Source organism: Cnephaeus nilssonii (genome assembly GCF_951640355.1).
Source record: "Cnephaeus nilssonii genome assembly, chromosome: 2".
NCBI lineage: Eukaryota > Metazoa > Chordata > Mammalia > Chiroptera > Vespertilionidae > Cnephaeus > Cnephaeus nilssonii.
Window position 1 is genome coordinate 114,913,119 of NC_137073.1, and position 141,261 is coordinate 115,054,379.

Consider the following 141,261-nt stretch of genomic DNA (forward strand, 5'->3'; position numbering starts at 1 on the left):
CCACCCACCTTGGCGTCTCTTTCCCTAGCAATGTGCTCTGGCAACAGCACTTTTATTTTTGCGGGAATCAGCCCGGCTCGTCCCTGCGCTCAGGTGTGTCCTCCCAGGAACAGGAGCACCTTGCATGCAACCTGGACTTTGTCCCTTCCCCGCCCTGGCCTGGAACAGCAGTGCGGCCCGTCTGTCACTTGCTTGCAGCACGTTATTTCTTTATTTCACTGTTTAAGAGATACTGTCCTGTGTGTTACTGGCTTTTGAAATTACTGTAATTCCCACCACGAACCTGGGCTGCATACATTGCTGACAAAGGTAGAATCAGTCTCCAAGTGCAACCCGGCTGCCCCCCACCCCCCAACAAAAAACGACCCCCCCCCTAAGGCTCTGAGGCTGTTGGGGGGGGGGGGGCTCATCTGGAGCGTCCGTCTGTAACCCCTGCTCATCCGGTTTTGCTCTGCTGGTCACTGTGGAGCGCGGCTACAGTTTGGACAGTTTCACACCTTGGACTAATGAGAGGGCACCGTCCTCTTGTGGCAAAGCCACGTGCAGGTCCCAGCGTGGAGGGCAAAGCCCTCCCAGCACAATTATAGCCAAAGGCTATCTTGTAAGCTTGACCTTATGGTCCGAACCTGTGGTCCCACGCGGCTGAGTGATACGGGCTGCGGGAGGTGCAGCAAGTGCTGCGAGAACAAAGCGTGATCAGGTGCATGGAACTGAGTAGATTCGAAACCCGCGAGAACATTGTAAACATCTTGACCACGCCCTTGCTCTGCCTCGCGGGATCTGACTATAAAATAAGGACTCGGCTTGCAGGCCATGGCACTGTCTCTCCATCTGAGAGCAGTGTCCCACCTGGCCCCAGCTGTATTCTCCTGTCTGTCTTCTGTAATCCTTCACCGCCCCCCCTCAGGCTCACCCCTGGCCGTGCTGGGCGCGGTTCAGTTACAAACGAGAGAGGAGAGAGAGAGAGAGAGAGAGAGAGAGAGAGAGAGAGAGAGAGAGAGCGCGCTCTGGGGTGGGAACACAGGTCTTAGTTTCGTCTCCCTCTGCAGGCTTCTGTACTTTTAACGTGTCTCAAAGTTAAAGGAGAGAAAATGCGGTACATGTTTATTGTTCCAAATCTGGAACATACAAGAGTAATCTTCCATAATTTTACAACCGAGCGGCAATTCCCTGAAAGTGTCAGCACCCATTTCCCAGTGATGGGGACTGGCCGGTCTTCTCCAGGGTTTATGAAGGTGAAGGACCCGCATCTGAAGCTCAGACAACTATTTCATTTGAAAACAAGCCACATCAGCCTGGCCGGCGAGGCTCAGGGGTTGAGCATCAACCTATGAACCAGGAGGTTAGGGTTCACTTTGTGGTCAGGGCACATGCCCAGGTTGTGGGCTCCATCCCCTGTAGGGGGCGTGCAGGAGGCAGCTGATCTGTGATTCTCATCACTGATGTTTCTATCTCTCCCTTCCTCTCTGAAATAAAATAATAAAAAAATATACTTTAGAAATACAGGATTAATATCGATCTTTCTGATCTCCCCGAAGTATTCTCATACCCTGGCTTGTCATTCTGCTATAAAAGAAGAGAACAGAACAGGAAAGCAAGCGACATCAGGTTCCCAGATCAGTCAGGGACCGCCAAGGACATTGGCCCCGAGGCACAGGGTACGATGTTAGGATAATCAGATCCTTAGAACACAAATGGTGATCACTGATGCAACATGTTTCATTCACGTAACATCTTCCAGAACTTGGCCATTTTAATGAACAGAGCCATTCACTTCAAAAAACTATGCACTCCCATAAAACAATTTTACTTCTCCTTTGGGTCTGTAGGTAGCAGAATGCTTTTGGCAAATTTATTTCTTCGCCCAATTTATGGGCAATAAAGTCTCTACAGAAATTCCTGCCAGTTTCCTCTAACCCAGGTGCACCTCCGGGGTGAGTAACGTTGTACTCCTGGTTCTTACGAGATGGAGGGAGGGCGTGGCTATTCCCCAGGAGGCAGGGGTTTCAGATTCTGGGCTGGCCACGGGGCAGGCAGCAGAGGCACCTGGGAAAGGAGGGGCTCAGGAGTAAATGGAACCTGCGGTCACCTCACGGGGAGAGCTGATCCATAAATTCCTAGCTGGCCAGGCCATGGGGAGGCCACGCCTCGGGCAGTAGTGAGAGGCGACCTTTGCACTGAGCAGCCCCATCCCTTATTCCTGTGCCTGGAGGTTAGCACACCTTTGAGAGGCCTGTTTCTGAGACCCCTCGGGGCATGGCCACCCTCCACAGAGCCATTATCTTGTTCCCCACCCTCCTTGCCTTCTTCCACCTTCATGGAATCTTCTTTCTTCATGTTTTTATTGATCTCAGAGAGGAAGGGAGAGGGAGAGAGAGAAAAACATCCATGATGAGAGAGAATCATGGATCAGCTGCCTCCTGCACGCCCCACACTGGGGATGGAGCCTGCAACCCGGGCCTGTGCCCTGACCGGGAATCGAACCCTGACCTCCTGGTTCATAGGTCGACGCTCAGCCACTGAGCCACGCGGGCCGGGCGGGCTCATGTAACCTTCTAAGGTCACTGTCCGGAGCATTTGCGATCCTGCCTTCCTGCATGGCCTCAGTTTGGCTCAAATACAAACACTCCACAGGCTGGAAAGGCGGCGGAGTGGTGGGTCTCCATGCGGTCTCAGCGGGGCTTCCTCCCTGACGGGCCAGCTGCTGCCGCTCTGGAAAGCTGTTTTGGCAAGTGACCGAGGCCAGAGGATGGAAGGACTGTGTCCGTCAGGGATCTCAGTGAGCTGGGCGCTGGGTGCTGGGCGCTGGGAGCCCCAGTGAGGGGGGTCAGAGGCCTGAAGGGAGGGTGAGGGCTGGGAGTCGGTGCTGAGGGGCCTGGGAGAAGCGGGCCCAGAAGTCAGAGATCCCCGAGTTAGGAGACTTGTCATCTGTGATTGGGCCGTCAGCACGGCTCTGGGCCTTTTACAGGAGAGTCCCCCACGCAGGGAGATGCTCCCCGAAAGCCAGGTCCCCACGAAGGAAAGGCTGAGACCCACGTGACGCGGTGACGGTTAAGGGAGTTTTAGAGCATCCGAGAGTCCATCAGGGTTTGGCCTTCTCCGATAGTCGGATCAGGAGATCTCCTCAATCATTAGCATTTCTGTGAGGAGGGTCCTCTCCTAGCCGGAATTCTCCTTCAGGAGGGAGTGGAGGGCGGGGTGGGCAGGAGCCAGAGCCGGAGGGAGAGGCGGGCGGGGGCGGGAGGTGACCTGACCTTCACAACCTTCCCCAAGGCCAGCCGCTAACTGACTTGCCCTGAGGGCATCTGGGAACTGTGCGGGCGGGCGTTCTGATTGTTACAGAGAGCGCATTCAGTAAACTTACATTCAGCCAACCCACCTTCTTTTAAAAGATAGACACTGAGTATTTCTTGCTTGGCTGTAACGGATGTTGAATTTGCTAGGAAAGCAAGTGCTGGTAAAGCGAAGGAAATCGGTGCTTTCCACCTGGCCCGCAGGGCTCAGTGGCTGAGTGTCGACCTATGAACCAGGAGGTCACAGTCCCATTCCTGGTCAGGGCACAGGCCCGGGTTGTGGGCTCGATGGCGGGCTCGATCCCCGTGTGGGGTGTGCAGGAGGCAGCTGGTCAATGATTCTTAACATTGCTGTTTCTCTCTCTCTCTTTCCTTCTCCCTTCCCCTCTAAAACCAATACAAATATATTTTAAACAAACAAACAAAAAGCCAAGGGTACTTCCCTTTGTGGGAAACTACTAAGAAACATGCAGAACTTTTTAAATTTTTAAATATATTTTTATTGATTTCAGAGAGGAAGGGAGGGAGAGAGAGAAACAACCATAAAGAGAGAGAATCATGGATTGGCTGCCTCCTGCACACCCTACACGGGGTTTCGAGCCAGCAATCCGGACACGTGCCCTGACCAGGAAGCGAACCGTGACCTCCTGGTTCCTAGGTCTACACTCAACCGCTGAGCCACGCCAGCCAGTGGGGAAGCAGGCAGGACTTTAGAAAACCACACGGTGGCAGCTCGCCCAGAGCTGCTCCAATCAGTGTCCACACGTGTTACCGTCCGCCTTTGGAGCTTTAGCAGTCAATGACTCCAAACACTGAGGCACGTTCAAAATGTTAACTTTATCTGAGTGCAAACTGGATTGGAGTCGGCAGCCTCTGATTCCGCCCCGAGAGGCGCTCTGGGGAGCTGTGCGAAGGGGACTGTGGACAGAGCGAGCGGGAGGAGGAGGTGACACAGATGGAAACAGCAGGCTGGTTGGTACAAGTCCCGTCCTCAGGGGACGGCAGGGCTACCCGCCCAGTGACCTCCCTGGTGCGGACCAGGGCAGTGCTGGCCTCTGGCTTCAGAGTCCGTTTCTGAGGAGCCCACACGACCACCAGTCACGCCTTCATTTGGTGGCTCGAGGCTCAGCACCGCGCAGCCCTCCTGGGCCTGTTGTCTTGTTCTGCGACAGGACAGACATATGACCACGCCCTTAGGCGTTCCAGGGGCTGCCAGGCCCACGCTGGGCTGTGTGTTTATGACAAATCCCTTCCAGTTTATTATAGTAAGGGGCACCACAACATGTTATTGTTAAACGTGGGAGGAGGGCGTGGATATGGAGGGCTAGGACCCGCCGGCCACAGGTAAGAGCTTTTCACGCTGTGATCCACGGACCCCTTCAGAACACCACGGAAACCAGGGCAGCTCCCGGCTGCATGTGAGCGCACATATTTGCCGGCGCACCGTGTTTCGTATATGCAAACGGGCTCATGGTCAGGGGATGTTTGGAAGAGGAGGTGGTGGAGGAGGGAGGGTGCATGAGCCGTTACATAAATGCATGAGGCTTGGTAGCGTGCAAACAGAAAACACCCGCTCCCGTCCCAGATCTGTGCGTGGAAACCCTCTCTCTAGAATGGGTCTGTCTCAGGACAGCGTCCTGGGCGTGATCTGTCGCATCTTCAGTCACTTTTAGCTGCGATATCAGCCAGTCTGCCCCTAACCTCTATCCCTGAAGCTTTCTCCTCCCTCACGCTCCATTCCTCCAGGTGTTAAACCTGTGGTGGGAGGAGGGCGAGGTCAGGTTTTTCTCCATTTTGCTCCTCCCCGGGGGTTGTGAGGTTGCATCGCCCCCTGGTGTTGAATTCGGAGGGGGTGGGCGAGGAGGCCTGGCTGTGGGGCGGAGGGGACTTGTGGGGTTGTGACCGATAGGGGGCCCTCTGGAGCAGACGGAGGCCACAGGCGGGCCCTTTTCCAGAGGCTTCATACCCCGCCCCACCCCAAACAGGTCTAACTTTAGAGACCGTATTTGCAGGCTCTTACTGGCTTTTGTCCTGGCCCCATGTGCCCCTCCCTCCACCCCTGGTTTTGACCGAGTCCCCCCCTGACCAGACTCTAGCCAGCCACCTCGGAGCCCTTTCTCGGCCAGGCCTCGACCTTGGCCAATAAAGACGCGAACAACACTGACAGCTGTTCCGACGTTCAAGGCCAGGATGGCCCAGTGCCGGCCTGAGGAAGCTCGGCGTGGCCAGGAGAGCTGGCCGTTCCGGCCGCACCGCCCCCGCTCCGGGAGGTACGAGTCCCACGGCGATAAGGGCAGTTACACACCAGCTGGGACTCCATGCACCAACCCCTCCGGATTCTTGTAATTTCTCATTTCCCGGACTCCCTGAGTCTCCGCTCCCTCCCCAGCCTGCATTCTCCCTTCGAAACGTCCGGTCACCTCGGCATGGTGGGCGTCCAGTTGGGTCACCCAGGACGCTCCCCTGCTGGACAGCACCGCTGACCGCAGTCTGTCCTTCCCACTTCTGTCAGCCTTGTTTGCCTGGGGCAGCGTCCAGGTCCCCACAGACCCCCCTGTGCTGGAGCCACTACACCCCTCCAGGCGTCCTCCCGAGTGAGCCCAGCGGCCTGCAATGAGGACACATCTATTAGGGGTCACTCGGGACCTGACCTTGGGCGGGGCCGTTCCCAACACAGTCCGCTTAGCTACCTGTGGTGCCAGGAAAGGCCCTCGCAGCCTGGAGACTGGGCCTGAGGCAGGTGTCCTGTGCGCACACGTCCCTCTTCATTGTCTCAGCATGGCCTCCGCACCCTCGCTGTGTCTATGTGGTTGTCTGTCCACTGTGTCCTTTGCCCATTGCTGCGGTGATAGTGGATGTTGGACAGCCATTCCTCTTTCCTTCTTACCATCAAATCTTTACTTAAAAAACGTTTTTACTGATTTCAGAGAGAGAAAGGGAGAGAGAGAGATAGAAACATCAGGGATGGGAGAGAACTCAAATGTTATGTTAATCCTTAAAATGGGACAGAAACAAAATAGAGAACAGGTTAAATAGGGGAAATTTTAGAACATATGGAATAAAAAATGGATATCAAGCTGTATATCCACTATGACACAGAAATATGCAAGGACTACGTGAAGGGGCACATTAATACTTAAGGGCCATCGTTTCTGGGTGGTGGATTATAGGGAATTTTCATTTGCTTATGCTTTTCTGCGTCTGTGAAGCTTTCTCTACCAAGCACATACTACTTTTATGCTTAAAAAATTGAAATTAATAACAGATTTATTGATCAAATTTATCATCAGATGTCATCATGATTAAAGACGACACACATCTTCTCAAAGTTAAAATGACACTCTATCACTTCTCGCTTTTTTTAACATAACATGTTTTCATTGAAAAGGAAATATTTTCTATCTTGTAGAGCGGGATTCTCCCTAAAACGTTTCTCTTCAGAATGTTGTTGTTGCCGCCCTCCCGTCCTTTGCCCATCCAGGTGGTGCTTATGGGATACCTGTGTGCCCAGCATGGTCCCAGGCACAGGGGACACAGCGGGGACGAGAGGGCATGGGCTCTGCCCTTGTGAAACCCACTGAGGCGAGGGACCCATTAAAGAGATCAGCACAAAATTGTGAAACTTGCCAGAAAGAAAGAGGAGCATGCACGTATGTTTGATGATAGGAGAAAGGCTGTGTCCGTTTCTGACTTTCTCCTGAAGGATACCAGAGCATCAGCTCGGGCCATCTGTGACCCAGGAGGGCAAAAGCAGGGCCACAGTCCGGGTGGACAGAGAGTAGGCAAGAACCTGTGCACCCGGCAGGCGCCCAGAGGCCACCGGGCTGGGCTGGTGCTTGGGGACCGGGGCCAAGTGAGTTCTGGATGCTTCAGCCGCCCATCCACCCTTTTACAGGCTGAGCTTTGGGTGAGGGGCAGTGTCCCAGGCCAGGATCTCACCATCTAGAAAGGGGAACAGCCCTGGCCGGTGTGGCTCCGTGGATAGAGCATCGGCCTGCAGACCGAAGGGTCCTGGGTTCGATTCCGGTCAGGGCACATGCCCAGGTTGCAGGCTTGATCCCCAGTAGGGGGCGTGAAGGAGGCAGCCGATCAGTGATTCTCTCTCATCATTGATGTTTCTAACTTAAGCTCCCTCTCCCTTCCTCTCTGAAATTAATTAAAAAACACATATATACAGTATATAGAAAGGGAACAGGAGGAACAAATAGTGATAAAAGTGAGTGCAGAGCCTTGTGAGAGTCCAGAGGAGTAAGTTCTGAGTTTTACCGGATGGTTGTTCACATGAGTGTTCTTTGAACAGGGTCTCTAGGGGTAAGAATAAGAATTTTCAAAGTAGAGAGTGGGGAGGGGAAAGGCAATTTATAATGAAAGGGAATAATACTGGTGCAGAATGTTCAACAAGGGAAATTCTGAGAACTACAGGTAGTGAATGACTGAAACAATACTAAAGGTGGGGAAGTCATGTATTTAATAAATACTGGAGAGCCCTGGCCAGTTTGGCTTAGTGGATAGAGCGTTGGTCTGTGGCCTGAAGGTCCCAGGTTCAAGTCCGGTCAAGGGCAAGTACCTCCCTTGCGAGCTCGATAGTAGCCCTGGTCAGGACCCATGGGGGAGGCAACCAATTGATGTGTCTGTCTCACATTGATGTTTCTCTCTCTTTGTCTTTCCTCCTCCCTTCTGCTCTCTCCAAAAAAAAATCAGTGGAAAAATATTCTCCAGTAAGGATTGACAAAATAATAATAATAATAAATAAATACTGGAGAATTTACTCTGCCTAAAAGTGTACTAGTTGCTATGAATAGACATGAAGAAGACCTACTGGCTGTATTCAAAGACCTTTCAGTCCAATGATAGAGACAGATAAGAAAATTGGCAATTTCAATCTAGGGTGGTAAGTGTAGGGACAGTGACAAAGAACATCTTCGCAGGATAAGGGTAGAGGGAAGGCAAAGTGTGTGCTCACAGCCATCAGGAAGCTGGCTTATACAGACACAATCCCCACCCCTGAACCCTGATTGGTCTGGCCTCATGATTGACCCAAAAGGCACTGTCCTGATTGGCCAGAATACAGCCATGTGGTTAGTTGGAGCTTCGAAGTTTCCATTGGTTGGGGGAGGCCTCAGTCCTATTGGGAGAAGTAGAATTCTAGGAACTCCTTTATAAGAACTCTGCAGGCAGGCAGTTTGTCTAGGCAAGTGGTCGGCAAACTCATTAGTCAACAGAGCGGCAAACCGGGCTCACGCGCCGCGGTTTGCCGACCACTGGTCTAGGCTTATCCTCTGCAGTTTGCATGAGCGGCCCCAGAGCAGAAATGGCTGCTAGATTCGGTTGTTTTTTTTTTTTAAAGTTTATATCTATATCTATATCTCTATAGAGTAAGGTGACCAGATTTTAACATTGGTAAAGCGGGACACCATTGACCAGGGAGGGTGGGGGGGGGTGGGGGAGTGTCTTTTTTAAAAAAAAATATTTTAATGATTTTTTTTACAGAGAGGAAGAGAGAGGGATAGAGAGTTAGAAACATCGATGAGAGAGAAACATTGATCAGCTGCCTCTTGCACACCCCCTACTGGGGATGTGCCCGCAACCAAGGTACATGCCCTTGACCAGAATCTAACCTGGGACCCTTAAGTCCGCAGGCCGACGCTCTATCCACTGAGCCAAACCGGTTTCGGCCCTGGGGAGGGGGGGTGTTCTTGATTAAAAATTTGGTCTATATTGTAATTGCTTTTTTTTTTTAATAAAAGGAAATTCACTTCTTAGATCATCATTGAATTTGCATCCTCTTTTCTTACTCATTATGTTAAAAATCTAAAAAAATAATTTAAAATTATATTATAAATTATTATATACATAGTGCTTAAAAACACAGTAAGTAGGTACATAATTACATGAACATATTTTATTGTTAGTTTATAAATTAAATTAATTTGATTGTTATAAAGTAACTATATTTTAAAAATTATTTTAATCCTATATTTCTTCCTAAGTAATAACAATACTAACTTGTATTATTTTTCCTCTGAATTTGCCGTAACGTAAGTCGTAAGTGTCACTTTCAAGGCCGGCGCTAGACTTTTTGCCGCCACTATAAAATATAAATAATACGAGTACTGTCTGCTAAATTCAAGAAAATTTATGTATTTATGAAATAAATAAATTCCTTACCTAAATTATCTGAATAGCTGATTTTTAATGACATCACTTGTTTAACTAGCTTACTAGCACACAGTATGATGTGTATCGTCTGAGAGACAGTTACAAAATGTTTTCGTCGTTGCCAATCCCAAAAAATGCCATTGTTCATTAAGTCCAAACAATGGTGGTCGAATTCTAACAACTGATCAACAATGCGAGCTTTGATAAGCAGTTCTCGATAATCAGTTCTCAACAATTATTTATTATTAAAGTTTAACATTATAAAATAAACAAAAATAATATAAAACTCATATCCTGGCTAAATAGCCACATGGCCGCCGAAAACCGTATATTCCCCTCCCGTTCTCCCGCTGTTCCCTAGCTTGTCGTGCATTCTTTCCAAAAATCGGGACTTTTTTTAAAACGCCGCGGGACGCGGGACAAATTGTTAAAAATCGGGACTGTCCCGCCAAAAGCGGGACGTCCGGTCACCTTACTATAGAGGCCCAGTGCATGAAAATTCGTGCACGTGTGTGTGTGTGTGTGTGTGTGTGTGTGTGTGTGTGTGTCCCTCTCACAGTCCGGGAGCCCTCAGGGGATGTCCTACTGATGGCTTAGGCTGGCTCCCCGTGTGCAGCGGGCCTAAGCCGCAGTCTGGCTTCTGTCTGCAGGAGGCAAGGGTCCTATCAGGGGAGGGCGCTGCCCCCATCACCCCACCGCTGCTGCCTGCCCTGGGCCCCGGCAGCCACCCCGGCTTTGTCCCGAAGGACATCCGGAAGGACGTCGGGCTGTCTGGTCTAATGAGCATATGGCCCTGTTATTATTGTTGATATACACACATATATATTGGTTTTCTGGGCTTTCCCTCCCCCTCGCCCCAGCGGCTCGCCTTCCCCCTGCGAGGCTAACTTCTCAGGTGTCGGAGGGTTTTCCCTTACAACGCGCAGCGACTGCCACGACGTTCATTTAAGGCCGCGTGGGCGGCGCGGGACGGAGGCTGTAGGCTCGGCCCCCACACCCGCGGCAATGCCCGGCCCACTGATCCTGGAGTCCGCGCCCAGCGCCCCGGAGCGTCCTGCGGCGGCAGCACCGGCTCCCCGGCGAAGGGCGTGCGCATCGGCGCCGGGACGCCGGGCCAGCACCGCCCGCGCTTCCCGCGTGGAACCGCGCATCGCGAGTACGTGACCCGCGTCCGCCCGGCCCAGCGCCGGACCCAGCGGGAGGCGCGGCGTTCCCACCCGGTGGGGTAGGCGCTGGGCGGCCCCCGGCGGGGCGAGGGCCCGCGGAGAGGCTCCGGGGGGGCGGGGAATCCCCTTCCGCCGAACCTTCCCGATTGTTCCGGGCGCGCACGTCAGCAGCAGGGGGTAATCCCCGCTCCAGCTGCTGATGACGTCACCGCGCGGAGCCCCGCCCCCCGCGCCAGCCTGGGGGCCTCCTCGCGGCCCCGCCCCCGCGTAGCCCCGCCCCCGGCCGTAGCCGCGCCCCGCCCCTCCCCCGCCGCCGGCGTAGAGGGCGGGGCGTCTCCGGCGGGGCGTGTGCGGCTGCGCGGGCCGGAAGGTTCCGAGGTGGAGGAGCTCCCCGTGCGGCCCCGCCCAGTCGGCTCCTGCGCTCGCGGCGTTGTCTCCACACCCGGCCTCGCTGCTGCTGGTCCGCGCCCCGCCTCCCCTCCCTTCCCCTCGGCCCTCCAGTTCCGTCCCGGCCTCGCCGCCGTCCCTTATCTCGCGAGACTTGTCCCAGAATATTGCGGACCGGGTCGGCGCCATTTTGGGACGGAGACTGGTTGTGGGGGAGGGAAAAGCGGCAAAAGGGGATTATTCAAAGTACCGAGAGCCTCGTCCCGGACCCAGCGCCCGCACCCCAGGCCGGGCACCTGCGGGGGCAGAAGGTAACGGGGGTCGGGGCCCGCGCCGGCGTCGGCGGGTGGCGAGTGGGCGTCGGGCCGGGGTCGGGGCGGCGTTGGCGGCGCGCGGTGCGAGGTGCCCGCGGACGGGGTGCGGGAGCGCGGAGTCGAGGGCGGGCCGGCGCGGGGCCTTGCGCGGCTGCGTGGGTCGGGCGGCGGGACGGCGGGGCCGGGCCGGGCCGGGCGCTCGGGGCGGGCCGGGGCCTCGGCCGCGCTTTCGGCCGCTCCCGCCCGGGTCGGAGCGGCCCTGCGTGGCGGGCGGGCGGGCGCGCCGGAAGGAGCTGTTTCCTGCGTCCCGGGAGCCGGAGCGCGCTCTGCCCCGCGGAGGCCGGCTCGGGCCGGGGTCGCCCCCGGCCCCCTCTCGGCCCTCGGCCCTGCAGCTCCGCGGGGCGGGTTGCCCGAGTGGCAGGGACGGCGGTGGCCCCGCACCTGTCCTCCTCCTCCCGGCGCCTGGGGCGGACCCCGCGGACGGTGCCCTGCGCTGGGCGCTCCTCTCGGCGGTAACGCGCGCCGGGAGGTGTGGGTTCCCTTACATAACCGCGTGACCCCGCGCCCCCCGCCCCCACTGGGGAGCCCTTTCCCCCTCCGGCCCCGGCTCAGCCCCCTCCAGACCCGGGGCTCCCCGCCGAGGTGGCCCCGCTCCTCGGGCCCCGCTCTCCCGGGTGAATTTCCAGCTCCCCTTCAAACCTCGGTGTAATGCAAGTTTGTTGTTTGTTTTTTTTTACTCAACTTTTACAGGTGATCGAAATTACTCAGGTATGAAGATCCTCTTCTAGGGTTTGTGTACAAGGCCCCGGATAGTTCAAGTGGCCATTTTGGGATTACAATGCTTTTGGATGATTTTGCCCCAGAAGTTTACTGAAATTGGCGAGAATCGTCTCTGAAGCGAATTGATAGCCAACAGCCCCGCAAGCTGCTTAAACGGAAACCCCGGCGTTCGTCAGTATTTTGGTTCAAACGGATTATATAACCGGTTAAAGTGTTTCAGCTGCTGCTTTGTTTTTTGTGTGTTTTTGTGTTTTTTGGGGGGGCCTTCCCCACCCCTGTGGTGTTTTCAGCCGAAACTGTAAGATACGCTTGATTTGCGCATTGGGTAGTTTCGGAAGTTTCCAATTACTGTTTAAATATTGCTGAAGCTCCATGGCAGTTTATGTTCACCCTTACTAAAACTTTTAGGAATTTCTGACCTCAGCCCTTTTCATGTCACAATGGGACAGCTTCTCTAAATGAAGACACTGAAAGAGAACAGTTTTTTTCCTTTTATCTTTTATTTACGTGGAAATTTAAGATGTTGCGGTTTCCCAGCAGCGTGGCAGTGTTGAGATAGCTGCGTCTCTGTTAATGCTGCTCAGGAATGCTCTTCAGATGTGAAATTTTCTTTTTGTTTTTGCTTTTTGGGCCATAAATTGGATATTTCATCTCGAGTGGATAAGTACAACACTGACAAGTACATGGAATAATAAAGAAGACTTTATAATCTTAAATCCAAGGAACTTGGCTAATTCTGGAGATAGCCATATGAAAACTTTAAAACTGAAGTATGGGTAGCTGACTTGAAGTAACTCTATGTCAAATAGTCATAGGTTAAGTATCTTCAAAGAACTTGGATTTTATTTCAGAGGATACAAAATAAAAAAACAAACTGGAAAACACAAAGATAACAGAGAAAAACCCAGCACCTTCTTGTGCGGTCCTGTTGGAATTTGTAAGTACTATATGGTGAGCATGTCAAATGGACATTTGTAAAATGTAATAAGGGTCAATTTATCCTTTGTTATTCTTGGAACCTTTCAGTTTCTCCCAATAATACTGCTCTGGACAATCTGAAAACAACTATTAATTTTAAATGCAGAAAGAGTTAAGGTTTAAGACTATTTCAGATCAAACAGTTCAAATTTTAATTTTTTGTGCTCCTAAAGTAAGAAGGTACATATGGTTATTATTCACCTTAGGCTTTATGGATTTCTAGATTGGTAGGAAAAAAACCCAAAAAATTATTCATGTTTAAAACTTTATAGGGCTTGGTTTTTAATATTATATTTCGTGAAGTAGCTTGTTTTAAGGCATAAGTTTTGACATTTAAATCTATCATAGAAATTTAGTTTTTTAAACTTGTGGAAGTCGTTTTATTTCAAATTATTTCTTAAGATCTTAGCTCCGCCCTAGCTGGTTTGGCCCAGTGGACAGAGCAGTCAGCCTGTGGACTGAAGGGTCCAGGGTTCGATTCTGGTCAGGGGCATATGCTCGGGTTGCGGGCTCCATCCCCAGTAGGGGGCCTGCAGGAGGCAGCCGATCAATGATTTTCATCGTTGATATTTCTCTCTCTCCCTCCTTCTCTGAAATCAGTAAAAATATATTTAAAAAAGTGAGTATTAATTGCCATACTAGAATTCTTTTTGTGAATGAATTACCTTTTATTTTTAAAGATTGATTGACTGGCTCTAACCAGTTTGGCTTAGTGGCTAGAGCGTCGGCCTTCGGACTCAAGGGTCCCAGGTTCGATTCTGGTCAAGGGCATGTACCTTGGTTGCGGGCACATCCCCAGGAGGGAGTGTGCAGGAGGCAGCTGATTGATGTTTCTCTCCCATCGATGTTTCTAACTCTCTCTCCCTCTCTCTTCCTCTCTGTAAAAAATCAATAAAATATATTAAAAAATTGATTGATTTTTTAGGGGGAGAGAGACAGATAAACATCGGATTTGTTGTTTTACTTAAAATAATGCATTCATTGCTTGGTTCTTGTATGTGCCCGACCCTGTTAGAACCTGAAACCTTGGTGTATCAGAATGAAGCTCTTTCCAACTGAGCTACCTGGCTAGGGCGTGAAGTATTTTTTAATATTTATCCTACGGGATTGAATGGTGGTTTTTTTGTTTTGTTTTTAATTCAATATATTTTTATTGATTTCAGAGAGGGAGAGGGAGAGAGAAACATCAATGAGAGAGAATCATTGATTAGCTGCCTCCTGCACAGCCCCTTGTGCCCTGACCAGGAATGGAACTGTGACCTCCTGGTTCACAGTTCCATGCTCAGCCGGGCCTTACTTGATTGTTTTGATAAATATTTTCTTGGCATTGAAATATATAGTATTAGTAGTTATTGGAACAGTGACTGGGCTCCTGCTTATCCCTCCCATAAGTACCTCTTTTTCTCCTATCTCGTCTCCCATTTTTTCCTCTTGGGCCTAAACTATAGGTCTAAAAATAACTATCACAATGGCTAACATTTATAGATAGTGATTGTGTCATGTTTTGCATTGTACTTTACATGGTATATCTTTTAAAAAAAATATATTTTATTGATGTTTTTACAGACAGGAAGGGAGAGGGATAGTTAGAAACATCCATCAGCTGCCTCCTGCACACTCCCTACTGGGTATGTGCCCGCAACCAAGGTACATGCCCTTGACCAGAATCGAACTTGGGACCCTTGAGTCCGCAGGCCGATGCTCTAGCCACTGAGCCAAACCGGTTAGGGCTACATGGTATATCTTAATTCTTACCATAATCGTATGAGAAAAGTACTGTTACAGTGGCATAGGTGAGAAAACTAAGATTTAGGGAGACTGAGATGGGGGCAAAGTTAACTTGGTTAGGGCCAAGGATAGATTGGCATCTTGACCAAATCTCCAAGCCCCATGCTTATACTGGTAGTCATTGTACCATACTTAACACTGCTCTGTGAATTTTACTTTATTAGCTCAATTGTATTTGCGCATTGTCCTGATATTTTTGTTTTTTCATATGCTGCTTCTTTGTAGTTCATTTTGATTGCTATTTGGAGACAAGCTAAAAGATAGAAGAGAAACTATTGTTGGTTTTGCTGTTGTTAGTAATAACTTGGGTTAGCAAAGTATTAAAACGTTGTGTCAGGTTATATTAAGATCTCATGCACCCTTGACTCTTTGCCCAGGTATGGAGCTAAATGCATGTTAACTTTGTTTTCCTTTTTCTCTGGTTTTGAATTGAGATTACTGCATGGATTTTTGTGTCTATAGGTGTTGACACTTTAGAATTGAGAAAGGGAGGACTAGTAGGAAAATAAGACTGATGGGAAATAATAAGGAAAGAACAGGAGTGAACAGAAAGAAGAAAATAAAATTTAGAGAGTTACAGGAGAAGGGAATAAAGATGAAAATCTCTAATCTGAAAGTAAAATTAGCAAGTGAGGATAGAACCTAAACCCAGGCCAAATTATCTAATTGTATTAGATGCAACCACCTTTTCTGTTTAATTTTTGATGAAAATGTTTAGGTGACAATTTAGATCCAGGTAAGGGCAGTGATGTAGAAAGTGAGGAATGTCTGGGAGTTAGAAAGGTTTTTGGTTTAGGATTTGTAATATCTAGAAAAGGGCCCATGTGACCTTGTATATTCACGTAACCTCTTTTGGCCTTAGTTCTTAATAAAACTGATTTTGTTAATTATGGATTGTAATATAGATGTAAAGTTTTCTATATTTTAAGATTCTGCTTAATACATTTTACATGTCAAATCAGTATTTATCATAGTCTGAAATTACTTTTTCTCATTTATTTTTAAAAATGTTTTTACTTTGTTGCATTTATTTTTAAACATATTTTTACTGATTTCAGAGAGGAAGGGAGAGGGAGAGAGGTAGAAACATCAATGATGAGAAAGAATCACTGATCAGCTGCCTCTTGCACGCCCCCTACTGGGGATCGAGCCTGCAACCCAGGCATGTGCCCTTGATTGGAATCGAACCCGGGACCTTTCGGTCCGCAGGCTGACGCTCTATCCACTGAGACAAACTGGCTAGGGCTCTTGTTGATTTTAATTGCCTGACCTGCAATACTTATTCGGGCCCTGCCTCCTCATTTCCAGTTTCATTTATTATTCTAGCTTGGTCCTTGTCCAAGGAAATCACCTGTTAACTCACCTTTTTGCCTATAGTTCCATTCTCTTGTCCACATAGTCTCTCCTGTGGTCAGAGAACCTATCTAAAGTATAGCTTTTGGTTTTGTTATTTTAGCAGCCCTTAGGGTTGTGTATTTGGCATGCTTAGGGAGAGTAGGTTGGAAAGAGCTGTATTCCCTGACTCTTCTAACCTCCCAATGTTTTGTGTGTCAGGAATTTCTAACATGAATTCTTTTTGGCTGCGTGGGTGGGTGTGGAAGACAGTATAGTTAGAGAATTCTCTGAAATGGATAGTTTTAGGGGTGCTTATGTATTTTCCTGGGGATCAGGTCCATAATTTTCAATAGAACCCTCACGAGAAACAAAAGTTAGAATTACTGATAAACCTTTAGTGGTTGGATCTCTCTCTCTCTCTTTTTTAAGTTTTATCTGCTTGCTTTTTTCCTTTTTGTCAGTTGTCCCACCTATCAGTTATAAGCTTTTGCTCTGTATCCCTTCAAGTAATTGTTAGTTTCTGCATCTTTTTAGCAAGAACAGAAGTTTTAACCTCCTAGTTAAATAGGTTGTTTCCTTTGAGAGACAGAACTTGTAAATAGATTTTTAAAAATTCTAAAAATGAAAAATCTTCAGGAAGTTACCTTTTACACTTGCATACTAGTTAAATTAGTTTGCTTTTCAGTGGACATAAATATATATCCTTTTAATGAATGAGTTTTTAAGGAATAATATTTTTTCAACATTGTTTCTGTAGGTAAGAAATTTGGGAGTTTAGCTGAGTGGTTCTGGTTCCCTCCAGGTCTTTCATAAAATCTTAAGACATTGACCAGGGCTACAGCCAATGGAAGGCTTGACGGGCTGGAGGATCTCCTTCCAAGTGGTGGTCTCATTGGCTGGCAGGTTGATGCTGGCTGTTGTCGGAAGGACTTAGTTCTTTACCCTTTGTGGATGTCTCCATCCAGCTGCTTGAGTTTATTTCTATAAAAATATTTATTTATTTCAGAGAGTAAGGGAGAGGGAGAGAGAGATAGGAACATCAATGATCAGAGAGAAGCATGGATCGGCTGCCTCCTGCATGCCTCACACTGGGGATTCAGCCCTCAACCCGGGCATGTGCTCTGACCTGGAATCGAACCGTGACCTCCTGGTCATAGGTCGATGCTCAACCACTGAGCCACGCTGGCCTGGCCAGCTGCTTGAGTTTCTCTTTGCAGCATGGCAGCTGTGCCTCCCAGAGCAAGTGACTTGAGAAAAGGGGATAGGTGAGGTGTGGTGCCCTTTATAACCTACCTATTCGTAGAAGTCACATTCTTTTCTTTAGAAGCAGATCATTAAATCTAGGCTGCATCCAGGGGAGTGGAGTTAGACACCGTCTTCTTTCAGAGTTATTTGTGACATATTAAAAATCACAGTAGGAGGTAATCCTTCACACCCCATAATTGTCAATATAACTAGCTAAAGTTTTCACCCCACAAATAGGAAGTTGAACTATTATAAATTTAGAGAAGAAAGTGTGTTCTAAATTTAAATGAATTTAGAAGGTTTAAATCCTTCTACCTTTCTAACCAATGTATGAGATGGAGGGATTTCCCACCCCCTTCACACTAATCTCCCAAACAGTGTATGAGGGGCAATAAACATAAAATTGACCATTTTGTGGTACTTTTGAGCATACAGTTCAGTGGCATCTAGTACATTACAATGTTGTACAGCCATTGCCACCATCCATCTCCAGAACTGCATCTAATTAAGCATTAACTTCCAATTTTTTCTCTCTTCTCAGCCCCTGGCAACTACCATTCTACTTTGTATTTCTATGAATTTGATTACTAGGTACCTCATTGTGCACTATTTGTTCTTTAGTGACTGGCTTATTTCACTCAGCATCATGTCCTCGAGGTTCATGCATGTCGTAGCAGGTGTCAGAATCAGAATTTTCTTTTTAAGACAGGATAATTTAATGTGTGTATATACCACATTTTGTTTATCCTTTTATCTGTTGATGGACACTTGGGTTGCTTACAGTGCTGCTGTGGACATTGATGTTCATATATCTGTTTGAATCCCTGCTTTTAATTCTTTTGGTTATATACCTATAAGTAAATTTGCTGGATCATATGGTAATTCTATGTAATTCTTTCAGGAACTTTGTTTTTCATAGGGGCTGCACCATTTTTTTTACTTCCATCAGCTGTCTACAAGGGTTCCAATTTCTTTACATTCTTTCCAACACTTGCTGTTATTGTGTGTGTGTGTATTTTTAAAATATTTTTTAATTTATTGATTGATTTTTAGAGAGAGAAAGAGGGAAAAGGGGGAGAGAGGGAGAGGGAGAAAGGGAAATACTAATTTGTTGTTCAGTTAATTTTTTTGCATTCATTGGTTGATTCTTGTATGTGTCCTGATCTGGGATCAAACCTTCAACTTTGGCTTATCTGGACCAACTGAGCTACTGAGCCTGGGCTCTGTTTTTTTTTTTTTTTAAATATATTTTATTGATTTTTTACAGAGAGGAAGAGAGAGGGATAGAGAGTTAGAAATATCGATGAGAGAGAATCATCGATCAGCTGCCTCTTGCACACCCCCTACTGGGGATGTGCCCGCAACCAAGGTACATGCCCTTGACCGGAATCGAACCTGGGACCTTTCAGTCCGCAGGCCGACGCTCTATCCACTGAGCCAAACCGGTTTTGGCTGGGCTCTGTTTTTGATAATAGCCATCCGAATGGGTTTGAAGTGGTATCTCGTTTTTTGTTTTTTCATTGTGGTTTTTTAAAAAAATATATTTTTATTGATTTCAGAGAGGGAGGGAGAGATAGAAATATCAATGAGAGAGAATCACTGATCGGTTGCCTCCTACACGCCCCCTACTGGGAATTGAGCTCGGAACCAGGGCACGTGCCCTTGACTGGAATCGAGTTCCGGACCCTTCAGTTCGCAGGCCGACCCTCTATCCATTGAGCCACACCAGCTAGGGCATTGTGGTTTTGATTTGCATTTCCCTAATGATTAGTAATGTCTTTTCATGTGCTTAGGCAATTTGTATACCTTCTTTGGAGAAAAGTTTATTCAAGTCCTTCAGCCATTTTTAAATCAGATTGTTTTTGTTGTTGAGTTGTAGGAGTTTTTTGTGTTCTGGATATCAAGACCTATAATAATGAGCAGATCTCGGTAACTAATATTTATCAATGCTTACCATGTTCCAGGCAGTGTTCTAAGTCTTTTAAGTATATTAACTAATTTAAGCTTCATACACACTGTGTGTGGGAAGGTCCTATTGTCCTCATGTTACAGATGAGAAAATGAAGTCAGGGGATTTTAAGTTACTTCCCATATAGCCAATAAGTGATATTTCTGGATGTATACATTCTGTATCCACAGTCTAGACTCCTAACCATTATGGTTCATAGTTACAGTTTTTAAGGTGGTGATTGGAGGAAAGTACAATACTATTCTGTTTCAGGAACTTAGAAAATATTCTTAGCAACTACATTTTGTTTTCCTTATGATGATAGTTGTAACTTGCTTCAAATACACCCTTTGAATGGGTTTGATCTCAGAAGTATTTTCTTTTTGGCACAACTAATATTTGTATCGTATCTCAGTTTTTCCCAATTACCTTGTGAAATAAATGCTATTTAATGGTTTTAAGAAACTTAGTCTGAGATTAAATAATTTACTCAAGGTCCTCAATAAGTGAGGGAGCCAGAATTTGAATTGTTATCTGTGTTCTGTCAGAGTTAACTTCCTAGTGTTGTAAGTCGAGGAGCAGGGCTGTACAGTACAGCTGTGAGATAATGGACGTGTCTGTCTACACCGTTCCTTGTGGGAACTGGCCAGTAACGAGCGTTTGAAATGTGGCTAGTGCAGATAAGGACCTGAATTTTAAGTTTTATTTAATTTCAGTTAAATTTAAATAGCTGCCATAATGGACAGCACAACTTTCAATCAATGATACAGAATTTAATTTTAATCATTCTAGTGGGTGTACAGTTTGAATTTGCATTGTAGTTTGAATTTGTAGTTCCCTAATGATGATGTTGAGCATCTATCTTTTTACGTGCTTTGATGAGGTGTTTGTTTACATCTTTTGCCCATTCAAAAATTCACTTGTCTGAGTTGGAAGAATTCTTTTTTTTTGAAAGAACTCTTTATATACTACTTGGGTATGTGTATCATACAAATCTTTTGCAAATAATTTCTCCCAGTCTGTGGTTTGTCTTCATTTTCTTAACTGTGTTTAAAAGTAGACATTTTTAATTCTGAGGTAAAATCGGTTAATTTTTGTTTCAAGGTTTGTGCTTTATTTATTTATTTTTTCTTTTTTTATTGAGGTATTATATGTGTACATATCTTACCACTGCCCCCCTCCCCCCAAGGTTTGTGCTTTATTGTGTCCTAGGAAATCTTTGCCTAACCCAAGATCACAGGAGTTTCTCCTGCTTCCTTTTAGAAATTTTATTGTTTAGCTCACATTTATATGTCTGTTGTCTTTTTTGCGTGTGATATGAGGAAAGGGTTGAGAGGTTCTTTTTTTTTTTAATATAGATGTCCAGTCGTCCCAGTTCTGTGTGTTTCCCATTGAATCACTTTGAAATAACCTCTATTGAAAATCAGTTGACCATATGTGTGGACTCTTCATTGGTATATATGTATTAATGTCATTTCTATTGAGTAGCAGTGGATAAATAGAAATTATAACATTTGATTTTTTTCTTCTTTATTTTAAGACATGATTGACATATTTTTGTTTTCTAAAATCTGCTATAGGAAATTTGGATTACTAGTAAAAGGGGAAATTGTTTTTTATGGGCATGTGAAGAAAGACCTGTTGCAAAAGAATGCCATTTTGAATTCATAGAGCAATCTGCTTTCAAGTGGTTTGAAATGTTACTATTACCTAATTTGTACCTGAGCATAATGGGAAACAAGTGACAGTATTTCTGTGTTGGAAATGAGGAAGTAGGGTCCAAAGTATCAACTTATTTACTGTGAAACATGATTCAGCGATGGATGTAGGATTCTTCTCTCTTGAGCTGGTCTGTGTTAGTGATGGTCATTGGCTCAGCAGATGTTTAAGTGCCTGCTGTGCTGTACTTTCATTGGTGTTGGGCTTTTAGTAGCAAACAAGGCAAAACTAAGATTCCTAAATTCATGTAGTTTGTCTGTTCTGAAGTTCTGTGAATATGAAGTAAATAGAGTCCTTGATTCTGAATTGTGGAGCATGTAAGGGCTTATTTACTAAAGCTGAAGGAGACTAAACTTGGGGCAATTACGGTAATATCAGGTGAAGGATGAAATCAGAGTTTCATGGATTACTAGCTCTGTTGAAAACGACTTGAAAAATGCGATTCACCTGATAAGATGGCTTAAGGACTATTGCAATGCAAGCTTAGTTGCCTTAGTTTTTTCCTATAACAACTGTTAGTTTCAGATTTTTCACATGAATTACTCTTTGGTCTCTCCTCCACTAATATGAGTTCCTTTTTTAGGAACTTGGAAACAGAGAAAAGGGAGTGAAAATGTTTTCACCTTATTCCTTTAAATTATCCTTCAAAGGACTGAATTGAATGAGTACAAGAGTCTATTTGGGGACAAAGTTAAGCAAGATTAGTGGAGAGCCAGTTGTGACTGCAGTGGTAGCTCAAACTACTTGTCTTTTACCTGCCTAGGAAGAGATTGAGATTGTACTTTGTGAAGTTTGAGATAGTTGTAATACTAAGTCTTACTCAGAACTTAGGGAAATGCTTCAGTACCTGATATTAAAGCTAGTATTTTTAAGATCAGAAAGGTCTCTACCTTATGTATCCTGGGTTATTTATAGTGTATGTATGTGTGTGTGTATAGTGCTTAAGAATTTCAGCTGCCACTGATGGGTACTGTGACCTTAGGAACTTTAAAATGTGCTATATATATATATATATATATATATATATATATATAATATATGTATTTGTATATATCTATATATCTACATATACTGTATAAACCTGTTTTTCTTGTTTTGAAAAAAAGATAATAACCTCCTGGGATGCAGTGAGGACTGAATGAGGTAAAACTTATAAAGCCCTAAGCAAATTGCCTAGCAAGGTTGTGTGTGTGTGTGTGTGTGTGTGTGTGTGTGTGTGTATGTATGTGTATGTGTGTATGTGATGTGTGATGTGTGATGTGTAATGTGTATGTATGTATTCAGTATGTCTTTTTAGCTATTGCCTTAGCATGTAGTCTATCCTAGAAAATGTTCCATGTTCACTTGAAAAGAATGTATATTCAGCTTCTTTGGGATGAAATGCTCTGAAAATATCAATTAAATCCATCTTCTACAGTGTGCCATTTAAAGACACTCCTTGTTGATTTTCAGTCTGGAAAATCTATCCATTGATGTCAGTGTGGTGTTAAAATCATCTTTTTATGACTATTTCTTATCTCTCCCTTTATGCTCATCAGTATTTGCTTTGTATCCTTATTTGCTCCTTTGTTGGTGGCATAAATGTTTATGAGGTTTATATCCTCTTGTTGGATTGATCCATTTATCATTATGAAGTGTCCTTAGTATAGCCTTTGTTTTAAAGTCCATTTTGTCTGATAAAAGTTTTTTCCTATTGTTGTTTGTGTTTCTGTGTCATGTCTAAAAAATCCACTGCCAAATTCAAGGTCATGAAGCTTTCTTTACCTCTGTTTTTTTCTGATGGTTTTATAGTTTTAGCTTTTCCAGTTGTCTTTGATCCATTATTGCATTTATTTCTGTATATGGTGTCACTTGTAGTCTCAGTACCATTTGTTGAAAAGACTTCTTTCCCCCATTGAATCATCTTAAGTATTTTGAAAACTCATTTGGCCATATGTGTATAAGTTTATTTCTGGACTCTCAGTTCTATTCCATTGGTTTATATATCTGTCCTTATGTCAGTAGTACACTGCTTTGATCATGGTAGCTTTGTAGTAAGTTTTGATATAGGGAACTGTGAGTCCTGCAATTCTACTTTTTTAATATATATTTTTAAAAATATTTGGGGTCCCTTGCAGTTCCAAATGAATTTGAGAATGACGTTTCTGTTTCTGCAGAAAAGGTTGGTGGAATTTTAATAGAGATTATGTTGAATCTGTGTATCACTTTGGATAATACTGATATCTTAACAATATTAAGTTTCCCAATTCTTGAATGTGGGATGTCTTTATATTTATTTGGTCTTTTAAATTTATCTTCAGTAGTTTTTAGTGAACAAGTTTTATACCTTTTTGATTAAATTTATTTCTAGATATTTTATTCTTTTGCATGTTATTTTGAGTAGAATTGAATTGTTTAAATTTTCCTTTTGGATTGTCATTTATACACTTGAGTTTTCTGAGTTATCTGTCATCCTGCAACATGGCTGAATTTATTAGCTCTAGTTTTTTTTCTTTTTTCCCCCACGGATTCTTTATAATTTTCTATCTGTAAGATCATGTCATTCTCCTTAAACTAGTCAGACTGTCTGTCCCAGGCTGGTTTAATATGCTGGGCAGCATTTCCATCAGCTGTTGTGTCTCAGCATGGCAGTAATGGTGAAAGTGCTGGTTGCCAGAGTTGCCTGGACTTTAGGGTTCTTAAAATGGATCACAGTTCCTAGGTCTGTGAATATTATTCACCTGCCCAATACCAGAGATAGTGTTTACCTCTAACGTCTAAGGACAACTGAAGTTTTTCATCACCTGCTGTAGCTGCTCTGTGAGCCACCTTCTTTTTGTGGGTGGTTTCTTTCCTACCAATGTGCACCTGTGTGTGCAGGTGGGCTCATGGCATTTGTCTTGTTGGAGAGGAAAGGGGCCAAGCAGTAAGTGCACACATGGGGGTGCAGGGTGGCATCCAGAGGGGAATCTTTCTGTGTTTATCTTGCTTGCGGTTGGTTAGCTTCTTGGATACATATATTTGTGTGTTTAACTACCTTGAGAAGTGTTTAGCCATCATTTCCTTAGATAACTCTTTCTGCCCTTTTCTCCTCTTTCTCCTTCTGGAACTTCTGTGTGTGTGCTGTCCCACAGATCTTTTCAGCTCTGTTGAGTTTTTTGTTTTCTTCCTGCTCCTTAGACATTATAATTTTAAGCAACCTCTCTTCAAGTTCTCTGATTCTTCTGCCTCACGTCTGCTATTGAAACTGTCCAGTGAAATTTTCATTTCAGTTATTGTTGTCTTTGACTCCAGAATTTTTCTTTGGTTCTTTTCTATAATTCCTGTGTCTTTATTGCTGCTCTATTTATTGAGACATTGTTCTGGTTTTCTTCAGCTCTTTGTATTTCAGACAGTTGAGGGCTGTGTTTCATCAGGGACAGTTTCTGCCAATTCTTTTTGCTTGTGAATTGGCCATGCTTATTTCTTTGCATGATTTTTTTTTTTTTTTGTAGAAAATCGAACATTTTGAATATTGTAATTTGTAGACTCTGGGAATGAAATACTCTCCCTCTACCCCTAATCCTCAGGGTTGCTTGCTGTGGGTTGTAGTTACTTGTTCATTCAGTTACTTTTCTAAATTATTTTTGTAAAGCCTGTATCCTTTCTAAATTTTTTTTTTTTTAATTTTTAGAGAGAGAGAGAGAAAGAGAGAAACATTGATGTGAGAGAGAAACATTGATCAGTTGCCTTTCTTGGGTGCCTTGACTGGGGACAAACCTGCAACCTGGGTATGTGCCCTGACCAGGAATCAAACCTGCCATCTTTTTGTGTGCAGGACAACATTCCAGCAAACCGAGCCAAACTGGCCAGGGCAAAGACTGTATTCTTTGGCTTGGGTAACCTCTGACTCTTAGCTTGTGGTTACCTAGTGGTTTCTTGTTGTTGTTGTTTTTAAAAAATAAATTTCTGTTGATTTTAGAGAGAGAGGAAGGGAGAGGGAGAGAAACAACAATGGGAGAGAGACATGGATCTTTGCCTTCTGCACGTCCCCTACTGGGTATAGAGCACACAACCCTGGCATGTACTCTGCCTGGGAATTGAACTGTTGACCTCTTGGTGCATGGGACAACGCTCAGAGCCACACCAGCCAGGGCTGTTTTGTTTTGTTAACAAGGATATTTTAATGAAAAAACTTAAAGAAATTAATGCAAAAAATAAAAGTTTAAGCACACCAGGATTAGCATATTATCTTGTGTAGTGTGCAAATCCTCACAGCTGAGACAGGTTGCAGCCTTTTTTTTTTTTTTAACCTTTTCATTGAATTTATTGGGGTGACATAGGTTAATATAATTATACTAGAGGCCCAGTGCACAAAATCATGCACAGGTGGGGTCCCTCTGCCTGGCTGGTGATCAGCGTATCAGGCCCATCTTGCCCAGACGCAATCGGGCTGGTGGCTGGGGGACCATGGGAGGGCTCCAGGGCGTGTCTGGCCCCTGTCACCCAGTCCCGATCGGCTGGACCCCAGCAGCAAGCTAACCTACCGTCGGAGCATCTGCCCCTGGGTCAGTGCACGTCATAGCGACCAGTCGACCTCTGGACCTCTGGGTCAGACACTTAGCATATTAGGATTTTGTATACAGATTGTAACTCATAGTGCGGAATGCTCGCCACGCACTTTCCCTCCAGCCTCTGTCTTGGAGACCTCATGTTCACAAGGCTCTGCTCACCCTCTTCAGCTGCCACAGGAAGTAAATTGCATCCTGTGCATGGAAACCCTTTGCAGGCTCCATGGGTGTATCTTTACTTCTCTGCAGTTCTGATTACCCAACATAAGGAGAGACACCCTTATTATCAGGTAACACCATTGTGGTAAGACCCCTGCTCAACCTACTGCAGTGGTTTTAAATAGGCCACGGGTTGCCCTAGATGGTTTGGCTCAGTGGATAGAGCCACGGCCTGCGGACTGAAGGATCCTGGGTTCGATTCAAGGGCACATTCCTGGGTTGTGGGTTCAATCCCCAGTAGGGGGCATGCAGGAGGCAGCCGATCGATTCTCTCTCATCATTGATGTTTCTTTCTCTCCCTCTGCCTTCCTCTCCGAAATTAATAAAAATATATTAACAAAAATAAAAATAAATAGGCCATGAATCAAACGTAGTTGATCTCCATCTATCCAGTCCCCTCACACCCTCTTTTGTCTTTGCATACCCCACACACACACACTCTGCTGGAGTCTGTAAAATGGGGTCATGACGCTCCTGCCCTCCTTTCCCGCCCATCTCTGTCCCCAGTCTGTGGGGTCTCTCCCTCCCTCTCTTCCATCTAACTTGGTGTGCCCTGCTCCGCCCCCTCCTCCTGCAACCTCTTATCTGCAGCCTCCCCCTTTCTTCTCCGGGGGCGGAGATCCCCAGAGGCATTGTGGCCGGGGCTGTGCTGGCTGTGCAGGCCGAGTGGAGCTGTGTAAGGTAGCCCAGGCGGGGCCTCAGAGGAGAGCTGGGGTGACGGGTCACAGGGAGGAGGAGGGAGAGACACGGAGCCTGTCCCATGGGAGAGGCACCGGGCTCCTCGGCTGCCCCCACCCAGCAGCTTTTCTAGGCCCCTGCGCAGCTGTCGCCCTCCGCTCCTTGCTACCTCCCGCTTCCTTTCAAGTTCTGGACTTGGTTTCTCCGACTCAGCCCCGCCCCCCTCTCTGCTGCGTCCCTGGGGAGCCCGAGGCCACCCTCTGGCCTTGGGCAGGCACACCTGGCACGCCCCCCCCCCCCCCCATAATGGTGCTACCCACTCCCCTGGAGTAGTTAGTGAAACCTAAATAAAAAGAAGTAGCTCTGAAGATTATAAATCGCACACTGAGAACGCCACAGGCTGCAGAGGGCTGTGCAGTCCCCTGCTCTCGGATCACGCATAGCAGCCTCCTGAGCCACCCAGTCCCTCCTGGCTTCCGCCCCGGCTACCTCTGCTGGGGCTCTTACCTCACACCTCACTTTCCAGTCCAGCCCATCAGCACCTGCAGCAAGCTAACCTATTGGTTGGAGCGTCTGCTCCCTGGTGGTCAGTGCGTGTCATAGCGACTGGTCGAGCAGTTGAACTCCTAGCGGAAACCTGGTTGAGAGGACAATTTGCATATTAGGCTTTTATTATATAGGATAGCTTTCAGGTGTACAATTCTATAATACTTCATCTGTATATTGTATTTTTTACTCACCACCCCAAGTCAGGTCTCTATCCATTATCATTTATCCCCCTTATACTCTCAGGTTGCAGCCTTCAATAAAACTTTCATAGAGGTTCAGTGGTTTACAGAAAGTAATTCCAATGCTGTACACTAGCATTTTATTTCAGCTGTCCATGGAACGACTACTCTAAAGTTCTTTGAGTAAGAGCCATCTTTACAGTGTTCAGTTTGAGTTCTAGTGCAGATACCTTTTTGGAGCCAAAAAGGAATAAAGTGAAAGAAAAAATAGCTCTCTCAGTCTTTTTGCCTGTTGGGTCTTCGTTGGGGACATTTCTTTAATGTTTAGCCACTTTATAACTCTGTCTTAGCCTTCACTTCCTGTTTTTGCTGAACCTAAAAGATCAGCCGGAGAGGTGAAAACTGGGCGTTTTCAGTTTTTTCCCCTATGCATGTATCTTGTTCTGTGCATTTGTGTGGTTTCCCAAGTTCCCTGGGATAAGGCATTTCTTGGCAATGAAATAATTTCCCAAGAAATCTCTTACCCTTTCCTCCCAGGCTTTGGGTATGCTAATATATATATATACACTAGAGGCCCGGTGCACGAAATTCATGCACGGGTAGGGTCCATAGGCCTGGCTGGCGATCAGGGCCAATTGGGGCCTACTGGCTGGGGCTTGCCTTTGTTCTGCGCCGCCCCCTGGTGGTCAGCGCACATCATAGCGAGCGATTGAACTCCCGGTCGAACTCCCAAGGGGACACTTTGCATAAAAGGCTAATATGCAAAGTGTCTGACCATCAGACCAGTCTCTATGACATGCACTGACCAACAGGGGGCAGACGCTTAATGCAGGAGCTGACAAGCTGCGGTGACTTGGCAACGGCAGTACTCGGGTGACGCACCCCAAAACCAGAGAGGAGGGAGCCAGATTCCTTGTGGGGCTGCGCAATTCTACCTTCGGCATGGGTTATGTGTTGCTGGGGCACTGTCGGTCCTGAATCTGGTTACTGCACACTTGCGTTTGCATTCCACACCCTGTACGACAGCAACTTGGCAGAGTGCTCTCTCGCACTCCGGGACTCCTGGGGGGATGTCGGAGATCCAGTTTTGGCCCAATACCTGCAGGCCAGGCTGAGGGACCCCACCTGCCGGAGAGACCTTGCTCACTCCGCAGATGCTGGGGAGGGACCACGGAAGGTTGGTTCCAGGGCACGTCCCGCCCGTCTTGCCCAGTCCTGCCGCACTAGCCACCTTCTAGTTAATTTCAGTGTGCATGAATCCGGGCACCGGGTCACGAGTTGTTTAATCATTTGTGAACCTCTGTCTCTGGCAGGGGGTTCATGCCTTACAAGGTTTGGGTGGGTGCCCTCTGCACAGGAGCTTTTCCTTCCGTATTAGGCAAAGCAAAGGTAAGTGCCCTGGTCATTTCTCCGGTAGCCTTAGGCAAGTCCACACAGACACACATGATTCTGTGGGAATAGGTTCACTCTGCTTATTGTGGAGCCAGATACCAGGGTCCCACCTGGGTGTTAGACTTCCACTGTGCCAGGGAGAGAGATGTGGGTCAAAGGCAAGGAAAAATGCCACAGAGCTTCTCCACCGTATTAAGGTTTCTCTGCTTGTTGATTGTTATAAACCTTTGATTTTTTCAGAATTCTGACAGTTGATTCTGACAAATTGTGCTTGACATTTTGGCATTTCTGTGGAAGTGGAGGTTTTTGGAATTCCATATTTCACCATTTTTGTTGATGCCCTTGACATGTCTTTCCTCATTTTTAATGTTCAAATTGTCACTGCTCTGGCCAATGGGAATGGGAACCCATTGAAACTGGTTTCTATGTCCTTTAAGAATTTCCCAGTCATTATTTGAACACTTCCTTGCTTTTTGCTACAACAAAATATTCCAGGCTTATTTTGTCATCTTTTCCCAGCCTTGGAATCAGCTATTCTTTAAAAAACCATTTCGTGAAAAATGGTTTTCAGAAGCCAGATGTTAAATATGCTTATTGCTATTACACAGAGCTGGGTGAGGGAAAAATACATATATGTAAACAGAAGTGTTTACCTTTATTTTGTATATGGACATTAGTATCTTACTATCCTCCCCTCCCCTCCCCCCATGTGGACACCTTGATTTCTTGATTCCCTATAGTAGCTGCTGCTTTCTCCCCATATGGATGCCATCCTCATTCTTGTGGGTCCAATGCCTGGTCCCTCGCTGTCCCTCTGCATGGATGTCCTGTCTCACCTGCTGAGATGCTGACACGCTGAGCTGGGCACTCCACGTACTTGTTACCTTCTCCTTCCTACTCTTCACCCCTGGTTTGCATCCCTTGGCTTTTTAAGAAAAATACTTTTATTGATTTCAGAGAGGAAGGGAGAGGGGGAGAGAGAGAGAAACATCAATGATGAGAGGGAATCATTGATTGACTGCTCCCTGCATGCCCCACACTGGGGATCAAGCCACAACCTGGGTAAGTGCCCTTGACCGGAATCGAACCGGGGACCCTTCAGTCCACAGATCGATGCTCTATCCACTGAGCCACACTGGCTAGGACCACCCCTTGATTTTTTTTGCTCTGCCCCATATACTGCTTAGGCCAGAGCCCCACTTTTAAAAAATGAAACCTGTTAATACATTAAACTAAGTTTTTATACTGAACAAGAATTCCACAGGTTTACTATAAAGAGCATTAAGGATTACTTTGAGTAATCATCTTCTGTTGCTTGCCTGATGTTAGCAGTTTGACTAAGTGTTTGAAAAATTTAACCTGATCAAGGATTTGAATGTAGATGGTCTGGTAGTAAAGGGTAGTTGTCTTTTTATAGCTTTAACAGTTTCAGGTTGACCCTTGCAAGGTAAGTAATTGTCATCTCCATTTTAATGAAGAGAAGAAACAGATTATGATGTAAATTTGGTAAGGCCATCCAGCCTAACGATCTGCTGAGGAGAGTAAACATCTGAACTCTGCCTCTATTTAGAATGCCTTAGCTATTGCCTGTTTGTGTACTTTTTATCAAAGTGTACTGTTTTTTAATTTGAAGAACTATAGTTTGGGCTTTTAATTAAACAATGATCTGATTTTTTTTTTTTAAGTCAGGCATGAACATTTAAAACTGCACAAAATTTATATTAGGGCTTTTAAAGAACCAGTTTTCTCTGGGGAATTTTTTATTGTAGATGGTTCAGACTTCAGACATGGATTTTATGAACAAGTTGTAAATTGGGTGAGAGAAATTGGGGTATGATTTCATACTGGCAGCATTTAAAAATCTTAACGTTTTATATCTACATTAGAGGCCCGGTGCACAAAATTCGTGCACTTGGCGGGGGGGGGGGACTCCCTCAGCCTGGCCTATGCCCTCTCGCAGTCCGGGAGCCCTCGGGGGCTGTCCAACTGACGTCTTAGGCAGTGCTAAGCCCACAGTCAGACATCCTTAGCACTGCCGCGGCTGCCAGCCATGAGCCCAGCTTCTGGCTGAACGGCACTCCCCATGTGGGAGCGCACTGACCACCAGGGGGCAGCTCCTGCCTTAAGAATCTGCCCCCTGGTGGTCAGTGTGTGTCATAGCGACCGGTCGTTCCGCCATTCAGTCGATTTGCATATTAGCCTTTTATTATATAGGATGGGGCCTTTAGACCTAGAATCTGGTAGAAGATTCCTAACAAACTTGAATTCCTGGTGTATTAACAGGAGTGACTGCTTATTTGCAACCTTCCTCTTGGTAGTAATCACCAATTGATATACGTGTAAAGGAAATATTAAATGTTTTTATTTTTATTTTATTTATTTTTTTAATATTAAATGTTTTTAGCTAGTGTATTTCTAATATTGCTATTTGCATTAGTTTACAAGGGCTGCTGCAACAAAATATCACACATTTACTTTCTCAGTTCTGGAGGCTAGAAAGATGTTGAACAGAAAGATGCAGGCAGGTTGGTTTCCTCAGACCTCTCTCCTTGGATTACAGATGGCCACCCTCTTGCTGCCTGTTCATATTGTTTTCTGTGCTGTACTGCTCTGGTGTCAGTAAGTCCAAATTTCCTCCTCTTAGAAAGACAGGAGATTGGAATAGGGCCCCACCCCTAACAGTGCCCTTTAAGTTAGTCACCTCTTTAAAGAGCGTATCTCCAAATATGATTGCATTCTGACGAGAACACGAATTTGGAGGGGGTGGGACACAGTTCAACCCATAATATTTATATAGGGAAAGAAAGATGGGATGAAATCAGATGGCACAAAGCATGGTGAAAAGAAAAGGAATAGGGTGGAGCTTTTGAAACTCGCTTTCCCCTTACACATGTAGGGGAGTGGGGTTTCTTTTTCCTTCCACCCTCCTGGGTTCTGTGGCTGGGGACCTGTCTATCGGACTGACAGCAGACAGTGCACAGGAGAAAACAGAAGATTATTATTAGCATGTGCTCACGTTTGGGAGTATTCAAAGATGAGTAAGTCAAGAGATGGTTAGAATTTCTATCTCTATTAATAGGGGAAAGAGAGAAAGGGATAAAGGAACTTAATGAAAAATTAAATGTCCATTTTTGAAAGACAGGTAAATGGGCCCTCAGGAGGATTGATGGGAGAAATGATAGTTTGTGGCAATGTTTGGGTGATTGTGGATTGTTTTTGTCTCCCAGAGAGAAGGTTGGAGTTGCTCCAATGTAGGGGATTGATAAATTGTTTTGGGAAGCTCTGCTTTAGGTAGATAGGGGATTTTGGGAACTCAAATGCCTTCAGCTCAAAACTATTCTTTTGTCAAAGTGGTATATTTTGGGTTGGTACATCCTGATCTCATCAACACTTGTGTAAAATGCCATCATGTGAACTAGTATTTGATCTTTGCTTTTTTCAGAGCACGAAAACACTTCTGCCATTAGCTAGTCATACTTTATTTAAGAACTAGATTTAAATTATAGTTCATTGAAGACATTGCAGAAATGCGTAGGTAATGTTGATGGTTGTCTCTTAGGGATAGTGTTCAGTACACAACTTCTCACTTAACCATCATTTTGGATGAGACCCTGTTTAAAATGATAAGCTTTAAATTATTGGTTAATTTAAGTTCCCTGGAGTTTCGTGTGAATTATCATTTGGTACAAGTTATAAAAGTAAATTTTCATTTCTACTGAGTTATTAGAATTATAATCTTAAGAGTTTCAACAACAAAAAGTTGTTGGGAAAATAACACTCCATCACAAAGCAGCTTAGTATTTAGCTTCATGTCAAAATCCTATATAATAAAAGGCTAATATGCAAATAGACTGAATGGCGGAACAACTGAACAACCGGTCACTATGACGTGTGCTGACCACCAGGGGGCATGTATGGAACATGGTGGGATGGTGGGGCAGGTGAGCGGGGGCGCCAGACCAAGGCAGGGCGCTGGTCGCTGTCATTGGGGCGAGCCTCTGGTGGTTACTGAAAATTCTTTGCTTCCATGTGCTGCAGTCCCGCCCAGTGCTTGCACCTGCTGCTGGTGCCTGCCCTGCTCACACCCACTGCTGGCGCCGAAGCTGCTGCTTGCACCCACTGCCAGTGCCGGCCCTGCTTGCACCCGCTGCTGGTGCTTGGCGCCATCAGCGGGTGCGAGTGGCGGCTGCTGGCCCTGATCACCACTGAGGGTTTCTCCACCTTCCTCTGCTCCTGAGGGGCAATCGGGGCAGCAGCTGCCGCTTGAACCTGCTGATGGTGCTGGTTCTGCTTGCACCCGCTGCTGGCGCCGGCCCCAATCGTTCTGCGCCGTTAGCGGGTGCAAGCTGGGCCAGCGCCGCTGCTGGCAGACAGAATCGGGGGCCGTGGCGGGAGGGGCCAGGCAGGGGCGTGGAGGGTGGACCGAGACCCGCCCCTGTGCCTACTGCAGCCTTGCAGCCCATAGTTCCTTTCAAGGTGCACGAATTCGTGCACTGGGCCCCTAGTAGATAATAAAAATCCTTCACACATTCTAAAACACTTTAGATTTCATTTTTATTTCAGAAGACTTTAAAAAGTAACAAGGTGTAGTAGAATTAGAATGTCTGAATTTTTATGTAGTTCACTAGAGGCCCGGTGCACAAAGTTCTTGCACGGGTAGGGTCCCTAGGCCTGGCTGGCAATCAGGGCCGATTGGGGCCTTCCTGCTGCTAGCCAGAGCCTCCCTTCCCCGGCTGCCTGCTGAGGCCTTCCTTTGTTCCGCGCTGCCCCCTGGTGTTCAGCGCACGTCATAGTGATGATCGAACTCCTGAGGGGTCAGTTTGCATATTAACCCCTTGCACTCACTTGCTTTTTTCTCGATTCCTTTATTCTACTCGGGATTTAATTTTTTAAACACCCCAGATTTTACAAAGTGCGGCAGTAGAATAAAAAACTGGAGTTTCTTTTCATACAAACTTATTTATTTGGATTTTTTATATTTCAAATTATTGATACATTCAAAGAGTATAAAAAGAGCTGCTACCGATGCTAACCGTGTCGAGTCACACTCGACATCCGAGTGCAAAAGGTTAAGGCTTTTCTATATATAGATTTTGACTAGGTATGTTCTTAAAAAAATCTCACATTTGTTTCATAAGTGTTTTCTTGGAATTGTGTCAGGCTTTTCTAATTTTATCAATGTTTTTCTATACGCACTCATGAGTCTTTAGCATTTAGACGTTTTTATTACTATAGGGAGTTAACTAGTTATCTGTTTCTTGTATTTGGCTACTCTTAACCTATCTCTTAATAGACCAGCACAATTTGGGATAGTAGATGTAGAATATTTCTGTAATACTTTGAGAATCTTTTAAGAAGTAGGATAGGGAATTGATATAGCTTTAAAAAATTATGGGCGTAGCACTTATATTTGACAGAAGACTTGTTTTTTCCTATGTTCTTATTGATTTTAGAGAGAGATAGAAACATCAATTAGCTGCATCCTGCACACCCCCTACTGGAGATTAAGCCTGAAACCCGGGCATTTGCCCTGACTGGGAATCGAACCTACGACCTCTTGGGGTTCATGGATCGAGGCTTAACCAATCAGCAACACTGCCCGGGTGACTTGATAAAGAAAGATTAATAGTGGTATCGATCATTTCATTTTAAAAATTTTTCATTGAGATTATTTGTGAATATAAAACATTTGCTATTATTAAATTTCGGCATCTTGATGTTCAGAAAATCTGATTTCTTCATGAAACGAGTCCAGTTGTCTACTTGGCTTCTGCCTTATTTAAAAAAACTGAATTTACTGTATTTAGATTGTACTGGCAAGTTCTTTTCTTTTTTTTTTTTAAATATATTTTATTGATTTTTTACAGAGAGGAAGAGAGAGGGATAGAGAGTTAGAAACATCGATGAGAGAGAAACATGGATCAGCTGCCTCTTGCACACCCCCTACTGGGGATGTGCCCACAACCAAGGTACATGCCCTTGACCGAAATCGAACCTGGGACCCTTGAGTCTGCAAGCTGACGCTCTATCCACTGAGCCAAACCGGTTTCGGCTGTACTGGCAAGTTTTATTGATGCAATTGAGAGAGGCTCCCAAAAACTTTAATTTAGAATGCAGAGAAGAAGTTGCTAAAATATTTAAGACTAGGGGCCTGGTGCATGAAATTTGTGCACGGGGGGTGGTCCCCTCAGCCCGACCTGTACCCTCTCCAATCTGGGAGCCCTCAGAGGATGTCCTACTGACGGCTTAGGCCTGCTCCCCGTGGTTCTCTGCTCTCTGCGGACCTGCCTGCTTGATGCCACCGCAGGCCCTGGTGTCTGCTCTCTGTAGGGGCCTGTTTGCCCTTCGCCGCCGGGGCCAGGGGCAAGCAGGGCTCTGCTGTCTGCGCTCTGGCTCGCCGCCGCAGGGGCAAGCAGGGCCCTGGTGTCTGCTCTCTGTGGGGGCCCTGCGGGGGACTGCTTGCCCCTCGCTGCTACGGCCAGGGGCAAGCAGGGCCCTGCTATCTGCTCGCTCGCTGCAGGAGACTGCTTGCTCGCTGCGGGGAACGTTCCCGCCCTGCCCCAGCCGCTTGTGCATGCGCTGGCTCAGAGCGCCTGAGTCCCAGGGATGTTCCTGCCCCGTCCCCGGCCGCTCAGCGCCTGCGCGCATAGGCCCAGAGTGGTTGGGGGCGTTCTGGGACCCCGGCCGCTCTGGGCCTACGTGCAGGCCTACAGGCTCAGAGCAGTCTGGCTCCCAAGGATGCCTGTCCTGGGACGCAGGCCGCTTGGTGCCGGCGCGTGTGCAAGCAGCCTCCCTGGCCACTCGGCGCCTGTGTATGCAAATTAACCTGCCATCTTTGTTGGGTTAATTTGCATATTCCTAATTGGCTGGTGGGTGTCGTGAAGTGACGGTCAATTTGCATCTTTCATTAGTGTAGATACCTATTGTGATGATTATGATAAAAACTAGAGGCCCAGTGCATGATTGAATCATGCACGTGTAGGGTCCCATACACGCTTTCGCTTTTCGCGGTGGAGCTGGGTGCCTGTCCGCTGGTGCCGGAGCAGACAGGCACCCAGCTCCCCCACTTTTGATGGTCTGCGGCCGCTGAGGGGGGCTACCCTGCTGTTGAGAGGCGCAGGGGGCGCCCCCTGCGCCTCTCAACAGCAGGGTAGCCCCCCTCAGTGGCAGCAGATCCGTGCCTCTCAATGGCCCCAGCCACGCTCCGCCCCCGCCGCGCCGCGCTCCGCCCCCGCCCCGCCGCGCTCCGCCCCAGCCACGCTCCGCCCCCGCCGCGCCGCGCTCCGCCGCGCTCCGCCCCCGCCGGCCCCGCCGCGCTCCGCCCCGCCGCCATTTTTGTTGGGTAATTTGCATACTCACCCTGATTGGCTGGTGGGCGTGGCTTTGGCTGGTGGGCGTGGCTTGGGTGTAGCGAAGGTGCGGTCAATTTGCATATTACTGTTTTATAAGGTAAAATAACCTTTTAATTATGAAAAATTTCAACCATGTAAGTAGAGAGAAGAGGATTTATACCGCTCCTAGTACCAACATTTATAAACATGGACAACCTTATTTCTACTATAAACCTATTCATCATTTCTTGGTTTATTTTAAAGCAATCCCAGTTATATCAATTTTAATTGTAAAAACTTCCGTACATATCTTTATTTATACCATCATTCCACTAACCATTATGACATCTAAAATGATTAATAATTTTTTAAATGTCATTTAATATTCAGTTCATGTTCAAGTGTTTCATTATTTTATAATTTTTATCTTTTAAGGGTTGGTTTGTTGAGTAAGGATCTATATATAAGGTCCACGCATTGTATTTGATTGATCTGCCTATTCAAAACCATTTATTTGTTGAAGATCGTTTGACCTGTAGAATACCCTGTGATCTGGATTTGTTGGGTTGCTTCCTTCAGGTGTCCTTTAACTTGTTTATCTAGGTTGAAGTTTCTGCAGATTGGTAGTTAGATCATATTTCTCATTCCCTACTGGGGTGGGGCAAGAGTACATCATAGATGGTGTTATGTGCGTCCTATTGTGTGATATCTGGAGACACTGAATGTGGAGTCTGTGATAAGGCCATTTTCATTTTAAAAAAATAAGCTTTATTGAGATATACTTTTTACAATAAATTTAGCCAGTTTTAAGTGTACAATTTGAAGAGTTCTGACAAATGTACATTTATGTAACCATCACCACAATCCTAGATAATACCCTATTACCTCAGAAATTCCCTCCTTCCCTGTGCACTCACTCCCCTCCCCAAGGCCCTTCACCCACCCCATTGGTGTAGCTTCTATCACTTGCCTTTTCTAGAATCCCATAATAAGTGGAACCTTGAAGTATAAGATCATTGTAATTTAAAGGAAGACAGAATAAGAAGATCATTTTGGCCAGGAGCTGCAGGTCTAATTCCTTCCATTTTTATGTGACAGGGACTTGCCATGAGGTGTTGAAGCCTTGTTTCATTGAGTCGGAGAGACTGGACCTAAATGGCGCAGCATGACTTTGCTCCAGCCTGGCTTAATTTTCCCACTCCACCATCATCAACAAAGGTACTCTTTCTTGCATCTTTCTCTTTTCTTTTTTTTCTTTCTGTCTGTCTCTTTTGTTCACATTCTACACAAGTGTAGTTAAAACGTGAAGGCTTAATATTTTTTGCGGAGAAATAACTTTTTGTATTAACATTTAAGTTAGTTTTTATTTAATCTATTGGTTTTCATTATTTAAAAAGTCAGTTTTCAGTATACCATCATCATATGAAACCATTTACTTCAAGGTTGTCTTTTGTACTAATCAAAGTTTCATACACTATTTCAAACCAGTTAGTATATTGAATATTACTTTTGCATCCTACCTTTTTCTATATTATTTTTCTGATAAATTGCCTTACTTACTTTGAGATAGATGATGTTTGTTGTTTTCTTTTTAAGTGGAGGTTTTTGAAGTCTTTCCATAAAACTGGAAGACTTATTTTTTATATAATCAGTGAGACTTTGAATGGCACATTACTAAAATTTCAGGAGTGTTGAGGAGTTTGCAATATTGTTACATATCAGGACTCACTAATCTAAGAACTGTTCATTTTACTAAAATACCAAAACAGCATAGTTTGTATGAGGGACTTAGGAATTGTTAGAGGCAATCTAGTTGGCTTAATAGCTGTCTTCCACTTCTTTCCTTAATTTGAAGAAATCAAGAGAGAGTCTTGATCATCTGCTGCCTATTAATAAAGCTCTACCAGGTTTTATGAACAGTATTTAAAACAGCTCTTATGGGAACAATTTTATGAGGACTTGTTAGATTATTGATATGTGGGAAAAGCTGCACTGGGGTGACAGAATTCCTAGGCAAAAGAATTTTAGTGTTTGACACTGGATCTTGGTAATCACAGAAACGGACCCTTTTTATACGGGCTGACCCCCTGGAAGGCTCATTGACTTGCCCGTTGTCATGAGTCAGTGTGAGCCAGGGTGCGTTTCCTGTGCTCTTTCCATAGGACTCATTTTTGGCATTCCGTAAAATGATGGAGCATTCCATTTCATAGACTGTGAAGTGGGATTTGAACTTGTCAGGAATGGAGACTTCTACTGAGGAAGCCACGGATCACCTCTTAGTTACAGACTCTCTGTTTAGTCCTTTCCCTCTGGTGTGTTGGTGTCTGGAATTGCTGTTTAATTTCCCCTCAGCTGCTCTCTCATCTGTCCCGTTAGTGGGCTCATTTCCCCCAGGCTCACTTCAGAGCTTGGATACATACGGACTTTCTGCTTCCCTCTTTTCTCTGTTGTGCATGCTCTCTGAAATAAGCATGTAAGACTTGTTTTTATTTTTAAGCAGATCAGGAAAATTACCAGCACCTGAAAAGTTAGTTGCACAACATGAAAATGTTTGAGAATAATTCTTCATTCAAATGTTAATCTGCGGTTGACAGAGACTGACTTTTATGTCTGGTAAAATCCTGCATTCTAGAACCTGACTCTTGATCTGGATGTAGGCCCTCATAAACAGTGATGATGATTTTGAGAATTGGGATTTCCTATTCTAAAATTTCACTCACTTATTCTAAATTGCCTCCAGGAAATGGTATCAATTAGAACTCTTAACTAGCAGTATTTGAAACTATTTCCTTATACTTTACCCAAAGTAGTTTTGATAAACATAAACACACACCTTCTAGTAATAACTTTTTATATGAATTCTTATTACCTTCTGTCTTATCCTTTCATCTCAGAATCACTATTTATGGCCTCTCATTTATAATTAACCTCTTTTCTACAGAGCCCTTTTAAATCTTATGCTATATAAGTGGAATAAGTAATAATTACTGCTGGGTTCTCTGCTTGAACTTAATGGAAGTCTTTCATTTATTTGTTTGAAGGGATGATACGAGGACTTAAGGGTAAAAATATTTTCAGAACTTCAGTAGTTTTCTGAGGTGTGTAGAATTTTAGCCCCATCATGTGGTGAGATTTTAAACTGCATTAATCATATCTGGCATAGAGCATTGCCTTTTGAAGTGTTTATTGGAACCCAGTCAAAAGTAAATTTCACAGAATGTTTTTGTATACATGTAGATATCACTAAAAAGCATACACTTGTGGTGCAATAATATTTTCTTTTTAAAGAATATGTTTTTTTTTATTTTTTTAAGAGAGGGAGCAGGCTAGGTAGATAGAAACATAGATGAGAGAAACAGCATCGATCAGATTGGCTCCAGCATGCCCCCCTCCTCTCCCCACAAAGGATAGAACCCACAACCCAGGCATGTGCCCTGACTGGGAATCGAACCGGTGACCTCTTGGTTCATAGGTCAAGGCTCAACCACTGAGCCACACCGGCTGGGCTATTATGGTCTTTTGTTCATTTTCCATTAAAAAATGCAAACTGGTACAGATTTCATCACCTTTTAATAGATTCTGACCTGCAGTTTGGGAAAAGTAACATTTTTATTGGAGGAATGCCAAACTGAAATGGTTGTAGATACTGAAAAATTTAGGTTTCTTTTTAGATAAGCCTTGTTATTGATACTTCTTTCCCATCATCTTACCTTAGGAAGTACAATAAAATGATTGGTCATTAGGCTGAAGCATTCTTTTACCAGTGAACTGCCACAATATTTTGAATTTAATTTAAAAAGGAATTGCCGCTTGCGTCTATAGATGCTTATGGCGTACAAATGGTTTATTGCAGTAATTGTTTGAAAAAAGAAAATGCCAGGGGTGTGGCATTAAGAGTAGATGGGTGGTAGGAAAGTAAAGAGGGAATTTTTTTTCTTTTTAAACAAAAAAATGAGATTCTGCTACAGTCAATACATTTTCATATTTGTATTCAGTATTCTGTAGTTATTTCTATGGCTAAAGTGTAGCAGTAGTGCTTTATTGATTCTGTCATGGTAACATTTAAAAAACAATGATTAATACTGTACTTGTCAGTAGTGTTAGCAATGTGAGCTTGCATGAAAAGTATGTGCTATTTAAACTTTAGGCCAACAGAGGATCAGAAAATCCAGTCAGACGGGTAGCTGAGTTTATTCAGAGTATCAGAGTTTGTATAGTATTCAAACTATATGTTTACTATGTACAATTTTTTTTGTAACTGACTCAGATATTCTAAGGAATCCAGAAAAAGAATGAAAATGTGTGAGAGAGAGAGAGAGAGAGAGAGAGAGAGAGAGAGAGAGAGACGGTCTCTTCCTTGTTCATTGTATTATCTAATGTTTCTTGAGGCGTTACTACATACCAATCACTGTGTAAAATACTTTCTGTGACAAAAATCGTAAGCGGTAGATACTCCGGTTTTTTCCTCCTTTACAGATGAGAGCACAGGTTGAGAGAGATGAGGAACCTGTTCCAAAGTTCTCGAGCTAGGATAGGAATGCATGTGTATCTGACTTAAATGCTATCAGTTTAGTAACTCTCTTTTCTTGATTATTAGGTAGGAGACTAGTTTTTAGGAATGATATACCAGGATGCTTTTACTCATGCACCAGAATATGTCTTTATTCTGGTTTTAGTGAACAAGTAAGATTGCTTTTTTTCTTCCCCTTCAGGATGGCATCTCTGTAACTTCTCTAGTCAGCACACAGGGACCCACTCCTCTCAGTGGCTGTATAATCTTTACCAAGTGGGTCTGCAGGGATTACTTAATTAGCACCTGTCAATGGACTGAATTGCAGGAATATATTTGTAGAGTGAATTCCTAGCAGTAGAATCACTGGATCAGAAGGTTTTTACATTTGGTAAATAGTGCCTAATTACCCTGGAAAAATTGCACCAATTTATAATTCCATCAAAATACTACAAGGGGGCCTTTTTTTTTTTTGTCTTTTTCAGTTTTGGTGATATTGGATGTTTTCACATTTTTAGGTCTGTGAAATTGGATGAAAAATGGTACCTTTTTGAGCATATTTTTGTGTTAGGAAAAATTTCTAAGAACTTTGTTAATGTAGTCCATTTCTTAATGATTTGTAATAGCTCTTCATATTGTGGGATTTGCTTGCCATTAACATGGTACATATTTTTCTACAGCTTATTTGTCTTGGTAATTCTTTAAAAATGTAGAAGGTTTTAGTGAAATATTTAAATGTATGGAGAAGTGTAGCGAGAATTGAGTGAACACTTAAACACCCACAATACCCATATCTTACTATTTTGCCGTATTAGCTTGATCTCTTGGAAATAAAACATTAAATGTATAGTTGAAGTCCAGTTTACTATTTATAACCCTTGTTTGTCTTAATTTTCTCCCCCCACGGGTAGTCTCTATTTATGTTCTTTAATTACTATTCGCTATGTGAATGCTAATAAATAGTATTGTTTTGCATGTGTAAAGTTTTTATATAAATGATTCATTTATATGTCTTCATCTTGCTTTTACATTAATTCTGCCTTTGAGTTTTTTCCATGTTGCTGTCTGCAGATTTAGTGTAAGTGTAGGCAACTCTGTCGAGTGTTCTGCCTGGTGCCTCTGCCACCTTTCATTTGTCCATCTCAGTTCAGGTGGTTTATACCTTTTGGCTGCTGTGGAGAGCCCTGCATTGACTGTCCTCGTCATGTTTCCTGGTTCGGGGATAAGGTTTTCTAGGCCGGTGCTCCTTAACCTCGAATGTGGAGTAAGATAACCCAGGGGCTTTCTTCAAATGCAGGTTCTGATGGGAGTAGGTTTCAGGCGAGGACCCTAGTTCTAAACTTTCAGAGTGATGTTGATTTTGCTTGTCCATGGACCAAACTTCTAATAACAAGGCTCTAACCTATAATTAAAAGGAAAATTGCTGGAACTTGATTAGATATTGCCAAATTTTCTCCCATGTGATGTACTGAGTCATACTCCTGTATGCTGAATATAACCATTTACTTTATACTCCTGCCAAAATTTTGTCAGAGTATCAGAGTAAACATTTTTGCCAGTCTTGGTTATAAAATGCATTTTCATTGTTCTTTGACATTAGATTACATTTCTGTGAATTGCCTGTTCACATTCTTTTTTTTTTTTTAATGTTCATTCGAGGATACCTTTCCATTGGTTTTTAGATAGAGTGGAAGGGAGGGGGACAGGCGGAGAGAGAAACGTTGATTGTGAGAGAGACACATCCATTGGTTGCCTCCCGCACAGCACACACCCTGACCAGGGCCAGGGATTGAGCCTACAACCCAGGTATGTGTTCTTGATTGGAGTCGAACTGGGACCCTTCAGTCTGCGGGCCAGCACTGTCCATGAGCCAAACCCACTGGGGCTGTTCACATTCTTTATTATTTCTTTTGGGTCACTTGGTTTTCATATTGGTTTAAGAAATACATACACATATGTTTGTATATGTGTGTATATATGTCACTTTAAATGTCTTAAAGTTTTACATAGTTGTTTTTTTTTAGTCTTACACATATTTGGCTATATGTATGCAAGTGCATTATAGTACTTGTTGCTATTTTATTTATTTTTAAAATAGGTTTTTATTGATTTTAGAGAGAGGAAGGGAGGGGAGAGAGAGAGAGAGAGAGAGAGAAAGAGAGAGAGAGAGAGAGAGAGAGAGAAACATCGATCAGTTGCCTCCCACAAGACTGAACCTGCATCCAGGAAGCCTTCAGAAGACAGGAGATAGTCAAGGACTTTGTCTTTCCGGGCATAGCAAACAGCACGAGGCCTGAGGGAGCAGGGCAGCTGGCACCAGGAAGTCCCATGGGGTCATGTGAGAGAGAGGGACCAAGTTGGGGATAGGTAGTGGATTACCACTGCAGCTGAGGAACACCATTCTCTGTCCTGGAGGAAATCTACATAACAGCCTGAGCAGTGGTCCGGGCCCTCCGAACCGTTCCCAGTGCCGATGGGGATTTTATCAGGTTGATCAGCTGGTAGTGGGGAAAACCAGCAACTTTTATAAGTGTCTTGTTTTATACACTTCTAATTTTTAAAAATCATTTTTATATATTCTTTTGATAAATTTTTTGAACATTTTTTTTGGGGGAAGAGGACAGCACTTAAAATAGAACTGTAGCTTTAATTGCCATAATTGTCAGTATTGAAGAAAACCTTGAACTATTTGAATCGAGTACTATATGATACAGAGTATTACATTTTGTTATAAAACGCATATTTTGCCTCGTTCTCTTTATACCACTTTACCTTCCAAATGTTGGGGTGAGTAGAGGTAGTGGCCACGCTCGTTCAGCATGGTGCTCCTGCTTTCACGAGGTAGTCCATCTTACAAGTTACCAAACATTGAAATAACTACAACAGCTTTCTAACCGTTTAAATTCTTGGAAATAAAGCCAGAGAGTGTTAGTTGCTAAAGTTATATTTAGGTTTTATGTATATGTTTACGTATATGCTTATAATTTGTTTCAGTCCTCATTGAATTTTGAGAAGCATTCTGAACACTTTTCATGGACAGAAAATCGTTATGATGTGAGTCGTCGACGACACAACTCTTCAGACGGCTTTGATTCTGGTATTGGACGTCCCAGTGGAGGTAAAATTTGCTAAGGAATGATAGAATTTAAGAAAACTTTTTTTCATATTCTTTTAGGAACGTTTTGATTGTGATTGAGACTTTAAGTATAACCATCTTTGAATTTGTAATACTTTACCATTATCAAAAAAGGTAACTTTGGAAGGAAAGAAAAAAATGGATGGCGTACACATGGGAGAAATGGCACTGAAAACATAAATCATCGAGGGGGCTACCATGGTGGGAGTTCCCGGTCTCGGAGCAGTATTTTCCATTCTGGAAAGAGCCAAGGACTGCATGAAAACAACATCCCTGACAATGAGCCAGGGAGGAAGGAAGACAGGAGAGAACGCAAACAGTTTGAGGCTGAGGACTTTGTAAGTGTCTTGTCATTTTTAGTACAAATGTGGTTTTCGCAAGTGCTGCTTCTAGCACAAGCCCATTTTCTACTGAGAACACAGGCCCAGTCCACAGCTTCCTGCCCTCCCTCCTTATGCCCATATCCTGCTCACCATGGTCTTTAAAACCTTTGGATAAGTTTGTCATTTTATTCCTTAGAGAAACCTGTTTATTTTAATATATTTTTATTGATTTCAGAGAAGAAGGGAGAGGGAGAGAGAGAAACATCAATGATGAGTGAGAATCATTATTAGCTGCCTCCTGCATGCTCCCCACTGGGGCTCGAGCCTGCAACCCCGGCATGTGCCCTGACTGGGAATGAACCGTGACCTCCTGGTTCATAGGTCAACGCTCAACCACTGAGCCACTCTGGTCGGGCTCCTTATAAAAATTTAAACAGTTTCCCTCAAAAATAATGGCTGAGTTCTAGTGGCCTGTTTGCAAGTGCATCATAATACTATTTTAAAAAAGCTGTTACATTTTTGGAAAGACTATTTACCAGTGCATTTTACTTAGATTGCTTCTCGTAACACGATTACTTATGTATGACTCTTAACGTGAATCCCAGGATAGCTCTCCTTTCTTTCAGTTACTTTCTCTATTCAGAAGTTTCTTTGTGGTCAGGGAAGGAAAACTAATTGTTAGCCTAGGTCAGTTACAATTAGGAATAGTAACTCCACTACTAAAAACAAGTATGAACTAATTAAAAACAAAATTTTCTTAATTTTTCCTATTGGTAAATCTCACCATGTGGCTGGCTTATCTAAACACTGTTTCAAGTTACATAAAAATTGATCTAGTGTTCACTCTTACCTAATGCTTGTGATTCATTCCCGGTAATTTCTTTTTGTGTGTATGTTCATTCTCCATTCAGCATTCATTTGAGTGGCTCTGAGTCTAACTCTTCTTGGTCCTCAGAACACAAAGGTGAAGAAGATAGGCAAGGCCCCCCATGTTACTGAGTGATATTCTTTTGGGGGCGTTAGGACCATAAAAAAGAAATAATTAGTATTTTGCAGAGAATTTAGGCAGGAAGTGATCGGCTGCTTTGGTTTAGCAGATCAGAAGAGGTTTCTGCAGGGAAGTGTCTTTTGAGCTGGGACTTGGAGGGAGGAGCGAGCTTTGTTACGACTGGGAGACCGGGGAAGAGCTGGTGAAGAGTCGTGCTAGGCCCCATTAGAGAGAGGAAGGGGTTTTAATGAGTAGGCCTCTTGCCTGTAACATAAAACATTTTAGTTTAATTACAAGTGCACCAGGAAGCCTCTTGGGAGAAGCCATGTGAGTTGATTTTGTTGATTTGAAGATGATCCCAGTAGTTAGAACTTGAACGGATTACAGTGAGAGCCGAGAGACCAGTTAGGAAGTGGCCGGCACGAGTTGTCAGGAGAAAATAGCTTGACTGGGTAGGAGCTGTGACAGGTGAAGATACATGGTTTGAGGTGTAGTTTGATGATAGTTTGGGTGGAGGGTGGAAGTGGAAGAATATGACAGATTGGATTTAGGTCAGGGAAGTGGTGAGGGAAAGAGAAGGACAAGAATTATGCTTAGGTTCTGTAATCTGGTAACCTTGCAATCACTGTACCTTCCCATTTTTGTAGTCCATTTTTTCCACTCGCTAGTTGCCATGAAATGGAATTTTTATAATCTAAACAAACCAGAAATGTAATAGTGTGCTCTCATAGTGTTGTGAGGGTTAAATGAGTGATGTAAGTACATCATCTAATTAAACAGTGCCTGACACATAGCAAGCACTCAATGCAACCTAGTTGCTGCTACGATTATTACTATACCCCACCCCCACTTCCAAGATGGCCGGCATCAGCCATTACAATCCTAGTCCTGGCATACAGACCGATAGTCTGCTGTCTTATACTAGAGGAGTCCTGACAAAGCGCATATAACTGCCACCAGTCTTCTTGAGTTTGTATCAAGGAATCCATACTGGTTTGCATGCATGCCCTTTTGGGCTTTTGGTAATGTCAGTAGAGGATTCTTTTTTTTTTCAATACATGTTAAGCAACTTTATGGCATGGCAGGCTGTGTTGCTAGGTAATATGGAACATATCTGGTATAACTAATGGAAATTTAGGACTTTAGATGGTAAACATATCTACTAAGATTAGCTTTAGAGCACACATTCAGTGCTCAACTCCATTTCTTTTTTTTTAAATATATTTTTATTGATTTCAGAGAGAGGGAGAGAGATAGAAACATCAATGATGAGAATAATGGATTGGCTGCCTCTTGCACGCTCCCCTACTGGGGATCCAGCCTGCCACCCGGTCATGTGCCCTTGACTGGAATCGAACCTAGGACCCTTCAGTCTGCAGGCTGATGCTCTACCCACTGAGCCACACCAGCTAGGGCTCCATTTCTTTTTAATATTCTGAGCATCACTTGTTAAAATAGCATTTGCACTTTGCTTTGAGAACGAGTTGCTAACGAAAGCATCCAGTAATGAAAACAAGCATTGGGGGCAGTTTGGTTTTCCTCTTCCCTGCTCTTGACCTTGTGCTGAGAAAGGATATTCCTCAGATGGATGCAGACTACACTCTTGTTTGACACTTTCCTCTCATGCATTCGGGGAGGAGGGACATATTTAAAGACATTGTCTTTGTTTTCTCCTACGAGGAGGGAGGGAGGATAGGTAGTAATCTTTATAATAATGAGCAGACTAAGTTGAAAGTTAGGGCAATGATTATAATGATGTCAGTTTTTTCAGTATGATTTTGAGGTTACTTTTAAAAGGATTTTCATTTTTTTTTAAATGTGAGAGGTTAAACATTTTTTTGTGTTGTTTTCATTCCAACTTTCTTTTAGCCGTCTTTAAATCCTGAATATGAGAGAGAACCAAATCAAAATAAGTCTTTAGCTGCGGGCGTATGGGGTAAGTAATTTTTTATTTATCTTTGAGGGGTATAAATATTTGTAGGTTTTACTTTTCTGTGTTTTTAAAAATAAATAGGCCATAATTAAACCTTTTCTTTTAAATATGTTTTGATGTGCTTAGCTACAAAAGGGTGGCACTTAGCTTTTAAAAACAAGATAGATTTTTGAGTCAAAATAATTGATTTGCCCATGTTTGTACCATTAAGTATACTCACATGAATTTAAAAAAAATGGTCATAAGTTAATGTAATGAATGGATGTCATTTTGAGAGTACCCCAATCATCATCTAAAGAAAAGATTTAGTTTTAATTTTTAGTTTTTCAAAGTTGAAAACTTAGTTAACTGGAAAGATACATACTTCTAATCATACCTATGAAAATGGTTACACATAGAGTATTAAAATGTACAGATTTGCCTATGGAACTAGTCTGTGTTTGAAATTATTTGCTTGTTGATGGTCAAAGCTTAATGATAGTTTTTCTGGTAATAACTTCGTTTTCTTTAAAACTGCTTAGAGTTTAATTTAATAGCATCTTACAAAAGATTTAAACTGCACTTAGTATAAATTAGCATTTTAAAGATTCAAGTGAAGTTTAAAATAATGGAAAAATTTATAATATAAAGATTTGATATCTGAAAAATAAATTTTTATTATTTGATACCAAATTCAAAGGTGGTGTATTCACTTTGGAACTTGTACACGTTCATTTGTATGTTCTACTGAAAATCAACAACTTATCAAAACAAGGATTGTGGCTATGGCAGCATACTAGTCCTAACAATAAAGGCATTATTTTAAACTTTGCCACTTCCTGTGCTGTTCTTTATTGTATTTATGGGGTGATACTCTGGGGAATTATTTTGTTTCTTTTGATCTCCAGATTGCTTTAAGGGTTTTTGAGGGTGGGGGTGGGGGCGGTCAGACACTTTTGTGAGAACCATGTGAATGGCATTGTTTTTTCTGTATTGCAAATTAGTATTTCTGCCACTCTCCCCAGGCCTACACGCCCAGACACACACATACCCAACCAAAAAAATCTCCCAAGCTCCTCTCTTAGGTATGTTTCCTTATTATTCAGTTTTTCTGGGAACAGCTGATTGCATAAGAATATAGAATCACCTGGAAGGTGTTAAATAGATTCTCTAAGGAATTAGGAATGATTTGGATTTGATTAGAATGAAAGTACATAAAAAGTCAAGAATGTCAGCAAGCATTTGTCATATAAAATTACCTATAGATACTATTGGTATTGATCCTTTGTTAATTTAATAAGTTTAGAAATGATTTAAAGGCAAGTACATCTTTGAAAATATTGAGAATACAGTGTGTTAATACAAGGATTTTGGTTCTACTATTTCAGGATTGGTGTAATAAGGATTTGAGCACTATAGTTGAAAGATGTTTAAAAGGAAGATGTACTCTTGACTGTGTCCTAGGTAAACTGAGAAGTGTGTCTGCATTAGAAAGAAATGGTTCATGGTGGCTTGGTTAATTGGTAAATTCCCAGTACTTCCCATAGGAATACAATGAAACTTCCATTGTATAGCACTTTATTATTCCTTTCTCGCTCCCCCCCCCCCACCCCTGGGTTCCCAAATACTGTTTTACCCACTGCAACATTAAAATAGCGATTATGTTCCTGAGGAAGACATGAGAGAAATTTAGGAAAGACTTCAATTGAATCTTTTCTAGTGCTTCCTTCCAGGTAAGTAAAAATTTAATAATGGAAATGTAATGCCTATTAAAAATAAATCAATTTGTCCCTGAAATTATTTCTTATAGATCAAAAATTGCTAGAGCCTAAACATAACATCTCAATTTAAAAAAAGACCTTTTGGGAAAGTAATTAAGCCATTTAAAGTATAGTTACATAAGCTTGATTCTACTTAGAAGCTAATTGGATTTACTGGGAACACCTTCATGCAGCTTGTACCCTTGACCTTAACCAGGGCCGATGTTGCTGGTGCACAGGGTTAATGCTCGCTAGATCCATCTTATTTCCATTCCTTCATACTGTGAAACTAAAGCAAAGACTCAGGGTGTTTCAGTGTGCCCGCGGGAATTTTAAAATAATTTAGTTGTGTGGTTTTGTTTGGGGTGTGAGAAGAGATAAAATGATAGGTTTATTATGGTTTGTATGCAATTTGAGACATAATTAGGGACTGATTTTTGTGTTTTCAGGACTCCACCTGTCAGCAATATGTTATTGTAGAGCCTAACACACATGCAGTGCTTAAGAAACTAAATCATGAAAACTTGTCATTAGTAATCAACTTAAAACTTAGTCTTGTTTCAACTCAGCATTCTTGTGTCTATTCCTTTATAACTTGATGGACTTATCTGATTTTTGCTCATACTTGATATACTGCTTGAGAGCATCAAGGTTCATTTTTAAGAATTTTGTTTAGCTTTCAAAATCAAAGCAAATTGGTGACTAGTTTTGTTTTTTAAAAAAATATATTTTATTAATTTTTTACAGAGAAGAAGGGAGAGGGATAGAGAGTTAGAAACATCAATGAGAGAGAAACATCGATCAGCTGCCTCCTGCACACCCCCCACTGGGGATGTGCCTGCAACCAAGGCACATGCCCTTGACCAGAATTGAACCCGGGACCCTTCAGTCTGCAGGCCAACGCTCCATCCACTGAGCCAAACCGGTTAGGGCTGGTGACTAGTTTTTAAAGATGGGATGTTTTCTAGAGAATTCCAATGATATTAGCCACAAGCATACAGACATGATTCCATTAAATAAGTTAGATCATGTTGAAAAGCACTGTTGGTTTTTTTTAAGGAACTTTGTAAGCAGGATTAAGAGAAGGGAATAATCAAATATCTTTGTAAAAGCATTATATGGGTAAATTATGTATTGAAATGACTCCACATTCCTTGATGTCCTCCTTATATGGAAACAGTTAAAATTATTCCAAGGATCAAGGTTGAGAAAAGAAAGGTAAGGGGGTTTGATGGGACAACTTGCCACAAGTAAATTTTATTTGGTCAGAGTTAGAAGTATTACTTGTTCATCGTGGAAAGTGTTTTTACTTTAGAAGTGTATTTCTTTAAGCCTGTCCTTCATATGAGTAACATAGAGGACTTTGTTAAAGGAAAAGTGCCTTACCCTGCTATTGACATAAGTTATGTTAGTTAAACTCATTTGATTAACACTCATACTGTTGTTGCAAAGCAAAAACAGATTTGTTCATTAAATTAAAAAATTCAAACAGCATCAATCTCTATAAAAATAATGTTAACAGGCTATTTAGTTGAATAGTGTTCACAATGCCCTGGCCTGGCTCCCTTGGGGTGCGTCGTCCCAGGCACCATAAGGTTGTGGCTTCAGTTCTGGTCAGGGCAGATACCTAGGTTGCAGGTTCCATCCCCTGCTGGGGCTCATGTGGGTCCCAACCAATGTCAGTGTTTCTCTCTCACATCAATGTTTCTTTCTCTCTTCCTTCCTCTCTCTCTAAAAAAATCAATAAAAACATATCCTCGGGTGAGGATTAAAAAATGTGCTCACAACAGTAATTCGTTTTACTTGCCGTGGTACAGATTCTCTGAGTTTAATATTTGTATAGCATGTCTTATGTGACTCAGTTTCCTCCCCAGGTGAGTCCGAAGACTTAGTTCAGTTACTGTTTTACCCTTCACTTGGCTGTGTGCTTTTGTTCACATATAAAGTTGTTTCTTTTCACCCTGGTCAGTTTGGCTCAGTGGCTAGAGCATTGGCCCGTGGACGGGAGCGTCCTGGTTTGATTCCAGTCAAGGACTGGTACCTCAGTTGCAGGCTTTATCCCTGGCCCCATGTGCCGGAGGCAACCAATCGATGTATCCCTTTTACATTGATGTTTCTCTCTGTCTCTCCCCCTCCCTTCCACTCTCTAAAAATCAATGTAAAAATGTCCTCAGGGTGAGGATTAACAGCAAAAAAAAAGAATAAAGTTGTTTCTTTTCTAGTCAAGGTAATGAGGAACTCCATTAAAACTGGCATCAGTGTGATGGTGAAGGCAGGGGGGTCCCTGATGTCATGGGTAGTGCCCACTTACAAGCCTCTTATTCTGACAACTCAGTGTAGACTCAGTACTAGAGATTTTCGTTGGGGAGGTAAACCTTTTGAAGAGTCTGGCTAGCAGTACTATACTATTCTCTCCAGTAGTACAGTGCAGTGTTAAGCAAATTGGCTTTGGAATGAGATGGATCTGGGCCCTAACATTAGGCCTTGTCCGTATTGGTCATTTAGACTTTGGAAGATTGTACTTAATCTCTCAGAGTGAATTTTGTCATGTGTTAGATGAGGATGATCACAATAATCCTCATGAGAAAAGCATTATTAATGATTGTCTACTATGTAAAGATGTAATAGGTGTTTAAAACCAGGAAGATTCTAGTAAATTTATTAAGAGGCCAAAAAGAAAAAAAAATTTAAGTGATATGTCAAAGAATAAATTAATAAGTGATTGAAACAAAATTTTATATGGCACCTATGTAGAGAGTATAATGAAAGAAAGAATGAGAAATTAAGCATATGGCCAATTTGCTTTGTATTACATGTAACTATATATTCCTCACCTAAATTTCCCCATTTAGTTTTTTAGAGAGTGGAAGGGAGGGGGAGAGAGAGCAGGGGTAGAGGAGAGAAAGAAACACCGACTGGTTGCTTCCCACACACACGCCTCAACTGGGGCCGTGCTTGGCGCCTGCAACTGAGGTACATGCCCTTGACCCTTCAGTCTGAAGGCCAGCGCCCTAACCATCGAGCCACACCAGCTAGAGCGATGCGGCAGTATTTTATTTCTCATCTTTCTTCCAAAGAATTGAGTCACTTCTACCATTTACTTTGTATGGAAGGAATAAAAGTAATTATTATATTCACAGATATTGGGAGCATGACCAACAGGATAATAAAAGGATATTGGAAATTAGTTATTGGTAGATTCCAGTTGTTTCTGAGGATGACGGGGCACTAACAATATGAAAATTCAGAGTCATGTTTGCCTTCGGCTGCCTTGAACTTCAATTGAACGAGAGCACCTGCTAATGAGCCTGGTGATTGACGAGTCCTTCTCTAAGGTCACTCACTTTCTGACTCTTATGTCAGGGTCAGGGCCTGTCACCAGCACAGACCCTTTCTCTTTGAAAGAATAATCGAGAGCACGAACCGTGCTATTACATCACGTGGGTATGACGCTGAGACGCACAGGCACCGGCAGCAGGGGGCGATCACACGGGAGGGGTGCGGGTTCTGGGGGTAAACGGGTCAGATACATGGTGACTGACGATGGTTTGACTTTGGGTGGTGGGCACACAAGGCGGTGTGCAGACCATGTGTCCTAAAGAAGTGCCCCTGAAGCCTGTGGGTCCTGTTAACCAGTGTCCCCCAGTAAGTTAGGTAAAAGAATAAACAATTTGGGTAGATTCCATACAGTTTACCAACTGGCACAGTAAATGGAAAAAGTGTAGGAGACATTGGATATGGTTTGACTCCAGTAGCTTCAACACTTCTTCATTTGGAAGGAGGGTTGGAAGCCTCGGAGGATTGCGGGAGTCTCTCCCTGTCCCTGGGAGTCCTGTTGTGTTCCGTTTCTGAGATGACCCCGTAGGAAGTTGGGTTTGGTTGGTTGAGGTGGAGCATCGTCATAAAACATCTGTGCAGCTCACTGCACCACAGGATCGTCTCTCTCAATATGCAGCACTCGCTAACTTTAATTTAGACTTTCTCGGATTTCTTTCTTCGAGTTAATTATTTTATTCTGAACTCTTTAATTATGAAACTAATGTTTTCAGAAATTTTCATTGCAATAATTGGGAACACGCTCACAGGTAACACCTGTGTGATTATACAGACATCGATCAAACTCTAGGAGTAGTTTTTCATGTTTTAGTAACTGCTGTGGTCTTGAGAAAAGCTTTTAGTTAGCAAGTGCTATTCCTAGTACTACCTTCAGAAGTAGGATTGAGTCGGTTACCCTGCACCTCATAAATGCCGTCAGTGTAGTGGTCAATAAATATTTGAATGAATTGATTGGTATGTCAAAATAGGACTCTCTCTTTCATCAGTCATAACCCAAGTAGAAATAAGTGAGAATGAAAAGGAATTAGGAAAATTCTCTTTTCAAAATGGAAAATACACTTTATATTTCGAGTCTTAAGGGCCATTAGGATGAGAATTGCGATTAAAATAAAATATATTAGGAGCTAATCTTGCTTTGGTCATAGTTAACATCTCCAGGCTACTGTCTAGCTGAGTTTATTATCTGTATTACTTGACATTGCTCAGTTCTTCCTGTGATGTGTTCAGTTATGTCTTAGCTGTATTTCTTAAGCAGGAGTATAGCTTATACTTACTTAGCTTACGTCACCCAGGAAGCAGCTGTTACGTTTTAAATACAGTCAAGGCTTAGAGTATGCTATTCTCTTGGTGGTTTAATTTTATGTTAACATTTAAACTGTAACTCCTGCTCGTGCTTTGTCTATGCAGAGTACCCTCCGAACCCCACAACTAGAGCTCCCAGGATGCTGGTCATTAAGAAAGGCAATGCCAAGGACTTGCAGCTGTCGGGGTTCCCCGCTGGAGGGAACTCCCCGTCACAGCCAGTGAAGAACGGGACTGGCCCCAGTGTTTATAAAGGCTTGGTCCCTAAGCCTGCTGCCCCGCCCACAAAAGTAAGTTCCACATGGTGAACGTTACAAGGTTTAAGTTGACATCGGTTGAATTATTTTGGGAAAATAGTGTTAGGAAATTTACACTGAATTGTTGGATTGTTTTGTTGGGAACTGACTTGTGTGTCATTAATTTTAATTATTCTTTAAATGGCATGTGTTTGTCGTGTGTGTGTTTTCTTGTTTTAGTAGTAAATGAAATGTGTAATACTTGTTTTGCTAGATGCATCTATTGATATATTTGCTTAATAATATGTAATGCTGTTTTCTTGGTGTACTGTTTTAGGTTTTTGAAACTCCCACTAGTGTTTTCTTGACAATAGGTAAAAAATACCATTTTAGGTTTATAAAACTGAAAAAAATTGCAGTGTAGTCAGATGTTTTTATTTGAATACCACGCTTTGATTTTATTTGTAGAAAAAGATGCAAGAGAATCATGTGGTAATGATTATGATCTAATACAAAAATATTTGCTTTATGAGCCCCATGTCGTCCCCTCTATTTTATATTGTTCGCCTTTTCTCTCTCCTGTGTAATCTATGTTTTTATAGATGTTAATGTGTGTGTGCTTTTCTTTAGCCTACACAATGGAAAAGCCAAACTAAAGAGAATAAAGCTGGGACTTCTTTCTCTCATGAGTCTACATATGGTGTTGGCAACTTCAATGCTTTTAAGTCAACAGCCAAGAGTTTTAGTCCATCAACAACGACAGTGAAAGAGGTGCGGCCTTTACAATTGTTTCTGAGGAATGGGACGTTGTAATCACGAGTTTCATTACAGCAGTACCCACAAGTTCTTTCACAGAACTTTATTGAGATAGTTCTCCTACTTGCTGACACTTCTGAACATTAAGTAGGAATGAGTTTTAATGGAGATTTCCAAATACCCCCAAATGTAGACAAAACAATACCCATATACCCACCGACCAGAAAGACTATAATTAAGAATTAGGAAAATGACAATTTAGACATTTTTGATAAAGTTATGCATATGATATCTGAACCTCAACTGAAATGGAGGATTTGTAGGATACCATCTTCTTCTGGGGCTGAGGAAGCTTTGTTAGTGTTAACACTTAGGGGACAGAGGGAGGGAGATGAGGGGAAATGCACATTCTTGCACGGGGTGAGATGCCTGCTAAGGTAAGTATTTCTGTGTCGTTTGACCAGGTTCTGAAACTTCAATATCAGGGAGTTTTCTGACTAGTTTAGGGTCAAAATCACTTGTGACTGTAATTGTATTTGAAATGGCTCTGGGCACTGTGTGGGAACACGTCTCATGTACTAGTTCTCCATCGTAGAATTCCAGAGCTTTGGTGGAAGGACCAGCGTTGTCAGCTGGTTGGTTAGCTGTGGCGTAGCTTCATTACAGTCGTACAGACGTTTTGCCAACAGTTAAGCATTATTGTTTATTTCCACGGTTAAAAACCTGATCCAGAGTTCTAACACTGTTTCCTACTGTATCCCACTGTCAAAACGAAATACTGAAAACAAAGGGATGTCAGTACATGATTCTTTTCCCCTTCCCTCCTGCTCGTCCAAATGTCCCCTGGTGAAATCCTACCTGATAAAGCCCTATGTGTGCCTGCATGTAAATACATGTAAATAGATCTTATGGGAGCTGTTATTGGACCTTGAAGCTTAGAACTCTGGGGAAGACAGCATACAACTCTGCTTTTCTGTGTGTTATAGAAATGCTTAAACATTTCAGGGTTTTTAGAAATTCTATAAAATAGTATTTAAACTCCTAACTTCGAGTCATAGTTCTTTTTTAAAATATATTTCTTTATTGATTTCAGAGAGGAAGGGAGAGGGAGAGAGAGAGATAGAAATATCAATGATGAGAGAGAATCATTGATTGGCTGCCTCCTGCACGCCCCCTACTGGGGATCGAGCCGACAATGCAGGCATGTGCCCTTGGCCGGAATCGAACCTGGGACCCTTTAGTCCGCAGGCTGAAGCTCTATCCACTGAGCCAAACCGGCCAGGGCAATAGTTAGTTCTTTGTGTTATCAGACCTTAATTGTTTCTGGGATAAGAAAGTTCTTTTTTTTTTCTTTTTTGAGAAAATTCTTTTGTTTACTCATCTAATGGGGTAGATAAAACATTGGGATAGAGGAAGCTCTTTGACATAGACCTTAACATCAGTTTTGTATTGTGGATGAAGGTGAAAGAGGAAGTTGTGGTGGTTTGAACGTTACAGTGACATTAGTTCTCTGTTTACATATTTATCAATATTTCTGAATTTTTTTCTTAGAGTAATCGCTCCAATTCCTCTTCACCTGTTGACAAACTTAGTCAGCAGCCTCGTCTCACCAAGCTGACCCGAATGCGCACTGACAAGAAGAGCGAGTTTCTGAAAGCGCTGAAACGGGACCGCGTGGAGGAGGAGCATGAGGAGGAGAGTCACGCTGGCTCCGAGAAGGTGACTCTTGGGTTGGATAATGGGTCGTTGAAGTGTTTGGGCCAGTACCAGTTAGGACCCTTGCATCAACTTCAATGACTTTTTACCTAAAGTACAGTTCTCTCATTCTGTACTTCCTGTGCAAAAAAAAAATTGAAAAAATTCCTGTTCAAATATGTTTTTTGTTCTCCCCACGTTGCCTACCTTCATCCTTTGGATTTTTGCCTTTGTTGAAAAATGTGAATATTATAGTTAATAATCTGTGTGTGTGTTTAAATATACATATTTTTCAATTGATATAAGGGAGAGGGAGGGAGATAGAAAAATCAGTGATAAGAGAATCATCATTGGCTGCCTCTGGCCTGCCCCCTACTGGGGATTGAGCTGCAACCAGGGCATGTGCTCTGACCAGGAATCGAACCAGTGACCTCTTGGTTTCTGGGTTGATGCTCAACCACTGAGCCTTACTGGCCAGGCCATCAGATTTTATCTTATGAGAATGTCTTCTAAATTTAACTAGAGGCCCGGTGCATGAAAATTCATGCACTGAAGGGGAGGTCCCTCAGCCCAGCCTGCCCCATCTCACAGTCCAGGAGCCCTCAGGGGCGGGAGGTGACCTGGCGATCAGGGACAGGCGACACCCCATCACACCTTTGCTGCTGCCACTGCCGGCAGCACAAGCCTCAGCCGCCCTGGTTACCTGAGGCTTGGGCGGCCCTGGGCAGCTGGGCAGCCGCTATCTGAGGCTTGCCTGCACCTTGGGCCCGCCCTGGGCGGCTGAGGGTGCTGAGGGGACTGGGCACTGCCATCTTGTGGCTGTGGGTGCCGCCATCTTTGAGGGTGTGACAGTCAATTAGCATATTTCCTCCTTATTGGCTGTGGGTGTCATCATCTTCGAGGGCGGGGCAGCCAGCATATTCCCTCATTGGCTGTGTGTGCGGCCATCTTTGAGGATGTGGCAGTCAATTAGCACATTCCCTCCTTATTGGCTGTGGGTGCTGCCATCTTTGTGACAGCGTGAGGGTCAATTAGCATATCCCCTCTTTATTAGATAGGATGATTAGAAGTATTACATTTATATTATCAATGTAAGAACTAGGATCTATTAGAGTTTTTAACAACAGTATTTTCTAACTATTCTTGAACTCCCTAAAAATCAGGATGAAGACTCATTTAATTTGCATAACAGCAATAGTACTCACCAAGACAGAGATATAAACCGGAACTTTGATGAAAATGAAATTCCACAGGAGAACGGCAACGCCTCGGTCATTTCTCAGCAGGTCATTCGGTCCTCAGCCTTCCCACAGACGGATGTTCTTTCAAGCTCCCTTGAGGCAGAACACAGGTTAATGTTTATTTTTACTTCTCTGTATTTTTATATTCAGGGTTGTGATATTATAGAAATGCTGTGATTCATTTTTAGCAGTTTTATTGAGATGTAATTTATATGCCGTACATTGCACACATTTTGAAAGTACAGTTCACTGACTTTTTTAGTAAATTCAGAGTTGTCGTCACAGCCTAGGTTTAGGCACTTTCCACGCACCCAGAAGAACCCCAAGCTCGTCTGCCGTGGTTACTCCTCCGCTTCTCTGCCGTAGGCAGCCCGGTCTACTTCCTGTATCTGTACATCTGCCTTTTCTGTTATTGTATATAAGCGGAATCTTAAGCATTTGTCCTTTATGTCTGGCTTCTTAGCATGTTTTCTAGGTCCATAGACCCAATTGCACGTGTCACTTCTGTGCTCCTTTTCTTGCCTCCGGTGCACTCTACGGCTCTGCTGTTCATGGGCTGACGGGATTGGGCTGTTGGTACCTTGTGCATTTTGTGAATCGTGCTGTGAGCATCCCTGTCACAGTTCTGTATGTCTGTACGGGCATGCTTTTATTTCTTTTGGGTAGACGCCTAGGCGTGGAATCGCTGGGACTGTGCTTGCATTTTGAGAAACTGCCAAACTCTTTCCACTCGTTCGAGTGCAACCTGACATTCTCATCAGCATTGTGCGAAGAGGCCAGTTTCCCCAGGGTCTCAGGGACACTTGAGACCGTCCATCTTTTTTGTCACAGCCATTCTGATGGACATGGAACGATAATCGTATGTGTGTGTGCACGCGCGCGTACACACCTATATTTCAGAGAGGAAGAGGGGAGGGAAAGAGAAACATCATTGATGGGCTGCCTCCTGCATGCCCCCTACTGGGGATCGAGCCCACAACCCAGGCATGTGCCCTTGACAGGAATTGAACCCAGGACCCTTCAGTTCACAGGCCAGTGCTCCGTCCACTGAGCCACACCGGCCAGGGCTCTTGTGTTTTTTAATGTGCACTTGCATAATGACCAACAGTGTTGAGCATTTTGTATGTGTACTTATTAGCCATTTGTATATCTTCATGGGAGAAATATTTGTTAAACTTCCTTATCCGTTGTTAAATTGCATTATTTGTCTTATTGGGTTTAAGAGTTATTTATATATTTTGGATATAAGTTTCTTACATATACTAGTATAACTAGAGGCCTGATGCATGAAATTCATGCAAGAGTAGGCCTTCCTTCCCCCGGCTGCCGGCTCCGGCTTCCCTCCGGGACCCGGGACTCGGACTTCCCTCACAGCCCCAGCTTCATCTGGAAGGACGTCAGGTTATTAAATTGGTACAGAAACACACACCACCATGAAGGGAGGAATTACGGCACCAAACTCTCCGCCTCTGTTGCACTTAGGATTGATCAGATTCCTGTTCACTCTACAGCTTCCCTTTTAAAGGCTTTGTTCCAGACGTGTGTGTACTTTTTCTTTTTTTTAATAAATCTTTATTGTTCAATTTATTACAATTGTTTCTCCTTTTTTCCCCCCATATCTCCCCATCACCCGGTTCCCTCCCCCCCGCTGTCCTCATCCATAGGTGTATGATGTTTGTCCAGTCTCTTCCCATACCCCCCACACAGACACCCCTTTCCCCCTGAGAATTATCAATCCACTCCCATTCTATGCCTCTGATTCTATTATGTTCACCAGTTTATTCTGTTCCTCAGATTTTTAATTCACTTGATTTTTAGAATCACTTGTTGATAGATATGTATTTGTTGTTCATAATTTTTATCTTTACTTTTTTCTTCTTTTTCCTCTTTTTAAAGAATACCTTTCAGCATTTCATATAATACTGGTTTGGTGGTGATGAACTCCTTTAGCTTTTTCTTATCTGTGAAGCTCTTTATCTGCCCTTCAATTCTGAATGGTAACTTTGCTGGGTAGAGTAGTCTTGGTTGTAGGTTCTTGCTATTCATCACTTGGAATATTTCTTGCCATTCCCGTCTGGCCTGCATAGTTTCTGTTGAGAAATCAGCTGACAGTCGTATGGGTGCTCCCTTGTAGGTAACTAACTGTTTTTCTCTTGCTGCTTGTAAGATTCTCTCTTTGTCTTTTGCCCTTGGCATTTTAATTATGATGTGTCTTGGTGTGGTCCTCTTTGGATTCCTCTTGTTTGGGGTTCTGTGTGCTTCCTGAACTCGTAAGTCTATTTCTTTCACCAGGTGGGGAAAGTTTTCTGTCATTATTTCTTCAAATAGGTTTTCAGTATCTTGCTCTCTCTCTGGCACCCCAAAAATTCGGATATTGGTACGCTTAAAGCCATCCCGGAGGCTCATTATGCTATCCTCACACTTTTGGATTCTTTCTTTCCGCCTCTCTGGTTGGGTGTTTTTTTCTTCCTCATATTCCAGATCTTTGGTTTGACTCTTCGGGTGCGGTGGTCTACTCTGGATATTCTTTATTTCAGAAATTATGCATAATTTCTGACTGGTCCTTTTCCATTTTTTTGGTATTCTCATTTAGGTCCTTGAAGGTCTCTTCAAGTTTCTCAGCGGTTTTTAGAAGATTCTTGAGTAACCTTAATAAATATGGTTCTGAACACTGTGTCGTCCATTAGTTTGCTTTCATCTATCTCTCCTTCTTGTGACATACTTCGATGTCTCCACATTTTGGCTGCCTCCCTGTGTTGATGGAGTGGCTTTGTGTGGTCGGTGACCTATAGGGTCCGGTAGCTTCCCCAATCACCCTAGGTGGTCGCTCTTAGTACTCCCCTTTGTGGGCTGAGTGGAAAGTCTTGGTGTAGTTAAAAGCCTTGATTGCTGTTGGTACACTGGAAGGAATTGACCTCCAGGCCAATTGGTTGTGAGGGCCTGCTGTGTCGTCACTTTCACTCTCCGACCAATGGCCGAGAGTCCCGTAGGCGTCTGGGTCCCCCGCGTGTCCCCAGAAACGAGTTCAGAGTGGTTGGGATTGTTGGTATCACTGGCGGGAATTGATCTCCAAGCCAGTTGGCTGTGAGGATCAGCAGTATCTCCGCTGGGAGAGCTTCTGTGCTCAGCTTGGATGGGGCGGAGTCTCAGGGTGGCGCAGACAAGCTTTGGTTTCCCGTCTGCTCCGCCCTAAGAGGGGCGGTTTCTCCGTGCCCGAATTAATGGCTGTGCGCCTCTGAGAGAAGGCAGCTTTCGAGCCTCTCCCGCTGCCTAACAGACCAGTTTCTCCCCAGCTGGGGCTGGATTTCAGTGCAGACCGGTGGTTTTGTTTTTCTCCCGAACGAGAAATCCAGTCACTGGGAGGGCTGTGCTCAGCTTGGATGGGGCGGAGTCTCAGAATGGCGCAGACGAACTTGGTTTCCGTCCGCGCCGCCCTAAGAGGGCCAGTTTCTCCGTGCCCTAATCAATGGCTGCGCGCCTCTGAGAGAAGGCAGCTTTCGAGCCTCGCCCGCTGCCAAACAGACCAGTTTCTCCCCGACCGCAGCTGGATTTCAGTGCAGTCGGGCGGTTTTGTTTTTATCCCAAACGAGAAAGCTAGCCATGCATCTGCTGCCCTCCCTCTCCGCGCACTGCGAGCAAGCCTGCCGCGTATTCAGCCGCCCGCCCTTTCTGCGCTCACGGATCTCCGCACCTCCACAGCTCCTGAGGCTCAGCGTCCCCCTCTCTATTTTTCTGTAGTTGTAGGTTTTCCACTCTGCCAGCTTTCCAGTGGTTCTGGACGGTGTGCACTCTGTTTTCCAGTTGTAGTTTCAAAATTGTTGTGGTAGGCAACAGTTAGGTGTTTACCTTATGCCGCCATCTTGGTTTCTCCGTGTGTGTACTTTTTCAACACGAGATAGAATTCTTAAGTGTATTGGTCCGATTTCTTTTTAATGACTGAAGAATTATAACTACTAAAGCAATGAAAAGATAATTTATGCACTTACATTTTCTATTTATGTAACTATAATTGCTTTGTATAAACTGAATTGTTTTTCCACTGAAAATCCTCAGATCCCCTGGGGCCAGGCTCAGTGTGAGGTGATAGCGTTAAAGCCCAATCGACTTGACCCTTTTTGGTTTATTGCCAGTGCGCCTGGAACTTACTGAATTCCAGGGCAGGAGGGAACTGGGCTGTACTACGGCAGGACAACTTTTTAAAAATTTACTTTTTACTTTCACCTTAACCCAAGCTCCACGAGGATAGACACTTGGTCCATTTCGCTCAGTACTGTGCTCAGCACCCGGCACTCCCTGTGTGCTCGGCTTCGCTCCACGAAGGAGCAGCAGCAGTGCCAGGGCCTCTGCCCGCGCCGATGCTGCTGAGGGTGAGGCGCCGACACTGCTGAGGGTGCTGGTTCCCATGTGGGAGACGGGTGTTTGGAGTGAGTGCCTACCTCGCTTGTTCTGGGGGCCGTGGATGGAATAGCTTGACAAGCTCTAAGTCCTTCATGGAATTAGAGATGACCTTGTTAAGATAGATTTCTAATTGTGGGGGAACACAAGGTTATTACTAGTTTTGTTTGTTCGTTCCTTCTTTCAAGATCATTTGTTTTGAAAGCTATTCCAGAAATAGTTATCAATTACAGTCTGGGAATAAGGGCACAGAGGAGAAAATGGACAGTTAGGAACCTGGACTTCTGTGACATGGAAATAATTTGTTCCATCTGCATTGTTCAGGTTTTAACAGTGAAACCAGTGAAAGTGAAAATCTAGCAAAAGCAGTTAGAGTAGTCTGATCTATAGACTCCGGACTGGGTGGCATTGGGATGGAGGAGAGGTTAGAGGTGAAGACAGTGCATTGGAAGGAAATGTTAAGTGGTGAAAAGGAATGAGAGAAATAGTAATTAGTTAATTATGACTGTGACCTTTTGGTCCAGAGGCGGTATATACTAACTGGAGAGGCAAAACACCAGATCTCTGTTTCCTTCTCTGCTATCAAGTAGGCAAGATGTTTTACTTATGTAATCTTAAGTCTTTATCTGTAAAACCCAGGTCTAGTGTTCATTTTTATTTAGAATCTGACACCGATATCCTATGAGGTGGTTTAAAAAGGCATAAAAGTCTACAACATAGCTAATTTGTTGCAGGCTCCAGTTGAGAGATGATAGGTGTAATTAGGAGTAACAGATACTTAAGACATAGAATTAATTTTTAAAAAGTACAGTCAGATCTGCGTAAAACATGTCTATCTGGAAAAGAAGCGCTGAAGTCCCTGAGCCAGGTGCGCGGCTCTGGCGGGGTGTTTCGCGTTTGCCAGTTAGAGAGATGGTGGGGTCACGCTGGTCTTTTCTTGCCCGATGTGCCTAAGATGAAGGCCTTCTCTTTAGAAACTGGAAGGAAAGGAGAATAATAACCACAGTAGTCGTGCTTAGATCCTGGTGGAAGCTTGTAAGACAGCCCTCTCTGTTGTTACAGAGCAGCACGCCCGTCACATTGCTTAGGTGCTGAGGAGGGTGACGGGCATGCACAAGAGATGGTATCAGCGGGCAGATAAGTAAGTTATAAAGTGCACATGAGGGCAAGATGCCCCGTCTTTTCTTTTTAAAGTAGGAAACCTGGTGATGAGCTAGAATAGAATGAACTGTGATGGTGGTGGTAGAGCAAATGGGTAAGAAATTGGTTTAATTTTGGTTCACGAACTTAGCAAATTTGAAGTTTCTAGACTGGAGTGCCTTTTGCAAGTTTCCAGCCTAGAGAACCTTGGACACCAGGAATTAAGCAGTTCATTCTGGTCTTATTATCTAAGATGTCTTATTGGGCTTAATCTCATCTGTTTATTCACTTTCAGAAAGACATCCAAAGCATAAGCTCAAGTCCTTTTTTAATGCGCTAGTATTTTGAGGACTTTGTAGAATGGTTCATGTTTTCTCCATGACATAAATGGGTACAGCTTTGAATTTATTAATTCCCCCCTTTTTTTTCAGATTGTTAAAGGAGATGGGCTGGCAAGAAGACAGTGAAAACGATGAAACGTGTGCTCCCTTAACTGAGGATGAAATGAGAGAATTCCAAGTTATTAGTGAACAGGTAGGAAGACCCGAATCAGACAACAGTTCACTTCCGATTGCCTTTTCTTAATCAAAACAATGGATTTAAAAAAAAACATTTTTTGGGGGCTTGGGGGGTGTTACACAGTTTTCTCCAGGAATTTATTGGATATCACATTATAGGTCATCATCAATATAAATATATCCATGTCTTTGTCATCAGATCAGAAGAACAGAGAGATTACATTCCATTGCTCTCCAACCCAGTGGGCACAAAATTTTTATCAGTTAATTATTTTGTTATCAATAGGGTTGTATCTGCCCATCCTAGTCATCGCAAGATTTTACAACCAATTACCTTGGTCAGGCAATATGATACAATCCTTGAAACTACTACCGTATGGTATTGGCGCCTGGTGAATTTCTCCTAATGCCTTTCTTTACATTCAAAGCAAAGCCTTCCCACAGATGGATGCACAAAGTGGTAAATGCAGTCAGTGAGCTACTACTCCCCAAACAGCAATAGGCCTGGGCGTGTAGGCTGCACCATCCAGGCGTGTGGAGTGCCCGCTGATGTTTACACAGCAGTGACGGCACCTAATGGTGCCTTCTTGAGAACATCCCGCCATTGACGCGTGCCTGAATATAGTGGTATAGCACCCCCGCCCCCCCCAAGTCTCTCCTCATCCCCCCGTCTTCAGTTCTCTCCCTCTGGAAGAGGGTCCTATAAACAGTTCCAGATTGTGCCTTACTACATAGCTGACGTGGCCGGTAAAGGTGTGCTTAGAGATTTTGATGGAAATTCCCAGTGTCAAACGTTTTTATGAAAGAAAGGTAAAAGACTGAAGTTAGTACATTGTTACTGTTGTTCGTTATTACTGTTTTTGTTGTTACTAATTTAACTTTGTATCTTTAAATAGTTTCTGATTTGGGACAGCCCCTTCCCAGGCCCCACAGGTGATCTAATGAGCTCCAATTTCTCATTTTCAGAAATAGAAACCAAATGTTTCTAGTTTCTTAATCTCTGGCTAAGCAAAGGGCGGGCTCTGTTTTACTTCGTTGTTCTTGTACGCTTCCTTTCTGTGTCCCTCCCTTGGAACACCACCTACTCGAGTCGTTCGTACTCTTCTTACTCCGCCACGTGTGAGCGAGGCGGACGGGCCTGCGCGTACCCCAGGTGGTCAGAGCCGAGGGGCTGCTGGCTCCACGCGGGCAGCATCGCGGCGTGTGGTCCCCTCTCCTCGGTGGTGTGGATTCATTCCTAGGAGATCTTTTGTTAGGTCAGTTGGATCAGTCACTTAGCTGTATTCAACTAGTTTTCCAGAAACGATGTCGTAATCTGTGGACTTCACAGTTTTAACTTACTGTATTCATGGTTACATTTAATTATTACTCTGTTCTTTTTTAAAAATATATTTTTATTGATTTCAGAGAGGAAGGGAGAGGGAGAGAGAGAGAGAGAAACATCAGTGATGAGAGAGAATCATGGATCGGCTACCTCCTGCAGGCCCCCCACTGGGGATTGAGCCTGCAACCCGGGTATGTGCCCTTGACCGAAATCGAACCCGGGACCTTTCGGTCTGCCGGCTGATGCTCTGTCCACTGAGCCACACCAGCCAGGGCTATCACACAGTTCTTAACTTGATAGTAACTCTTGGAGCATAGTGTATTTAATTTTTTTGTTTTTGGCATTTTAGTTGCAGAAGAATGGTCTGAGGAAAAATGGTATTTTGAAAAATGGCCTGATCTGTGACTTCAAGTTTGGACCCTGGAAAAGCAGCACTTTCCACCCCACGATCGAGAACGACGACACGGAGACGAGCAGCAGCGACACGTCCGATGACGACGACGTGTGAGGCCCGGCCCCCGAGTTCCGTGTGGCCCGTCGTCCTCCTGCAGCCGGTGGAGTGTCAGTGAAGAACTATAATTTATGTAGTAAAACGCCCGTTAGAGGAGTTTTTGGGGGACTTCAGTATGAAGAAAACCAAGAATGTGGTGTTGGGCTGTGTGAACATTCTTTCTTTGTACATGGATGTTGTAGAAATGAGACTGTGGTGGACCAGCGTGGACTCATCACCGCAGCGTTTCTCTGACTAGCAATGTGACGATGTAACAGATGAGATGTTCTCATTTAATAATAAAAAATTGTGTAATGTTTTGCAAAGCTTCTGTCTTAAAATGTCCGGGTCTTAAGAGAAAAGGCAGCTTACACTGTTTGCTTGCAGAGCCTCTCTCCGTACAGTGGGAATCCTCACCCCACTTTGTGCCCCCCCCCCCCCCCCCCCCAAGACAATGTAGCATGTCGGCTAACCTGGAGCACGTGCACTCCGACATTAACTCCGAGCTCCTCTGTCCTACTAGGCACCTTCTGAAGCATACGTTGCTCTTAGCCATCTGTAGCTCCGTACCTACTACAGGAAAGACTCGCCACACTTCCTTCCCGATTTTAAGACGTGGTTTTCCAGAGCTTTATTTGGGGATGTTGTGAGACCAGGGTTTTCAGAGTTGATGGGAAGACTTGTTGTGGGAAAACTTATTTTGATAAATTATTACATGAGCAGAAAAGCTGATCACGCTGACTGGATCTGTCCCAACATGGAAATAAACTGGATTTTCAGAACCTGTCGTGCTCTGTGGTGTTACGGGGTTGGTCTCCACAGCGCTGCTCAGTCCCAGCGGCCACTTGGTCCAGGGCGCTGTCGTCTTCCGCGTTTAGGAAAAGAGGTTGGGAACAGCCTTTCGTTACCCGCGGCTTCACGCGTCCAATGACTGCACCCCTGTTTGCATCCCACATCGATTTTAGGTCATTTCTGTTCCTCTGCTGCTGGGAGGGGAGGTTTGTATTTTTATTTTTCTCTTGTGTGCCCACATTTCTGTGTCCGCCTCCCTCCCCACGCCCGTGCTTACGTATGTTCTCATCGTAAAGAGCACAGTCTACAGCAAAAACGTCCCCGGTTTCACGTCAGGTTGAGCTCATCCTCAGAGTTTCTCTTTTGAAATTGCGTTTTCAGAAGACTTCTGTGTTTTTGCTGTTTCCACCCCAATATCCTGCCTAGATAACCAGTCCATGCGTCTGTGACACCGATGTTCCCTTTCTACTCTCTCCCACATGTGTACTCCTGCCTAGACTCCTCAGTTTTTACCAGGAGCCAGGTTTATCTGTCCACGCCGAGTGGTGGTGAGGGTGTTAAAGCAACACAACACGGTTTCATCCCACAGAACCCGGGTGGGTGAGTTACAAAGTACTAGTCATTGAAGTTCTCTTTTCGGAATATATCACCGGCCACCGCCAGCCCAGCCCCTCGGGCAGTGCTGGCCACGCGGAGCCCCGTGGCTGCCGCGGCTCCTAGCCTCAGCCCCACCGCGTGTCCGCGCTCGGCTCGCACTTGGGTTAATGAAACCTACCAGATGCAAAAGGTATTTGCCAGCACAAAGGGGACCCGAGAGCCGTGGCTTCCGTTTAAAATGTCCCTGTCGTGCTTTCTACAAGCTTCCAGAGAAGATGTGGTGTTTTCCGTTCCTGGCGTCCTGCCTTCGCTGCAGGGTTCTTGGCCCTCGTCCCCTCTCAGCAGTTCACGGGGTGCTGGGCGGTGCCGGGCTGTGGTTGGGGTTCACAGGTGCGCGGCAGCACAGCGGCCTGGTCCTCCGCCTTGAAGGAGCTCGCTGGGCTCCGTCCCCGCGGGCGGGCGGGCGGGCGGGCGAGAGGGCAGGCTGTCGTAGAGCCACGCTCTGACTCGCCATCTCGGGAGCGGGCCGCGGCTGGACCGGGCTTGAAGGGAGGGTGCCCACAGCGCGGGAAGCAGCTAAGTTGTGCATCTCGCGTGAAATGCTGACCTCGGGCCACGGAGGCCTGAGGCACCATCTACTTCAAATTCGTTTTTTTGTGGCAAGTTTTTCTTAAATACAAACCACTTTATCGCAGCATAAATTGACACAAAATACACATTGAAGGCATGTCGTTTGGCAAGTGTTGACCTGTGAAACATCACGGCCGTCGGGTAGTGAACGTGTCTCACCCCAAAACGGTGTCTGGTGTCTCCCCCCACCCCCCTTACAATCCCTCCTCGCCCAGCGTTTTTTTGGGGGTATGGAATGTGTGTGCAAAACTTCCTGTAATGGGTTTAAAGTAGCATTTCAAAAAGTATTTTATGTTTTGTGTTAGTAGGATAAATATTTCCATAAACATTTCCCTTACAGTTGAAGCAAATACTGAAGTGTTAACAATGGTCAGGTTTGTGATGACATCAGACTTCAGGAACAGTCAGAGCTCGGGGTTGAAGGGCCTGGAACCTCACAACGTGGAGGACCTTGGGAGGTGTTTGTGGTGTTGGTCTCAGAACACGCGCTCGTCTGAACGTGTGAAGGGCCGAGGGCATGTCCTGAACCCCCTGTTCTGACCTCGGCTCCCCCCAACGTCGTGAAGTTGAACCTCACAGTCAGCTCCTCGATCTCCAGCCTCCTGCTCACAGGCTTCATAAGGCGCTTTACCGACATGCGCTGGCGGCAGGGTTTAGACACCCGGCTTAGAAAAGGCACACACGTGCTCCGGCTGGCGTGCCCAGGGCGAGAGGTGGGCTGCACGCGGAAGGGTCCCGGTTTGAGTCCGTCCAGGGCACAGGCCCTTGCTTCCGGCTCGATCCCAGTAGAGGGCGTGCAGGAGGCAGCGCGCGCTCTCCCCTCCCCGTGCCTCTCCCTGTCCCTGTGGCTCTCCTGCCGGGGCCGCAGGTGCTGATTGACGGAGGCCACGGAGGGAGGCCACGGAGGGAGGGCGCTGGCTCCGGTGCCTGTGCCACGGGAGCAAACCCAGCTCAGCCTGTAAGCGCCTCAAGCTCAGGAAAGCCAACGCCGAGGACGCCCGGCCGCAGGCTGCCCCCTGGGCCGGCCCGGCACCGTCTCCGTGTCCTGTCCCCGCTCCTGTCCACAGAGCCCGGCCACTCCTCCAGGGTCACTGGTCTGGTGGCCACGGGTAGGGGTCACCCGGCACTGTCAGGAGGGTCAGGGTGCAGATCCCCAGCAGCGTCTCCCTGGCTCTGGCCGGGTCAGAGGAAAGGCCCGGCTGGGACCTCACTCCTGCCGGGATTCCAGAGTTCAAGTGGGAGCTGCCGAAGCCAGGCTCTCGTTCTCGAGAGACAAGGGAGATGAGACGGGACTCAGGGAGAAACGGACCCGGAGCGGGGCTGGCAGGGAGGGTGGGCACCCCTCTCTCTCTCCCCCCCCCCCAGGAGAGGCCTCCTCGCCGCCTCTGCCAGGAGACCTGACTCTTTGAACCCGTTACCTTGCTCAGCGGCTCTCACCCTGACAGTGCAGTGGGGCCCAGGGCTGACTCTGCACCCCGCTCCCGGGAATCACGGTGCTAGCGGCCTCGCTCAGGGGGAGGATCACCGGGTGGAGGTGGGCCAGACCCTGCGGAGGGGCGTGGCGGTGCCTGGCTCCGGTCTGGGTCCTCCCGGCTCCCGCCTCCTGATGAGAGCCAGCTCTGCCCAGGCCCTTGTCCGTGTGTGACCAGAAGACGGGCCTGTCGCTGGGCTCAGCCTGACAGCCGGGCCGCGTTCTCTGGGCGATGGGGAAGGAAAGCAAACCCCAATAAGGGGTTCGTTCAGCTGTTTTCATAAAAGAGAATGGACACCAGGGGGCAGCAAAGCCCCGCCCAAGGGCCTGCAGACACTCCGTAGGCAAAGGGCTGTCTGCTCAGCAGGACCTGGGTCTCTCCGTGTCCCTGGGCCTGGGCCCCCGGGAAGCCGTGGGCAGACCACCCCCCGGGGCCGACCGAGCCCCCGGGTCTTCTCCCGACACAGGGACACACCTTCTTTGGAGGAGTAAGTGAGGAGGTGGATTCCTGCGTCTTTTTTCAGAGATCTGATTTTTATTTATTTTGTTTGTTGTTCACCCTCACCCGAGGGTTTTCTCCATTGATGTTGAGAGAGCGTGGAAGGGAGGGGCACGGAGAGAAACGTCGATGTGAGAGAGACACATCGATTGGTTGCCTCCTGCGTGTGCCCCGACCAGGGCTGCGGCACCTGCAACCGAGGTACATGCCCTTGACTGGAATCGAACCCGGGACCCTTCAGTCCGAGGGCCGACGCTCTATCCACTGAGCCACACGGGCCAGGGCGGATGCTGCATCCTGAGGCTGAGGGGCTGGAGGCCCCCTCCCAGGTCAGCTGAGGCCTCACAGGGGACAGGACCCGGAGGCGGGGCCAGGCCCGTGTCCTCTGCGACCCGGTAACGTCTCACTAGAACCTTCCGAGGCCGTCACACCGGCCAGCGGGCGCGTCTGTCCTCGTGCGAGCGGTGCGTCCTCGGGGGCTCCTGGGGGCCCGGAGGGGACGTGCTGTAGGAGGAGGGTCGCAGTGTTGCTCTCCCGTGACCCGTGTGACCTTGAGCGGTCACATGACCTCGACTTCCTCATTTGTGAAATAGGGGAGTTCCCTGGAAGTGCACCCCTGACTCTGGGTGGGCCCTGGCGTGTGTGTTTGCGGGGGGGCGGGGGGGGGGGTGCTGAGCTCCCCGGGGCTATAAAGCCGCAGCCCTAACCATGACCCCTGACCCAGGGCGGGCGGGCCGTCCTCGGGCCGGCGGGTGCCTGGCGGTTCCCTGTACCTGGTCTCGCTTTCACTTCCAGGAACCACAGCGACGGGGCCTCAGCCAGCACTCCCGTCACCCCGCGTCACCCCGAGTCCATCGGATCAACCCCAGCGAATCCGAGGCCCAGGTGCCTGGGGACCCCCTGCGGCCGCCGTTCCGTCCTGCAGCTGTGGCTGTGGTGAGCTGGGCTTTCCTAGGAAACGGGGAGTCCGGGAGGCGCTGGCTTCAGCGTGTCCTGCACCCCCCCCTCGCCTCCCTGGACAGGGCACCCCAGTCCCCACGGGGCCCCTGGGCGCCTGCCCGGCCTCGGAGACCCGGACCTTCCCGCTCCCGCCCTGCTCTCCCGGCGCCGTGTCCTGTGGTCCAGGCGGGCACAGCTGCACTCACTGCGGGGAGTGGGGTCAGGTGGGGGGTGGGGTGGGGGGCAGGCCCAGGTCCCCACCCCTCACTGTCCCTCCCCAGAAGGGGGCGTCGCTGACCTCATCCAGGGTCACTGTCTGCTAACGTCCCAGGGACCCACCGAAGGGGAAGGTTCTGGAACCACCAGAGACCGAGGAGGGGCGGCCCTGTGCTCCCCCCCCCCCCCCCCGTCTTCTCGGGACAGTCTTGGGGGGCAGGCGGCTTTCTCAGGCTACGAGCTCTGCCATGAACAGTGACTCCTGCTGAGTTCAGAGGGCAGGGCCTCCTCCCAGCATGGCCTGGTGGCCCCTCACCCCCTGAGCTGGGGGTCGGCCCCTCACCCCCTGAGCTGGGGGTCGGCCCCTCACCCCCTGAGCTGGGGGCGGGCAGGGCCAGCTCAGTAACTTCCGTCCATTGGACTGACCCTGGAGGAGGAACGTTCGCTCTGTGAAAAGTGACATCACAGACGTGCAGCCCGAGCCCCTGTCGGCCAGGAGTCGTGTGAGCCGGTGTCCGAGGGCGCCGTCTGCTTTCTTTATTTCTTTTTTTGATTAATCTGTTTTTATTGATTTCAGAGAGGAAGGGAGAGGGAGGGAGAGAGAGAAACATCAATGATGAGAGAGAATCACTGATGGGCTGCCTCCTGGGGATCGAGCCTGCAGCCTGGGCCTGCGCCCTGGACCGGGAATTGAACCCGGGACCCTCCAGTCCACAGGCAGTTGCTCTATCCACTGAGCCACACCAGCTGGGCTCTGTCAGCTCCCTGTGAAACCCGGAGCCTGCTTCCATCGCTGCCTGAGCCGACTCCTCACAGCAGCTCCCTGGGCCCGCACGAGGCCCGAGGGCCCCAGGGCCGTGCAGGGACGGGAGCTGAGCCTCGGCGGCGTCCCCTGCAGGCGGGACAGGTAAGGACAGCGCTGACCACCCCGGGCGGGGCCGAGAGGAGGACGGTGGGTGCACAGACCCCTGGGGAGGTGTTGCCGCCGCCCCTCAGGTGGGTGCTGGGTGCTGCGTCCCTGACCCTCCGCTCAGCGCCGGAGGCCGGTCGGGCGCTGGGCGCAGCGGGCGGGGTGGGCAGGGTGGCCCCTCGTGCCCGTCCCGCCGACACGGACACAGGCCTTGGCTGCGCCCCAGGACCCGGCAGGCGACCCCGCTTTCCTGCCTTCTCACCGTGGCTGCCGTTGGCTTGGACGCCAGCCCCACGGAGCGGCGTGTTTATCGCCCTTGTTTCTGGTCAGTTTCTCTTTCGAGTGAAAACACAGAAATGTCAGCTCACAGCGCAGCGGGGGATGTTTACATCTAAAATAAACTGTTTTGTCAAAACGGAAAACAGCGAGGCCTCGGCGACCCCCGTGCCCTTCCGCCCGGACCCCCCCACCTCCTCCCCCCGACCCCCCCATCCGGAGCACCGCCCCTCGCAGGACGGCGGCCCCTCTGACGTGTCCGGTCTGCACGGTCCTGGGGGACATGGAGGGAGGCTCCTGCTCACCCTCACCTCCTGGCGCCGACAGCAGCAGGACCCACGTGCAGAGCGGCCACCGCATTTGCACAGGTTCAAGCCTCGGACTAATGAGGGCAGAGCCCTCCCGGCACCATCATGGCCACAGGCTGTGGCTCCGAGCCTGTGGTCCCAGTGGCTGCGTGATGAGGGCTGCCAGCGAGCAGTGCAGGTGACGGAGCCGATGGAACGTTGGTAACATGCGACCCGCCCTCGCTTTGCCTCGTGGGACCTGGTTACGACAGAAAGACTCGCTGGCGGGCGGCTCGCTGTCTGCCCACCTGTGGCCGTGGCGTGTGCCCACCTGTGGCCGTGGCGTGTGCCCACCTGTGGCCGTGGCGTGTGCCCACCTGCAGAGAAACAGGCGCCAGAGAATAAGCCCTGAGCCAGTGCGCGGCTCCCCCCCGCGTGCCGGCCCACCTGCGCCAGGTGTGAGCAGCCAGGTGAGCGTCCCCGGCGGGCCGTTCCCAGGGTCCTGCCCCCCCCCCCCCCGCCAGGGCCTGGGGTCCCGTGCTGCTCCCCAGCTGCGCCCACTGCTCCTCCCCCAGGTCCTGACTGAGCAGGTGCCCAGCTCGGTCCCCGGTGACCCGGGAGGCCACCTGCCCGTGTGGCCAGGTCCCGTGAGCAGCGCCTCGCAGGGCCGGTCCCCAAAGACCCCCTCCAGCTTCTGCCGCGGCCCAGGGACGGGTCCAGCCCCGGTCCTGGGTCCGACTCTGGGACGGGGACCGACTGTTGACCCCTCGGCGTCTGCCTCAGGCGCGGCCCTGACACGACTCCCTCACACCGGCTGCCCCAGAACCTACCCCTGCGTCAGACGGCGTCCCTTCGGGCGACCAGGTAACTACCCCCCACCCCACCCCCGTTTGAAGCACTGCCATCCCCACCCCTGCTTCTGCGCCTCCTGCTGTTTCCTGACGAAGCTTCGGGTTCATGGATTGTCTACTCGGCCTTTTAAAGTAACCAGTTAATTTTTTCCATTTTAAATATATTTTTACTAGAGGCTCATGCACGGGTAGGGTCCCTAGCGCTGCCGGCTGCCGGCTGGGGCCTCCCTTCATTCCACGCCGCCCCCTGGTGGTCAGCACACGTCATAGCGAGCGGTCAAACTCCCGAGGGGACACTTTGCATATTAGGCTTTTATATATATAGACTTTCAAATATATTTTTCATTGTTGATAGTATTACGGATGTCTCCCCTTTACCCTCTCCCCCTCTTTCCCCCCCCCCCCCCCCGCCTCAGTCTTCACCACTACGTTGTTGGTCGTTCATTTTGTTCATTAGATTCCACGGATGCGTGAGATCACGTGATGCTTGTCTGTCTCTGGCTCATTTCTCTGAGCACACACTCCCCAGGTCCCTCCCCAAACGGTGCAGCTTTTTTTTTTTTTTAATTGATTTCAGAGAGGAAGGAAGAGGGAGGGAGAGAAACATCCATGATGAGAATCACGGATCGGTTGCCTCCTGCACGCCCCATGCTAGGGATCAAGCCTGCAACCCGGGCAGGTGCCCTGACCGGGAATCGAACCCGGGACCTCCTGGCTCATAGGTTGATGCTCAACCGCTGAGCCACAGCAGCCGGGCCAGGTGGTTACCTTTGATCACAGAGAGGAGAACGTGAACCGGAAGAGGAGGAGGGACCCGCCCTCCGAGCCGCAGCGGGTGTGGGCGAGCGTCCGGCGAGAGGCCTGGGTCCACGTCCGGCTGGTGGCGGAAGGGCTGCGGTCGGGCAGGCGGGACAGGCGGAGGTGGTCAGCCTCGGGCGGCGTCCTCCCTCCCGAAGGTGGTCCTGCCCAGCGAGCTGGTAAGTGACGGCGCATCACGGTGTCCACGGAGGGCTGTGCCGCTCGATGCCGTTCAGTTCCCGAGGGACGGGCGTTCTGCGCAGCCAGGGCCTCCAGCGCCGAGGCAGAGCGGAGATGCCACTCGGTGTTCGTCCTGCAGCTCCATCGGGGACGCAGGACTGGGGGGGCCGGGGGTACTGGTGGGGGCCAGGGGACACAGGACTGGGGTGGGGCAGATGGGGGCCGGGGTACGCAGGACTAGGGGGGGCAGATGGGGGCTGGGGGATGCAGGACTGGGGGGGAGGTGGGGGGACAGATGGGGCCAGGGGACGCAGGACCGGGGGGGGGGGGGGCGGGGGACGCAGGACTATGGGGGAGTGGGGGACACAGGTGGGGACTGGGGGGGACACAGGTGGGGCAAGCATGAGTGACGTGGCTGCACTTCACCTCGGGACAGAGCGTGAAAGGGGTCACTGCAAAGGAGAAGGTAGCCCCCCGACACCAGGGGCTGTGGAGGCAAGAAGGGGCCACGGAGCCCCACGTCGCCCGGTTGTGGGGGGCAGGCTGTGGGGGGCGGTTGAGGGACCGTCCAGCGAGCGGCTTATGGGAGATTGTGCCTGAGCTGCTCCTGAGGCCTGAAGCTGTGCCTGTGAAAGCAGGACGGGGTGGGGGGTCAGGGGTAGGGGATGGGGTGGGGGGTCAGGGGTGGGGGACGGGGTGGGGGGTCAGGGGTAGGGGACGGGGTGGGGGGTCAGGGGTGGGGGACGGGGTGGGGGGTGAGGGGTGGGGGATGGGGTGGGGGGTCAGGGGTGGGGGACGGGGTGGGGGGTCAGGGGTGGGGGACGGGGTGGGGGGTCAGGGGTAGGGGATGGGGGTGGGGGGTCATGGCCCAGCTGCTCAGGTGCAGACAGAGCTGGTGCTCGGGCTCCGTGGGGAGGAGGAGGGGGAGAGGGAGAGGGAGGGGGAGGGGGAGGGGGAGGGGGAAGGGGAGGGGGAGGGGGAGGGGGAAGGGGAGGGGGAGGAGGAGAGGGAGGAGGAGGGGGAGGGGAAGGGGAAGGGGGAGGGGGAGAATGTGGGGGAGGGGTCCACCCCCTCGCTGGCCTCTGCCCCAGCTGCCTTCACGCCGGTTCTCCCCAACCACCTGTGTCCCTCTCGCCCGGGAGTCCACGCCCCAGGAGCGGCGTGAAGCTGGGCCCGTGTTGCCCGCACCTTGAGCACGGGCGGGAGCTGTCAGCCCCAAACAGAAGCCGGGCCTCCGAGGAGGCTGCGTGGCCGGTGTGAGGAGGAGAATTGCGGGGTGCGGCTGCTTGTGGGGGGTCAGACCTGGGGTCCACTCCTTCCTCCAAGTTTCCCTAGAACTTCCTTCAGAAACGTGGTTCCCACAGGGACGGACCTGGCTTCAAACGGCCTTTTAAAGCGTCCAAGCTCGGCTCTGGGGGAAGCCGCCCACTGGGTGCTGGGACGCGGGGCTCAGCGGGTGAAGGGGGCTCAGCGGGTGAAGGGGGCTCAGCGGGTGAAGGGGGCTCAGCGGGTGAAGGGGGTGAAGGGGGTGGAGGGGGCTCAGCGGGTGAAGCGGGTGAAGGGGGTGGAGGGGGTGGAGGGCGGGCGCGGGGACCTCATGGGTGGCTGTGTGTCTCTGGGCGTCTTCCTAATGTCTTCCAAGCCCCTGTGTCCCCCTGTCCTGCGGCCGTCACACCCCCGGCGCCGAGGGGGTCACGTGCGGGAACAACGGTCCCTGGCAGCCCGGAGGCTCCCGGCTCAGACGCTGGAGCTGCCTCCACGGCGGGTGGTCACCGGCAGCCTTCAGGGGCTCCTGGCGCGGAGGGGGAGGCCAGGGAGGGCGCTGGTCCGACTGTCCATAGTGTGGACTGAGGCTGGAGGTCAGGGGTCACGCTGCGCCCATGTGTGTGTATGCGTGCGTGTGCGAGCGCACGCGTGTGTGTGCGTGTGTGCGCATGCGCGCGCGTGTGTGCATGTGTGTGCGTGTGTGTGCGTGTGTGTGTGCGTGTGTGTGTGTGTGTGTGTGTGGTCACCAGGGAACGTCGATCATCACACACAGGGCGGCTCCTCCCGGGAAGGCCTGGACGCCGTGTGCACAGAGGGCCACGTCCACAGCTCTTCTCCCCTAAACACTGGTTCTGGTTGTTTAAACACTCGGCCTCCAGCAGCCGCCCCCAGGGCCCGGCTTCGCCCGCGGAGGGCCGAGGATTCCGCCTGTAAACGGGACGCGCCCCTCCGGGCTGCTGGCCGGGACCTGTTGGGCGTCACCGCCGGCCGCGGCTCTTCGCTGGCCGAGGAGCTGGAGCAGGAGCGGAGGCCGTGGGCAGACGCTGTGGTCGGGTTTGCCAAACGCCAGGCGCAGGCGAGCGAGGGTTTTCCCCGACGATGTGGGTTCATGGACGGCAGATGCTCTCCCGGGAGGGGACCCGGACGCCCCAGGAGCAGTGGAGGCGCTGGAGGGCGATGTGGCCGAGGCCTCTGGCCGCCGGGGACCCACTGACCAGCGGGAGGAACCAGGAGGTGAGGTGTCACTTCGCTGCCACAGGTGAGGACACGCCATGGACCACACACCATGAGAGGCCACAGACACAGGGATGGGGCTCCCTGAGCCCTGCAGGGAGAGGTCTAGGGGTCCCCCTGCGGGGCACAGGGCTCAGCTGCTCCCAGAACCCAGTCAAAGCCCCAGAAGGAGGGGCAGGGAGGGTCCGTGTCCTGGGGCTGCTGCTCCCGTGACGACAGACTGGCCTCCAACAGGAACAGGGGCTCCCCCTTCTGGGCCAGAACCTGAAATCAGGGCGTCAGGGCCTTGTAGAGGGGGATCCCTTTTCCGCGTCCAGCACGGATAGAAGGCGATCCGGTTCCTGAGTAGGGGCGACGGGGGATTGAGAAAATGAAAGAGACAGACACAGATACAGTAGGGAAAGCTGGGGCCGGGTGGGACCACTGTCCTCTGATGGACAGACAGGGACCCAGAGCCGATGCGGCGTGTTTATTTTATCCCCCAAATACCAGGAAGTTTCACCAAAGGCCAGGACACGGAGATTATGCACTTTCTTGGGCTTCTTTGTAAATGGTCACTTCTGGGTGGGCCCGAGTCTATTCATTCCTGGTACGTGGCTGGATTTACATAATAAAACCCACTTCCCGGCACCTGGGCTGAAGGCACCTGGGCTGAAGGCTCCTGGGCTGAAGGCACCTGGGCTGAAGGCTCCTGGGCTGAAGGCGCCTGGGCTGAAGGCTCCTGGGCTGAAGGCACCTGGGCTGAAGGCACCTGGGCTGAAGGCTCCTGGGCTGAAGGCGCCTGGGCTGAAGGCACCTGGGCTGAAGGCTCCTGGGCTGAAGGCTCCTGGGCTGAAGGCGCCTGGGCTGAAGGCACCTGGGCTGAAGGCTCCTGGGCTGAAGGCTCCTGGGCTGAAGGCGCCTGGGCTGAAGGCTCCTGGGCTGAAGGCTCCTGGGCTGAAGGCGCCTGGGCTGAAGGCGCCTGGGCTGAAGGCACCTGGGCTGAAGGCTCCTGGGCTGAAGGTCGAGCTGACAACACACTTGCCTTTTGGCAAAACGTGTCTCCAGGATGAGGCTCTGCCGTCATCCCAGGATTCAGCTGCCAATAATGAAGAAACGGCCGCGTGCCTTCCCAGGTGCTCTCCCCGGGGCCTGTGCTCCCTCCGAGGGCGGGGGGGGGGGGGTGGTGTTCTTCTGGCCTCTCAGCTTCTGGGGCTCCTGGCCGCATCCCTTCCCTCTCCACGCAGCCCCGCCCCCTTGTTCAGTGCCCATCCCACGTGTTCACGTGGCCCCGCCCCTTGTCCACGTGCCCACTCTCAGGTGATCCCGTGCCCCGCCCTCTTCGGACCCCGGAGCAGGGTCGCCACCTTTGGGACCTGCGTGCTTCAGGGTGCGTCGCGGTGGCCCTTTCTGCTCCCTTTGCAGCTGGTTCTCCGCTCGTCTGGGCGCCTGCGCAGGCAGGGGAGCCGCCCGTCTGGGCTGCTGGGTCGTGAGGCCCAGCTGGGGAGGGCAGAGTCCCGGGTGCCTCCGAGGGTGAGGGGCAGCGACAGGCCGTCTGTCTGCCTCCCCACAACACGTGCCGAGCGGACGACATCGTGAGGGCGAGCATTAGTGTCTGTCCCGGGAGGCTCCGTCCTCCGTGAGGACCTGCCCAGCTGCGGACCTCACCTGCATGGCAGCCACGCCCGGTAAAGGCCACGAGACCACGTCTCAGTGGGTGTGACTCTGGGACTCGGAGGGACGGTGGGCACAGCCCTCCCTCCGCGTGGTTGTGCTGTCCAAGGAAGGTCAAGTGATGTCGAAGGAAGGTCAAGTGGCCGTGGCACTGGGCTCCCGCCGCCACATCGATGGGCGGGTCTCTGAGCCGCGAGGACTGTGGAGTCAGGAGGCAGATCCTGCCCTAAAGGAACTTCTGCATAGGGTTGGGCGTTGGCCTCATGCACACGGAGGTGGGGGACACCAGCACGGCCACCTCACCTGCCAAATGAGGAAGACGGGGAGGGGGGGGGTTTCAAGTCCAGAGGGAGTGTCTCCCGGGCCAGGCAGGCCCGGAGCGTCTAGAAGAGGGACCTGGACGTGGGCTTTGGAGAAAGTGGGGATTTGGTCTGGGACAGTGTGGGCAGGTGACTTCCAGGCCAGAGGGCACCTAGGGGTGCATGGAGTGATTGGGGTGCCCCAGTGGTTTTACGGCAAAACTGAGCAGAAGGTAGTTTTCATATACACCTGCCCCACAGCTGCACAGCCCCCACCCACGCCCCCCTGGGTGCACCTGGTACAACGGAGACCTTCCCCGACACGTCCTCACCCAGAGTCCAGAGCTGGCATCAGGCTCCCTGTCTGTGCTGCATGCCCTGTGGGTTTGGACATACATGTAAGGACTGCACCCGCCCCTGTAGTGTCACACCGCAGCTCCCCCGCCCTGAGAGCCCTCTGCATGCCGCCATTCACCTCCTCCCTGGGCCCGACCGCTCTGCCTCGACCACGGAGCCCGGAGCACCGACACGTGGCTGTTCCAGATTGAGAGGAGTGCGTGAGATCACGGATTTCAAAGACTTAGGACTAAACACATACGTAAGACAGCTCAATAACTTTTATATTAATTATATGTTTTAGCTGATCCTCTTTGGGTCTATTGGGTTAAGTAACAGATTAAAATTAATTTCACTTGTTTCGCTCACCCTTTTAAGTGGGGCGAGAAGAAAATTAAAAAATGATGCCACGTTACATTTCTTTGGACAGCCCTGCTCTAGTGCGTCCACCCCAATGCTCGCCTTCCCCCACAACCCTCCGAGTGGGGCAACCGGCGAAGGTTGTGGACTCGTGAAAGGAGGTTCCCAGATGCAGGTCCAGCTGACCGGCTACTATGCACGGACGTGGGTCAGGAGACAGGTGGGTCTCCGTCCACAGTGACCGGCGGCCGTGGCCTGACCGCCCGGCTAACGACACGCTGCTGGTTTCAGCCGGAGATGGAGCCGTTTGTCTGCGGGAAGCAAGCGGCCTGCAGTCTCGCCGCACAACCTGATGTTTACTTCTCAGGAAGCAGCCACACAGGAACGAATTCAAGGCGCAGGGTTAGCTTCCCCCTCGTTGTAGGGACATGGGCGGAGCCAGGGCTTCCGTGGGGCCCCAGCACCTCCAGTTTAGTCACTGGAGGCGGTTGTGGGTTCATGAGCATCAGAGGCCCCCAAATTATAGTTTGACTCCTCACAAACGAGATCCTGATGAGCCCCCGGGAGGTTTGCTGCTGATTTGAGAGGTGAACTGGCACACGCCCACGCATGCATGCACACACAGTATGTATGCATGTACGTATGTATGTGTGCATACTCTGAGTGTTCCTCGTTCATAGAAAGTGGTCGAGCCCTACAAGTGGGCACATGTGGTGTAGGGTCTGAGAAATCTGCTTGTTCAGAGAATATTTATTGGGGCGACAAGCCTTGGTTAGGGCCTCGGCGTTGAGAACGCCGGTCAGCACGTTGGTGGCTCCCCGGGGCTGCCGAGGATGATCCTTGAGAGCACTCGGCGCGCGACTGCACAGGCGGCCAGCCTGAAGGGAATGGGAGATGCCGGTGATCCTGCCGAAGAGCCCTAATGCGGGCCCGGGCCACGGAGCCACGAGACGGGTGTGAGCGTAGGAGCCACCTTTTGGCAGCTGCGATGACATCCAGACATTGATTAGTGTTGAAACCTATAAAATAACGATGATGTTAGTAATAATAAAAATGACACCCCCGCTGGTGTTGAGGATCTGAGCTCACACCTGGTTAATAAATACCTTGGCTATAGGAAGTGTTAGTTACAGCACAATGTATACAGTTGGGGTGGCATTTTTTCTAAAAATGGAACACAATAAGCCCACCGGCGTGGCTCAGTGGTTGAGTGTCAACCTATGAACCAGGAGGTCAGGGTTCGATTCCTGGTCAGGGCACAGGCCCGGGTTTTGGGCTTGATCCCATGCAGGAGGCAGCTGATCCATGATTCTCTCATCATTGATGTTTCTCTCTCTCTCTCTCCCTTCCTCTCTGAAATCAATAAAAAATATCTTAAGAAAAGGAACATAATAAAATTGTAACAGTAAAATTCCACTGAACATGTAATATTTTTGGATTATTCTGAAGGCATGTTAGGGCTTTGGCATGCCTTGTAACTCTAAAGTGCCCCCCAGTTACCCCAGAAGCTATGGGGGAGTAGGCTGCCGGTTTAACCTGGGACAAATAACCCCATTGTCTGCACGGGGTGGACAGGGCCTGGCTGCCCTGGCCTCCCAGGTGCTCACTGATAACCCAGAACGGAGCCAGCCGCCTCGGGGTGTGCCGGGCAGGTCCCAGCGCCCCGGGGCCAGGCCCGCCCGGGACGGGTTGTGTTCAGGATGAGCGAGGAGGAGGCCTAGGCTTGGTCCAGGTTCGCTTGTGCCTGATTGTCTCCTGAGGCGGCTCACAGCAGGCGAAGGCCATTCATGACACAGACACGGGTGGGCACGGGTGCCTGCCCTTCCTTTTCATCACTGAGGTGCCCCGAGGTCGTGGGCTTGGCCACCTGGTAAGTAGGAAGTCGCCCCCAGAAACATGTTACGTGGGCACAGAAGGCCCCCCCCACACACACACAGCAGACTCGGGGTCCAGGCACAGAAGGCCCCCCCCCCCCCACACACACAGCAGACTCGGGGTCCGGGCACAGAAGGCCCCCCCCCCCCCACACACACAGCAGACTCGGGGTCCGGGCACAGAAGGCCCCCCCCCCCCCACACACACAGCAGACTCGGGGTCCGGGCACAGAAGGCCCCCCTTACACACACACAGCAGACTCGGGGTCCAGGCACAGAAGGCCCCCCTTACACACACACAGCAGACTCGGGGTCCGGGCGCTGTGGATACACCCAGGCCCGGCGCGCTGCCTCCTCCCCAGGAAGAACCCTCGCGGCTGCCCGGGCGGACTCGGCGCCTCTAACCACCGCCCGGGTCCTGTCTGCTGTGGACCCGCTGTCCAGGGACAGGGAGAGCCGGCCGCGGGCACCCCGTGGGTGGGGAGTCGGCCTTCGGCCTCGCACATCCCTTCTCCGTGAGTCCGCTTCCAAGCTGACCCCGCGGGCGCGCGTCTCTGAATGAGTTTTACCTGCGGCCTTAGGTTCCCGCAGCGGGCGCCGCGGGTGGAGGCGGGAGGGAGGCTGGAGGCCACGCAGGCAGCTGCCGCCTTCCCCGTGGGGCCAGGGCCACGGCGCTTCCCGTGGCGGGGCCTCGTCTGTCCTCCGGGAGCCACCACCGCATCCAGGTTGCCGAGAGGACACGGCTGCCAAACGGCTTGTCGCCTTTCAGGAAGGAGGCCGCCCAGGGTGTCAGAGCGGGTCAGGATGCCGGCTGTGTCCACTTTCATCAATTGCCACCGCCGAGCACCGCCGAGCACCACTAAGTACTCCTGAGCACCGCTGAGCATCACCGAGCACCGCCGAGCTCCCCGCCCCCAGCAGCTGGGCTGGAAGATGAGCGGCACCTGGGCAGTGACCCAGCACCGCCTCCACCCGCCGGCTCACAGCGACTGGGAGGCGGCCGTGCCCGTGGCCACGGTGCAGGGCGGGGCACGCAGGGGTGAGTGCCAATCCTGGGTGTCCTCCACTCCTGCAGAACCGCGGACTAGTCACTCTTGGCGTGTTAGCTACGACGGTGCCGGCCACGTAACCGGGCATCTCCCGAGCTCGGCCGGGTCCAGCGGGAGCTCATTTCCAGAAAACAGGCTCTTGGGCAGCGGGCGCCGCGGGCACCGGCGTTCCCTTCGACACGGTTTCCAAAGCCGCGTGGGCGAGGAAAGTGCAGGGCCCACGAGGGGGTGTCCACGTGGGGGGTGTCCACGTGCAGGGGTGTCCACATGCAGGGGCGTGTCCACGTGGGCGTGTCCATGTGGGGGGTGGGCCACGGGCGGGGTTCAGGCCAGGACTGGGGTGCACCCCACTCTGTCCAGGGCTTAGCAAGCGGCCCGCCCACTTGGAGGGGGCGCGGAAGACGTGTCTGTTAGAGGCTGAACTAGCGCCGCGACCTCACACGCTGTCCCACGCTCCGTGGCCCGTGAAGCAGCATTTGTGTCACACGCAGGCGAGCAGGTGGCTGCTCCTGGCCGGGCAGGGCCTGGCCGCTCGGGCTCCCGTGCACTCCCGGAGGTTCGTGGGCCCGGCTCCCTGGAGGTTTGTGGGTCCGGCTCCCCAGAGGTTCGTGGGCCCGGCTCCCCAGAGGTTCGTGGGCCCAGCTCCCCGGAGGTTCGTGGGTCCGGCTCCCTGGAGGTTCGTGGGCCCGGCTCCCAGGGCGGAGCTGCCTGGAGGAAGCTCCTGGAGGTGATGGCGGGAGAGGGAGGGGCGCCTGTGTGTCCTGGGCTGTGGAGCACACCACCACCCACTGGGCTCAGGGTCATAGCCGCTCGTGGCTCGGCCTGAAGGCTGGGAGTCCACGGTGGGTGTCTGCGGGGCCGCCCCGTGCAGGCTGGAGGGTCCTTCCTGGCTCCTGGGGCTCCCGGGGACTCCGGTGTCCTGTCCCGGCTCCAGCCTCCCCCATGGCCGCTCGCGTCTGTGTCTCTTCGGCACCCGCACTGGGCTCTTCACTGTGGTCTCTGGTAATTCCTCGTCACTGGGCAAAGGGGGCACCCGGGCGGAGCAGCCATGGCCGGTCACTCGGCCCTTCAGGAAAGCCGTGAGCCCAGAGCAGCAGCCTGGCTGGGGACTCGGCCACCTCCCCAGCCCCCCGTCCTCTCTGTGCAAACGGGTTTAGTGCGAAGGACATGCTTCCTTCCGGGCGAGCGTGATGGGTGAATGTGAGCGCCGAGCGTGGCGCATGGTAAGCCCTAAATTAGCGTCCATTACAGTTGCCCTTGGAGACTCCTGCTTCCTTCTCTGTTCTTCCTGTGCTTCTCCCTCTTTTGCTGATTTTTATCAACACAAGGATTTTCATCTTGTATAACTCATAGCTCTCATTAACCAGAAAAGAAACTCTCCTGGTGACAAATCCGATTATATTAGAACTAGAGGCCCGGTGCACGAAATTTGTGCACGGGTAGGCTCCCTAGGCCTGGCCGGCGATCAGGGCTGATCGGGGCCTTCCTTTGTTCCGCGCCGCCCCCTGGTGGTCAGTGCACGTCATAGCAAGTGGTTGAATTCCTGGTCTCCCGGTCGAACTCCCGAGGGGACACTTTGCATATTAGCCTTTTATATAATATATAGATTTGGAATAAAGGCGGCTCCGTTGTAGGGAGAGAGCGCGAACGTTTAGGACGTTCACTGCTGAGACAGCGCATAACGGTGAGCGGTGAGGAGGCCCTCTCCCAGGGCCTGGGCGAGCTGGGCGCGGCCTCGCGGAGCAGGCTGACCCGCCCCGTTTGAAGCAGAAGCTCGTCAGCCAGGACCCACGGAGGCTGTGGGCCGGGCTGGCCTCGTGGGGAGAGAAGGACGTCGGAGCGGCCAGGCTGCCGTGTGACGGTCTCCACTGATGAGTCACGTTTCATCATTTCCGGGAGTGGATGCCGGAAGAGGGCTGTTGTCACGGGAAACCACTTTGTAAAACTGTTTGTTTGGCGGAGTCTTTATGTTTAACGTTTGCACCAAACTAATTTCTGATCGATGACTCACCCCTGACCTCCAGGGCCTGCCCGACGCAGGGCAGCGACGCTGGTGCCGACTGAGTGAGCCTTGTGAGCTCGGCTAAGGCGGGATTTCCGGAGGTTTCTGTGAGCGCAGCGTGGGGGGGCCGGCCCCAGGTGGGGGTGCTGGAGGGGGAGACTGCAGGGCCTGTGACGGTCTTCGTAATCCCGGGATCTGTAGGGAAAAGAGCAACAGTCCCACTCGCTGTGTGGTTACACATTTCTGACGGTTTAAGTGTAAACTTTTACCTTAAAGATAGGCGGGATTGGCAAAACGGGTTCTCCCACAAAACACCTCCGGCCCGGGGGCGGGCGTGGCCTGCAAACCCGCCGTCCAGGCCGGAGGTGGACGGGGCCTGCAGGCGGCAGTGGAAGTGGTGATGGGAGCTGGTAAATGTCGTCTTGACCCAGTTTTAAAAAAAAATATTTTTATTGATTTCAGAGAGGAAGGAAGAGGGAGGGAGAGAGAGAAACATCCGTGATGGGAGGGAATCATAGATCAGCCGCCTCCTGCACGCCCCCACTGGGATCGAGCCCACAGCCTGGGCCTGTGCGCTGACCGGCATCGAACTGTGACCTCCTGGTTCATAGGTCGACGCTCAACCGCTGAGCCACGCCAGCCCGCTGAACACAAATATTTAGATCTCCCGGTGGTTACTGTGAAAAAGGACAGGTCCGCTTTTAGTCCAGCTATAATGTCAACGGGTACGATGTTAATCTCCCTGCCTGCAAACACACACGAGAAACGAGCATTTGTGTAAACACCCCCGGAAAGTACTTCTTAAAGACACATGGACTTTGTAATCATGCATGATGAGGTTGTTTTTTTTTAAATTCTAAAGTAAAAGGGTGGAAAAGGTAACTTCTCAGCTGCTTGGCTAGCTCGGGCCCAGGACTTGAGTCTGTCACCCGTGTGCCCCTCGGTCCGTGGCGTCGCTGGCGATGAGTTAGACCGTGTGTGTGCCACGCCTTGCACGGTGGAGGACACGGCCCTGAGTGACAGCACTGCCCCAGGGGGACGGGGGCTGCTTCGCAGAGATGCTTTGAAATGCCCCCCGGACGGATCCCCTTTGTAACGAGCGACGCGGCTGCGTGCGCTGAGCCGAGCAAGGAACGCCTCCCCGCCTCCGAGATCCCGAGATGCCGGGCCCCCGTGCCTGCTGCCGCGCGTGTTGTCTTCCCACGCCTGTGGCTGTGCGTCTCTTTCTGGCGTAATTGCACGTGGATGGGATTTCACTTCCATTTCTCTACTTCTTTCAAGACAATGCTTTTTCTTAAGTCCTCACCCGAGGGTATTTTTTCCATTTGTTTTCAGACAGAGTGGGAGGGAGGGAGGGGGAGAGAGAAACGCGGATGTGAGAGGGACACACTGGTTGGCTGCCTCCTGTGTGGGCCCCTCCCGGACGGAGCTGGGGATTGACCCTTCAAGCAGGGCCGTGCCCTTGACCGGGAAGTGAACCCGTGACCCTTGGGCCCTCAGGCCAACACTAACCATTGAGCCGAATGGCCAGGGCAAGACAAGGTTTTTTTGTTTTGTTTTTAACAAAATGCCATTTAAAACCACTGAGGGATATCAGTTTTGGGGAAAGACATTGTGAAGCTGCGTGGTCAGAGAATGTAATCTTTTCAGCTTAATTAAGGCCATGTGTGTTGACGAGATAAGAGAATCTCCTGTAGCTCTGAGAACAGTGTGTCCGCCCGACGGCCCAGTCACTGTTCTTGGGTATTTGGTCCGTGGTCACCCCAAGCCTGTGCCAGAGGGAATGCTGTCGCACTCTGTCCTCTAACGCGAGTAGGTGTCGCCTGCGCCTTAGATCTAGTGCAGCAGGCGGCGCCATCCTGACCCCCCGGCTGCCGGCGCCGCCTTCTTGCTCCTGGGCTGCGAGGAGCGTGAGAGGACGGGCCTTCGTGTCCGGCGGGGCGTGGAGAGGGGAGAGGGGGAAACACAGAAATCAGTGCAATTGCAGGCGTGATGGTGCTGCAACCGGTAGTCGGGCCCTCGCCATGTGGCTCAGTGGGTAGCGCATCGGCCCGTGGACTGAAGGGTCCCGGGTTTGATTCCGGTCAAGGGCATGTACCTGGGTTGTAGGCTCCTCCCGGCCCTGGTCCGGGTGCATGCGGGAGGCAACCAGTCGATGTGTCTCTCTGTCTCTCCCCCTCCCTTTCACTCTCTAAAAAAAAAAAAAAAAAAAGGATGGTGAGGTGCATGTGACACGGGCTGTCCTCTGAGGAAAGTAACATTGAAGTGACCGTGGAGGGCGAGGCAGCAGCCAGAGGCCCAGCACCTGCAGGTGATGACACGTGAGGAGAGATGAGCACACGCCGCGTGCAGGGGCCTGGCGGGTGCGGGAGCCTGGGAGGCGGCAGCACAGCAGGGAAGGTGACCGCCTCTCTAGGCTGGAGGGGGGCAGGTCAGAGCCACCTGGGGAGGAGCGGGGGCAGGTCAGAGCCACCTGGGGGGGAGGGGGGGCAGGTCAGAGCCACCTGGGGGGGAGGGGGGGCAGGTCAGAGCCTGTGGGGAGGAGGGGGGCAGGTCAGAGCCTGTGGGGAGGAGGGGGGCACGGGGAGGGGGGAGAAGAAGGGGGTTGTGGGTGGAGACCATCACGTTGGCACAGGAGGCCCCGGGTGGGGGCTGGCCCAGAGGTGCTGTCTGTGTAGCTTATCCCCCGGGTGCTGTGCCTGCGCCCAGAATAGGCAGAACATGTCTGTCCGGGCGGCAGTCGCCTGCTGTTCTGTCCGTGTGACGGTCGGGCCCTGTCCGTGTAAAGGCGGCAGCCGCCTACTGTTCTGTCCGTGTGACGGTCGGGCCCTGCGGGGCGTGTGGGGGGCCGCTCCCTCTGTGGGCGGCTGTGAGGGTTCCGCCCGGGGACCCCGCCCAGCGGGTGCTTCGTGGGCTCAGGGACCTCGCGGCTCCGCCAGGCGACTGAGGCTGCGCTGACTTCCACGCGGAGGTGAAGGAGAACACGGTGCCTCACCGACCAAAACACGTTCCCGGAAGAGAAGTTCCGACTTCTCACCTGACGTGACCTTGGATGCAAGTCCCTCGACCTCCCTCTGTCGGATTCTGGTCTGTTGACCATTTATTTATGCGTTATTGGTTCGGGAGGATATTCTTTTCCTCCCTCTCTCCCTCCCCCACTTCCCTCCATCCCTTCCCTACGTCCCCCTCCCTCCCCCACTCCCTCCCTCCTTCCCAAGAAAACACTCACCCCTTTCGTAATAGGACCTGAAAAGCAGTAAACAATTTAAAGTATCCGATTTTAGAACTTAAGTGTGATTATATTATGGAGTAAAATGGTTGAGGGAAAACATCAACACAGAAACATCTAGAACATGTCACAGATTGGAGTAAGCCCAGTGGGGAGGGTTCAGGCCTTCGTAGTGGGCTGAGATGTTTTCCCGTTGGGTAAGTTGATATTTCTTAGTTGTCAGTAAACGTGTGGGCAGCTTAACACACAAAACCACAAATAACCAACCAGAGAAACGGCGAGACTTACGGACGCCACAGGCGGGTTAGTTACCTCAGGTAGATTTGAATCCGTAACTAAAGCCACCACGTGTTTGCGTAAGTTCACAGTCATAGTTGCATGGATGTAAGCGAGAAAGAGAAAAATAGCAGCAATTTCTTTTTTAAAAGTTATTTATTTAATACATTTGTATTGATGTCAGAGAGGAGGGGAGAGGGAGAGAGAGGAACATCCATGATGAGAGAGGATCATGGATCGGCGCCTCCTTGCACGCCCCCCACTGGGGATGGAGCCGCATCCCGGGCCTGTGCCCTGACTGTGAGCTCCGGCTCCTGGGTCGATCTCAGCCCCTGAGCCGGCGGCCGGGGCGTGCTCTGTGTTAACCACACCACGTCAGAGAACAGTGTTTGCCTCCGGGGTCAGCAATGAAAACATGCTTCTTGGAAGCCTCCGTCCTCACGGCACCCGCCCCGTCCACGCGTGGAGCTCGAGGGGCATGTGCCCACCTGTGTGTGCAGCCCAGCGTCGGTGGTTGTGCAGGACGCTGGCTTTTCGTGCCCAGTAAGTATCTGTACGCACAGCCCCACACGTGTGGGACACACAGCACGGTTTTCAGCTTCCTGTCCAGCAAGCTGAGTTCGAGCGTGGAAAGGTCCGAGGAGGAGGTGAGCGTGACGGCGTTTCACGTGTTGGGCCCTGTGCCAGCCCTTCCACACGCGTCGCCCTAACCCTCACGGCTGTGTGTGCGAGAGGCGCACGGAATTGTGTCCTGCGTTAAAGGTGGGGAAACTGAGGCAAACGTAGCTGACCCGTAGCGCCCAGTGCACGTGAGTCCGGACGCGTTGGTTTCTGTAGGTGGATGCGGAGGCTGCCTCGTTCTTCCCTCGGCGCTCACGTGCGAATCCTGCTGTCGAGGGACCCGGGGACGTGTTTCACAATGGCCCCCGTTCCTGGGAACCCTCTCAGACGCACTGAACCGAGAGCGGGGACGCCGTGGCCACCAGCTCCCCCGTGACATCTCTACACCTGGTGACCAATGCGCAGGGCTCATGCGTCCACCAGGCCAGGCCGCGGAGAGCTCGGCGGCGGAGATGGGCGAGCACTGGCCCCAGGCCGAGGCCGAGGCCGAGGCCGGGGCTGAGTTGGATCCGGAGACTCCCTGGCCGTTGCCTAATGGGGAAAAGGGTCCGGCCTGTGCTTCAGACCACATCCCACGGGAACAGGAATCCTGCTTCTGTCCGGTGGGTTGGCCCCTGCGTGGTGCTCGCCTGGTGCGCGCGCTCAGGCGGCCACAGGCTGTCCACCCGCCAGCGGGCAGAGGCGGGAGGTGGTGCTGACGGGGCAGGCCACGGGACCAGGGTGGCTAGGTGACACACGAGATGCCCAGTGACGTGGGAAGGTCAGGTGGACACGGAATACTTTCAGTGTGCGTATGCCCCATGCAGCGTTTCGGACACACTCACACTGAAAACATCTCGATGTTCACCTGAAATTTAAAGTTAACTTGGTAGCCTGTGTTTTTAAAAAAACATATTTTTATTGTTTTCAGAGAGGAAGGGAGAGAGAGAGATGGAAACATCAATAATGAGAGAGAGTCATGGATCGGCTGCCTCCTGCACGCCCCACACTGGGGATCGAGCTCGCAACTCGAGCATGTGCCCTGAGCGGGAATCGAACTGGACCTCCTGGTTCATAGGTCGACGCTCAGCCACTGAGCCATGCTGGCCGGGCCATGCTGGCTTTCTTATGACAGTTCTGGCTTGTTTGCTGAGACCACGTCCCACGGAAACATGAATCCTGACGTCACAGTCAGCCCTCGGAGGCCCAGTCCCGGGTCTGGGTAGATTCCACGGATCTAGACCACCCACCTTCCCCCAGATGTTCATTCCCAAGACATTCTGAATTTCCAGGAAGAACACCCAGGATGGTGTTATCAGAGAGAGGAGTGAGATGAATTAAAGTTTGAAATAGAATTTCTCTTCTCCCAAATCTAATGATGAACCACTTTTCAGAAAATAGAGGGTGGCTGTTGCTATGGCAACAGAAGGCTTGAGGCCAGAAAGCGTCTTGGGCCTGACATGTGAGCCGGCCCCGCCCGGAGCCACCCGCGTGCGGAGGGGCAAGGCCAGGCCGGGCGGCCTCCTGTCCCAGCAGCTCCGAGCTTACGCTTTATTTTATTTTTAAAAAATATTTTATTGCTTTCAGAGAGGTGGGGAGAGGGAGAGAAAGATAGAAACATCACTGATGAGAGAGAATCACTGATGGGCTGCCTCCTGCACGCCCCACACTGGGGATCGAGCCCACAACCCGGGCCTGTGCCCTTGACCGGAATCAAACCGTGACCTCTGGTTCATAGGTCAAGGCTCAACCACGGAGCCACGCTGGCCGGGCGAGTTTACATGTTAATGGGGAAGACATCGGAGCAAACCGGCTACTTTAATGCGGTCACATTCACGCGGTGGCGAGCCCCAGCTCCTGTGGGGACACGGAGGACCAGCTTCTCCAGAGATGAGAACTAGACCCCGGACAGAGACCTGACCCCCAGGCACGGGCGGCGTGTGCTGCGTGTAAGGAACGCGGGCCGCACGCGCCTTCCCGTCCCAGTCGTGTGGGACGCGGAAGCCGAGGGGTGAGCTGAGGCCATGCGTGTTCTGGAAGCTTCAGTGCAGGGCACGCCGGCGTGGAGGAGGGCGTTGAGCCTGGGGCCGGCGAGTGAGGCTCCGGCCGAGGCTGTGCCTGCTCCCTCTCGGGCTCCCGTCTGCCATTCCCAATTATTATTATTATTATTTTAAAATACATTTTTATTTCGATGTGAGAGAGACACACCGGATGGTTGCCTCCCACACGTGCCCAGACTCAGGCCAGGGATCGAGCCCGCAGCTGAGGTACGCGCCCTTGACCGGATCGAACCTGTGACCCTTCAATTGTCGACAGACGCTCTAACCACTGAGCACACCAGCCAGGGCTGGAGGGAGGATCTTACCTAGTTGCTCCTCCACCCAACAGGACAAAGACAGAAAACTGAGTTTCGGTGCAAATTAACGGGTCACTCCACGTCGCTGAGCCCCCGAGCAGCCACCTGGCCGTTGGCAAAGAAACCGCCATGTCTCCCCGGCCATTTTCTCGGCATCTCCCTCCGTCCTAGAGGAGAGAAGGGAGCACCTTGGTCAGGCTTGTTCTCGGCCGCCGTTAGGTTCGGCGTGGAGGGCGGTCCGCCGGCGCCGGGAGCGTAAACAAGGCAGGAGTGTGGCGCTCGTCTCCTGATGGTTGGGTGCAGGCCCTCAGGGTGGGACCCCTGCTCCGTCCCGATGCCCACAGGTGCCCAGGCCCCTCTCCCTGTGGCTCTGCCCTGTGGGGCCTCCCAGGCCGGGCTGCCTCCTGCTCCCCGGGGCTGCCCCGCTCCTGCCATCGCGTCACGTCCTGTCCAGGAGGAAGAAGAAAGTCCAGACGGCCCCTTCCTGGGAGCCGTGCCTGCTTTCTTCTTAAACACCATTGGACAGAACCCAGGGGTGTGGTCCCACCCAGCTACAGGGCAGTCTGGGAAATGTAGTCTTTTTGCCTGGATGGCCCTGTGCCCGGCGAAGGTTGAGTTCTTTTACCGACTGAAGAGACTGTGTTGGGGACAACGGTGGTGCTTTTGGTAACTGGGTTGGGGTCTCTATGGCATGTGGGAACTTGGGTCAGAACTAGAATTCTTAGAGCCTCAGTTTCTTTGCCTGGAAAATTGCTATAAAAACTCACTGAAGCCCCAGCCCCGTGGTCGGCAAACTGCAGCTTGTGAGCCACACGCGGCTCTTTGGCCCCTTGAGTGTGGCTCTTCCACAAAATACCACGGCCTGGGCGAGTCTATTTTGAAGAAGTGGCGTTAGAAGAAGTTTAAGTTTAAAAAATTTGGCTCTCAAAAGAAATTTCAATCGTCGTCCTGTTGATATTTGGCTCTGTGGACTGATGAGTCTGCCGACCACTGGCCTAGCTGGTTTGGCTCAGTGGATAGAGCGTCGGCCTGCGGACTGATGGGTGCCGGGTTCGATTCTGGTCAAGGGCACCTGCCCGGGTTGTGGCTCCATCCCCAGTAGCCGATCAATGATCTCTCTCATCATTGATGTTTCTCTCTCTCCCTCTCCCTTCCCCTCTGAAATCAATAAAAACAGATTTAAAAAGCTCCTCAGTGAGTTTTTGCAAGGACAACACAAAGCGGAGTAAAACGCACTCTGTATACGGGAACACCGTGTGAGGCATTGCTAGACAGTGGTTTGCTTTTCACACTTTCCCGGCCCATTTCTCTGACTGAGAAGTGGACGGAGCAGGAAGCACAGGTGGTGCCGTGGCCGGGAGTTGCTGGGGGAGGGCTGTGCGGGCGGAGGGGCTGGGCTCCCCTGAAGAGGCCCCTCCTTTAGGGTCACGCTCTCGTCGCCTTGGCACTGCCTACAGGAGAGGCGCTCCGCTCAGAACTGGCACACCTGCCGGATGGTCCCGAGGGGCGGGGCCACGGGATCACCTGAGAGTGGGCACATGGACAAGGGGGCGGGGCCACGTGGGTGCGGCCAGGAGCCCCAGAGGCTGAGAGGCAGGAGGGACCCTCCCCTGGAGCCTCGGAGGGAGCACAGCCCTGACACCCTGATTGCAGGGTCTGGCCCAGAAGGGGGAGCCCCTGTTCCTGTTGGAGGCCAGTCTGTCGTCACGGGAGCAGCAGCCCCAGGACACGGACCCTCCCTGCCCCTCCTTCTGGGGCTTTGACCAGGTTCTGGGAGCAGCTGAGCCCTGTGCCCCAGGGGGACCCCTAGACCTCTCCCTGCAGGGCTCAGGGAGACCCATCCCTGTGTCTGTGCCTCGGCCCTGCCTCCCGCTCCCCCGGGCTCCCGGGCAGGGACAGAGCAGTGGGCGCTCAGGCGGGCTGCGGGGTGGGAAACGCAGGCCACGTGGCTCAGGGACTCCCCACCCCCGGGCCGAGCCCCCAGCTGCAGGATGGTGCAGGGCCCCCCAGCCCCCCTCCCTGCCCGGCCTTCCCCCTCATGAATCCAGCCTGGGCCTCCACTTCCTGGAGCACCTGGGGTGACAGGAGCCAGCAACTGGGTTGTGGTGCCCATTTTCTAGACGCCAAAACTGAGGCTCAGAGAGGGGAGCAGAGGGCCCTCCCCCAGCCCCCCTCCCCCTCCACTCAGCCCAGCTCACAGGGCTCCCCCAGCTGCCACCTGGTTGCCTTGGTGTCAGAGGGGGAGGAGGAGGAGATTTCTGAAAAGCCATCCAAAATACACACCAGCTGGCCTTCCTTCCTCATCCCTCTCTCCGCTCCACAGCCTCCTTTTGTGCAGGTAAGTGGGGTGTGTGTGTGTGTGTGTGTGTGGGGGGGGGGCTCGTCCTGGCCAGGCAGCCGGGAGCGAAGGAGGTCAGGGAGGCAGAGGGCCCAGGTAGTGGGTTCTGGGACCCCAACCTCATCTAGATCTCCTGAGCCTGGGCCCATCGCCCTCCCTCAGTTCCCAGACCAGCGGGCTCTTTCCTGCCTCCCTGCCTTCGCACATGCAGTTCCTCCACCGTGAATGCCCTTCCTCGTCCTTCAGGGCCCAGCTCGGCTGTAAGTCCCCTGGGAACCTTCCCGGAGTCCCTTGGGGCGCCCCCTGCACCCTGCCTGGGGCTGAGGGAGGGTCTGAGGAAGGCCCGGGTCCAGGCGCCTCCTGTGCCAAGTCAGGACGCCCTCCAGGCGTGTGCGAGGGACAGGCCCGCCTCCCCCTGACCGATTGGGACCTCATGCAGCAGGCGGCTGCGGGAACGCGTCCTGTAGCTGTTGATTGGATGTGAGACCGGCCACGGCCACGGCCAGGCATGTGGGCAACGTGGGAGCATTAGGCAGTAAAGACGCAGACGCAGCAAACACGGGGCAAGGCGGTCTGGTCCCGGGACCTGGGCTCCCGGGGAGACTCCCTGGGGGAGGAGTAACTCCCTGGGGGAGGAGTGACGGGTCGGGAGGCGACGGCTGCTTTCCGGCCTCCATGGGAGTTGGCAGCCATGCTTCGGGGGAGGGGGGGGAGGCTCTGGGATTCTTCGTGTGGGGCCTTTGCCCCGCGGCCACTGAAAGGCCAGCCCAGCTCGCCGTGGGGTGGGACGCGAGCTGCCCCCGCAGCCCAGGAGCCCTGGGGTCTCGGCACGAGGAGGGGCAGGAGGTGGGAGAATGCCGCCTCGAATTCCTCGTCATGGAGCAATAGCCGCAGCGACACAGGGGCTTACACGGAGCCTGGGTCCGGCACCGGGCTACAAACCCCGGTTCTCCCGGAGTCCTGGGGGTCCTGGGGGTGGGCAGGACTCTATCTCTGAGTCCCCTGGGCTGTTGGGGGCTAAGAGGAGAGCAGTGAGCACCCTGCAGACGCTCATAAATGCCCGTGAGAGCGTGGGGAGGTCAGCACGGAGCAGGTCAGCACAGCCCGGCCACCCCGCTCTGTCCGGCGAAGCAGACGGCCCCATTCGAGCAGGAAGTCCTTAAAGTCTGATGCTGAAGACACCGTAGTGTCTGTTTGTCCAAAGCATCCCAGCACAGCAAAGGGCAGGTTCCTGAACCGAGAAATTATCTTTATGGGAAGAAAGGTTCCCTCTGGACGAGTTCCTTCCCTCCTGTCGCCTGTGCACCGGCCGCTGTAGGCGTCTCGGGAGACCCCGGAGGAGTGGCCACGTAGGCTGCCTGGGGATGATGCGTCTGTAGACAGAACTGCAGGTGAAGACGGGGAGAGTTAAGGATCAGCCTGTGGTCGGCGTCCGTCCCAGGGAGGCCGTGTGCCCCCGCGCCCGGTGGCCTCCTTCCGCGGTGGGAGCCACGCCTCCCAGGAATCCCCCTTCCTTCGGAACTCGGTGTCCTTTAGGTCCACTTAAGAAGTGATGAGCCCGAGACTGTTTGTCTCAGTGGATAGAGCGTCCGCCTGTGGACCGAAAGGTCCCAGGTTCGGTTCTGGTCAAGGGCACGTGTCTGGGTGGCGGGCTCAGTCCAATGTACAGGAGGCAGCCAATCAGTGATTCCCTCTCATCGTTGATGTTTCTCTCTCTTCCTCTCCCTTCCTCTCCGAAATCAATACAAATATATTTAAAAAAATAAAAATAAATACAAAATGATGAGAACCTTCTATGTTCTGGCCTCAGGAAACGTGCTGGGATATACAGGGTGGGAAAAAGCAGGCTTAGTGGCCACAGGAATAAATAGTCGGGTAATTAATCACCAGGAAGGCGAGCATAAACTGTCCGTGTCCTCACAGCTGTGCCCGACTCAGCCCACCCGTCCACGGGCCTGTGGAGCCAGGAGGCCACTGTGTTCTGTTTCCAACGGGCCCTGCTTATACTTGAAGAAATTGAAAAATAATTTTTAAATCCTCACCCGAGGATGTGTTTTCATTGATTTTTAGAGAGAGAGGAAGGGAAAGAGAGGAACCTCGACTGCCTGCTTCTTATCCGTGCCCCAACGGGGGGTCAAAGGCCTGTGCCCTGACCGGGTTCAATCGAACCCGCTACCTGTACGGGGCGACCCACCTGGCCAGGGCTGCCGGTATAAATACACTTATTTAAACCTTAAGTAGTCTCCATTTTAAATTTGTTGAATCAGTTATTTCAGTTTTCATAGCTAGGTATTTCATCCTACCTGAGCCCTCTGTAATCTCTCTCTCTCTCTCTCTCTCTCTCTCTCTCTCTCTCTCACATAGGAATGAAGATTGCCAATTCTTTGAACTTAAAATGAAAGATTGATTTTTCTATTTTTGGCCACCAAACGCTTCCATTAAAAACAAACAGGTTTTCTCTGTGGAAATGTACTTATAACTCCAAAATGTAAATGGAAAAAGCTGAATTAAGAAGCTATAAGTGAGTCAGGAAATTCGAATGAACTCATTAAACACAACAGCTTGATTGAATTAGTTCCCTGCTAGTCAATTCTCTACCCACATAAAATACGAAATAAAAAAGCCTTTTGTCAGACCATTTGAAACAAAACCCCGGACATTTTAAAGTCCCTGATCAGTGGAAGAATCCTGGTTTTTTATTCACGGAAAGTGACGTTGAGAGGAGTATGTAAGACTGTCCCGTGAGTACAGTGTTACTTCTCTCCACGTGCCGCCGTGGAATCCCTGCACGTGTTTCTGTGTGAGCTGTCACTGCCACCTCCCACCGGCCAGCGGGCACGGAGGGCGGCTTCTTCCCGCAGGAGCAGAGGGAGCTCAGAGGGTGGGGAGCTTGTCGGGGTCACCCCGGGGGTGCCGCTCGGGGCCATCACCAGGGTGCCCGTGCCCCCGTTCCTGTGGATGGCCGATGGCACGCGAGGCTGTGGAGCCCCATCCCCTCCGACCCACGGGGACGCTGGGGCGTTCCGTCGCGGCCAGCCTTCCCCTCGAGGGCGGCGAGCTCGTCCGGAGGCCTGCGCTGCTGTCGGCGTCGCTCTGAGAAAAGCCAGGCGCATTCCAGACGCTCGGTCTAATCGGCCTGATACGGGGGTGCAACTGGAGAATGTGGGGTCACCTGGCCCCTGCCCAGAGGCCGGAGGGCCGGCGCCGTCTGTTGTCCTGGGCTCAGGATGGCCTCCGTGACCTGGCCGTGTGGGCGCTGGCCGGGGTTTCTGCCGCTGACATCGTGCTCGCGTGCCCCTGGCCGCTGGCCCTCATCCCTCCTGTGCCAAACGTCCCAGAAGCGTGGAGCTCGCTTGCGGCTCCCAGTTCCCGGCTGATCGGCTCCAGCTCCAGCTCCGACCGGTGCTCTCGGGGGGGGGGGGGGGGGGCCCGAGAGGAGGGCTTCTGCCCCTCACACTCGGCTGCACTCTGCCTTCCGTGTTTTTATTGTTTTTATTGATTTCAGCGAGAAAGGAGAGAGAAACTCAGTGATGAGAGAACCATTGACCGGCTGCCTCCTGCACGCCCCTCACTGGGGATCGAGCCCGCAACCCGGGCCTGTGCCCTGACCGGGATTCCAACCCTAACCTCCTGGTTCACAGGTCAGCGCTCAGCCACGGAGCCACGCGGCCGGGCCTCTCGCCTCTGAACCCGCCGCCCCGGCTCTCCACGACCACTGTCTGCTCTGAGCTCCTCAGCTCCGTTTCCTTCCCATTTCATGGCAGTGACTGGGCCCGCGTCCGTCCGCCCGACCGTCCGTCCGCCCGGCTCTGCTCCCCTCGCCCTCGTGTCATGCAGTTGCCGACGTGGTTTCATCTCCGATCCCGACTCTGCAGGACCCCACACCCACGGCCCCCACTGTTCTCCCCTCGTGGCCCTGGAGCCCCACACTCACGCTCAGCTCCCCCGAACGTCGGCCCCAACACAAACTCAGGTCCAAACCAGACCCCCGGCCCCTCCCCGCAGGGCACCCCTTCTCCTGCCACCAGGCCCGTGTCCTGGCTGTTTTGGGCGTCTTCCTTTTCTCCTCGCCCCCCCACTTCTGTCCCCAGCGCCTCAGCCCGGCAGCCTGCCCGTGTCCTCGAAGGCCCGTCCCCGTGTCTGAGAACCCTGTGCCTCCTGCGACCTGCCCGCGGAGAGGTTCTCTCTTCCTCTGCCATGTGGTTTGTCTCGTGCCCTAACCTGCCCCCCCCCCCCCACGCCTTGTACAGCTCGGAGCACGTCTCCATCCGACGTGAGAACGAGAGGGTCGTGGTCTCAGACAGACACCAGACGCCTTGGGCCCGTATCTCCCTGTGGATCCGGTGCTGCCCCGTGGAAGGCGCGACCCTGCGCGCTGATAAACGCCGTCCGTCCGGGCCGTGATCGTTCTGTTAGACACGAAGGTATGCGGGTCCCACCCCCAGACACGCGTTCAAATTCCCTATTGTTCCTCCCTCTGGGGAGCGATAAGCTGTAACTTTTCTTATTGATTTTGGAGCTGGTTCGGCAGCGCAAACACATACCTATCGGAGCCCTGGTGCTAATCACAGAAGAATGTGGCCCGCGGCCCAGCCCAGGGCTCCCAGCGGCCGGTCCCTCTCCCTCAGGGCAGTGGGCGGCTGCGAAGCCCTGGCCTCCTCTGTGTCCACCCCCGTCAGATCCCCGCGCCCTCTCTGTCAGAGCACCAGGCCTCGTGGTCCGTGTCCCCGTCAGATCCCTGCGCCCTCTCTGTCCGAGCACCAGGCCCCGTGGTCTGTGTCCCCGTCAGAGCCCCCGCCCTCTCTGTCCGAGCACCAGGCCCCGTGGTCTGTGTCCCCCCATCAGAGCCCCCCGCCCTCTCTGTCCGAGCACCAGGCCCCGTGGTCTGTGTGTCCCTGTCAGAGCCCCCCGCCCTCTCTGTCCAAGCACCAGGCCCCGTGGTCTGTGTGTCCCCGTCAGAGCCCCCCGCCCTCTCTGTCCGAGCACCAGGCCCCGTGGTCTGTGTGTCCCCGTCAGAGCCCCCCGCCCTCTCTGTCCGAGCACCAGGCCCCGTGGTCTGTGTCCCCGTCAGAGCCCCCGCCCTCTCTGTCCGAGCACCAGGCCCCGTGGTCTGTGTGTCCCCGTCAGAGCCCCCCGCCCTCTCTGTCCGAGCACCAGGCCCCGTGGTCTGTGTGTCCCCGTCAGAGCCCCCCGCCCTCTCTGTCCGAGCACCAGGCCCCGTGGTCTGTGTGTCCCCGTCAGAGCCCCCCGCCCTCTCTGTCCGAGCACCAGGCCCCGTGGTCTGTGTGTCCCCGTCAGAGCCCCCCGCCCTCTCTGTCCGAGCACCAGGCCCCGTGGTCTGTGTCCCCGTCAGAGCCCCCGCCCTCTCTGTCCGAGCACCAGGCCCCGTGGTCTGTGTGTCCCCGTCAGAGCCCCCCGCCCTCTCTGTCCGAGCACCAGGCCCCGTGGTCTGTGTGTCCCCGTCAGAGCCCCCGCCCTCTCTGTCCGAGCACCAGGCCCCGTGGTCTGTGTGTCCCCGTCAGAGCCCCCCCGCCCTCTCTGTCCGAGCACCAGGCCCCGTGGTCTGTGTCCCCGTCAGAGCCCCCCGCCCTCTCTGTCCGAGCACCAGGCCCCGTGGTCTGTGTCCCCGTCAGAGCCCCCGCCCTCTCTGTCCGAGCACCAGGCCCCGTGGTCTGTGTGTCCCCGTCAGAGCCCCCCGCCCTCTCTGTCCGAGCACCAGGCCCCGTGGTCTGTGTGTCCCCGTCAGAGCCCCCGCCCTCTCTGTCCGAGCACCAGGCCCCGTGGTCTGTGTGTCCCCGTCAGAGCCCCCCGCCCTCTCTGTCCGAGCACCAGGCCCCGTGGTCTGTGTGTCCGTCAGAGCCCCGCCCTCTCTGTCCGAGCACCAGGCCCCGTGGTCTGTGTGTCCGTCAGAGCCCCGCCCTCTCTGTCCGAGCACCAGGCCCCGTGGTCTGTGTCCCCGTCAGAGCCCCCGCCCTCTCTGTCCGAGCACCAGGCCCCGTGGTCTGTGTCCCCGTCAGAGCCCCCCGCCCTCTCTGTCCGAGCACCAGGCCCCGTGGTCTGTGTCCCCGTCAGAGCCCCCCGCCCTCTCTGTCCGAGCACCAGGCCCCGTGGTCTGTGTGTCCCCGTCAGATCCCCGCCCTCTCTGTCCGAGCACCAGGCCCCGTGGTCTGTGTGTCCGTCAGAGCCCCGCCCTCTCTGTCCGAGCACCAGGCCCCGTGGTCTGTGTGTCCGTCAGAGCCCCGCCCTCTCTGTCCGAGCACCAGGCCCCGTGGTCTGTGTCCCCGTCAGAGCCCCCGCCCTCTCTGTCCGAGCACCAGGCCCCGTGGTCTGTGTCCCCGTCAGAGCCCCCGCCCTCTCTGTCCGAGCACCAGGCCCCGTGGTCTGTGTCCCCGTCAGAGCCCCCCCGCCCTCTCTGTCCGAGCACCAGGCCCCGTGGTCTGTGTGTCCCCGTCAGATCCCCGCCCTCTCTGTCCGAGCACCAGGCCCCGTGGTCTGTGTGTCCGTCAGAGCCCCGCCCTCTCTGTCCGAGCACCAGGCCCCGTGGTCTGTGTGTCCGTCAGAGCCCCGCCCTCTCTGTCCGAGCACCAGGCCCCGTGGTCTGTGTGTCCCCGTCAGATCCCCGCCCTCTCTGTCCGAGCACCAGGCCCCGTGGTCTGTGTGTCCGTCAGAGCCCCGCCCTCTCTGTCCGAGCACCAGGCCCCGTGGTCTGTGTGTCCGTCAGAGCCCCGCCCTCTCTGTCCGAGCACCAGGCCCCGTGGTCTGTGTCCCCGTCAGAGCCCCCGCCCTCTCTGTCCGAGCACCAGGCCCCGTGGTCTGTGTCCCCGTCAGAGCCCCCGCCCTCTCTGTCCGAGCACCAGGCCCCGTGGTCTGTGTGTCCCCGTCAGAGCCCCCCGCCCTCTCTGTCCGAGCACCAGGCCCCGTGGTCTGTGTGTCCCCGTCAGAGCCCCCGCCCTCTCTGTCCGAGCACCAGGCCCCGTGGTCTGTGTGTCCCCGTCAGAGCCCCCCGCCCTCTCTGTCCGAGCACCAGGCCCCGTGGTCTGTGTCCCCGGGCACGGGGGTGGGGACGCCCTGGCAGCCACCGCCCTCACGTCCTGCCGGAGGGTCTCTTCCTCCTGTGGCCGTGGGGACGGTGAACCCGAGGGCTCTCCTCACACGGCCGGGCCGGGGAGGAGCCGGAATGGACGCCCAGGTCCCCGCAGGGTTTCGGGCCGGCCGCGGGCGTGACGGGCTGAGGAACACGCCGTGGTGAGGACACACCTTGAGGGGGACGGGGAGGCCAGGCCCAGTTTGAAGCTGACCTTTCAGCGTCCCGCCTGCAGTGGGGCGTGGAGAACGGTCCCCGGACAGCCCCCCACTTCCCCTCCCGGCTCCACCGCGGCCCACGGGCGGGCCAGGGCGCCTCCTGCGTCTGTCCACCCGTCACACGTGCGCCTGAGGGGTCGGCACATGGCCGTTGTGCAGTCCCCGCTCGGCAGACGGACTTGGGGGGCCGCTGTAGCCCCCCAGAGGGTCTTGGAGATGTTTGGTGCAAAAATCCCAGTATCCTCAGCGCCTCCGGCAGGCGTGGGGGTCCCGGGGCCACGTGAACGCCTGGCTCCGTGGACAGTGGCCACGGCTGCCGCTGGGCTCAGGGTGACCCCTCCCCCTGCGTCTGAGAGCAGCACGGACACGAGGTGGCACCGTGGGGGGGTCTCTCTACTCTGACTCCGCACGTCTGCACCCCCCGCCCCAGCCTCCAGCCTCTTCCCCGAATCCGGACCTGAAATGCCCGCCAGCCTCACAGTCGGAGCCCGTGTAACCCTGGTCCCCACGCAGCCCCCGACCAGCTGCCCCGTGGGGACGCACCGCCCGTTCTTGGAGTGCCGTGCGGAGAAGGTGGGGTCCGCAGGCTCCCTCCCAGCTCTCCATTCCCAGACGTCCTCACCCACCTGTCAGCCCCTCCGGCCTCATCGGCACGACCCGGGCCCGCGAGGGTGTGTCTGGGTGTGAGCACACGCAGGAGGGAGAGGGTGTGTGTGTGTGTGAGCACACGCAGGAGGGAGAGGGGTGTGGGTGTGAGCACACACAGGAGGGAGGGGGGTGTGTGGGTATGAGCACACACAGGAGGGTGAGGGGTGTGGGTGTGAGCACACGCAGGAGGGTGAGGGGTGTGGGTGTGAGCACACACAGGAGGGTGAGGGGTGTGGGTGTGAGCACACACAGGAGGGAGAGGGGTGTGTGGGTGTGAGCACACACAGGAGGGAGAGGGGTGTGTGTGGGTGTGAGCACATGCAGGAGGGAGAGGAGTGTGGGTGTGAGCACACACAGGAGGTTAAGGGGTGTGTGGGTGTGAGTACACACAGGAGGGAGAGGGGTGTGGGTGTGAGCACACACAGGAGGGAGGGGTGTGGGTGTGAGCACACGCAGGAGGGAGAGGTGTGGGTGTGAGCACACACAGGAGGGAGAGGGGTGTGGGTGTGAGCACACACAGGAGGGAGGGGGGTGTGTGGGTGTGAGCACACACAGGAGGGTGAGGGGTGTGGGTGTGAGCACACGCAGGAGGGTGAGGGGTGTGGGTGTGAGCACACGCAGGAGGGTGAGGGGTGTGGGTGTGAGCACACGCAGGAGGGTGAGGGGTGTGGGTGTGAGCACACACAGGAGGGTGAGGGGTGTGGGTGTGAGCACACACAGGAGGGAGAGGGGTGTGTGGGTGTGAGCACACGCAGGAGGGTGAGGGGTGTGGGTGTGAGCACACACAGGAGGGAGAGGGGTGTGTGGGTGTGAGCACACACAGGAGGGAGAGGGGTGTGTGTGGGTGTGAGCACACGCAGGAGGGAGAGGTGTCTGGGTGTGAGCACACACAGGAGGGTGAGGGGGGTGGGTGTGAGCACACACAGGAGGGAGAGGGGTGTGGGTGTGAGCACACGCAGGAGGGAGAGGTGTCTGGGTGTGAGCACACACAGGAGGGTGAGGGGGGTGGGTGTGAGCACACACAGGAGGGTGAGGGGTGTGGGTGTGAGCACACACAGGAGGGGGAGGGGTGTGTGGGTGTGAGCACACACAGGAGGGGGAGGGGTGTGTGGGTGTGAGCACACACAGGAGGGAGAGGGGGTGTGTGGTGTGAGCACACACAGGAGGGAGAGGGGGTGTGTGGTGTGAGCACACACAGGAGGGGGAGGGGTGTGTGTGGGTGTGAGCACACACAGGAGGGGGAGGGGTGTGGGTGTGAGCACACACAGGAGGGAGAGGGGTGGGTGTGAGCACACACAGGAGGGGGAGGGGTGTGGGTGTGAGCACACACAGGAGGGTGAGGGGTGTGGGTGTGAGCACACACAGGAGGGAGAGGGGTGGGTGTGAGCACACACAGGAGGGGGAGGGGGTGGGTGTGAGCACACGCAGGAGGGTGAGGGGTGTGGGTGTGAGCACACACAGGAGGGGGAGGGGTGTGGGTGTGAGCACACACAGGAGGGGGAGGGGTGTGGGTGTGAGCACACGCAGGAGGGTGAGGGGTGTGGGTGTGAGCACACACAGGAGGGTGAGGGGTGTGGGTGTGAGCACACACAGGAGGGAGAGGGGGTGTGTGGTGTGAGCACACACAGGAGGGGGAGGGGTGTGTGTGGGTGTGAGCACACGCAGGAGGGGGAGGTGTCTGGGTGTGAGCACACACAGGAGGGGGAGGGGTGTGGGTGTGAGCACACACAGGAGGGTGAGGGGTGTGGGTGTGAGCACACACAGGAGGGAGAGGGGTGGGTGTGAGCACACACAGGAGGGGGAGGGGGTGGGTGTGAGCACACGCAGGAGGGTGAGGGGTGTGGGTGTGAGCACACACAGGAGGGGGAGGGGGTGGGTGTGAGCACACGCAGGAGGGTGAGGGGTGTGGGTGTGAGCACACACAGGAGGGTGAGGGGTGTGGGTGTGAGCACACACAGGAGGGGGAGGGGTGTGGGTGTGAGCACACGCAGGAGGGTGAGGGGTGTGGGTGTGAGCACACACAGGAGGGGGAGGGGTGGGTGCTGGGGAAATGCTCTCTCTGACCCGTGTGGCGGCCTGGACTCCACGGTTGCATAGCTGCTTCATGGGGGTGGGTGTCCAGACTCCTTCAGGGCGGGTGCGGACACGAGACAGGGGACACCCCAGCCTGGGAGGCCTGTGCCCCGCCCCCCCGACACTGGGGACGCAGCCCTGTCCCGTGACGGAGGAGCGCCGTGCTGCTCGGACTGGGAAAGGGTTTTCCTGGGGAAGCTGAGCCCACAGGAGTGTATACAAAGGGCCCTTGTGCTCGGCTCGGAGGGAATGGGGGAGGACGGGGACGCCACATAAAGCTTTTATTCTTCACGTATTCATTGTCTTCGCTAGGTTCTGCTAGTGAACATGGAAACAGCCTTTAGCCTGAGTGGAGAGCCAACTCTTCGTCTTTATTTTTGGCCTCAATCAGAAGGACTCGAGCCCGTGAGCAGTCCCAGGAGTGGGTCTTCCAAGAGCCCAGCTTTTAACTCACAAAAGCCCAGTCCTCTCTCCCCTCCTCCCTCCCTCCCTCCCTCCCTCCCTCCCTCCCTCCCTCCCTCCCTCCCTCCTTCCCTCCTTCCTTCTTCTTTTCTCTGCTGGGGGGGTTCTGGCCCTTTCTGGCTTGTCACGCTCACAGGACCCCTGAGGATGGTCTCCTGAGCGTGGAGCTGGGCCGGTTCTCCGAGGGGCCTGGGGTTGCTGATCCTCCGGAGGATCCCACTGGTGGGTCCATTAAGGATGCTGGGCTGGTGGGTGAGATGGGCTGAGTGACGTAGGACGTTACGGTGACACCCACGGAGGCAGGGCCAGGCGTGTGTGCGTTAGGCGTAAAGGTGGTAACTTAGGTGTTTCTTTTACAACCATCAGGGAAATTGTTGGAGTTGCTTTTGAAATAGAAATATATTTATAGTTGCAGTAAAACTAATCCTATATAATAAAAGGCTAACATGCAAATTGAACAGTGGAACGACCGGTCGCTACGACACGCACTGACCACCAGGGGGCAGACGCTCAGTGCAGGAGCTGCTCCTGGTGGTCAGTGGGCTCCCACAGGGGGAGGGCCGCTCAGCCAGAAGCCGGGCTCACGGCTGGCGAGCGCAGCGGCGGGCCTAAGCCGTCAGTCGGACATCCCCCGAGGGATCCTGGACTGCGAGAGGGTGCAGGCCGGGCTGAGGGACCCCCTGAGTGCACGAATTTTGAGGACTGGGCCGCTAGTGGGATATGAAGCCTGAGGTAGCCAGTCTCTGGTGTGGAAAGAGAAAGGAGGAAAGTGTACCAGAATGAAGGAGAGGCAGCAGCCACCAGAGGCCCGGGGAGAGAACAGCGTGGACGGGTCTGGCCTGGGCTGCTGGAGGCGGGTGCAGAAACCGGGTGCCTTACAACCCCACCTGCAGCCCAGGTGTGGGCGGGGCCACACCTCTCTGAGGACTGGGGGGCAGGACCTACCCCCACACAGCTTCTCCCAGCCTCTCCCAGCCTCTCCCGCCTCTCCCAGCCTCTCCCAGCCTGTCACAGCCTCTCCCAGCCTCTCCCAGCCTCTCCCAGCCTCTCCCAGCCTCTCCCGCCTCTCCTGCCTCTCCCAGCCTCTCCCAGCCTCTCCCAGCCTGTCACAGCCTCTCCCAGCCTCTCCCGCCTCTCCCAGCCTCTCCCAGCCTGTCACAGCCTCTCCCAGCCTCTCCCAGCCTCTCCCAGCCTCTCCCGCCTCTCCTGCCTCTCCCAGCCTCTCCCGCCTCTCCCAGCCTCTCCCAGCCTCTCCCGCCTCTCCCAGCCTCTCCCAGCCTCTCCCAGCCTGTCACAGCCTCTCCCAGCCTCTCCCGCCTCTCCCAGCCTCTCCCGCCTCTCCCAGCTCCGGGCGATTCTGGCCGTCCCTGTCGGTGGTTAGAGACGGTCGCTCGGCCACACGCTCTTTCCCCTGCGCTTCCTCACGTCGTCTCTGTTTCTGTCCGAACCCTGCCTTTGCACAAGGACCCGGGTGCACTGGGCCAGCACCCACCCTCCTGACCTCACTGCAGCTCGACCGCCTCGCAGACCTCACAGAACTCGGGGTGCTGGGCTCTGTTGGGCTCACACGCCTGCCTGTGGGGCTGTGCCAGCAGTGAAAGGCCAGGTTGGGGAGCAGAGATGTCACGGGCCAATGGACAGACACACACACTGGGCCGAGGGAGGAGCGATGGGATAGCGCGTGTCGGGTCTTCCCGAGTCCTGCTGAGTGACAGGATCTGAGGTGGGACACGGACAAACACGTAGTCACAGAACAGGGACGTGGGGACCTGCCGGTGAGTCAGGAAAATGGGGGCCGTCGTATGGCTGGAGGCTGAGGGGGAGGGGCCTGGATGGCTGTGGGGGGGTCGACGTGCCAGTTCAGCGGGGGTGGGGGGGTGAGGGGGGGCACGATTCAGTGATGCCGTCAGGGCTGAGCTTAAAGGTACAATGAGCCCGGCCGGTGTGGTTCGGTGGGTGAGCGTCGACCTATGAACCAGGAGGTCAGGGTTCAATATGCAGTCGGCACAGGCCCGGGTTGTGGGCTCGATCCCCAGTGGGGGGCGTGCAGGAGGCAGCCGATCCATGATTCTCTCTCATCGTTGATGTTTCTCTCTCTCCCTCTCCCTTCCTCTGAAACCATCAGTAAAAGAAAGTGGGGGTTGGGGTGGAGTGGGGGGAGTGAGCTGGGAGGCAGGTGGGAGGGGCCAGGGGAACGTGGAGTGGCGTGGGCGCGGGGAAGGCAGCGCTGGCCAGGGCGGGCGTGGGGGGCACCGTCTCTGCCTGGGCTGGAAGGAGAGGGTCTGGGTCACTTGGTGAGTGTCCGGGAGAGCGTGGCGGGCGCAGCAGCGTCCTGTCCATCCCGGTCTGCAGGGCCCCCTGAGGAATGCGAAGACCTCAGGCCATGGGCCCGCGTCGTCAGAATCGCCAGGAACACACGCTCCTCTGTGACCCCTGTTGTTTATCTTCCAAGAAGAGCAGATGGAAAAGAGCCGTTTCCAACGTGCCGGGTTTCGCTTTCTCTCCTTTGGAATCCGTGCGGGGACAATGGCGGAGGGGCGGGTGCTGGCCCTGTCTCTGGTCCGAGGGAGCCAAACGCTGAATTCCGCGGGCGTCCTCCCAGGGGCCTCCCCAGAGCACCCCTCGCTCGGATGATTCCAGCGTCTCGCTCTGTTTTCCTGGAATGTGTTTGTTGTTGTTGATAGTATTACGGATGTCTCCCCTTTAACCCCCCCCTCCCCGCCGTCTTCACCACCCTGTGCCGTGTCCGAGGGCTGTGCCTGTAAGTGGTGAGTCCTTTGGTTTCTCTCTCCCCGCCCCCCACCCCACCCCACACCGCGGTGTGTCCGTCTGTTCCTGCCTCCTGCTTCGGGTCTTACGTTGTTGGTCGTTCATTTTGTTTGTTAGGTTCCACGGATGCGTGAGATCCTGTGATGCTTGTCTGTCTCTGGCTCATTTCCCTGAGCACACACTCCCCGGACCCTCCCGGCGGTCCCAAAGGGGCCGTGTTCCTCTTTACAGCGGCACCGTGTCCGCGGTGTGGACGAACCGCAGCCTTTTCATCCAGCGTCTCCTCCGAGGAGCGGGCCACCCTCTGTGCTGTTTACGGGGACGTGAGCCGGTGCCTTCAGAGGCAGCCTCCCCGCGCTGGGCCCGTCTTTGGAGCCGGGGATCCCCGTGTGTGTGTGTGTGTGTGTGTGTGTGTGTGTGTGTGTCTCTGTGTGTGTGTCTGTGTGTGTATGTGTTTGTGTGTCTCTGTGTGTGTGTGTCTGTGTGTGTGTATGTGTCTGTGTGTGTCTGTGTGTGTGTGTGTGTGTGTGTACGGACACCCTGGCTCTGCCGGGAACGCGGGGCTGGGAGCCTCGGGCTGGGCTGGGGCGCGTGGCCTGGAGTGGTTGCTGCTCTTGAATGTTCCCCACGGCCCAGAGGGAAGAGGGAGAGCATGAGGTTGGCTGCGGACAGACGGACAGACTGTGCGGCAGGGATTCTGACACTTCTGCCCCCATCAGGCCTCCCCCCCACCCCCTTCCTCCCGCCTCCCACCTGCAGGGCCGTTACTACGTCTGAGGCTTGGGGAGGGCCCGGCGTCCTCAGGGACGCGCTGAGAGCGGAGCCCGGGGGGCCCGGGCCCGGACCTGCCGTTTTCCTCGCCGTTTCTGTGTCCTGCACTTGGCTCCGGGGCCCAGGATGCGTCTGCCCGCCTCTCGGGGCCTGGTGTCGGGGTTCAGACCCCTCGGACCCCCTCCCTCCCGGGGCCTGTGGGGGAGACCGAGAGCTTAGAAAGTGCCAGCGAATGTCCGCGCACGTCCACCCCGACAGAGAAAGCTCCCTCTTCACCGGGCCCAGGAGGCGGCTGTGCGGCCGCGCGCGCGGGCTTTATCTTAGAGGGTAAATAAGTGGGAGAAGGAAACACAGCTACAAGCAGACGCAGAGCATGACCAGCTGGTTAGGAGCAACATGGTCTCCTTGTGAAGGAGGGGTTACCCTGCGGCCCCCCCGAGAGAGGGGGTGCCCTGGTTGGAGTGCGGCCCCGGGGCCCGCCCACGCCCTCGGTAGGTGCTGCGTTTTCCTGGGGTCACGGCTGGGGTCACGGCTGGTACACGCTGTGTCCGTCCAACGAGGGATCCCCTTCCGGGCGGAGTGCCTCGTTCATTTTGGGGTGCCCGCGAACGCCTCAGGGAGAGGGAGAGATGATGCTGTGGAACTGGATGGGGGAGCAGCGGGCGAGCGACTGGCGAGGGGCACGCGGACCGCAGGGACCCAGCAGTTCTTTCTTTTAAAAAATGTATGTTTATTGATGTCAGAGAGGAAGGGAGAGGGAGAGAGACATCAGCGACGAGAGTCACCGATGGGCTGCCTCCCGCACGCCCCACACGGGGCCTACGCCCCGAGGTAGCAGTGTGATTCCCGTTCTCCAGGTAGAAGCAAGTGCAGGAACGTGAGCTGCCTCCCGCGTTCAGGTCGGCAGAGCCGGGAGGGCACAGCGGGTCTGACCCTGAGGCTGGGCCTCTGCTCCCCGTCTCTGCTCTGACCCGCCCGCACCCCACGCCCCTCCCGGAGGCAGCCCTCAGCCCTTCCCGCAGGGGCCAGACTCCGTGCCCAGGACAGACGGGGAGAGGGTCGTCCGGGTTGTCAAAGAGCCTTTCAGTAAGGTTTTCCGTTTTACGGGGTGTCAGGGCGCGGCCTGGATCCGTGTCTGTCACTTGTCACACTGTCTGTGGGCGGGTTTAGCTGAGCCTCAAACGACAAGGCGGTCGGGACAGCGGCCTGGAGGGGGGGGCGAGGGGGAAGCTAGGCAGCCGCCCCAGGAGGCTCCGTGGCTTCAGTACTTAGGGTGTTGGCTTAAAAATGACATTTACAGCCCACACAAGCCCTTTCGTGTTGACGAAGGAAGTCTGAACGTGTCCATTAGTTTTAACGAGCGGTCTCTCTGCGGAATGGGTGTGTCCGTCCACGAGCTCGTGGCATCGTCAGCACCTGGAAGCCGTGCTGGGCGCCCCGCACGCCTGGCCCTCCCTCCAGACAGCTTCTGAGGAACCTTTGCAAGTTCTGGAAGGCCCTACGCATGGTTCCCGAGGGACACACTTCCCTGCGACTGTGCCTGGGCCGTGAGGGCGCCAGAGGCCTGACGCTCAGCTCGAGAGCAGGTCGGGGTTCAGGGAAAAACCAGCAGGAATGCGAGCAGGTCAGAAGAGCTGAATACGCTGTTGTGCTCACGCAAAGGCTTCAGATACATTTTTATTGATTTTTTTTAGAGAGAGAGGAGGGAAGAGGGAGAGAGAAACATTAGTCAGCTGCCTCCTGCACGCCCCCTGCTGGGGATCGAGTCCACAACCTGGGCGTGTGCCCTGCCCGGACTCCAGCCGGCAACCTTCTGGTGCCCGGTACGGCACCAACCACTGAGCCACACCGGCCAGCGCTCACTGAGAGGCTCTTGCCCCCGTCCCTGCTTCCTTTCCCTCCTCTCCCTCCTCCTTTTCCTGACGGACTGGAGAACACCCAGAGGCCCTGGTTTGGATGTGTTTGCACAGGGAATGCACTTCCACCCGCTGAGCCGGGCTCCGCGTTCTCTCCTGGACGCCCCGCACCTGTGCCCTGAGCTTCCTGTGGGGAGACGTGTTCCGGGTACGAGAGGATGTGGTCACAGTGTGTGTGGGAGCCGCTCTGCGTGGAGAAGGGGCCGCAGCCGGTCCATCAGGGCTGCATTCTCGTCGTCGCTGTCACCTCTGCCCATTAATTACCCGAGACCAGTTCCCCCACGGACGCCAGCCTTCACGCCGGGAGCGGCCGGGACGTGTAACCTGACCCGACCGGTGACCGCTCGTTTTAAAAAGCATTTCCCCCTCATGTTCCCGTGACCACACGCCGCAGGTGCGAAATGATCACATTGAACGAAGGACTTTATCTGAAGGAGAAAATGCTTAAAAACTCCAATTTAGAGTTTTAAAACACAGCCCTGTTTCCCACCTAGAAGGAACAAGAAATTCTTTCTTCTTAAGAATCTGACGATTCCTTAATAAGCAACCCCCCAAGTATCTCAAAATTTCAGAAAAACACAAATGACTCTGATACCCAGATAACCAGAAATCATGGCCTATATTGACATGAATGCACTAGGACTTGAAATTGGTTGACAATGATCACTGGATTCATCAGAAATTTTTAGACATTAAGGGGAGACACAGTGGTATTTTCTGAGCTGTGAGCTTCTGCATAAGGAAGTTTAGCTACTGGACAAGGAAGCAGAATTATTCCAAAATCTTTCCAGGAGGGACACCGGAATGGCTGCTGGGACTAGAATTTGTGACGTACGGGGTGCGGCAGCGACGTGACCCACCGTGAAATTCTTGAGAAGAGAAACACCCAAGTCACGGCCCACAGAGACCGCTCAGGACCCGTGCTCTCCGGGGAGACGTCGGGATAGAGGGTCGAGCCGCGGCGCATCTGATAGGACAGTGTCTCCCTATTATAAAAGCGCAGCCCCCTGCTTTATGGGTAGAATGGAGCCCAATCAGCATGACATGGACGACGCGTCTGCCCGCGGATCTCCACTCCGCTCCGAGCACTTCGCTGATGGATGAGCAGAGGGGACACTGCTTCTCATGATGCTGCTTTAATAAGAGGGAAGGACGGAGCGATGGGGCCCCTAAGACAGCGACCGCTGGGGAGGGAGAAATCGCACCCGCCCGCCAGGTCACCGGGGTCATCGGACCCTCTGCTCCTTTATCTCCCTGGTGCTCGCGCGTGGACAGATGTCACTGACCCTCATCGCGCGATCTCTACACAAAGAAGTAAAATAAATCGGAAACACTAATTCTAAACCCAGGACTGGCTGGCCACGCGGACGCACGTCTCACCGCATCGCTGCTGCTCTGTGTCCCGCGAGAACCGGCGTGAAAGCTGGGAGATGCTGGTTCTCCAGGCGAAGGAGCGTTTCCCCGGGTCCCTCTCCTCGCCCTGATTTCCGTGGGATTCTCCGGGGGGACAGAGGCCATGTGGTCAGCTGGGCGGGGCCCCTCGGCCAGGGTGGAGCCGAGTTTGAGGTTTGCACGGGCAGCATGGACTCCCCTCAGCGCAGACAGGGGCGGCGCCATCGTGGTGGCCGGGGACAGGGCCAGGGACGCGGGCGGGAGGCCCTCAGAAGCACTTCCTGTGCACCACGGGCGGGCCGGCCTCGTCGTACTCCTGCTTGCTGATCCACATCTGCTGGAAGGTGGACAGCGAGGCCAGGATGGAGCCGCCGATCCACACGGAGTACTTCCTCTCGGGGGGCGCGATGACCTTGACCTTCATGGTGCCGGGGGCCAGGCCGGCCACCTCCTGCTGCATGCGGTCGGCGATGCCCGGGAACATGGTGCTGCCCCCGGACAGCACGGTGTTGGCGTACAGGTCCCGGCGGATGTCCACGTCGCACCGCAGGATGGAGCTCAAGGCCGCGGCGTGGATGCCCCGCGACTCGAGGCCCAGGAGGGAGGGCTGGAACAGGGCCTCGGGGCACCGGAACCGCTCGCTCCCCAGCGTGATCACCTGCCCGTCGGGCAGCTCGTAGCTCCGCTCCAGCGAGGGGGACGCGGCCGCGCTGGCCATCTCCTGCTCGAAGTCCAGGGCCACGTAGCACAGCTTCTCCTTGACGTCGCGCACGATCTCCCGCTCGGCCGTGGTGGTGAAGCTGTAGCCCCGCTCCGTGAGGATCTTCATGAGGTAGTCGGTCAGGTCCCGGCCGGCCAGGTCCAGGCGCAGGATGGCGTGGGGGAGGGCGTAGCCCTCGTAGATGGGCACGGTGTGCGTGACCCCGTCCCCGGAGTCCATGACGATGCCCGTGGTGCGGCCCGAGGCGTACAGGGACAGCACGGCCTGGATGGCCACGTACATGGCCGGGGTGTCGAAGGCCTCGAACATGATCTGGGTCATCTTCTCCCGGTTGATCTTGGGGTTCAGGGGGGCCTCGGTCAGCAGCACCGGGTGCTCCTCGGGGGCCACGCGCAGCTCGTTGTAGAAGGTGTGGTGCCAGATCTTCTCCATGTCGTCCCAGTCGGTGACGACGCCGTGCTCGATGGGGTACCGCAGGGTCAGGACGCCGCGCTTGCTCTGGGCCTCGTCGCCCACGTAGGAGTCCTTCTGCCCCATGCCCACCATGACGCCCCGGTGCCGGGGCCGCCCCACCATGCAGGGGAACACGGCCCGGGGCGCGTCGTCGCCGCCGAAGCCGGCCTTGCACACCCCCGACCCGTTGTCCACCACCAAGGCCGAGAGCTCGCCGTCGGACATGGTGCCGGCCAGGCAGGTGGCAGTGAGTGGGGAGTGACGCGGGGCGCTGGTGTGAGGGAACGCCAGGCCAGAGCGGCCTGCGGATGGGGCCCGGGCTGATGGCTGGGATTTAAAGGCCCCGCGGCCCCGCCCCGTCCCCTCCGCCCCGGCCCAGCACGTCCGGGCGGCGTTCCTTCGCGGTATCAATGATGACGATGGTTATGTCGATCACTCGGGCCTTCCTCGTAAAGAGAAAATGGGCTGTGCCGCCCCGCATTACTGTAATTAGGCAGCCCACACGGTTGGGGAGCCTCTGGGGACGGGTGTGCAGCGCGGATGCCAAGCCAGACAGGCGGGAGGCAGCCGGGGGAGCAGCCGCCGACAGACGCTCCGCCCCCTCAACCCTCCGGTCCATTTCCTCCACCGAGCTGAACGCTTCCTTCTCAAACGCTGCTCTTATGGGAAATCTGACTCCACAAACTTCACTTTAAAAAGAAGTTTTTTATTGATTTCAGAGATGAAGGGAGGAGAGAGAGAGAGAAACATCGATGATGAGAGAGAATCATGGATCGGCCGCCTCCTGCAGGCCCCCCACTGGGGATCGAACCCGCAACCCGGGCCTGTGCCCTGACCGGGAATCCAACCGTGGCCTCCTGGTTCGTAGGTCGACACTCAACCACGGAGCCACACGGCCGGGCCGTTTTAAAATAATATATTTGACCTGACCTTTAAAAACACTTTGATCTTCCAGGTTCACAGGCTGGATTACGACACGAAGCCTCTTTGTCGATAGGGGAGCTCTAACGGGGACCCTGCCCCCCTCCCGCCCAGGCCCAGCTTCTCCAGCACCTGCCGGGCAGTGGGCCGAGCCCCTCTTTCCACTCTGCTCTCACACCCCATTTCATCAGCGTCGACTGCACTTGTAAAATTTCGTATTTAAAACACACACAAAGGAATTGCCTTGGATTACAGTTTACCTCGAGCTTCCCTTGCCTTGCTGTGATTCAGAGAAGGGGTGGGCAGGGAGGTAGGTCTGACCAGAGAGGCCGGGTCATAGGTTAACCTTCCCTGTCCCCCAGTTAACTCGGAGAGCAGAGCAGGACCCAGCACCCCTCCCCCTGTCAGAGCCCGGGACTGGAACGTGCTCCTGGGTCCTCCCCTAGGGGGCAGCAGCGTTCTTCCGTGGGAGCTGGGAGTCCCGGAGCCCAGCAAGCAAGCCTCTACTCAAGGGAGAAGCAAGTCCCCCTCTCCGTCTTCACACTCAAATTTACATCAACTTAAAAACATCTTTTTGTTGATCTCAGAGAGGAAGGGAGAGGGAGAGAGGTGGAAACATCCATGATGAGAGAGAATCAGGGATCGGCTGCCTCCTGCACGCCCCACACTGGGGATGGAGCCCCCAACCCGGGCCTGTGCCCGGACCGGGAATTGAACCCTGACCTCGTGGTTCCTAGGTCGATGCTCAGCCACTGAGCCACGCGGGCCGGGCGACAGTCACGTTTTAATTGGATGTTTCACACTGCTGGGTTAAGCTCTGAGGAGAACGTCTGTCTGGCGGGAAGTGAGGCCCACAGCCCGTCTCTTCTCCCAGGAGTCTCACCGAGTCAAGGACTGACCTCCACACAGAGCTAAACAGCCAGAGAGAGAGACCCCCTGGGGAGCGGGCCCCAGGGAGCCACGTCTGAGGGGTCTCCCAGCCGTGACGTGGCTTTGGGGCCCCCGTAGAGACGTCCCCCCTCTTCCACGGGGCAGTCGATGGCCTTTGCTGCACTACAGGCACGAGCACTGAGGCCTGAGAGCCAGCCACGGCCGCGGTGACCGGGACGGCCCACGGGTCAGCTCGCCCCCTAATCCCTGCTCCGGACCCAGCAGCCTGGCTTCCCGGGCCGCCTGGCTCCGCTCAGAGCTGCCATGTGGGCTCTGGCCTCTGCCACGCCATTCGCTGGCTGTTCACAGTTCCTGGGCGTCGGCTCAGAAGGTGGGGAGCAGAGACCCCAAGACAAGGGCCCCGTGCTCCTCCGCGGTGGCCCGGTGGGAGACACCTCCCTCTTGCTGTGCGTGGCTTTCTGTTGTGGCCGCACCAACGTTTCAGGAAGACAGCGCACGTGTGCAGGCTGCGCGCTGATGCTGGCGAAGCGTCTGAGCTGTGACGTCTCTTCACCGGTTTTGGTCGGAAGACAGAGTTCGGAGATGAATCGCTCCGTCAGCAGCTGTTTGAACAGAAACGAATCAGTCCTCACGGTCCGAGCTACTGACCCTGAGGTAGCCACACGGCGCTGGGCAGACGACCCCTGACCCGGCCACACGGCCTTGTCCCCGTCCCCCTGCTGGTGGGGTGGGACTCGCACTTGCAGTTTCTAAGAGCAGAGCTAAAGGAGGCAGATGGAGGAGGGAGACGGTGGGTTCTCACCTCGAAGTCGGCCCTTTCCGCTGGGCTCCAGGCTGTGGGCACCTCCTCGCTGTGGGCACCTCCTGGCTGTGGGCACCTCCTGGCTGTAGGCAGGTCCTGGCTGTGGGCACCTCCTCGCTGTGGGCAGGTCCTTGCAGCCTGCACCCCTCCCCCCCATGGACTTGACCCCTGGCCTCGCCTTCTGGTGACATCCAGAGCTCATCTTGGACCCACAGATGCTATTTATACTCCCTGCCCCCCGCCGTGAATCCACCTCCTGGTTTGAAACTAATATTTAGAACAGTGGTTTCCCACGTGGCTGCGTTAGAACTGCCCGGGGACCTTGGAGAAATGTGGGTGCTCAGGGTGGACTCCAGTCAGGCACCAGGATCCCTGGGGGTGCACTGCATCAAGCTTTTAAAAAATATTTATTTATTTTTAAAATGTATTTTCATTGATTTCAGAGAGGAAGGAAGAGGGAGAGCGAGATAGGAACATCAATGATGAGGGGGAATCACTGATTGGCTTCCTCCTGCACGCCCCACACGGGGCATGAAACCGTGACCTCCTGGTTCATAGGTTGATGCTCAACCACTGAGCCACGTCAGCCGGGCGGCATCCAGACGCGGATATTACAAGGGGCAGGTGTGGCCGGAACCGCTGTGGGAGCGCCCCTCCCCACCTGTCCACCCTCAGCCCTGCCCCGTCGCCGTCTCCGCGGGCAGCCCGTGGCTTCGCCCGGCCGCGGGCAGCGGATCCTGGCCCGTGCCCCTGGTGGCCTGGCTCAGCACCAGCCTCCGATCACGATCACGTTTGGAGCCAGGAGGCCGGGCGGGACATCTGGAGGCCCAAGCAAGCTCCCGTGTTCCTCTTCGTGATGCCGGTCAGCGTCGTCCCCCGGCCTCGCGGAGGGAGGAGCATCCTTTGCCGTCGGCGCGGCTGATGCACGGGTTGCGTCCGGAATCCGCGTGTGGTCAGGGCTGGTGGAGACGCCGACCCCCGGTTCCCACAGGAACACAGTTGCAAAGGGCAGTGCTGGTCCCAGTGGTTCCGAACCCTCGGAAAGCGGGACCGGAGAACGCAGCCGGAGAATCGTCGCTACGTCCTTCGGCCGAACCCCATGGAACGGAAACATGCACCTGTCGACGGTGGTTGGACATCGGCCATTTTCTTTGTGTAATTTATTTTTATTTTAAATTTTTATTGTTGATAGTATTACAGATGTCTCCCCTTTACCTCCTCCCCCTCCTCCCCCCACCCTCCCCCTGGTCTTCACCCTGTGCCGTGTCCGAGGGCTGTGCCTGTAAGTGTGTGAGTCCTTTGGTTTCTCTCTCCCCGCCCCCCACCCCACACCCCACACCGCGGTGTGTCCGTCTGTTCCTGCCTCCTGCTTCGGGTCTTACATTGTTGGTCGTTCATTTTGTTCGTTAGATTCCACGGATGCGTGAGATCACGTGATGCTTGTCTTTCTCTGGCTCGTTTCCCTGAGCACACACTCCCCGGTCCCTCCCGGCGGTCCCAAAGGGTAAGAGTCCCTCTTGGCGGTTTCCTGTGGGCCGCCCTTTGTTACGTGTTTCGTAGGCAGCGGGAAAGTGTGCATACAGACCACTCGTCCTAATCGGGTCTAAGGGGTTCATCACTCCCTCTCCCACCCTCCACCCCCGCACTCCTCCTTCCACCAGGTGAGATCAGGCATGGAGCACAGGCCGCCGGGAGCCAGGTGTGCGAATGGGGGCTCTGCCCGAGAGGACTTCGAGGGGGTGGGCAGGTGGGGACTGGATCTGAGGGGGAGAGGGAGGTGGGCTCTGATGTCCTCACCACGTGGGAGCAGACCTTCCCACGACACCAGGAGGGGCTGCGAGGAGGCCCAGGAGCGGGCAGCACCGCTGGGGTCTTGGCTGAGCAGGGCAGCTGGCAGCCTGGGCCACCTGCCAGCTGGGTGCGCTGGTGAGGCCGCGAGGTCTGCCTGGCTGTGCCCAGGGTGTCCCGTGGGTGTGTGTGCCCTGGCGCGTGTCCCACGGGGAGTCGGTGAGCCTGCTGGGTGTGCTGTCTTCCCCCAGGAGCTGTGGCTTTATTTTTTTATTTTATTTTATTTTTTTTAAATATATTTTATTGATTTTTTACGGAGAGGAAGAGAGAGGGATAGAGAGTTAGAAACATCGATCAGCTGCCTCTTGCACACCCCCTACTGGGGATGTGCCCGCAACCAAGGTACGTGCCCTTGACCGGATTCGAACCTGGGACCCTTGAGTCCGCAGGCCGACGCTCTATCCACTGAGCCAAACCGGTTTCGGCTGAGCTGTGGCTTTAGACGGGGTGTTGCTTTGAGGCAGGAAGTCGCAGTGTGTCCTTTTCCTGCTGTTTTCAGGGCTGAGCCTGGCACATAGTAGGTACGTGGTGAGGGTTGCCTGGCAACCACGTGGCGCTGATCATTTCCTCTGTTCCGAGACGTTTCCACCATTTGCGTGTCACCTGGGAACTGGCTGATCTCGGAAGCTGTGCTCCCAGAACGGGCTGCTTTCCCTGTTCCCACGTCCGCTGTGTGTGTCCTAAACAGACACCCCCCCCTCACCGAGGCTCATCCTTTCTCGTGATTCAGTTCCATCTTGGCTCTGCATAGAGTGGAGGTCCTGTTTGCACCCAACACCCACTCACTGAAGTGGCTGGAGCTCTGAGCTGCCCAGAGGCATTCCGGCTCCATAGGGAAACGCCACTTTCTCCCGATTGGCCGCTGAGGGCAGCTGCGGGTTCACACGCGGAACAGGAGGTGAGAACCGATGTAAAAAACAAGGACGGTTTGGTTGCGCGGACCACAAGGATACGGGAGCTCTTCTCTCCTTAGCCAACGCTAAGTGGAAACAAAAGCTCCGAGGCCATGTTATACGTAACACGAGCCCTCACCACCGGCTGGTCACGTCCTTCACAAAGAACGAACCCAGCAGCAAGCAAATCGTCCAAGTCCTTGGGCTCTGACACGCAGGCTGCTTCCCCGCTGTGGCAGGCGATGTCCAGAAGGCGCTTTCCTTCGCCATCGCGCCATCGCGGTGTAAGGCCAGCGGTGGCCTGTCGCCAGGAGGAGGCTGAGTCTGAACCACCTTATGCAATTATGCAAATGCGGTTCCTGTAAAGTGCGAGGAAGGACCCTTGCTGTCAATCATTCGGAAAGCCTTCAGGGATGGTCCAACAACCAGCAGACCCCAGCGAAGCTCGGAAGAGGCTCTCATCCCTGCGGCGATGACTCTGCCCTGCGGTCAGGGAGGGATCACGCAGACTTTCTCATCTTCCTTCTGAGATTCTGCAGCTCACGCAGCAGCGGCCGTGGCTGATGGGCAGCAGGGACAGGAGGGGACTTTGCACCAGCCCCGCTGGCCCTGTGCCCGGAGCTGAGGTGGGGCCGGGCAGACAGAGATGAGGAGAGAGCGGGGTCAGAGGCTGTCCTGTGGCGAGGAACCTCGTGGCAACACTGCCGCCGTGGCGCGTCGCAGGCCAGGCTGAGTGTGGCTGCTCTGAGAACAGGGTGCTTAGGTATAGAGGGCCGGGGTGCAACGTTTGAAAGGTAGAAAAAGAATCGATTCCAGCCTGTGCTTGAAGTGGGTAGCTGGCCTTGGGGCGATACAGATTCAGGTGATAAGAACCATAAACAAGAGGAGCTTCGGGCAAGTTAAAGGCGGATCCCGAAGATAAAGGCCGAACTCAGAAGGTCAGCAGGGCCTCCCAGGAGGCACAGGCCACCCAGCAGGCGCCGTGGTTCAATCGCACTTATTTATCCGCCCGTCTGGGCTCACGCACCGCGGGGGGAACCCTGGAGTGAGGGACACGGGCAAGCTGCCGTGGAGGTAACACTAAAGAGGAGTCAGAGAATAAAGAAACACGTGGGTACAAAGACCCAGTTATGGGTCAGTGTGAATGGACAGATAGGAATATAACTGTTACAGTAAAAATGAAGATGATCTATTTCCGTGGGACCAAGGGCTCTGAAGAAGTTAAAGGCCAGGGCATGGAGCTGGGTGGTGTGGTTCACAGCCAAATGTCGCCAGGACATTCAGGGAAGTCTCCGTGGAGGTGACTTTAAAAAATATATATATATTTTATTGATTTTTTACAGAGAGGGATAGAGAGTTAGAAACATCAATCACCTGCCTCCGACACGTCCCCCACTGGGGATGTGCCCGCAACCAAGGTACATGCCCTTGACCGGAATCGAACCTGGGACCCTTCAGTCCGCAGTCCGACGCTCTATCCACTGAGCCACACCGGTCAGGGCTGGAGCAGAGGGACCGAGTTGGGGAGGAGGGGCTCTGTGGACATCTGGGGGGAGCGTCCCAGGAGGAGGCAGCGCCAGTGCACAGACCCGAGGAAGGACCACCTGGAAGCAAACCCCAAAGCAGCGAGAGGCCTGGGTGGATGGAGCCCGGCAGGTGTGGGAGGGGCAGGCGACGGAGCCCCAGAGTGGGCCCGTCTAGCTCCGACCGGGACGGAAAGCCAATGAGAAATCTGAGCAGGGGTGGACGGCACAATTTGCTTCATTTAAGAAGGTTTTGACCGGCTGCTGCGGCAAGACTAGACTCACGGGGGAAGGAGCCGGCCGGGAGGCAGGCAAGCTGCGCAGCTGTGGGCGGGCGCAGGGCTGTCAGCGGTGGCCGGAGGCGTGAGGCAGAGCCATCCTCGGCAGAGTCCACAGGACTCGTGGACGGGCTGGGGCGAGTCAGAGGCACAAGAACTAGGAATGACTCTTGGGTTTCTGGTCTTAACAACACGTGAAGGGGAGCAACAATGAGGAAAACATGGAAGAGTTCCACGCTGGGATCTCACTGCCACGGGGAGCATTGGGGGGGGGGTCGTCTTTCCAAAAAGCCCCCCGAGAAGGATCTACTTGAAGGGAGAAGACCAGTTGGGCATCAGCCTCTTTATCTTAAAAAGGAAAGTCGTAGCACTTGCTTTACTCTCCTGAAACCATTGTGAGACTCAGGAGAGAGGAAAGGGGGGCAGGCGCTTTGAAGAGAGGGCGGCACGTGACACGTGACGTGATTGCCAGGCCCGGCCAGCCGTGCCGTGGCTCTGTGCCCAGCTCTGCCGTGGGCCTGCCGGACGCCCTCCATCTGTCTGTGACTCGGGTGTTCCAGCCGCCCAGCAGGGACAGTCGGAAACAGCCCTCTGGAGGCAGGGATATGATGGTAACGGACGGGAGGAGTGGTAACGGTGTGGCCCCCCACTCCCCAGATGTCCAAGCATAAAAGAGCCCTGTGCATTGTAGACATTGAAGGCGGAGGTCGGCCGAACACACTCTGGTTTTCCTCCAACTTGAGCTTTGCATGTGCTCATCCATGCCTGTGAATCGGGGTCTACAGGGCCCTCCCTCAGAGATGTGATTGCAGCTTCAAGGAGCCCACAGCCCAGCCGGTGTGGCTCCGTGATGGCGCGTCGGCCTGCAGACTGAAGGGTCCCGGGTGCGATTCTGGTCAAGGGCACATGCCTGGGTTGTGGGCTTGATCCCCAGTGGGGGGCGTGCAGGAGGCAGCTGATCAAGGATTCTCATCATTGATGTTTCTATCTCTCCCTTCCTCTCTGAAATCAATAAAAATCTGTATACAGAAAAGGCTAATATGCAAGGTATCCCTGCGGGAGTTGGACTGGGAGACCAGGAGTTCTATCACTCGCTATGACGTGTGCTGATCACCAGGGGATGGCGTGGACCGAAGGGAGACCCTGGCTGGCAGCCGGCAGCTGGAAGGGGGAGGCCCCGGCCAGCAGCCGGGGAAGGGAAGCCCCAGTTGGCAGCCAGAAGGCCCGATTGGCCCCGATCGCCAGTCAGGCCTAGGGACCTTACCCGTGCACGAATTTTGTGCACCGGGCCTCTGGTATATTTATAAAAAAAGAGCCCAAACGCAGAGGGCCTGGCAGAGCGGTGCCTGTACCGCTGGACAAAGCCGCACTGTGTCCGAGGCTGAGGCTGCTGCCGAGAGATGATGTTTTTGGTCTGCCTCCGTCCCCACGGCTGCTGTAATGCCCTCTCCTGGCTGAGACACACCTGTTCTCTCAGAGTCTGGGGTCAAGTCCCAAGTCGGTTTCACGGCCCCGAACCCGAGCGTGGCTGGCCTGCTCCCCGGGAGACTCGGGGCTGGGATCGGGTTGGCCTTTCCCAGCTTCTAGACATCCCGCTCCCCACGGCGCTGGGCTGGTGGCCCCTCGTCCATCTTCACCACCATCCCGGTCGCACCTTCCGACCTCTGCGTGCCATCACCCACCTCCTTCTCTTCTGTCGGTGCCCCCCTCGCTGTCTCCCCTTGGAGGGCCCTGTGATTACACTCGGGCCACCTAGAACATCCAGGTACCGCCTCCATCTCGAACCCTCAACTTGATCGCACAGCAAAGTCCATCTTGCTGGTAAGGCAGGGGCCACAGGGGTTAGGACTGCATATTTGGGGGCTGTTACTCAGCCTACAACATGGCCCGGGTTTGGTTTAGGTTCATCTTGTGATGGTGTGGACGTCGCTGCAGAAGAAGTAAGGGGACGCGGCTCACATCTGCCCTCACGGGCTCCCACGTTTCATTTCCTGCCTCAGCTTGGAGAGTCACCATGTTTTTCTTCTCAAGGACTTTCATTCCCTCTATAAATATTTACAGAGAGCCTATTGCGGTGCTGGGAACTGAGCAAAACAGAGGGAAACCTTACCTAACCTCATGGGGCACGTGGGAGAAAACATAAATAAGACCACCACACAGACACAGGCCGGCCGAAGGGACGGGCTGCCAAAGGAGAGCCAGAGTGGACAGGGGCTAACGTGGCGGAACCAGATTTTATTCAAGACGGTGGCAGTGAGGGAAGAGGGACCTCGTCTGGGCCTCTCCTATAGGCTTGAGTCTGAACACAGCGGGGGCCGTGGGAATTCGTAGCCCCGGAGCACAGTGGGGGTCAGGGGATGGAAAACCACCAGGAGGGGGCCCCGGGGCTAAGGGGTTCTGGCTAAATGGACTCCCCCAGATTCCAGCTGAAGGAAGCCAGGGTGGTCCCATGCCACAGGGGGAGGGGAGACAGGTCAGGCTCTGAGGGCGGAGAGACCTTTAACTGGGCTCAGCAGGATTCCTGCTAAAACTGGGCTCCAGGAAACACGCCCAAGGACAGGCCTCGTTGCCCTGGCTGGTGTGCTCAGTGGATAGAGCATCGGCCTGTGGACCAAAGGGTCCCGGGTTTGATTCCGGTCAAGGGCATGTACCTCGGTTGCAGGCTCCTCCCGGGCCCAGGCCCTGGTTGGGGCACGTGCAGCGGGGCAACCAATGGGTGTGTGTCTCTCACATCGACATTTCTGTCTTTCCCTTTCCCTTCCACTCTTTAAAAAATCTCCTCGGGTGAGGATTAAAAAACAAAAAAAGGATGGGCCTCATTGAAAAAGTCGGCTCAGGGGCTGGCTCAGGGGGCTCGACCAACATGGGGCCTCGGGGCGTCTTGCCAAGCTCTGGAAGAAGGCTCCTCTGCCTCCGCTTTGGCGGCTCTTCCTCGTCCCAGCCCCTTTCACGGCATTCGCGCGGGGCTCACGGAATCCGGTCACCGTGGAGGTACGTTGGCTGGGCTTCTCTAATTGAGGCACCTTTTTTGACTTTTCCCTCCACCCTCCTTCTCCCTGGATGACCTTGGGCTTCTCCCTGGATGACCTTGTGCTTCTTTGAACAGCAGCTCCGGAGAAATCTTTGGACAATTGGACTATTAAGTCTAAACAGAACCACATTTCAAGGTAACACAGGACCTGAGAGGGAAACTTTGGACACAATTTCGTTTTTCCTGTTGAAGGAAGAATCCACACTTCTTCTTTCTGGAGAAATAGGGACGTGGTCTCCCTTTCGTCTCTTCCCGGGACGCCTCCGCGGCCCCCGGGGAAGTGGATGTCACAGGCCCAGAAAGAAGGAGATCGGCTACATGAGCAGCGCTGTCTCCTTCTCTCTCCACTCCCTGCGGTCAGCGGGGTCCCTGCCCCCAGCCCCCCAGCCCCCAGCCCCCCACCCCCGCGAGGGGTGTCACCAGCCCAGGCTCCTCCCCACGTGGCTTGGGACTGGAGTCGTGAAACTCTGTGAACTCTCTGGTTCAGCCGAACCCGCTTCTGCTCCCCGGGGCCCGCAGACACCCCTCTCCCCCAGGCGCCGATGCCACTCCTGGGTGACGCAGCCTGTTGGGTCCCGGCTAGTTCTCCAGCATCTCCGGGGAAGGCATGGCCTCTCCTGGTGAAGAATGAGGGGAGAGAGGCAGCCCTCCTGGATCCACGAGGTCTGGTGGGCTTCCGACTGCCTCTCTCTCAGACCTGCATCCGAAGCCAGTGCCCTGCGCTGAGTCGTGAGTCGTGAGTGGGTGGGCCGCTTAGTCAGGGCCGGAGCCCAATCCTAAAGCTGCTCCTCCGGTCCTCCTTCCGTTTCCATGTCAACAGTGAAACCATCACTTGGGCCCAGAGTGGGCGGGAGGAAGGACAGAAGGAAGGAGGGAGGAAGGAGAGAGGAAGGAGGGAGGGAGGGAGGAAGGAAGGGAGGAAGGAAGGAACGAGAAAGGAAGGAAGGAAGGAAGGAAGGAAGGGAGGGAGGAAGGGAGGGAGGGAGGGAGGGAGGGAAGGAGGAGGGAGGGAGGGAGGAAGGAGAGATGAAGGAAGGAGGGAGGGAGGGAGGGAGGACATTCTGTCAAGGCTGCTGCAAGAGAAACACGCTGTGGGCAAAGAAGGCCGAGACACTCCCATTCGGTTCCACTTTCCTGGCCCGACCCCGTTCTGACCCTGAGAAGAAACAGGCAGCGGGGCTCCCAACTGTTAACTCCGCCCCCCGCGAAGGTCCCGCCAGTTAGCGGGGCAGCTCCGAGTCTGGAGACGCGGAAAGCGCCGCCTCCAGTCCGGCTCTTGGCCCCAGGCCTGGCTCGGACAGCCTGTCTCCTGAGTGTCTGCGGGTCATCCTGAGGGTGCGGGGTCGGGACCTGCCCCTGGGTGGCCGGTCTGACCCCAGCCAGCTCTGATGCGGGAACAGAGCAGGGGCGTGGTTAGGCAGCTTTTACTTCGTCTTCGGGAATCTGCTCAAGAGCCGCCAGGCAGCGCTTGTCAACGCCGCGAGGCTCTGATTGGCTGGCTGTGGTGAATGGAGCCAGCCCGCGAGGCTCTGATTGGCTGGCTGTGGTGAAATGAAGCCAGCCCGCGAGGCTCTGATTGGCTGGCTGTGGTGAATGGAGCCAGCCCGCGAGGCTCTGATTGGCTGGCTGTGGTGAAGAGAGCCAGCCCGCGAGGCTCTGATTGGCTGGCTGTGGTGACATGAAGCCAGCCCGCGAGGCTCTGATTGGCTGGCTGTGGTGAACAGAGCCAGCCCGAGAGGCTCTGATTGGCTGGCTGTGGTGAATGGAGCCAGCCCGCGAGGCTCTGATTGGCTGGCTGTGGTGAACCCGCCTGAGCCAGGTCACGTGCCATCGATGTCTCCGCACTCCAGGGCTCTGTAACGGGGAGTGAGTTTATCCAAAAGGGGCTGCGTTCAGTCTCGCGGTAGCTAAAGGAGAACCTGCATGTGGGCCATAAAGGAATTAGGTATATGGGTATTTTCTCAAACCTGCAACTTGCACACGTGGACAGTCATGTGACTTTACTATGCGCTGGACAAAACACGTCTAAACATGATTAGGAAAATAGTTCGCATTCGCCTTCCTGGTGGAGTGACAGGCATGGCGCGGGCCTTGTGATGGAAATGTGTCCTCTCGGGGCGCATGCCCGGCAGGGATCCCTCGCTGCCGCCTCCAGGTGAGTGCTGCTCCTCCTTGGGTTCAGCTGGGACGCAGGGCGGGGCCAGCCCCCACGTGATGCCTCCCAGCCCCTTGCAGGGGGAGCAGGTGGCCACGTGCCGTGACCGTGGGAGCTGAGAGAGGGGAGGGGGTTCTGCATGACGCCCGGGAGGACAGCGGCGCCCGAGGACCAGCCCGTAAGTACGCGCCATGGGCTCGGTCCCTCTGGCTCCTCAGTCATTGGACTTAGCTGCCTGCAAAGAGGAGAATCACTGCCCTTGGGGGCGGCCTGGAGACGCGAGCCCCGGACCGCACCAAAAGGGGTTCAGTTCTCGGTTTTGCCGGTTTCCGTGTGGCCGTGGGCAGGCGGCTGCGCCCGGAGATTCGGTTCCTTCCTCGGTGGGTGAACGGGATCCTAAGCCTGTGCTGGCGGGCTGGTGTGAGGTGGGCAGGGCCCGGCGCACGTAGGCGCTTACTCGGAGGCCGCCCAGTGGGTGCTGCCTCCCTCTCCGAGGCATGGGGTGGGACCCGCGCTGGTGGCTGCAGTCAGGCCACGGCGTGCTGACACGGCCTCAGCCGCGCGGGCCGGGCCGTGGGGAAGGGAACGAAGGAGGGTGCATCCTATTGGATGCGTCACGGGACCGAGAACAGGCGCTTGAACGCGCACAGCGGCCTGGGCCCTCCTGCCTCTCACGGCCCGGAGACTTCGCAGGGCAGAGCGCGGGCGGAGACGGCCTCGGTCCGGACAGCGGCGGGGGGCCAGCACTCCTCGGCCCAGACACGGTCGCGGCCTTTCGAGTTGTCTTCAGAGCGAGGCCCTGGCATCTCTGCTTGCCACGTGGCGTCTTCCCCTTTGGCACCCGGACAGGCACTGCTCGGACCCACTGCGGGTTTGGGGACCACCGGCCGCAGCAAAGCCAGGCCCCGGGCCTCTGTGCTGGTCGGGGGTGCGGTGGGGGGGGGTTGCCTTCAATTTATAAAAAATGCACCACAGCTTGGAGCTCAGGGAAGGGAACGCGGTGAAACAAGGCGCGGTGGCCCCGCCCCTCCCGCCCACTCTCCCCAGTCCTGCTCTGGACCCCACTCCTCCCCAGTCAGCCCCCTGTTTTCCAGAACCTGCTCCTCGTGGCTCCTCGGGGGGCCCTTTCCGACTTCTCTGCGGAAACAGCTCTTCCTCCCGCGGCCTCCCGTGGAACCTGGCCTCCGCCTGTCCTTCCGCGGCGCCTCCCACACCTTCCTCCCGGCGAGGCCCCCCCTCAGGTGTTTGCTACATCAACACCTGGGCCTCGTCCAGGCGCCGAGGGGAGGGCTGGGGGCGGGGCCTGGGGAGGGGTTCCGGTCGGGGAAGGAGGACTTCCTGTAACACCTGCTCACTCTGCGGTCCCGGGCGCAGCACCCGCATCCCGTGGGCCTGGAGGGGAAGGCGGAGTCCGGGCCCGTCCCGGAGCCTCTGACGAGGGAGGCGCGTTTTCACGAACTCCCGGGCGCGTCCTCGACCCGCGGACGGGGGAGGAGCGGGTCCCACCACGTTCACTGCCTGCGGCTGGGGTAACGATGCGGCCAGACCCCCTGCTCGCTCAGGAATCACCCCAAGCAGCGTTGGCTGCCCCCTTTCCAGAGGGTGCGACAGCCGTGGAGTGGGACCGTGTGGAATTGTAAATAACAGATCGCTCTTTGACCTACAAAGAGGCAACTTCGTGTGTTCCAGCTTCACAGTCAGTGGTGGCCGCACTGGATGAGCCCTCGGGGAGTGAGGATGATTGTAGGGGCCAGTACCGGTTGGCTTCCCAGAAGAAAACCCTCCGATTACATGCGTGTTGTGTTCCGTGGTCAGTGCCCACGTGATTGTGTTTCCTGAGCCAGGAAAAGGGCCCTGGGAGACGGGGCAGCGCTGGGAAGCGGGTGTGGGCGGGGCCTGTGGCGTGGGGTCGGAGACTGAGACTTAAGGTCGAGGCTGCAGTGATGTGCTTTTATTTTTATTTATTTATATTTTTAATTTAATTTTATTGTTTAAAGCATTACAAATAGTAGTACACGTGTCTCCTTTTTCTCCCCATTGACCTTCCCCCGGCCTCCCCTACCCCCGCCCCCAGTGTCTGTGTCCCTTGGTTGTGCTTGTATATAAGCACGCACACAATCCCGCACACAGTCCTTCGGGTGGTCTTCAGCTGTGCTCAGCACACGTGGGCGCGGAGGCCGCAGGTTTCAGCGCGAATTTTCTCGCAGACGTACAGCCTGAACCGTCCTTTGTTCTGATTTACGGTTCTCATCTGGTTCCAGACCTCAGGGGCTGCGGCTGTAGACGAGGCGAGAAGACACAGTTCTCTGTCAAAGGACGTTGCCTTGTGGGCTTGTCTGGTTTTGTGTGTTCAGGGCCAAAGTCTGCAAAATCTGAGGAAACTGGAAACGGAAGGAGAGATTTCCTGCCAAACGCGGTGCTCCGCTCGCTCTTCGCAGGAAGGGAGAGCACAATGAAGACACAACAAGGAGCAGCCCCCCTCCCCCCACGCCGCGGTGTGGCCCCCGCCCTGCCCCCCGCCCTGCCCCCGTGGAAACGGGTCCGGTGTGCGGGCTGCAGGCAGCGCAGTCCAGGGTGTGGCTCCCGGGAGACCCGCTCCTCGCAGGCGTGTTGTTTCTCTGTGGCTTTTGCTGACCCGATCCAGCTGCAGCTTAGTCTGAACAAAGAGGCTTTTTGTGCAAAGTGCTTGTGATGCCTCAACGTGACGAGCCAGTCAGGGTGGCGGTGACGTGGGCGTGAGGGGACCCAGTGAGCTGCGAGGATGCTCAGGGTCTCTGGCCTGGGCCTGGCAGGGGTCAGGGAGGTGACCGGTGAGACCGCCGAGGGAGCGGCCAGCGAGAGTGCCCCGTGGAGAACTCATGTCTGAGCCTCTGTTCATGTTTCTAGAATGTTCCTCCTCCGGAAAGCATCTCGTAAAATACCTTGAAGTTCCAGGAAACTGGCATGAGCCGGCTTAGCCACAGCTCCTCCCCCAGGACCGCAGCGCCCCATGTAGGCGCTGTGCACGCTCAGCCTTGCCAGGATGAGGGGAGCCATGAAGCTAAGAAACAGGTGGTTTCTTTGAAGAGCGAACCCGTCCTGGGCCTTCAGAGCTGAGCTTGCTCCTGCCTCCAGGCAGAGAGGGGTGGCCAAGGTGAGGAGAGTCCTCAGGGCCCGGCCTGAACCCTTTCGCTTTGATCTGGTTAAAAGTGGTTGGTAGGGTTGTTTCCATGTGACCGAGAGGAGGAGTATGTTCCCGTGTCTGGTGAGGGGGCCTTTGCATCTCACATCGTCAAGGAACCACGTCATCACAGACACTTCTTCCGGCCTTGACTGTGTCTATCTGCACTTCCCAGCGATTGGCCATGTGACTTAATGAGGAGGTCCTGTGTGTCTCATCACCCTAGCTTCCTCCTCCTCCTCCTCCCCCTCCTCCCCTCCCCCCTCCTCCTTCTCCTCCTCACTTCTCCTTCCCCTTTTTCCCCTCCCCCTTCCTCCCCTCCCCCTCCTCCCTCTCCTCTTGCTCCCCTCCCCCTCCTCCTCCTCCCCTCCCCCTCCTCCTCCTCCTCCCTCTCCCCCTTCCTCCCCCTTCCTCCCCCTCCTTCTCCTCCCCTTCCCCCTCCTCCCTCTCCCCTCTCCTCACCTCCTCCTCCACCTCCTCCTCCCCCTTCCCCCTCCTCCCCATCCTCCTCCTCCCCCTCCTTCCCCTCTCCTCCCCCTCCTCCCCCTTCTCCTCTCCCTCCTTCTCCTCCTCCTCCGCCCAGCAGTTGCAGGACATTATTCGGGTTGGTTTTTGGAGGACAGGCCAGTGGGCTCAGCCACAGGTGCTGTGCTGCCGGCTGGAGGCCTCTGTGGAGGAGGATCGCCTTTGGACGGGCCAGTGCTGAGGTGGAGATGAGAGACAGGGTTGCTTCGGTCCGGAGGCCTCGCACACGGTGAGCAGGCCCTGGGCCCGGAGAGCCTGGCGGTGAGCGAGCAGCTGTCAGGAGAGGCCCCGAGGGCCTCTTAGTTTTTGTTTTTATTTTTTAACTTTGTGTCTTCGTGGGCAGTGAACTCGCCGAGCCTTCCGGGCTTTGGCCTGTGAACGCTCCCCGGGGGTGGCCGCCCCGCCCTTCCCGCCCGTCCCCCAGCCACACAGGCAGGAGGCTCTGGCAGAGGGAGGCCCCGCTCGACTCGAGGGAGCTGCTCGGCAGCTGGGAACCTGGAAGCAATTTTCGGGGAAAACAAAACCAGAGCCTGGGAACAAAGTGTGAAGAGAATTGCTTTCTGCCTTGCTCCCCACGTGGAGAGTTTCCGGGTGCGTCCCTCTATCCAGGAGCCGACGGAGGGTTCTGGTCGGGGCGCCCTGCCTTTAGGTGGCTCCTCGGGGGGCCTGGGTGCAGCTGGCGGGGCGGGTATTTCCAGAGCGACCTCCTGCTGCTCGTTCTCTCCAGAAACCAGGACGAGCGGCCCCTGAGGGGCAGGCTGAGGGGACGCCCGGCTGCAGGCGTCTCCCCACTCCTGGGCACACGTCTGTCCACCTTGGAGGTCATGTGCCCTGGACTGCGAGAGCGAGGAGTTTAGTCCGTGCGGTGCAGGCCCGTGCCTCAGGCACATCGAGGACAAGCCGGCAGCAGCCAGCCCCCCGCCGAGTCCGGTGCTCACACGCGGCTCCTGCTCCGAGGCCTGGGCAGCGGCCGGCGCGGTCCCAGCATTGACGGTCTCCCGGGCCTGGCAATGGGGGCCTGGGAAGGAGGGCGGGGCTGGGAGGTGGTACTCACACTCGTCCACACTCCTCCTGAGCCGTTCGGGAGGGCGGCCTCTCCTGGTGTGAGTGCGGGTTGTGAAGGAGCCCCTGCCCACGTACACACGCCACGGAGGGCATGGGAGAGCCAGTCCTGGCTCAGCACACCCGTCTCCTGGGCGGCCATCAGCCCGGAGAGGATGAGGGGCCTGTGTTCTGAGAGGTGCTCCTGTGAGTGTGTGTGTGTGAGTGTGTGAGTGAATGTGTGAGAGTGTGAGTGTGAGAGTATATGAATGGGAGTGTGTGTGTGATCAAGTGTGTGAGTGTGCAAGTGTGAGTGTGTGTATGAGTGTGAGTGTGTGTGTGAGTGTGAGAGCATATGAATGGGAGTGTGTAAGTGTGTGAGCAAGTGTGTGAGTGTGCAAGTGTGAGTGTGTGTGAATGAGTGTGAGAGCATATGAATGGGAGTGTGTAAGTGTGTGATCAAGTGTGTGAGTGTGCAAGTGTGAGTGTGCGAGTGTGTGTGTGAGTATATGAATGGGAGTGTGTAAGTGTGTGAGCAAGTGTGTGAGTGCACAAGTGTGAGTGTGCAGGTGTGAGTGTGGCAGGCTGGGGCGGGCGCAGCGGGACAGGGAGAAGGAGCGTCTGACGCGTAGGATCTGGGGGCTTTCTTACGGAGCCTGTAAGGGTCGGCACCCCTGTGCTGTCCTCCTCCCGGCTGTCAGGTGACGTGGCGAGACCCGGGAGCCGCACACGCCGTCTGGTTAGTGTCTCAGGTGCTGAGTCTGGTGTTTGTGGACAAAATGGGCCTTTGGAACTCACTCGGCTGCGTTTTTGATCTGTCGACACTTCCTGTGTCCATTATGGACTCTAGTCTTAACCTTTCTTCGAGTCTGCGTGAAGCAATTAGGGTTTTTGTTTGAGCATCCTAAAAATATATCAATCCTGGCTGCTCGGAATAAACTGTGTTACCATGACAACGAGGCCGCAGTCCCAGCACCTGGCTTCCCATGAACACCCCAGCATGTGTGTGTGTGGGGTGGGGCTGGGGGAGGGGCAGGGGGGCAGAGGACGCTATATGGGATTTAAGGAGATAAGTCAGGGTCTGTCATCTCTCCGCCTTCGGGTCAGGTTGTAGAACAGAGATCTGAGCCAGAATCTCACTTTCTCTGGAAATAAACCTTCCTGAGACGCTCAGCTCTGTGCTCTGTGCGCCGAGGTCTGCCTTCCCGCCACCTCGTCGGTGTGCAGCCTGAGCTGTGGTCTCTCAGCCTGAGTGGGCGCTCACGGGGCTGACGGCAAGTCACACACGTTCCCGGTTGGTTCAGACAAAGACGCGTGTAAAAATGCTTAGTCGGCTGAAATGAATCCTTATTTTTAGCTTAAATTAAACAATTTGATATGTTTCAAGAATGCTTCTTGAAATGAGGAAGGGATTTAAAACGAGAGATTGAAACCAGTGTGTTGACTTAAAAAATGAATTGTGGTAAAATACACATAATGTGCAATTCACCATCGTAACTGTTTTAAGAGGACATTTCAGTCGTTTTGCATTTGCTCACATTCTGTGAGCTTTCCCCAGAACTTTCTCGTCCTGCAGCAGCTCATTAAACAGCTGCTGTGAATAGCGCTGATAGGACCGTCCGCCCGTGGGCGTGTATCTGAGAACCCGCCTTCAACTCTTGGGGGCATGTATCTAGCGGTAGCTTTTCTGGGTCGAGGTAACTTTATGATTACCTTTTTTTTTTAAAATTTGATGAATTTTAATTTCTCTTATTCATAGCATCATTTTGATCCTTCCTTGGATACCTCTTTAGAATGATATGCAGTGTAGAGGAGAAACAGTAATAGCCTATTAAGAAAACTCTTTAGTAAATTGCCTGTCTTCCTGGTAAGAATATCTATTTCTTTTCTTTTTCTTTTTTAAAAAAATATATTTTATTGATTTTTTACAGAGAGGAAGGGGGAGGGATAGAGAGAAACATCAATGAGAGAGAAACATCAATCAGCTGCCTCCTGCACACCCCCCACTGGGGATGTGCCCGCAACCAAGGTACATGCCCTTGACCGGAATCGAACCTGGGACCCTTGAGTCCGCAGGCCGACGCTCTATCCACTGAGCCAAACCATCCAGGGCGGAATATCTATTTCTTGAACAGGTGTGGGCACCCTATTTCTATGTTAGAAAATGGGTGTCTTGTCTCGATCACCTCCTGAGGACGACCTTTATGGAGAACCGACAAACTGCTTTTCACGAAGGCGGAATCATTAATAATCCCACCAGCAACGTGCCGGGCTCTGGTTTCTGGAATGTGGTCATTTTTCATTTTTGGAAGACGGTCGCCTCCTGTGGGTGTGAAGTGGCGTCTCGTGTGGTTTTGATTGGCATTTCCCTGGTGGCGTGGAGCACCTTCTCATGTTTCCTGTCCGTTGGGGTGTCGCTCTGGAGAAATGTTTATTCCAGCTCCCGTCCCATTCTAAAACCGGGTTGTCTTTTTGTGGTTGAGTTGTGAAAGTTCTGGATGAGATTTGCAGATATTTTCCCTCCATCTGGGCAAAACCGATTCGGATCGGGCAGCATTCAGAGAGAAAGCCCCGAGGAGGTGTGTGAAGGAGAGACGTTTCCGGGCGGAAGGGAGCGGTAGCTGGGAGCTACGCCGATAAAGGTTATTCAGGGTCATTTCCTGCGGGCATTGGAGGGCCCACTGGGCAGATGATCGGGCGAGATTCCCGACTGCTTGGGTTGAGATTCCATTTCTGGGAGCGTGGAAACAAATTAAGTCTCGGTTTAGTGACGTGGGGCTTAGCGTTAGCGACTCCATTTTGGGCCTGGTGTCCTGTTTTAACCTCCCTACGGGTTCTGTCTCCAGGTACAGGCACGTTGGGGTTAGGTCTTCAGCACGGGAATTTGGGGGGCACAGTTCAGTCCACAACAAGGGTCACTTTCTTTTACTGGACCTTGACCAGTGGTCAAGAATCACCATTTTTTAAGTTTCATTTTCAGCAATATGGCAAGATTGATTTACTTTCGTAGGTTTAAAATCTCTTATTAAAAAAAAAAAAATCCCTAAAGCCCGGCTGGCATGGCTCAGTGGCTGAGCATCGGCCTGTGGACCAGGACGTCATGGTTTGATTCTGGTCAGGGCACATGCCCGGGTTGCGGGCTCGATCCCCAGTAGGGGGCGTGCAGGAGGCAGCCGATGGAGGATGTTTCTCTGTCATGGATGTTTCTGTCTCTCTCTCCTTTTTCCTTCCTCTCACTCTAAAAAAATCAATAAAAACATGTTTTTTAAAAATCCCTGAGCTCTCTTTGAGAGAATTGTTTAAAATAACCCCGTTGGCACAGAAACTCGCCGAGCCACAGCCTTTAGATCAGAGAAGCGAAGGGTACTTTAGAGTGAATTATTAATACGCTCATTAAAGCACTTAAGCCCTGTGTTTGCAGTGTTGATGAGAGGAGTTCTTACAGCTTCGTTAGACGCCCCTAGAATGTAATTGCTCGGAGACATGCAGGAGCCCACCGCCCGCAGGCGCTCCCATTTCCCACGGAACGCTCGGGGCGCCACGCTGTGGAAATGCATGTTATTTCTGTGCATTTTAACGGCGATTTAATGAGCAGTGCACAAAAATGTCGGAGGAAAAAAGCACGCTTTGTTTATTGTGGACCGAAAGGGATGGAAGAGATTCTGTGTTTGTGCAGATCATTTTAAACACCCACTCCGTGCTCCCAGACATGCAGGTCAGAAGTGGCTCCTCTCCGTGGCTCGGCCACGAGCCCAGGTCCACCCTCCTCTTCGACTCGGCTCACGGCTGCCTCCTCAGAGATAAAGCCCAGTGCCTCCCGGCTGGGATGGTGGCACTGGCAGGATCTGTGACCGCACGCCCAGTGCCTCCCGGCTGGGATGGCGGCACTGGCAGGATCTGTGACCGCACGCCCAGTGCCTCCCGGCTGGGATGGCGGCACTGGCAGGATCTGTGACCGCACGCACAGTGCCTCCCGGCTGGGATGGCGGCACGGGCAGGATCTGTGACCGCACGCCCAGTGCCTCCCAGCTGGGATGGCAGCACTGGCAGGATCTGTGACCGCACGCTCGGATGAGAAACATGTTTGGTGTGAACTGAACCTCAAGCACTTTGACCTTGACTGACTGTCCTTGGTGTGGAGGTCACGGCCGCGGTCACGGCAGAACGTCTGACTTGGATCTTCCTGTGGACGCGTCCGCCCCGGAGCATGCCGGCTCCTCGGGGTGGGCAGGCCCGACTGGGGCCCAGGAAGGCACAGCCTCAGGCCAACAGGCCTCCTCCCCGGGGCGTCGGCCGCTGAGACCCCCTCATGCGTGGGCAGCGCATTCTCACGCGAGGCTCCGTGGCAGCTGGGTGGGAGGACGCCTGGACGTGGGCCCCGGTCAAGAGCCTCGCCAACACCTGCGTGTGTTCTCTCTCGTGTTCGGCCACTTTAACCCTGTGACAGCGACAGTGCCAACGTGGCCGTGTGTGTGTGTGTGTGTGTGTGTGTGTGTGTGTGTGCGTGCGCGTGGTGGTGAGTGCCCTTCACGCGCCTGACCGGTCAGCATCTTTAAACAGCTGTCCATCCCTTTCCCTGGCCATGAACGTGTGGTTTCCAGATCCAAAACCCCAAACAGTGAGGGCCGCTCTTTCTTCTTCGTCTTTGAGGAGGTCTGGACGCTGCCTGCGCCCTGGGGGAGGGGGGGGTTTCCCCATGGATTTTCAGACAGATTGGGAGGGAGGGAGGGAGGGAAGAGCATGGATGTGGGAGAGACATCGGCCGCTTGCCTCCCACACGCACCCCGCTGGGGACGGGGAGCAAACCTTACAGGGTGAGGCACCGGCTGGCGCTCTGACCACTGGGCACGCTGGCCAGGGCCCTGATCTCTCCGGGACGACTGGCTGCACAGCCCACGTTGCAGGTTTGCTCCGCGCCCTCGGGGGGCGTCCAGCCTCCGGCTCACCTGTGGGTGTTGTTTCTCGACGGAACGTTGTTCGTGTGGAAATGGTACAGCCATCCATAAAGCACAGGAATAAGCTGTGGTTCATGTTCTCACAACTGCAGGCCCCGTGCCTCCTGCAGGCCTGCCCGTCGCCGATGTCGTCCGTCGGCGGCTGCTCATTGTAACCAGCCAGTTATCTCGGGGACACGGTGCGTTTTCTGTTTTAAAGGGACAGAAAGACAACATGGTATTAATAATGAGAGGACGTTATAGCAGATAATTGTGATGTAATAAGATAAGGGGTGGAAGGCAGACATTCATCCGGATCCGGGAACTCTCTGAATTATTTGGAGAATTTTCACCTTGCTTTAAGTCATGTTTCTTTAAATGTGGAGCGTCGGTTTCTGAATCTGAATCATCTATGATACGGTGTTGCTGACTCACAGGCCCGCAGGGGAACAGTTTGAAAACTAAGTGTTGCAGCGTCATCGGTGACTCTTCCCAGCACCCCCGAAGCTACCCTGTGCGTGGGAGAGCCACTTCACACTTAGGGGAGCAGCACGCACCATAGACCTCTTCACATTTTAGCTCCGTGTTCGTTTCTACTTACACACACACAACACCCCATTTTCCAAAAGTCATTGCTCGGCTCTAACGCTGGGCATCTCCAGTCCCCAGACAAGTCCTGCCTCCTTGGAAATGCGCGGACACCACAGACGACGGATGTTCGTAACTGCCCGCAATGACCGCACCGAAAACCCTGAAAATGGGGGCAAGGCAGCGTTTCCCCGCCAACCCCTGAGCTACGAACAGATCCAACATCCAGACGGAAAATCCCCAACTAAACAGGAGGGTAGCCGGCGCCAGGCACCGGAGGCTCAGTCCTGGGCCGTGAGCCGGTGATGCGCCGTGGAAACGCCCGGCTGGTGCTCACTGGTCATGTGAACACCTAAGTGTGCCGTGTAGGTGAACAGCACGAAGACAAGATGAGGAAATACTGAGGCGTGTGGGCTTGTGCAGAGCTGAGAGGGCCGTGCAGGCGGCTCGAGGCCCTGCCCTGTGGTGTGCGCGTGTGCGGCTCAGTCTCAGCTGCTGCTCCTCCTCGCCTGTGGCTGCGAGTTGAAGTGCAACATGTTAATTCAGGAGGGTTGAGCCAGGGCGCAGAAGGCCAGGCTCCCGTGGTGGGAACGCACTGTCCCGCGTGGAGAGTCCGCCAGCCCCTTCGCAGCCCCCGGTCAGCGTCCGTACAGCTGGGGACGGACGGGCCTTCAGCCACAGCTGCTGCATCAGCGAGCGGCCTCGCGCTGCCTCGGAGCGTTCGCGGTCCTCGCCGTGACACTGTCGTCGTCTCCATTTGCCGGTGAATGGACAGAGACCGGGACGGCCAGTGGCTTGCCCCGGGCTGTGGTGACCGGCAGGACCAGGCCAGGCCCGGCCCGTCTCCGAGCTGAGCTCTGTGCAGGGCGGTCTGTCCCGCGTCCGCCGGGACCTCCTCTGACGGAAGTGGAGGCAGAGGCAGGTCCGGGGACCGTGGCTGCGAGGTCGGCTGAGGGACCGCTGCTCAGGCGGGATACCGCCCTCCCCCCGTGGCGATGAACAGACGTGGTCAGACTCCCGGGGCGGGAGTTTGGAGGGAGGCAGAAAGGGCATCGGGCGTGGGTGCCCCCTTCCCCAGAGAGAAGCGAGGAGCCGTGGCGAGGGGGCCACGCCCGACGCAGAGGAGGAGGACTGGGGGCTGGGTGGCAGCAGCGAGTTGAGGGGAAAGAGGGACGAGGAGAGGGAACGGGTGCGGGGGGGGGGGGGGGGTGGGGAGATCTCAGGTTGAGATGGGGAAGGCGGACACCGGAGGGGACGGATGCAGGTGTAGGGCTCCCATCGGCGCCGCTCCAGCCCTAGCTGCCCCTGCGCCTCCCGAGCTGGCAGGCGGGCAGGCCGAGGCCTCGTTCACTGTAGAGCACGGGCTGGGCTCCAGGTTTTGGGGAGTCGACCTGGAGCGCAGCCAGCTGTCCCAGAAGCCCCCGTGTCCCCACGCCAGGCTGACAGGTCCCTCCAGCCTGCCACCCCTTCCGGCCTCACGGGTCGGGCACAGCTGGGGTTTATCAGGAGCAGCCGCCAGTGAGCACGCAGCACCTTGCTCCTGGGTCAGCCACCATGGCCGGGGGGACACAAAGGCGCTCAGGCCCCACCCAGACCTGCTGACGGCAATTCTGTAACGTAACAAAGGGCCCTACCTGACGTGTGTGCACGCAGATCCCACAGAGCACGCTGTCAGTCACGTGGGCTGCCTGGGCACCACGTTCTCACCTGGTGACGACCCCTCGTCTCCCCGCCCCGTCTCAGAGCCCCTCCTCTCTCCCCTCAGGGAACGTGATAGCCGGGCAGCGACGGCCACGCGCCAGGCCCCATGCAGCTGCGAGGGGCTGTGAGCCTCCCTCAGTATCCTGCGTGTCTCTATGTCATCTTTGCGTGTCTGTATGATCTCTGTGTGTCTCTATGTCATCTTTGCGTGTCTGTATGATCTCTGCGTGTCTGTGTCATCTCTGAGTGTCTGTATGGTCTCTGCGTGTCTGTATGATCTCTGCGTGTCTCATCTCAGCGTGTCTGTATGATCTCTGCGTGTCTGTCATCTCAGCGTGTCTGTATGATCTCTGCGTGTCTCATCTCAGCGTGTCTGTATGATCTTTGCGTATCTCATCTCAGCGTGTCTGTATGATCTCTGCGTGTCTGTCATCTCAGTGTGTCTGTATAATCTCTGCGTGTCTCATCTCAGCGTGTCTGTATGATCTTTGCGTATCTCATCTCAGCGTGTCTGTATGATCTTTGCGTATCTCATCTCAGCGTGTCTGTATAATCTCTGCGTGTCTCATCTCAGCGTGTCTGTATGATCTCTATGCATCTCTATGTCATCTCTGCGTGTCTGTATGATCTCTGTGTGTCTCTGTATGATCTCTGCGTGTCTGTGTCACCCTCATTAGCTGAGAGCCTGCGTGTGCGTCAGCTCCCAGCATCCTAGCGGTTTCACTCAAAGCCGCGGGGAACCTCAGCAAATGAGCAGGGAGAAGGGCTCTTAGCAGCAGGCACAAGGGCAGCAGGAAGCGGGGGTGACAGATAAACGGCCGGGACATAAGGACCTGCGTTACGCCACGTGGGTGACACGGCCCCGCGGGCCTCCGTCCAGGCACCGGCTTCAGGCAGAGCATCCACTCTGCCGGTGACCGGGGCTGAGTCAGAGAGCGGCTGAGCCGCCTGCGCACCGGATCAGGCGGCAGGGATGTTCAAAGGCTCTCAATAAACACGGTGACAGGGATGCCGCGGGGGCAGGGAGGCCGCGGGGACAGGGATGCTTGCTCTGGGCTTACGTAGCATCTCAGCTCTGGAAACAGATTCCACACGAGTCACTCCCGGCCTCGGAGCACACGGTGTGCTGACGCTCATGGTCTTCCCGCCTCGGACCTTCCTGCCTCGGACCGTCTCCCAGGCGGGCACCGTGTCTCCCGGACACCCGTCTCCCGGGCACTGTGTCCCCTGGCCCCTGTTAATGAACACGTCTTGTATTTTATTGGAATTATACACTAAATGGCCAGATTATTATGATCTCTGAACGCATAATAATCTGGCCACTCAGTGTGTGTGTGTGTGTGTGTGTGTGTGTGTATATTAGAGGATTAGAGGCCCAGTGCATGAATTCGTGCATGGGTGGGGTCCGGCCAGCCTGTCCAGGGGGAGGGGACATGGGTGGTTGGCCGGCCTGCCTGCTTGTCGAACTCCTAGTCGAGGGGACAATTTGCATATTAGCCTTTTATTCTATAGGATGTACACTGAGTGGCCAGATTATTATGCGTTCAGAGATCATAATAATCTGGCCACTCAGTGTATATCTCTTAAAAATGTGAATGTATTGCTAATCTGGAAAAGATTAAGTACTTTTTTGTCACCTAAAATTTAAAGGTCTCATTCACTTTAGAGCATGGGCTAGGCTCAGGGTTTTGGGGAGTCGACCTGGAGTGCAGCCAGCTGTCCCAGAAGCCGCCCATGTCCCCACGCCAGGCTGACAGGTCCCTCCAGCCTGCAGCTCCCCTTTCTGCCTCATGGAGCCGGAGACCACGTGTCCTGGAGACCGTGTGTCCTGGAGACCGTGTGTCCTGGAGACCGTGTGTCCTGGTGACCGTGTTTCCTGGAGACCCTGTGTCCTGGAGACCCTGTGTCCTGGAGACCAGGTGTCCTGGAGACCAGGTGTCCTGGAGACTGTGTGTCCTGGAGACTGTGTGTCCTGGAGACCGTGTGTCCTGGAGACCCTGTGTCCTGGAGACGTGTGTCCTGGAAACCCTGTGTCCTGGTGACCGGTGACCGTGTGTCCTGGTGACCGTGTGTCCTGGAGACTGTGTGTCCTGGTGACCGTGTGTCCTGGATACTCTGTGTCCTGGAGACCAGGTGTCGGGGAAACCCTGTGTCCTGGAGACCAGGTGTCGGGGAAACCCTGTGTCCTGGAGACCAGGTGTCCTGGAGACCAGGTGTCCTGGAGACCCTGTGTCCTGGAGACCGTGTGTCCTGGAGACCAGGTGTCCTGGAGACTGTGTGTCCTAGAGACCGTGTGTCCTGGTGACTGTGTGTCCTGGAGACTGTGTGTCCTGGAGACCGTGTGTTCAGGTGTATCAGGCTCGTTGGTAGATAGTCCCGCCTGCAGTGGTCACTGGTGAGCTCTGCTTAGTGAACGCGCAGACCTCCACGCAACTGCGTCACGAGCGGTACTTGTCCGGGTGACGCCCCAGGGAGGTTCTCGTCCCGTGTTGTCACGTAGGAGCTCTGTCATGTGGCCCCAGATGCCTGCTGATACAAATAAGAGCTTGGAAAATTAATATTGCATGTCAACTATAATTGATAAAATTTTTAAAAACTAAAAAAATGTAGCCCTAGTCATTTTGTCTTAGTGGTTAGAGCATCGGCCTGTGGACTAAAGGGCACGTACCTCGCTGCAGGCTCCTTCCCTGGCCTGGGCCCTCGTTGGGTGTGTGTAGGAGGCAACCAATCAGTGTGTCTCTCTCATATCGATGTGTCTCTCTCTGTCTCTCCCCCTTCCTTGCACTCTCTCTAAAAAAATCAATGGAAAAATATCCCCAGGCGAGGATTCACAACAACAAAAAGCTGATCAAATGTGAAAAAAGAAAAGAGCGTGGGGAGCTTCGTCCATCAGCACAGACAGAGAGAGAGGTGATCTGGGAGACAAGGTGCTATTATTGGAAATGTCTCATCGCAACGTTTCCCGTGTGTTTACAGCAGCGCTTTAAAGGCCGAAATTTGAATCTGTGTCGCATGTTCTGTCTCTGGGCTAACAGTCTTCTTCTGACAGTTACTAAAGAGCAAAGAAAACCTGTTGGCGCTATTAAACATGTCATCGACATATTGAATCTCAAGAACAGATGCCTGGAACACATGTGCTGATGGTGGAGGCATTGTGAATAGTGTGCAAAAGCGTGGGGCACAACCCTACAGCGTTTACACCACACCACAGAGCATGTCCAGGATGCACTGCCGAAAAGTGCTTCCCGCCCGGCCGGGTGGCTCCAGGGCAGAGTGTCGACCGAGGAACCAGGAGGTCACGGTTCGATTCCTGGTCAGGGCACATGTCCGGGTTGCGGCTCCATCCCCAGTGTGGGGGTGCAAGAGGCAGCCGATCCATGATTCTCTCTCATCACGGATGTTTCTCTCTCCCTCTCCCTTCCTCTCTGAAATAAATAAAAACATTAAAAAAGAAAAACAACAACAACCATGTTCAGAGTCATCTGAAGCCGTCTGCGTTGAAGACTTCCTGGAAAAGGAAATGCAGGCAGAGCCGCTTCCTGCTCAGCCCAGGACAACGGGGATGGTCCTCCAATCAACGACACGTCTGTCACTACACCGTCTGCCTCTACCTCTCTGTGGCTATAGGTCCAGCCGCATAAAAAACAGAACGATGGTTTTGTGTGTGTGTGTGTGTGTTTAAAATCAGATCTCATAATGACAAAATGTTCCCATGAATTCTGAATCAGTGAGAGAATTCTTTATAATGACCAGCACTTCACCCCCAAACCTGCATTTTCTCGGGCTAATTAGGATAACGCCTGTAAGCATCCAGCTTCCAGAGACGTTTGTGAGCATGAATGAATTCCTGTTCACATCAGGCTCATTAAGTCCCAGGCCTGGGCCTGAGAGCAGCCAGGGGGCCAGTGGGGGGGCTGGAGCTAAGAGAGGGCGTGTCCTCAGCGTGACCCCGCACTTGTGAGTAACTGCAGAGACTCCACAACGACCAGCCGTGCAAGGCGGCTGGAGCAGGGGTCGCCTCCCATTGCACCGACCATCTGCTTTGTCCTCAGCCCGACCGCGTGTCCACAGGGCATTGGGTCAGCGGAGACCGTGTGGCGTAGCTCCTCATTCCCGTGGCTGCGAGAGTGCCCTCTGCTACAGACTAAAGGAAATCATTATTATTGTATGCTAGAAGCCCGGTGCACAAAGTTTGTGCAGGGGCTCGGCCCTCGCAGCCCCAGCTTCTTCCAGAAGGTTGTCCCGAAGGTCATGTGGCTGGCTGGTCTAATTAGCATATTACGCTTTTATTATTAGAGGTATTTTTATTGATTTCAGAGAGGAAGGGAGAAGGAGAGAGAGATAGAAACATCCACGATGAGAGAGAATCATGGATCGGCTGCCCCCTGCATGCCCCTTCCTGGGGATTGAGCCTGCAATCCGAGCATGTGCCCTTGACTGGGAATCGAACCCGGGACCCTTCAGTCTGCAGGTTGGCGCTCTATCCACTGAGCCAGCCCAGCCAGAGCTAAAGGAAATGATTGAAGGAGCTTTGCACCTGACCCTCGGCTGGAGCTTTGCCTGGGATCTGCGTGGGTGGGGCAGTAACGTGTGAGGAGGTGGGACCCGTGACCTTGGCCTCCGGGTGGCACGCCCAGGGTTATGCCATGTTCCACGGCAGAGGGATTGCCCCGAGGTAATCCAGGTTGGCAGTGAGTTGGTAGAGTGTCTGGGTGAGTCCAACCCAATCACAGATTCTTTAAAAGCAGAGCGCTTTCTCCCGCTGGTGGCAGAGGAGGAAGTGAGAGGGACTTCACGTACAAGAGGGATTTGACGCGGACACGAGGGTCAGTGGCCAGGACTGCGAGCGGCCTGTGGGCGATGGGAGTGGTTTCCTTCCCACCGCTGGCGAGAGGATGGGACCTCAGTCCTGCAGCCACAAGGAAGTTACTTCTGCCAACACCTGAGGGCACTTGGGAGAGACCTCTCCCTAGTGGAGCCTCCCAGTGAGGGGGCAGCCGGCGGCCTCTGAGGGTCAGCCTCGTGGGACTCTCCGGAGAGGACGCAGCTCCAAGGCGCCGGGCTCCGGGCCCCATGGCGATGGTGTGATGATGACTGTGTTGTTTTAAGCCACTGAGTTTGTGATTTGTCCTGTAAAATAGGAAGCTAACACGGAGGGTTGCTAAGATACGTGGCAACATCAAGGCCGGCCAGGCTGGTGTCGGCATCGAGGAGCTGGGCCTGGTGGGCAGGACGAGCACAGGACGGGTCAGTGTGACCTTCACGGCAGGCGGTTCTTGTGGTTGGGCCCTGGCCGGACCAGAACCTGATGAGATCTGAGCAGGGGCTTCTGGGCCTCAATCTCAGAGGGAAGAGCTGAGCTGGAGTTCCGGGCCGGTGGGCAGGGCTGGTGGTGGCCAGGTTTCTATTCATTGGTGGCTCTTCAGAATATGTCCGGGGGCCAGGGAGAGGCGAGCGAGGCTGCGTGGCTGCCGACCTGCTCAGTCGGAACAGCCTCGGTTGCGGCGTGTTCGGGGTTCCACGGAGCGTTCGTTTGGAAAGCACCCTGTATTGTGTAGAACAAACAAGGGCTGTTAACGCACGAAGGGGAGCATAGACGTGTCTACGTTGTGAAGTGACGTCCAATCAGATGGATAAAGAGCACCACTCACGTGCTTTCAGGAAATTCACATCGAAAAGGAGACGAACTGCATCTGAGACTGAGTCAGCCTCAGGGGAAGGCGAGTGGCCATATTCTTAGGGAGTGTTTCATTGGACGATGAACTGGATAAAGAACTCAGATACCTCTTCCCACACTTCCGTTCCATTTCTCGTCGCATTTCCCCACGCGTGGGCAGGAGACACTGTTCCGTGACAGGTCAGTCGGGAGAGCGCAGGTGGGATGCGCCGGGGAAAGGGGAGCGCCTGCGGAGGGAGAGGACCAGGAGCTGTGTGCTGTCCCACCGTACACTCCTCTCCACGGCCTCGTGAGGAAACTTCCGGACGGGCCATTGGATGGCTGGCAGGAGGGTGACAGGATTTGGGTTAGGAGCCCGTGTGCCCGGACGGACTCATCGTGATTCGAACATTTGGCTGGATAATGATCCCGACAGCCT

At 53.0% G+C, this 141,261-nt stretch overlaps 2 protein-coding genes across 3 annotated transcripts; one reads left to right on the forward strand and one right to left on the reverse strand.

The window, feature by feature from the left end:
- Positions 1 to 11,038: 11,038 nt before the first annotated feature.
- GPBP1 (GC-rich promoter binding protein 1) lies at positions 11,039 to 65,833 on the forward strand. Of its 2 annotated transcripts, XM_079784735.1 has the most exons (13): positions 11,039 to 11,316; positions 12,070 to 13,036; positions 37,088 to 37,207; positions 43,494 to 43,617; positions 43,750 to 43,973; positions 46,816 to 46,882; positions 47,884 to 47,943; positions 53,362 to 53,546; positions 54,123 to 54,263; positions 55,800 to 55,967; positions 57,107 to 57,294; positions 63,151 to 63,253; positions 64,911 to 65,833. In XM_079784735.1, the coding sequence occupies exons 3-13, from the start codon at positions 37,145 to 37,147 to the stop codon at positions 65,067 to 65,069; spliced, it is 1,482 nt and encodes a 493-aa protein (XP_079640861.1). In that variant the 5' UTR covers positions 11,039 to 11,316; positions 12,070 to 13,036; positions 37,088 to 37,144; the 3' UTR covers positions 65,070 to 65,833. The 2 variants fall into 2 exon arrangements, with proteins under 2 accessions (XP_079640861.1, XP_079640862.1); XM_079784736.1 differs by lacking the exon at positions 47,884 to 47,943 and having other exon boundaries at positions 11,041 to 11,316.
- A 44,136-nt stretch (positions 65,834 to 109,969) lies between these two features.
- Positions 109,970 to 111,100, reverse strand: ACTBL2 (actin beta like 2; the record flags this gene model as incomplete). Its single annotated transcript, XM_079780798.1, has 1 exon — positions 109,970 to 111,100. The coding sequence occupies one exon, from the start codon at positions 111,098 to 111,100 to the stop codon at positions 109,970 to 109,972; it is 1,131 nt and encodes a 376-aa protein (XP_079636924.1).
- Positions 111,101 to 141,261: the final 30,161 nt, after the last annotated feature.

What these genes read in the sequence shown, in the direction of transcription:
- GPBP1 (XM_079784735.1), top strand. Translation starts at nt 37,145, where the DNA reads ATGGCGCAGCATGACTTTGCTCCAGCCTGGCTTAATTTTCCCACTCCA. An exon ending in TATTGGACGTCCCAGTGGAG is followed by an intron (nt 43,618 to 43,749) that starts GTAAAATTTGCT and finishes TTATCAAAAAAG; the next exon opens with GTAACTTTGGAAGGAAAGAA. An exon ending in CTGCTGCCCCGCCCACAAAA is followed by an intron (nt 53,547 to 54,122) that starts GTAAGTTCCACA and finishes GCTTTTCTTTAG; the next exon opens with CCTACACAATGGAAAAGCCA.